General features: G+C 45.7%; 5 protein-coding genes across 5 annotated transcripts in view; 3 read left to right on the top strand and 2 right to left on the bottom strand.

Moving 5' to 3' along the window:
• SPEF2 (sperm flagellar 2) overlaps positions 1 to 16,983 on the top strand; it is a 78,075-nt gene extending 61,092 nt beyond the window's left edge. Inside the window, exons 27-38 of the mRNA XM_075266857.1 lie at positions 1,035 to 1,218; positions 3,042 to 3,192; positions 5,464 to 5,595; positions 9,219 to 9,357; positions 9,605 to 9,834; positions 10,030 to 10,136; positions 11,876 to 12,058; positions 12,160 to 12,252; positions 13,938 to 14,108; positions 14,273 to 14,470; positions 16,141 to 16,263; positions 16,900 to 16,983. Coding sequence (XP_075122958.1) covers positions 1,035 to 1,218; positions 3,042 to 3,192; positions 5,464 to 5,595; positions 9,219 to 9,357; positions 9,605 to 9,834; positions 10,030 to 10,136; positions 11,876 to 12,058; positions 12,160 to 12,252; positions 13,938 to 14,108; positions 14,273 to 14,470; positions 16,141 to 16,263; positions 16,900 to 16,983 — 1,795 coding nt within the window. The remainder of the gene's footprint in view (positions 1 to 1,034; positions 1,219 to 3,041; positions 3,193 to 5,463; positions 5,596 to 9,218; positions 9,358 to 9,604; positions 9,835 to 10,029; positions 10,137 to 11,875; positions 12,059 to 12,159; positions 12,253 to 13,937; positions 14,109 to 14,272; positions 14,471 to 16,140; positions 16,264 to 16,899) is intronic.
• Positions 16,984 to 38,081: 21,098 nt separating this feature from the next.
• On the top strand, positions 38,082 to 73,925 carry IL7R (interleukin 7 receptor). Its single transcript, XM_075266647.1, has 9 exons — positions 38,082 to 38,163; positions 45,097 to 45,226; positions 46,147 to 46,289; positions 46,736 to 46,890; positions 67,931 to 67,975; positions 68,406 to 68,568; positions 69,598 to 69,694; positions 70,129 to 70,204; positions 73,470 to 73,925. Exons 1-9 carry the CDS (start codon positions 38,082 to 38,084, stop codon positions 73,923 to 73,925), a joined length of 1,347 nt encoding a protein of 448 aa, XP_075122748.1.
• A 4,519-nt stretch (positions 73,926 to 78,444) lies between these two features.
• On the bottom strand, positions 78,445 to 86,831 carry CAPSL (calcyphosine like). Its single transcript, XM_075262358.1, is given in 6 exon segments — positions 78,445 to 78,538; positions 82,278 to 82,381; positions 84,146 to 84,238; positions 84,240 to 84,356; positions 85,426 to 85,603; positions 86,716 to 86,831. Coding segments are annotated over 5 exon segments (597 nt in total). The 5' UTR covers positions 86,823 to 86,831; the 3' UTR covers positions 78,445 to 78,538; positions 82,278 to 82,279.
• An 8,422-nt stretch (positions 86,832 to 95,253) lies between these two features.
• Positions 95,254 to 117,578, bottom strand: LOC142197432 (UDP-glucuronosyltransferase 3A1-like). Its single transcript, XM_075267712.1, has 7 exons — positions 117,485 to 117,578; positions 115,021 to 115,122; positions 113,296 to 113,410; positions 103,903 to 104,437; positions 97,447 to 97,678; positions 96,867 to 97,086; positions 95,254 to 95,530 (listed from the first exon to the last, which is right to left on the bottom strand). Exons 1-7 carry the CDS (start codon positions 117,576 to 117,578, stop codon positions 95,254 to 95,256), a joined length of 1,575 nt encoding a protein of 524 aa, XP_075123813.1.
• Positions 117,579 to 142,074: 24,496 nt separating this feature from the next.
• The window catches only part of LOC142197644 (UDP-glucuronosyltransferase 3A1-like), an 8,482-nt gene continuing 6,377 nt past the window's right edge, over positions 142,075 to 144,179 (top strand). Inside the window, exons 1-2 of the mRNA XM_075268116.1 lie at positions 142,075 to 142,171; positions 144,112 to 144,179. The exon at positions 144,112 to 144,179 is cut by the window's right edge and continues 34 nt beyond it. Of these exons, the coding sequence (XP_075124217.1) occupies positions 142,075 to 142,171; positions 144,112 to 144,179 (165 nt within the window). The remainder of the gene's footprint in view (positions 142,172 to 144,111) is intronic.

Genomic DNA, 144,179 nt, shown 5'->3' with positions numbered 1-144,179 from the left:
ATCTTTAAGTTCTTCATCTTTTGACAAGTCACTCAATTACTTCTAGTGAACAAAAACCTTTCACACATTGCACGAAACTAGCAGAGAGACTTGTGCGGCTGATGTGTCTGATCTAGACAATGCTCTGCGAGCTCAACAGCCTGGACTCTACACCAATACATTGTAACAAACTAGCAGAGAGATTTGTGCAGCTGCTGCTGATGTATCCAGTCTAGACAATGCTCTGTGAGCTCAACAGCCTGGACTCTACACCGATACATTGTAACAAACTAGCAGAGAAATTTGTGTAGCTGCTGCTGAAGTATCCAGTCTAGACAATGATCTGTGAGCAAAACAGCCTGAACTACACACTGATACATTGTATCCAGTCTAGACAATGCTCTGTGAGCTCAACAGCCTGAACTACACACTGATACATTGTATCCAGTCTAGACAATGCTCTGTGAGCTCAACAGCCTGAACTACACACTGATACATTGTATCCAGTCTAGACAATGCTCTGTGAGCTCAACAGCCTGAACTACACACTGATACATTGTATCCAGTCTAGACAATGCTCTGTGAGCTAAACAGCCTGGACTACACACTGATACATTGTAACAACCTAGCAGAGAGACTTGTGCAGCTCTGCTGATGTGTCCCATCCAGACAATGCTCTGTGAGCTCAACAGGCAGTGATGTTAGACCACCACTGATCTGCTATTGAAGACCTATACTAAGTATAACCCCCATGATGTAATAGCATGTCATTGAAATGTGTGCCTTACTGCTCTGTGATGTAATATTACACCATGACATCACATCCGTACCAAATTGTACTATACAATTTAATCCATTGGCTAACCTTCACGGTAAACGCCATTTTAAAAAAAAATTCCCAGAAGTAATGATTTTTTTGCCATCTCATACGAAATATGGGATAAAAACTGATCGTATATAACCCAAAATGCTACCAATAAAAAGCACAGCTTGTCCCGCAAAAAATAAGCCCTCAACCATAGAAAGTCACCTTGTCATTATTCTGTCTCCTGAAGGATCCCACTAGTCCCCAGAAGACCCCAGACCCCAGAGGGGAACTCTGCGAAACAGAAAACTAAACCCACCGCTGTGAAAGGAAAGGAGGACCACAATGTGGAGGCCACAGGACAGCTCTCCGAGGTCGATCAGAAGCTCATTCATGACACCTGGCAGACAGCGCTGTCAGCCATAGTTAATTTGGTAAGCGGGAAGGGTTAATCACATGGGATAATATTGTATCTTCCAATGCAAATTTTGGGCCAATCTCTGTTTCGTGGACCATATAATATTGGTATAGCATAAGTTCTGGAGCAGGGTTGAGATGGGACTCAGGATTATCGTCGATCCTGACCAGTTAACCCATTAGCAGCTACACTCAATGCTGTCCACGGCGCCTAAGGGAGAAAGTTCCTTCTGTAAGCCTACCAGTCCCATAGCAGCCGGGGGCCTAACCATGACCCCAGGTCTGTCCTCTACAAGAACCGATTGTTTTAGGTCTTGGTGAACAGAATTGCCATTGTATACTCCTACTATAGTTAGGGCTACGCGATATACTTACACAAGTTTAGTAAATTTTACTCAATACGTTTATAACGAAGGGGAGCTTGAAAAATGGAGAAAGAAGCATTTTTCTTATACAAAGTTTCTTATACTCACTAGTGCTATTCATTTGTAAAAGATTATATTATAATTGGAGGCATACTTTATGTTTGCACTGTCTATCATATAGGTTAGGTAAAAGAAATAAGAAAGCAGTCTGATAATTGGAGAAAGAAGCATTTTTCTTATACAAAGTTTCTTATACTCACTAGGGCTATCCCTTTATAAAAGATTATATTATAATTGGAGGCATACTTTGTTTGCACTGTCTATTATATAGGTTAGGTAAAAGAAAAGAAAGCAGTGTGATAAATAGAGAAAGAAGCATTTTTCTTATACAAAGTTTCTTATACTCACTAGTGCTATCCCTTTATAAAAGATTATATTATAATTGGAGGCAAACTTTATGTTTGCACTGTCTATCATATAGGTTAGGTAAAAGAAAGAAGAAAGCAGTCTAATAAATGGAGAAAGAAGCATTTTTCCTATACAAAGTTTCTTATACTCACTAGTGCTATTCATTTGTGAAAGATTATATTATAATTGGAGGCATGCTTTATGTTTATGCTGTCTATTAGATAAGTTAGGTAAAAGAAAGAAGAAGCAGTCTGATAAATGGAGAAAGAAGCATTTTCTTATAGGGTTTTTTTTTTTATAATAGCTTGTACTATTTATTTATAAAAAGTTGTATTACACTTAGATACACTTTGTTTACACTGTCTAACTATTGGACAAGTTTAGTAAATTTACCACAGTATGTTTATAGGAAAGAGGAAAGCAACCTGAAAAATGGAGAAAGAAGTATTTTTTTTCTTATACTGAACTTATACTATTCATCGACGAAAAGATATAACTGGAGGTACACTTTAGGCTTAGACTGTCTATTGGACAAGTTTAGCACATTTTCCCCAGCATGTTTATACGGAAGAAGCAGTCTGATAAATGGAGAAAGAAGCATTTTCTTTTAGGGATTTTTTTAATAGTAGCTTGCACTATTTATGAAAAGTTGTATCACAATTAGGTACAGGATATACTTTGTTTACACTGTCTAACTATTGGACATGTTTAGTAAAATAAGCACAGTATGTTTATAGGAAAGAGAAAGCAACCTGAAAAATGGAGAAAGAAGTATTTTTTTTCATATACTGAACCTATACTAACTGGAGGTACACTTTATGCTTAGACTGTCTATTGGATAAGTTTAGCACATTCTTCCAAGCATGTTTATATGGAAGCAGGAGTCTGATAAATGGAGAAAGGAGCATTTTTCTTTTACAAAGTTTTTTAAATTCTCTTGTACTATCCATTTATGAAAAATTATATTATAATTGGAGTTACACTATCTAAGTATTACACAAGATCAGTAAATCTGCCCCTTGTGTTGTGTCTCTGTTTTATTCCACCTCTGATATTCTGCCCCCCAGGTAACTATTGAAAAACAAGCACTGGAGGTGGAGGAAGAGAAGGATCGCCAAATGATAGAACTAAAGGAAAAGGAAAGAGTTAAAACCTCTCAGACTGCTTCTCGGGGCAGCCAAAAAGGGGCAAAAAAGAAATCTGCTATCAGGAAAAAGGGTAAGTGGAGCGTATTGCAGGATGAGGAGGATATGTCAGTACTAGGATTATGGGATGTATTGGGCTGGATGGAGACCATCACTACTGATGTATATTGTGGTGGACCTCATCCAGGTGACCCCCATACAGCTTCTTTTTTTTGAGTGTCCATAGCTCGGCTGATCACATGGGGGCGTTATTTCCTGCACGTCTGGCTCTGTTATGGGGCACTAGTACTGAACTATGGGAACACTACTGTCAGATATTGCTGGCAACATCTTGTCACATACTGCATTTAGTTTTAAGGATAACAATGTTTTTGTGATCATATATCTACAACCTTCACACTATGGAGAACTGCTGCACACAGCTTCAGCTCAAGTAATGGGACATGTCTAGCCCAGGAGATGAGAAGGCTAGCTGTGTATTCTTCTGCCTCTGTTATGAAGATATTGTTATGGGGGCACTGTGAACTTCATTGTGATGGGGACACTACAGCTGGTGTTATGGCCACACTATTGCTAACATTGTTATGGAGACACTATAGCTCAGATTCTTATGGAGGCACTATGACATTGTTATGGGGGCACTATAGCTTGTATTGTTATGGGGGAATTATGGCTTGTATTGTTATGGGTGCGCATCATAATACCATCCATAGTGCCCCCATCATAATAACAGTCATAGTGCCGCCATCATAATACCATCCATAGTGCCCCCATAACAATACCAGCCATAGTGACCCCATAACAACCAGCCATAGTGCCCCCATAATACTACCATCCATAGCGCCCCATCATAATACCATCCATAGTGCCCCCATAATAATACCATCCATAGCGCCCCCATCATAATACCATCCATTGTGCCCCCATAACAATACCCTCCATAGTGCCCCCATAATAATACCATCCATAGTGCCCCCATAACAATACCAACCATAGTGCCCCCATAACAATACCATCCATAGTGCCCCCATAACAATACCAACCATAGTGCCCCCATAATAATACCATCCATTGTGCCCCCATAACAATACCCTCCATAGTGCCCCCATAATAATACCATTGATAGTGCCCCCATAATAATACCATCCATAGTGCCCCCCATCATAATACCATCCATAGTGCCCCCATAATAATACCATCCATAGCACCCCCATCATAATACCATCCATAGTGCCCCCATAATAATACCATCCATTGTGCCCCCATAACAATACCAGCCATGACTGGTATTATGATGGGGGCACTATAACTGGTATTGTGATGGGGGCACTATGGCTGGTATTGTTATGCATTATGGCTGGCATTGTTATGGGGATCTTATGGCTTATGGGATACTCTTGTTATCGGTAGAGATGAGCGAGTACTGTTCGTAACAGCCGATCCGAACAGCACGCTCGCATATGAATGGACGTAGCCGGCACACGGGGGGTTAAGCGGCCGGCCGCCGTCAAAGCGGAAGTACCAGGTGCATCCATTCATTTCTATGGAGCGTGCTGTTCGGATTGGCTGATCCGAACAGTACTCGCTCATCTCTAGTTATCGGGGCACTATGACTGGTATTGTTATGCGACAGTATGGCTGATATTGTTATGGGGGCACAATGGATGGTATTGTTATGGGGGCACTATGGCTGGTATTGTTATGGGGGCACAATGGATGGTATTATTATGGGGGCACTATGGATGGTATTATGATGGGGGTGCTATGGATGGTATTATGGGGGCACTATGGATGGTATTATGATGGGGGCACTATGGATGGTATTATTATGGGGGCACTATCAATGGTATTATTATGGGGGCACTATGGAGGGTATTGTTATGGGGCACTATGGCTGGTATTGTTATGGGGGCACAATGGATGGTATTATTATGGGGCACTATGGAGGGTATTGTTATGGGGGCACAATGGATGGTATTATGATGGGGGCGCTATGGATGGTATTATTATGGGGGCACTATGGATGGTATTATGATGGGGGCGCTATGGATGGTAGTATTATGGGGGCACTATGGCTGGTTGTTATGGGGTCACTATGGCTGGTATTGTTATGGGGGCACTATGGATGGTATTATGATGGCGGCACTATGACTGTTATTATGATGGGGGCACTATGGATGGTATTGTTATGGGGGCACTATGGATGGTATTATGATGGCAGCACTATGACTGTTATTATGATGGGGGCACTATGGAGGGTATTGTTATGGGGGTTCTATGGCTTTACCTGGTTTGAACGGAATATAATCTCCAGTGCAGGTGTTACATGTGTTTTTTATTTCAGAGGGTAAGTCACCCGGCCCGGCCGCCTCGTCACCTCCACCCACGGCCCCCGAGGACAGCTCAGAGCTGCAGAAGAAACAGGAAAGTAAACTGAAGATGAAGCAGGAATATCTGAGCGCTCTGGAGTGTGAAGGTCGGTGCTGGGGACAAGTCATGACCGTGCTAATGTAGTGATGTAGCAGAGCTGTACGTGTCAGACCTGGCAGTGATATCACAGTGTGTTACCTGATAACCTCCATATCCTAATGTATCTCCCCTGCCCATTACTGGGGTCCTTCTGCGGGTGAGAGTATGAGGGCAGCCACCGAAATGCCTGGGGTGCCATGCTGACCATTTCCTTAGGCAGAGCACTGATGAAGTGAGAAACCGTTCACACCTGCACAGTCCTCTGTGTATATCAGTGCAGCACGTTACGGTCGGCCCGAGCAGAGCCCATATTATCATCACAGCAGCAGCAAATATACCTTTAATACCCCAGTAGTACCAACCAAATACCACTGTGTAGCCGATGTAATATGATGCCCCCCTCAGTCACCTCTACACAGTGTGATGCCTTCTTACTGCCCCCAAACAGTATGGTGCCCCCTTACTGCTAAGTGCTTCCAATTCAGTATAATGCCCTACACACAATATGACCCCCCCCTTCTGGTTCCCCATATAGTATGATGCTCCCTGAGATCCTCCCATAATGTATGATGCCCCTTAGTGCCTACCCACACAGTATAATCCCACCATAAAGCTCCCAATTCAGTATGATACCGTCAGTATGATGCTCAGTTAGTGCCACCAAACAGTATAATGCCCCCATAGTGCTTCCAGTTCAGTATAATGCCCAATTAGTCCCATACAATATGATACCATTTTAGTTCCCCCTATATAGTATTATACCACCCTTATGTCTACTATACATTATGATTCTCCCTTAGTGCCCCCCACACAGTATAATGGACCCATTAGTGGTCCCCATTCAGTATATTACTCATTAGTGTCCTCATACAATACGATGCCCTTCACTGCACCCTATATCGTATGATTCCTGTCATTTCTTCCCATACAATATGATGCCCCCTTAATGTCTACTATACAGTATGATTCTCCCTTAGTGCCGCTCAGACAGTATAATGACCCCATAGTGGTCCCCATTCAGTATATGGCTCACTTAGTGCCCCCACATAATATAATGCTCCCTGCACATTTTGACGCCCCCTTAGTGCCCACACAGTTCAGTGTAATACCCATTAGTTCCCTACACACAATATAATGCCCTCGTAGTGACTCCCGCATACAGTATAATGCCCCCATAGTGACTCCCACATACAGTATAATGCCCTCGTAGTGACTCCCATACACACAGTATATTACCCCCATAGTGACTCCTACACACAGTATATTACCCCCATAGTGACTCCCATACACACAGCGTATTACCCCCATAGTGACTCCCATACACACAGTATATTACCCCCATAGTGACTCCTAAACACACAGTATATTACCCCCATAGTGACTCCCATACACACAGTATATTACCCCCATAGTGACTCCTACACACAGTATATTACCCCCATAGTGACTCCCACATACAGTATATTACCCCCATAGTGACTCCCATACACACAGTATATTACCCCCATAGTGACTCCTACACACAGTATATTACCCCCATAGTGACTCCCATACACACAGCGTATTACCCCCATAGTGACTCCCATACACACAGTATATTACCCCCATAGTGACTCCTAAACACACAGTATATTACCCCCATAGTGACTCCTACACACAGTATATTACCCCCATAGTGACTCCCATACACACAGTATATTACCCCCATAGTGACTCCCATACACACAGCATATTACCCCCATAGTGACTCCTACACACAGTATATTACCCCCATAGTGACTCCTACATACAGTATATTACCCCATAGTGACTCCCATACACACAGTATATTACCCCCATAGTGACTCCCATACACAGTATATTACCCCCATAATGACTCCCACATACAGTATATTACCCCCATAGTGACTCCCACATACAGTATATTACCCCCATAGTGACTCCCATACACACAGTATATTACCCCCATAGTGACTCCTACACACAGTATATTACCCCCATAGTGACTCCCATACACACAGTATATTACCCCCATAGTGACTCCCATACACAGTATATTACCCCCATAGTGACTCCCACATACAGTATATTACCCCCATAGTGACTCCTACACACAGTATATTACCCCCATAGTGACTCCTACACACAGTATATTACCCCCATAGTGACTCCTACACACAGTATATTACCCCCATAGTGACTCCCATACACACAGTATATTACCCCCATAGTGACTCCCACATACAGTATATTACCCCCATAGTGACTCCCATACACACAGTATATTACCCCCATAGTGACTCCCACATACAGTATATTACCCCCATAGTGACTCCCATACACACAGTATATTACCCCCATAGTGACTCCCATACACAGTATATTACTCCCATAGTGACTCCTACACACAGTATATTACCCCCATAGTGACTCCCATACACACAGTATATTACCCCCATAGTGACTCCCACATACAGTATATTACCCCCATAGTGACTCCCATACACACAGTATATTACCCCCATAGTGACTCCCACATACAGTATATTACCCCCATAGTGACTCCCATACACACAGTATATTACCCCATAGTGACTCCTACACACAGTATATTACCCCCATAGTGACTCCTACACACAGTATATTACCCCCATAGTGACTCCCACATACAGTATATTACCCCCATAGTGACTCCCACATACAGTATATTACCCCCATAGTGACTCCTACACACAGTATATTACCTCCATAGTGACTCCCATACACACAGTATATTACCCCCATAGTGACTCCTACACACAGTATATTACCCCCATAGTGACTCCCACATACAGTATATTACCCCCATAGTGACTCCCACATACAGTATATTACCCCCATAGTGACTCCTACGAACAGTATATTACCCCCATAGTGACTCCTACACACAGTATATTACCCCCATAATGACTCCCACATACAGTATATTACCCCCATAGTGACTCCTACACACAGTATATTACCCCCATAGTGACTCCCATACACACAGTATATTACCCCCATAGTGACTCCCACATACAGTATATTACCCCCATAGTGACTCCTACGAACAGTATATTACCCCCATAGTGACTCCTACACACAGTATATTACCCCCATAGTGACTCCCGTACACACAGTATATTACCCCCATAGTGGCTCCCATACACACAGTATATTACCCCCATAGTGACTCCCATACACACAGCATATTACCCCCATAGTGACTCCCATACACACAGTATATTACCCCCATAGTGACTCCCATATACAGTATATTACCCCATAGTGACTCCCATACACACAGTATATTACCCCCATAGTGACTCCCATACACAGTATATTACCCCCATAGTGACTCCCACATACAGTATATTACCCCCATAGTGACTCCCATACACACAGTATATTACCCCCATAGTGACTCCTACACACAGTATATTACCCCCATAATGACTCCCATACACACCTGGCCCTATTCCTATACAGCCATTTTGCCCTAACCCCATCTGTTCTGTATAGCAGAAAGCATCTCAGCAGCGCCCCCTATGTCTTATATGGTATATACTATTAGTGCCTTTTACTGAGTATTTTTTAACCTTCTCTGTTCAGAGGCCTCGGTGACCTCCAGACTGGAACTGATAAAAGTGAAGGCCCTAGACATGTGCCAGGAGTTGGTGACAAGGTCGGAGCAGGCGTATAAAGACATGGACATGTGGCTGGGGGCGCGATTTCTAGCCGAGATGTCAAGGTACAGCAATCAGCGGGGCAGGTTTATGGTGTTATAGTGGTGGGTACTGGGGCGTAATGCTCGGGGTTGGGGATAGTCCAGCAGCTTTACTGGTGACGTGGACTACGGAGTAGTCACCTACTAAATGCACAGCTTGTTGCGAGGCGACAATTAAAGTATAGAGTATAACATAAAGGTGAATGCTATATATATATCCCCCTCCATACAGTCCTGTATACCACTCACCGCGATCCCTCTGTATCCACAGTATCGGCAAGCTGGTTCAGATTGCTCATCACTGCGTCGAAACCAACACCAAGATCCAGTATGAGCTGGTGCTGGAGCAGACCGATTTCTACATAAATTCAGATATAAAAGTGATCCCCGATCCCGCACCCCAGCCGAGACCCCCAGTGGTGGAGACCTCTGTCGGGCCGAGCCTCACCATATCGCAACTGCGCCGACTACACAAGCAATTTTTGCAGGTGGCTCCTAATGGTGAGTTATATATCCAGGTCAATGTGCAGCCATGTTACTAGATGTTATAGCCCTCTACAAAGAGGACTGAGCTCTGCTACCTCTCCTGTGTCGTCTATGGGGGGCGCTGTCTCCTATCACACACTTATCACAAGATGTGTGGTTTTCTATTTGTAGGGCACATTCTCTATATTACATTGTATTTACTTCCTCTAGGGCTGATGACCAGTAAGTTGTTCTCGGATATTTTGTTGGATCTGACATCGGTGACTCTCGGGGACGATGCGCTCCCAGACGTCTGGATGCATCTGTCATTATCTGAGGTGAGGAGACATTTCTGGACCATTTCCGCGTTCCTTGGAATAGCCGGGGACAAATGAACAGGGCCGGTGTTATGTAAGATGGTGCCCATGGATTGCCCAAATACCGCAAGAATCTAGCTAACACCGCCCAGTGTAGTTACATGTGTATCGCTGAACTCTATGCTGCGTCTAAAGGCTTGTGCAAATTATCCTTAAAGGGGATGTCCACCGTTATGTTTTTAGGTCCATTATTCTTGCATGGACATATAGTTAATGACAACATTCACCACTAGGGGGGAGCTAAGGAACTTGTGGTATACTGTATTATTATTGAACTCTACCTTGAGCTCCCTCTACTGGTGGCTCCTGATTCTCAGAATTGGATCATGCACTGTATCAGCCCAGAATATTAGACTGTGTTATAGGGTGGACAGTCACTTTAAAGAGGGTTTCCAAAACTTACACATTGATGACCGATGCTTAGGAGAGGTCATCAGTAGGGTTGAGCTGATCTTGACTTTTCAGGATCGATTTTAAAATCCGATTTCCGATCATTTTTCATTCGAACCCGATCTCGATCCCAATTCCGATCCCAATGCAAGTCAATGGGATTTTTTTTATTAATTGGAGATCGGATTTTAAAAGCAATCCTATTCACTATACAGCATGGAATCTAACAATTAAACGCTTTAATTGTTACAATCCACGCTTTGTAGTGAATCACTAAGTAGCCAGAGGATTTTTTTTTCATCCTCTGGCTACTTAGTCCCCCCTGGTGTCCACTTACCTGCAGAGATGGCTGCTACGGTGCCCAGTGTTCTTCTTCGCCTTGCTGCCGCTCCACGCTGCTCTTCTTTGCCTCGCTGCCCCCTGCCTCCCAGGTTAGGAGAGTGTGGGCGGGTACTGGGAGGGGAGAAGTCACATCTCCCCGCCCTGTACCCGCCCACACTCTCCTAAGCCAAAAGCCCCGCCTTCCTAGCTCTTTAAACACTAACCTGAGAGGCGGGGCAGTGAGGCAAAGAAGACTGCAGCGTGGAGTAGCAGCGAGAAGAACACCGGAACAGCCATCTTAAGCAGGTAAGTAGCTACGAGACATGTTAGTTTAGTCTCCCTTTAGAATGAATGGAGGCAGCCGGCGCGCAGGGGGTTAAGGCTGTGTGCCGGCTGCTTCCATTCATTCCTATGGAACTGCAGCGGAGCCTTCACACTGAGTATACACTATATACTCAGTGTGAAGGCTAAGGGGAAATAGTAGGGAAATAATCCTCGATCTTGATCCCACCTAAATAGATTGTGTTCAGAATTCCGATCGCGATCGTGAAATTTTCTCAATCACCGATCGGAATCCGATCTTTTCCGAACACGATCGCTCAACCCTAGGCATCAGTATGTGATTGGTGGAGATCTGACACCCGAGACACCTGCCGATCAGCTGTTTGAAGAGACTGCAGTGCCCGCAAGCACTGTGGACGCCTCCCGATGACATCACATTCATCAGTCACATGGTACAACAGCAGCTCAGTCCCATTCAAGACACTATACAGTACATCACTGTGCTTGGTAGAAACCACAGCATTCATTTAAATGCTGCAACCTCTTCAATCGTCTGATCTGTGGTGGTCCCATTAGTCGGACCCCCGCTGAACACATACCCTAAAGATAGCTCAGTCCCAAAAAAACCCTTAAAGCAATTTCCCAATGTAATTTGAAAGGTGCGCAATACACTCCACCATGTCGATGCTAATCCACTTGCGTTACAGATCCAGGCGATCACCTCCGCCCTATCAGACGGCTCGGATTCCGTAAACTGGCGAAAGTTCTTATTATCGGCTTCTTTTCCCTGGCCGTACCCGTCTCTGCTGCAGCTCCTGCAGACCCTACAAGGATTCAAGGCTGTAGACGACACGGGATGTGGCACTGTCTATGAAGAGCAATACCGTCAGGTGACTGATACAATATATAACAGCGTCCCTTTAATGTATAGGTGTAGCCGAGCTGAGTTTGTCATTAGACTCTGCGGTTTTCTTTGTCTTCTCTCCATTAGGTGGAGCTATGGTTTACAGGAAAAACTGAAGAAACTGAACCTGAAGACCCAACAGAATGTCTGCCTTTTAATAGACTGGAGCATCTTATAAGGGTATATACCGTATACACCAGTGACCGTATATTGTAAGGACCACTAGTTGTGAATTTCATGGGAATTATCTACTTAAAGGGCTAGTCCAAGACCCAAAAGTAATGGATACTGATGACCTATCCACAGCATAGTGATGGGGTCTGACACCAGGAACCTGCACTGATCAGCTGATATGGGCACCATAAGTTATATACAAAGTATATGGGTGGAAGTGAATGAGAGCAGAGCTGCAGTTTCGGGCATTACAACTACAGTGTACAGAGCAAGAAGCTGTATACAGTGTACGGAGATGTACACTGTAGTCGGGGCACTAGTTTGCTGCAACTCTACTCCCATTCACATCAATAGCATGAATGGGAGTAGACCTTATACCTTGTATATGGCTTTCAGCAGCCAAACCAGCTGATCAGTGTGGGGTACGGGTGTCAGGCCCCCATCGATCAGGTACTGGTGACCTATCCTGTGGTCTCAGAAAACATCTTTAAATAAGGGGAATAAAAAGACAGCCAGAAAATTAGTGGTAATAACCATGGCAGCCATTATTGTGGTGTTATCCTCCTAGGGAGACTGAGAAATAAAATCTCACGTGACTGTAAATTAGTGACCTGATATGTCGTATGTGATCTGCCGTCAGTGGAGGACAGTACAGGCCTAATACTTGTGACAGCTGAAGGTATGCTACATTTGTATCCACAATGCTCTGTGAGCTAAACTCCTCAGCAGCAGGTTCACTAGAAGTCTGGAATCCAGGCTGTTGAGCTCACAGAGCATTGTCTAGACTGGATCCATCAGCAGCAGCTGCTCAGATCTCTCTGCTAGTTTGTTACAATGTATCAGTGTGGAGTCCAGGCTGTTGAGCTCACAGAGCATTGTCTAGACGGGATACAATGTATCAGTGTGGAGTCCAGGCTGTTGAGCTCACAGAGCATTGTCTAGATGGGATACAGTGTATCAGTGTGGAGTCCAGGCTGTTGAGCTCACAGAGCATTGTCTAGACGGGATACAATGTATCAGTGTGGAGTCCAGACTGTTGAGCTCACAGAGCATTGTCTAGACTGGATCCATCAGCAGCAGCTGCTCAGATCTCTCTGCTAGTTGGTTACAATGTATCAGTGTGGAGTCCAGGCTGTTGAGCTCACAGAGCATTGTCTAGACGGGATACAATGTATCAGTGTGGAGTCCAGGCTGTTGAGCTCACAGAGCATTGTCTAGATGGGATACAGTGTATCAGTGTGGAGTCCAGGCTGTTGAGCTCACAGAGCATTGTCTAGACGGGATACAATGTATCAGTGTGGAGTCCAGGCTGTTGAGGTCACAGAGCATTATCTAGATGGGATACAGTGTATCAGTGTGGAGTCCAGGCTGTTGAGCTCACAGAGCATTGTCTAGACGGGATACAATGTATCAGTGTATAGTCCAGGCTTTTGAGCTCACAGAGCATTGTCTAGATTGGATACATCAGCAACTGCTGTGAAAACCTCTCTGCTAGTTTGTTACAATGTTGTTTAACTCGAAATGAATCCGAGCCAACCAAACTCTAAACAAATATTGGGAGGTTCACCCATCTCTAGTTTCAGGTCTCACATCATATAAGGCAAATGGTTACCCTAAAATAGAGAACTGAATTTCCAGAAGTGTCCGTAATGCGGTGATGAGACATTGTTCTTTCTTCTTGATTCTTTTAGTTCTTCTTTGAGCTGTTTGCAGACAGCGCGCAGGCTCCTTGTCTGGACTACACCGATATGTTGCTTTATTTTGCTTCTCACCTGGACCCCATGGAAGGATTCTACAGAGCATTAAGCGTCACCATCGGTAGACCGGTCCTGAGGCCTGCCAATGATAATCTGCTTGTAAAGGTACCAAATATGGCCGAGGATTGTCCCCCAAAATTCCCATATAAATCCCGGAATAGGCTACCACAGTTAAAGTTCCCATTCCTTTTGTAGCCATTCTTTTAGTATTCAAGGGACTATAGTATACAGTGTATGGAGCTCCCCCTTCTCATACAGATATTTCTCAGTCTCTTCCAGCCATGGACGCCATAGACGAGAATAAGGAGAGGATCATAAGGAATGAGGAGGAGGACATCGCCCCAAACACGGACCAGTCCACTATCTCACTGCAGGATGTTCTGCGAGTCTTCCAACATGGCGCAGGAGATGATGGAGACACTCATAGGTTTCACCAGCTGGGAAGGGAAGCAAATAATTATCACAAGGTGAGATTCTTCTAGAAAGTTCTGTTGCGGGGTACCCCAATATCCCCCCATGTCAGGGGAAGTGCCTGTCCCTGGTCTTAGGGTCATAATTTGTGTCCAGGGTCTGATGGATATCGATCCATTTATGGACACAGCTGTGGGTAAGTATAAGAAAGACACAGAGCAGTGATGGAGAACCTTTCAGAGACCGAGTGCCCAAACTGCATCCCAAAACACACTAATTTATCACAAAGTGGCAACATGGCAATTTAACCTTAATACTGTGCAGATCCACAATTATGGACCCGCAATATATGGTCGCTTAAATGGGGCGTTTCTGAGCTTTGAAGTATACAAACAACTTTGTACTGCATTTGGTATAATTTTGAACAATTAATGTTCTCTATTTACATCACACAGATCTGTTTTACAGGACTCTGCAATGTTATTGTGACCTGTAATAATATCACATGTCTGCTATAAAACAGATACTGTGTGATATAGATAGTAAAGGGTCCCCACACAGTACAATCTGCTTCATAGTAGCCCGCACACAGTCCTGTCTGCTCCACAGTGGCCTCCACACAGTACAATGTGCTCCACAGTGGCCTCCACACAGTACAATCTGCTCCACAGTGGCCTCCACACAGTACAATCTGCTCCACAGTGACCACCACACAGTATAATCTGCTGCACAGTGGTCCCCACACAGTATAATCTGCTCTTCAGTGGCACCCACACAGTATAATCTGCTCCATAGTGACCACCACACAGTATAATCTGCTGCACAGTGGTCCCCACACAGTATAATCTGCTCTTCAGTGGCACCCACACAGTATAATCTGCTCCATAGTGACCACCACACAGTATAATCTGCTGCACAGTGGTCCCCACACAGTATAATCTGCTCTTCAGTGGCACCCACACAGTATAATCTGCTCCACAGTGGCGCTCACACAGTATAATCTGCTCCACAGTGACCCCCACAAAGTATATTCTGCTCCACAGTGGTCCCCACACAGTATAATCTGCTCCTCAGTGGCGCCCACACAGTATAATCTGCTCCACAGTAGCCCGCACACAGTACAATTTGCTCCACAGTGGCACCCACACAGTATAATCTGCTCCACAGTGGTCCCCACACAGTATAATCTGCTCCACAGTGGCGCCCACACAGTATAATCTGCTCCACAGTAGCCCGCACACAGTACAATTTGCTCCACAATGGCCCCCACACATTATAATCTGCTTCACAATGGCCCCCACACAGTACAATTTGCTCCACAGTGGTCCCTCCGCATTATAATCTGTTCCACAGATGAGTTCCCGCAGACAGGGCTCAGAGTGCCACTCCGGCACCTGCGCCATAGGTTTGCCATCTCGGTCCTATACCCTGTTCAGACGAGGTGGATTTATGCAGTTTTTGGCATAGACCCTGCACTGAAAATAACCCAGTGGGGCCTTTACAAAGCTCCATTCACACATGGCATAAAAGTCAGTGCAGGTTTTAGCCCGTGCTGGAGATTTTTAGATTTGTTGCAACATTTCCACCTTTTGCAGTATTCAACATACATATTGAGAAACAGATTTGTAGATTTCCACCCAATTCTGCAGCAGAAATTTTGTGTAATATTTTGATATGTTTTTTTGGGGTTTTTTGCATAAATTTTAGCATTTCCTTTCTTTTTCAGATAATCAAGAACATTTTCAATGAGATGAGCCCAGATCCTTTGGGGTGCGTGCCCCTTTCTGCTCTCCTGAGACACCCCATTTTTCATGAGCTTGTTGGAGATTGTCAGCTTTATAAATTCTCGGTGAGTAATTTACTTCCTCTGCTTGTTCCCTAAAGGGGTCCTATAACCCTTACTTGTGAGAAGGGACCCTTGATGATAGGTAGATCATAACATTTCCCCCTGCTGGGACTTCCCAGTGATCAGCTCTAATGTGAAGAGAAGCCTATCAGCAAGTGATCAGTTGCCCTGCAGTGCCCCCACAGGGAAAATGAAGTATTACACAGTGTCCATTCACATCGCTTGACTGTCTATGTAATGCAGGATAGGTCGAATCCACCAGAGGGGAAGAAGCTCCTACTCGTTGTAGCGGGGGCAGGGCTAGAACCGGTGATGTGGACGTAGTAATAACATTCTTTTTTAAATTTTTATTTTATTGATTGTTTATTTACAGAACAGAGAAATACCTTGAAGGGTTCTACAGCATTAGAAAGACATGGATGTTCTCTCAGCCTGTCCATGGCTTCTGTCTGGTACTGCAACTTGATGCATAGCAATGAAATCGTCTGAGCTGCAATACCACGCACAACCTGTGGACAGATGTGGCGCTGTTTTTACAATAAAGCAGCCATGTTTTATAATCTGTGGCCACTCCTTTAACTAGCATGTGCAATTGGTTTTTAATGTAGTAATGCTAAGGAACATTTTGGATTATTGCAGGACATCCAGGACATACTGGAGAAGAACAAAGCCATACAGGCGAATGAAGCAGACAGCGTGACGACCGGCTCTACTGTCTCATAACTATATATATAATGTATATGTATATTCCTGTGGCCTCATCTCTACAGAAATGTCATCACCCTCAGTATTCTATACTTTTCTGCTTTTTGAATGCTTGGGGACATAGAAACTTCTTCCCTATATTAACGTAGAAACTGTAGAGATAATAAAGCGGCCTGTTATATATATCTCTAAGCCTAAGTACGATGGTTTTTCACCCACCTTTCCATACCTCTCCTCTTCTCCCTGCTCATTTGCTCCATTCTACATTAGTCTTCCATAGACTTCCATAGTCTCCCATAGACTTCAATCATCCCCCATAGACTTCCATGGTACCCCATAGACTTTCATAATACTCCTATAGACTTCCATAGTCCTCTCTATGGACTTCCATAGTCCCCCATAGACTTTAATAGTCTCCCATAGACTTCCGTAATCCCCCCATAGATGTCCATAGTTCCCTTATAGACTTTCATAGTCTCCCAGACTTCCATAGTCCCCCATAGACTTCTATCATTCCCCCATAGACTTCCATAGTTCTTCATAGACTTTCATAGTCCCCTCATAGATTTCCATAGTCCCACGTAGCCCCTATAGACTTCCATAGTCCTCTCGTAGACTTCCATAGTCACCCCATAGCCTTCAATAGTCCCCCATAAACTTCCATAGTAGCCCATAGACCTTCTTAGTCCCCTATAGACTTCCATAGGCCCCCCCCCATAGATTTCCTTAGTCCCCCTATAGACTTCCATAGTTCCCCCATAGACTTCAGTAGTCCCCCATAGACTTCTGTAGTCCCCCGTAGACCTCCATATTTCTCCATATAAATGCTTTGGTTCTTCACTGCAACAAATCAGTACCAATATAAGAAAGAATAATGCCCACCAAAGGTGTAAATCAATTCTCTAACAAAAAAACCTAAAGTAGTAATAAAATAAACCAGGTGAAACAGAGAGAAGGGAGTGGATATAAAAAGATCCAAGACAATGGAGCAGTCCCGGGAATACTACAGGAAACATATGGTGACATAGTATAATACAGTCCTATAGGAGCGAGATATTACCAGTTCTAACGTATCGTACACCCTATATATCACACATAATAAATTACTGTGACAAGCAGACAGACAGCAGACTATGTATAGTGTGAACCTGCACATATAGCAATAGGTTAACAAAGCTAAATGAGGAAATCTGTAAAAAAATGAAAAAGAAATCCCCAAACCACGTGCGTAAATGTGCAAAGGGAAATTCCAAGTAAGAAATAAATCGAAATCAGCTCCAAACCACAGATGTAATAACCTACATGTGCACAAAGTGTGTCTGCTCTTGTGAAATTCTGCATGATATTGTAGATCTGGGCTGGAGACAACAACCCTTCTTATTATTAGGCAGTGTTCACACAGCAGTGTTATACGGACTATATCACAGACCTCAGAGCTGACTTCATCTATAACAGTCGCCTTTTCCAGGTCCTGTTAAAACAATGTAGGTACCCGCGGACTTACAATGGGGCTGAATGGCGTAACGGATGGCCAGAAGCAATATATCCAGCACATATCAGCAATGCAGATTGGAACCCTGGTGCTCAGTGTTTGTCAGGGTACTACCGTTCCCAGCAGACCTAGACACCAGGTTACCTCTGTGAGTGCTCCTGTTTCCTGTTTAGTGTGCAACCTGCTAAGCTTCTCCCTGCCAATCCTTGTCTGTCTGTGTATATGTCAGATTCTCCAGCTACGCCTTGACTGAGCAGTGTTTCAGTTGTCTGTTTAATGATCTGTTTTCGGGGCACACACTATCCTGTCTGTATGTCTGTGGTATGTTTCTGTCTGATTTTGTCCCTTTGACACATATCCCTATCTGTGTGGATGTATTTGTTCCTGTGTGGGCACATTTTTCCTTCTGCCTGGTATGTTTGGACACTTGTCCTTCTGCCATATTTGTATCTCTGCTACCTGCAACTTACAAGCCTTCTGCTAGGAATGTTTGACCTACGAGCTTCTGCTACACCTCTGCTACTTGTGGCCTACAGGTTTTCTGTTAAGAATGTTTGTCCTACAGGCTTCTGCTATACCTGATCTACTTGTGGCCTACAGTCCTTCTGTTATAATGTTTATCCTACAGGCTTCTACTATACCTGGTCTACTTGTGGTCTACAGGCCTTCTGTTATGAATGTTTATCCTACAGGCTTCTACTATACCTGGTCTACTTGTGGCCTACTGTCCTTGTTATAATGTTTGGCCTACAAGTTTCTGCTATACCTGGTCTACTTGTGGCCTACAGGCCTTCTGTTCTGAATGTTTGTCCTACATGCTTCTGCCATACCTGGTCTACTTGTGGCCTACAGGCCTTCTGTTCTGAATGTGTGGCCTACATGTTTCTGCTATACCTGGTCTATTTGTGGCCTACAGGCCTTCTATTCTAATGTTTGGCCTACAGGCTTCTACTAGACCTGGTCTACTTGTGGCCTACAGTCCTTCTGTTCTGAAAATTTGTCCCACAGGCTTCTACTAGACCTGGTCTACTTGTGGCCTACAAGACTTCTGTTATAATGTTTGGCCTACAAGTTTCTGCTATACCTGGTCTACTTGTGGCCTACAGGCCTTCTGTTATAATGTTTGTCCTACAGGCTTCTACTATACGTGGTCTACTTGTGGCCTACAGTCCTTCTGTTAAGAATGTTTGTCCTATAGGCTTCTACTAGACCTGGTCTACTTGTGGGCTACAGGCCTTCTGCTATGAATGTTTAGCCTACAGGTTTCTGCTATACCCGGTCTACTTGTGGCTTTCAGGCATCTGTTATACATGTTTCCTCTGTCCTACAGGCCTTCTGTTCTGAATGTTTGGCCTACAGGTTACTGCTATACCTCTGCTACTTGTGGCCTACAGGCCTTCTGTTCTGAATGTTTGGCCTACAGGCTTCTGCTATACCTCTGCTACTTGTGGCCATCTGTTATATATGTACCTGTGCTACATACCTTGATGCCCTGTCTTGGATTCCTATGTTAATCCCGGCCTCTGTTATATGGAGTCTCTGTTACCAGTCCTGAACTCCTGTCTGTTTTAACTCTGATTTTAGTTTATATTCACACTATTTGCTTGTCTGATACTTTGGTGTATAGTTCCTGTCCTACTTGGTCAGCTGCCACCAACACTGGGACCACCTTAGGAGGTATCAACCTGGAATAGTCCCCGCAGCGAAGTCCTGAATGAGAGTCTGCTGGGACGACACCATTAGAGGTGACCAAAATCAAACCAGTTTGGTAGGAAAGCGGGTCTACCACTCGGTGCCCATAAAACAGGAAACAGGTTATACTAGAGGTCGAGATTTGGCAGGAAATCGCATTGAGATGATGTCGGATGATGGCTGAGATAGATGATGTTGGCAACAACAGGTCAATGATGATACCAAACAGAGAAGAACAAGTCATCCTAACTCTTACCCTAGCCTTGGACACCACTGACCCTCACTGTCCCCAGAGCTAAACCCCAATCTACAATACTGACCCTGAACCCAACTAGCGCTAGGATTTGGGAGTATTGAACAACCGAACTGGAGCTAGAAGAACGGCAGCCATTTCAATGGACATCCAAAACTGGAGAGCATCTACAAAGAGTATCTCTTCCTGTGGAGGACCTGTCCTGTCAACCAGATCTAGACAACCCATTGAATTTACTGGACACAGTGTAATATTTCATCCGCCCTGTGTTGGCACTGCAGGAGAATTGAACACTCGCGGCCAGGTTCTCCTCTAGATTACAGCCGTTCACTGGAGGTCTCACCAGCAGGACGTCATAGGATCAGGATATTTTCAGTATGGTCAGTTTTCACAGTAACGTACTAATTGGTCGTAAACCACAGAGACCAAGCTGACGTAGATTTCTATCACTACCAACATCTGATCGCGATCTTGTGAGGTCAGCCATATTATTTTCACAGGTTGGAGACCATTATGAGATGTTCTTGTTTATTCTCTTGTCACCATCGACTCTTCTATGGCTCCTCTATGACGGTGTTCTCCAGACTTCTTGTTCTAACTTCTAACCACACAGGGAATGTGAAGAACAAAAGCCTTGTATCAGGGGCAGATATCATACGACTATACCCCTCGGAGCCGCAGCGCGACCACAACATCCTTCTTTGTTGCTTGGTGCGCAGTTCTTTTTGATCAGATATCATAATCTTTTTTATTTCACATATTGCAGCAAGATCTGCTAACCACCATGTGCTTGGGTTTCTGCAGGTTCCTCTGCATCCTCCGCTCTGCCTGTAGACCAAATCGTGAGAGTCATATAGTCACTAGAAAAGTATACATAACCAAAATAGGCAAAAATAACAGTGCACAGCCAACATGTATGGTATATAGTTGTTACTGGTCAGACTATAGGAGATGAGGAAGAAGTAAGAAAGGGAAAAGCTTTGGGGAAGGCGCTGTCTAAAGAGTGAGAATCCTATCACAAGGGTGTTGGGCCTGGAAGTAGGATGGTCCAAAAAAAAAAAGAGTCGAAGGTTAGTCTTAGTCCAAGTGGGCTACTCATGTGGGAAACAGGTAAGTGATTGAAAGTACTTTACAGGAGGTATCGAGAATTATAGTACTGTGGGAACTCTTAGCAACATTAGTCCAAATGGACATCCATTGTGCAACATCCAACTGAGATCTCAGGTCAGCCTCCCACTCATGTTGGTACGTGAGCTGAAAATGATAGGAGGTCGGAATAACAGCCCCAGGATCATGCCAGACAGATATAGATAAGTACTGACCTGTACCGATGTGAATAAAGTACTTTGGTTGTGATATAAAGCTCCTGTTTAGCTTCAGAATCAGAAATAGTTTTCAGTTCTTGCAAAGCTGGTGGGTGCAGACAGGCTGATTTACACTGCACACAGTAAGTAGAGAAGAATCAGCTCATAACTGTCTATTACACACTAGTTTGTGTACATGAGGAATAGTTTGCAGTTCTTCCAGAGCTGGTGGGTGCAGATAAACTGCCATACACTGTGCACAGTAAGTAGAGAAGAATCAGCTCATAACTGTCTCAATCTCACTCAGGACAGATAGAGAAGTACTAACCTGTACTGATGTGAATAAAGTACTTTGGTTGTTATAGAAAGCTTCTGTTTATCTCCAGCATCAGAGTGTATACAGTACATGGGGAATAGTTTGCAGTTCTCTCTGACCTTTTTGGTGCAAACAAGCTACCATACACTGCACACAGTAAGTAGAGAAGAATCAGCTCATAACTGTCTCAATCTCACTCAGGACAGACACAGAGAAGTAATAACCTGTACCAATGTGAATAAAATACTGGTTTGGTTGTTATAGAAAGCTTCTGTTTATCTCCAGCATCAGAGTGTGTACATGGGGAATAGTTTGCAGTTTTCTCTGACCTTGTTGGTGCAAACAAGCTACCATACACTGCACACAGTAAGTAGAGAAGAATCAGCTCATAACTGTCTCAATCTCACTCAGGACAGACACAGAGAAGTAATAACCTGTACCAATGTGAATAAAGTACTGGTTTGGTTGTTATAGAAAGCTTCTGTTTATCTCCAGCATCAGAGTGTGTACATGGAGAATAGTTTGCAGTTCTTTCTGAGCTTGTTGGTGCAGACTGGCTGCCATACTTCACACAGTAAGTAGAGAAGAATCTGTTCCATAATCACGTAGAAACAGCCCAGGGTCATACAGGACATTATTTGGACAGTCCGATGGTTTTAATAAGGACTCTGCAATGCATTATGTCCCCTCTAGGGGCACTGCAGAAAACATCAGCACTTTACTGTGCACTCTAGTTGACTGCTATGGGTGGATTTAGTTTTTCAATACAGATTTAACTCACAACTGCACTGTGTGAATTGACCCTTACATTTTGAATGAAACTGGAATTTAGTACAATAGCAAAGGAGCCTTTGAAGATTTGTTGCCAAGGAGCGACTCGCAGCAGCCCGAGATGGAAAAAATGCCAAGTAGCTAGGAAACAAGAACCTTGTAAACATGCCCGGTAGATACAATGCTCCTTACTGGTGAACGCACTGCAAACACCTCTCGGGTAATTCCAAAAGACTGTCTCATGTGACTGCCGTGTTGAGAACATATCTTCTTATGAATGTGTTGTCCCCTGGAATGGAGAGACTTCCCAGGTTACGGGCTTTAGGATGCCGGGTATGTGGTGACCCCGTGTCTCCATGCCCATCTCCTGCATGTTCTCCTGAACTCTTCAGTGAGTTGGCCCCAGTGGTCTACAGGTCAGTCTTGCTGTCTTTTTCATATCCTCAACTCACCAGACAAGAACTTGAGTCTAAGCTGAGAACAGGAAAGATTGAAAGATTCCAAACCTATCCGCTGAAGAACCAGCCTAAATCTCAAGAGGACCAACTTGACTATGGAGACCACAAGCAGTTCTCGGCCCTGACTGTGGTACCACAACACCCTTCGCTTCAGAAAACCTCCCCTGGATACTTCTCCAATCTGAGACATTTGCAGAGGCAGCTTGTTTCTGGTAGGTGGAGTGTTATCTATTGTTCTCTTTTATCAACCACTTGAGACTGGGGGAGAGGTTACTGTAGAGTCTCCTATGGGTCAGTAAGCAGATGTCCAAAAAGTTGTCAAGGATCCTAAGATCTGGTAACAGCTGAATGGTTACTCCTTGCCGTTTCAATCACCGGTTGTAGTGCTGGAGCTTGGTTCTAATGGAAGGTTGGGTTCACATCTGCAATGGGTGCCCTTTGGGTCAGTGTAGTCTTCTATGGGATTAGAAAGCAGATGTCCAAAAAGTTGCCAAGGATCATGAGATCTGGTAACAGCTGAATGGTTACTCCTTGCCGTTTCGATCACTGGTTGTAGTGCTGGTGCTTGGTTCTGTGAAGGTAGACCATGTCCATTCTTATTTTTATACATTCTGTATACTGCTTGAGAAATTATATTTTTCTATGAAGTTGTTAATGCCTTATATAATCTAAGATGGCGCCTGTATTTGGGACTGTGAGAACAAAGGAAACATTATGGAGTTATCATGAGGGGGATGTATTATGACCACGAAGAGACTTCACGAGGTGAACATGAGCCCATCATGCACTCTAGGGACCAATCTGAGACTGACAACGCACCCGGATACAAGACACATATGCTTCTAGCCTGCCTACTATCTTATATTTTGCTTTCCTGTATAAGATTTGTGACTTTCTCAATAAACCTCAGTACTGTGTGAGCAGCCAGAGCGCCCAGTTGCATGGACTGAGATTGAAACTGCATCAACGTCAGTGTTTATCTTTGTCAGCGCGCACATGCATGATTGATTTGGAGCAGGTGACTGACCACTGGAAGTGACCCGTATTCTGGCGGAGGTCACTACCTCAACAGTTCTAATGTAGGGTTGGGTTCACATCTGCAATGGGTGCCCTTTGGGTCAGTGTAGTCTCCTATGGGATTAGAAAGCAGATGTCCAAAAAGTTGCCAAGGATCATAAGACCTGGTAACAGCTGAATGGTTACTCCTTGCCGTTTCGATCACTGGTTGTAGTGCTGGTGCTTGGTTCTAATGTAAGGTTGGGTTCACCTCTGCAACGGGTGCCCTTCTGGTCAGTGTAGTCTTCTATGGGATTAGAAAGCAGATATCCAAAAAGTTGCCAAGGATCATAAGACCTGGTAACAGATGAATGGTTTCTCCTTGCCCCACGGAAGGGAACCTTCGTCTCTCCTGCTGCAGTGAAACTACAACTCCCAGCATGCTCCATTCACTTCCATGGGAGTTCCAAGAACAGCAGAGCAAGTATGCATGCTGGGAGTTGTAGTTTTGCAACAGCTGGAGAGCCGTACATTCCCCACCCCTGTCCTAGCCATTTCCATCACTGATGGTAATGCTGGTGTTTCGTTCCAGTGTAAGGCTGGGTGTCCGTCCCCTGAAGATCTGTCTAAACTCCTACAAGCCCTACTTTTTGATCCACCAATTTCAATAGAAAAAAACATATCCAATGGATCTCATTATAGTAAATGGGGTCCCTTAGGCTCCATTGGTGTCCACCCCCATCACAGAAATACTGGTGCTAACTACGTAGGAAGCCGCTTACCTTATCATATTGTTTTTGGAGGGTGAGAGGAAACCAAAGAACCCAAAGAAAACCTACACAAGTACAGGATATAGAAGATACAGATGCCATGAAGATGTCACTGTGGTCAAATTCTAACCCTGAACTCCAATGCTACAAAATAACACAACAGAGCCTTGTGCTTTCCCTATAGTACACGGACATACTACTACATTATAGAATAGTACTAAGCACTATAGTGTAGCATTATACTAGTAACATGTAGTGTCCCTATTATATACAGTAGTACTATAGAAATCCCACACAGCACCGATAATGTAGGCAGTACCCAAAGAAGTAGCCCCAAAAATAGTGCAATATGGTGTCTATAGGAGTAATGCCATACAATGTCAATAAATAGTGCCATACAGTTCCTATAGTAATAATACCATACTATGCCAATGAGTAGTGCCATACAGTGTCTATAGGAATAATGCCATACAATGCTAATACAGTAAATAGCAAAATACACCACTTATAGAAATAGGGCCTATGAATAAAACCAAAAAACACCAATAAAAATCACCATACCGTGCACTTAGTGCCATATAGGAATGATGCCATACAATACTAATAATAGTGTCATACAGCCGTACAGAAATAATTCCAATAAATAGTGCCATACAGTGCCTACAGAAATAATGCCATATAGCATCAATAAATAATGCCATACGGTGCCTAAAGGAATAATGTCATACCATGTCAAAAAATAGTGCCATACAGTGCCTTTGGTAATAATGCCATACCAGGCCAATAAATAGTGCCATACAATGCCTACAGAAATAATGCCATATAGCATCAATAAATAATGCCATACAGTGCCTAAAGGTATAATGTCATACCATGTCAAAAAATAGTGCCATACAGTGCCTATACGAATAATAACATATCATGACAATAAAAAGTGCCATACAGTGTCAATAGGAATAATGCCATACTATGCCAATGAATAGTGCCATACAGTGCCTATAGGAATAATATCATACCATGCTAATAAATCGTGCCATACACTGCCTATAGGAATAATATCATACCATGCTAATAAATCGTGCCATACAGTGTCTATAGGAATAATTCCTTACCATATAAATAGTGACATACAGTACCTATACGAATAATGCCATACCATGCCAATAAATAGTGCCATACTATGCCAATAAATAGTGCCATACAGTGCCTACATGTTTAGTGCCACTCAATGCTAATAATAGTGTCATACAGTGTCTACAGGAATCATTTCATACAATCCTAATAAATAGTGGTACCCTAATAGCGTTTGGGTCCTTGCTTGTACTTTCTCTCGCCTATGTCTGGTAGGCATCATACCAAGAGGTAAACTGCAAATGGGGAGATGTGTAGACCTGGGGTCCAGAGCCCACAAGCTGAATGGTAAAGCAATAGAGTCTGAGCTTCCTGGAATATTCCAGGGGTACGTCCAACTCTGCCACCCAAAACCAGAGGTGTATAACAACCCCACCACCTGCTTCCTAATATAGAAGAGGTACACAGCCTGCACCGGCCTTTCATCTTAGACCTTCTGTATCTTTATATTATTTTCATTGAATTGAATGTAATGTTCTGTTCTTCACGCAGGACACTCAAGATGGAAACGACCTATTGGCCAACAAGGCAAAGAAAAATCGCCCAAGATGTTACCTGCTGCTAAATGTGAAATGGCTCGAAATACCAAAATATCCAATGCTGCTACATATGGCCTGTTCCCTCCAATCCTTGATGTATGGGCCCAGCGTGATGCAATGCACAGGTCTATTACACTGCGCATTTAGAAATTTGATGTCTTCACTTTAGACCCATGGTCTTCAACTTGTGGCTTCCAGCATGTTCTGACCACCCTGGATCCCAGGGGGAGGGGTAACATTTGAGTAAAATGAAGACACCATGTTGGGAGCCCTAGTGGGTAGAGTTGATGGTAGTCAACCTCTAAATTTATGACCCTTAACTTTCTGGATTCCTGAAAGAAGCACTGGGTGAACTGCCATGATGGATGTCATGATGTGTAGCTTTAGGTGCAAAGGTGTCACTTGTACTATAGAGCTGCCATTACCTTCCCACCCCATAGTAATAATGAGCTGACTCTGCTAATCTTGTCCCAGACTATACCCCATACTGAGCAGTGAGCTGTATACAGAGCCTTATCTGTGTGTATAGTGTTACTATCCTGCTTTATCTAGATCTCCTAAAGTACTATAGAGCTATCATCACCTTCCCACCCTGTAATGATAATGAGCGGACCCTGCAAAATTGTCCCAGTCCATACAGCAAAGCTGATGAGCTGCAAATATAACTTTTTTGTGTGTGCAAAGCGTTACTATCCTGCTTTATCTAGGCCACCAGCAGTACAATAGAGCTGACATTACTTCCATCTATAATGATGAAATGACTTTGCTCACATATTCCAGTCTATACAGCAAAGCTGACCAGTGAGCTGCATCCAGAGCCTTACCTGTGTGTATAGTGTTACTATCCTTGCCTTATTTGGGACCCCGACACAGTACAATACAGTTATCATTATCTCCACCTACGATGATAATGAGTTGACTCTGCTCAAACGTCCCAGTCCATACAGCAAAGCTGACAATTGACCTGCAAAAATTACTGTGACAGCTCTAGCAGGAGAACTGCAATTTACCAATATTGCGACACCACCTTTTGTATTTTCTATTCATTATTACTAATATTAGTTGGAGGATATCAAGTTCATCACATTCACCGTTTTCTGCTGATGGAAGTGAAATCATTTCAGAACAAAAAGTAAACAATACAAGGTGGAAAAAAACAAAAACTTTGCAAAATAAATCTGACTCCGTGAGCAAATGATGTGAAACGACTTCCTGCTTATAGATAAGGTGGAGAGGAAAGGAGATAAAACCCTATAGAAATACAAAGTGATAATGACAATGACAACACGTATGTGAGAAAGAGACGCCTGCGGCAAACCAGAGCCATGGTGCTGCACGTACGTGTCCTACATCGGGAACCCAGTTCTGCTTACAAAACAGATTTGTCAGTACTAGGGTCACATGTAGGTTAGATTGGGACATAACTACACATATAGGAACTTATGTAAGAGTGGGATGGCGGAAGGGTAGAACTGGAAAAGTCAGCCATCGACTTCCAGACATGTCCTATCACTGGTGGTGCCTCGGAATCTTCTCCACGGCCTACGTGTAGCTAGGGGTTCAATATGGCGGTGGGGGGTAAACACATCCAAGTGGGTGTCCAACCCAAGTACACCGATATTATCAGTATACAGTGACCATATAGTAGTATATACCAGCTCTACACAAGTGAACACAGTACAGGAGACATTTCACATTTCTTCTCCTCCATCTGGACCAGACCACCATGACTACTTCTTCCATCCATGAATTCTCTCTGTAAAGTTTGCACAACATTGTCCTCACCTGCACAATGGCCGCATCCTGCTGCTACCCACAAATCCAAGAGATATCATATAAATAAGTAACACCTCCTTGTGCCTCTTTAATTTAATAATACCCCCCTATAATTAATAAGGCCCCCCGGGGTTATCCTACTTAATAATGCCCTGTGTATACCCCCTTAAATCATCAATGCCCCTGAGTGACACCTAAAATGAATACAGTTTAAATGGGGCAACTAGAGAGGGGCATTAAACTGGGGCAGCTGAAGAAGGACATTAAACTGTGAGGTTAGCTGGTGGGTGATATTAAACTGGGGCAACTAGAGGGGGACATTAAACTGGGGCAGCTGAAGAAGGACATTAAACTGGCTTTAGCTGGTGGGGGACATTAAACTGGGTCAACTAGAGGGGGGCATTAAACTGGGGCAGCTGAAGAAGGACATTAAACTGTGGGGTTAGCTGGTGGGGGACATTAAACTGGGGCAACTGGAGGGGGACATTAAACTGGGGCAGCTTAAGAAGGACATTAAACTGGGGTTAGCTGGTGGGGGACATTAAATTGGGGCAGCTTAAGAAGGACATTAAACTGGGGTTAGCTGGTGGGGGACATTAAACTGGGGCAACTGGAGGGGGACATTAAACTGGGGCAGCTGAAGAAGGACATTAAATTGGGGAAACTGGAGGGGGACATTAGTCTCCGGACACAGATGAGCAGAATCCGGGACATACCTCCCGCCGACTGGGACTGTGGGACACAACCCTGAATCCGGGACTGTCCCGCAGAATCCGGGACAGTTGGGAAAGTATAATGACTGGTCTATCAAACAGTTTAAGACTGTCCAGTCTCACATTGCACATCCTGTATGTAAACAAATGCTGCTGCACACCGTAAATAGGTGAAAGGGTGAAACAAATTTTATTTGGAGTACATTAATTATTGGTACATTAGCGCCATGGATTGATTTGACAAGCATAAAGAGAGTACTAGATCAATAAATGGACATATAATGTTTCGGTCATTTTCGACCTTCATCAGATCAGATCTAGAAAAGAAATAACGACACTATAAATATAACTGGAATAAAATAACAATGTAGTCCACAGTATGGCACATAAATGGGCGTAATGACCAAGTGAATAGACAATAAGAGGGAAAAGAAGAGAATAAAAAGGGGAAAAATGAAACAAATGGGCCAAAAATAGATGAAGATGTAGGGAAAGGGGGGACAAAAGACAACTGAAACAACCAAATATAGATGGAGGATGAAACGAGAGTAAGTAAAGGACTAGAGCAGCTGTCCCAGAAAAACAAAGGAGTCAGAAGGAAGGAGGGGGGGGGGGGGGGTGTTGAAAAGAGGCAGTATAAGGCGGCAAATAGAGTGGTGTTACAAACCGGAAGTAGGGGTAAAAACAGCAGGTGCCTGGTAACAGGGGGGGGAAAGGAAGACCACCACCTACCTAGTATACGAAAAGCAGAGTACGCAGCAGGGTCATGGCGTGCTGGGGGGTAGAGCCAGAGGGGTTTAAATGTATCAGGATGGCGAGCGGAGCCAATGAGAGCAGCGCTCGGGAGCCGCGCCGCCCACCGGCCCGACGGCGCGGCTCCAGAGCGCTGCTCTCACTGGCTCCGCTCGCCATCCTGATACATTTAAACCCCTCTGGCTCTACCCCCCAGCACGCCATGACCCTGCTGCGTACTCTGCTTTTCGTATACTAGGTAGGTGGTGGTCTTCCTTTCCCCCCCCTGTTACCAGGCACCTGCTGTTTTTACCCCTACTTCCGGTTTGTAACACCACTCTATTTGCCGCCTTATACTGCCTCTTTTCAACACCCCCCCCCCCCCCCCTCCTTCCTTCTGACTCCTTTGTTTTTCTGGGACAGCTGCTCTAGTCCTTTACTTACTCTCGTTTCATCCTCCATCTATATTTGGTTGTTTCAGTTGTCTTTTGTCCCCCCTTTCCCTACATCTTCATCTATTTTTGGCCCATTTGTTTCATTTTTCCCCTTTTTATTCTCTTCTTTTCCCTCTTATTGTCTATTCACTTGGTCATTACGCCCATTTATGTGCCATACTGTGGACTACATTGTTATTTTATTCCAGTTATATTTATAGTGTCGTTATTTCTTTTCTAGATCTGATCTGATGAAGGTCGAAAATGACCGAAACGTTATATGTCCATTTATTGATCTAGTACTCTCTTTATGCTTGTCAAATCAATCCATGGCGCTAATGTACCAATAATTAATGTACTCCAAATAAAATTTGTTTCACCCTTTCACCTATTTACGGTGTGCAGCAGCATTTGTTTACATTGTGTACGAGTCGCAGGACTCTCTGACTGCTAGCACCCATATTCTCTATAGTTATCCAGTGTGCGGTTCCTCTGACATCTTTATATCACATTGCACATCCGGCTTAGAGACAGCGACCAATCACAGCACAGCTTTCATTTTGTATTATGCGCCTGAAATCACAAATCTGCCCCATAATTAGTAACTTTGTAGGCCTCATGTTACCTTGTAGGCCTCAGGCCTCATGTTACCTTGTAGGCCTCAGACCTGAAGTAGCTTGCATCCTATAACAGTTCCCAGCGGTGTATTTTGCTTTATTACGAAAACTTTGACCAGATCCGGCCTTCTGAGTAAAATACCGGCCAGGCCTCAGATTGCTCAACTTACAGTCATGTTGGCCTTGATTTTATCTCCATCAGCCAGCCCTATCTTTAAAAATAGATCCAGCTTGGGTTTAATGGCTTACGCGGCCCCTTGTCAGCGCATCAGCCCTCGCACCGACTTCCTTCACCTCCTCGTACATCAAAGCCAGCCATTAAATAGGCCACAGATCGCAGACATCGCCTGGTTTGGGTTGTCGCTTGTTGACCTCATTACAAGAAGATTTACCTCACCATGTCTTCTGGAGCCATCTACTGAGGAAGTGTAAAGAGGCCATATTGTTTCCTCTAATAAGCAAATGAGATATCTGAGAGGAGAATAGATCATGTGATATATAATAACTCCTATATCACACCTATATACAGGTTATATGGCCCACCTATCCCTAAGGGAACACCAGTATTATAAATGGCACATGGCAGGTGAATTTGCATTGGAGCCCAGGAAAGTATGAGCACCACATAACATAGATATCACATGTCTTCCCCTGGATTATGGGACGACATCCTACACCATAGGTACAAGGATTCACACCCTAAAGTGCATCCCCACGATATCTACTGCTGTGGAGAAGGATGTTCTTGTCAGACTGTCAGGAACGCCCTTCTGACTGTAAAGAGCTACGGCACCGGGACCAATAGCTCTTTACCCGGGGCACAGATCGGGAAAGCCGACAGTGCGCTGAATTCAGTATATAGAACTGCCTGTGCCCCGGACCATGAAAGGTCCTCTTTAAGCAGTTTTCCCTGTTCAGACTCTGTCTGCAGTCTGCAGATCTCCCTGAGCTGGTGGGCATACATCCCAACTTACGAAGAGTAGAAAGAGGGACAAAAATTTAGCTCCACCCACTGTTATGTTGACTCTGCCCATTCTCGTTCATTTTTCATGTGCCCCCACACAGTAAAATCCTCCTACAGCCACCCGTAAATTATATGTCCCCCCCTCCATCTCTGTCCCCAGTTTCATATAACCCCTTCATCTGCCTCCAGTTTCATGCCCCCCTGCCCTGTTTCATGTCCCCCCATCTCTGCCCCCAGTTTCATGTCCTCCTCCATCTCTGTCCCCAGTTTCATGTCCCCCCATCTCTGCCCCCAGTTTCATGTCCCCCCTCCATCTCTGCCCCCAGTTTCATGTTCCCCCTCCATCTGCCCCCAATTTCATGTCCCTCCCATCTCTGCCCACAGTTTCATTTCCCCCCATCTCTGCCCCCAGTTTCATGTCCCCCCATCTCTGCCCCCAGTTTCATGTCCCTCCCATCTCTGCCCACAGTTTCATTTCCCCCCATCTCTGCCCAGTTTCATTTCCCTCCATCTCTGTCCCCAGTATCATGTCCCCCCATCTCTGCCCCCAGTTTCATGTCCCCCCTCCATCTCTGCCCCCAGTTTCATGTTCCCCCTCCATCTGCCCCCAATTTCATGTCCCTCCCATCTCTGCCCACAGTTTCATTTCCCCCCATCTCTGCCCCCAGTTTCATGTCCCCTCATCTCTGTCCCCAGTTTCATGTCCCCCATCTCTTCCCCCAGATTCATGTCCCCCCTCCATTTCTGTCCCCAGTTTCATGTCCCTCCCATCTCTGCCCACAGTTTCATGTCCCCCCATCTCTGCCCTCACTTTCATGTCCCCCCAAATCTCTGCCCCCAGTTTCATGTCCCCCCATCTCTGCCCCCAGTTTCATGTCCCCCCATCTCTGCCCCCAGTTTCATGTCCCTCCCATCTCTGCCCACAGTTTCATTTCCCCCCATCTCTGCCCAGTTTCATTTCCCTCCATCTCAGTCCCCAGTATCATGTCCCCCCATCTCTGCCCCCAGTTTCATGTCCCCCCTCCATCTCTGCCCCCAGTTTCATGTTCCCCCTCCATCTGCCCCCAATTTCATGTCCCTCCCATCTCTGCCCACAGTTTCATTTCCCCCCATCTCTGCCCCCAGTTTCATGTCCCCTCATCTCTGTCCCCAGTTTCATGTCCCCCATCTCTTCCCCCAGATTCATGTCCCCCCTCCATTTCTGTCCCCAGTTTCATGTCCCTCCCATCTCTGCCCACAGTTTCATGTCCCCCCATCTCTGCCCTCACTTTCATGTCCCCCCAAATCTCTGCCCCCAGTTTCATGTCCCCCCCATCTCTGCCCCCAGTTTCATGTCCCCTCATCTCTGTCCCCAGTTTCATGTCCCCCATCTCTGCCCCCAGATTCATGTCCCACCTCCATTTCTGTCCCCAGTTTCATGTCCCTCCCATCTCTGCCCACAGTTTCATGTCCCCCCATCTCTGCCCTCACTTTCATGTCCCCCCATCTCTGCCCTCACTTTCATGTCCCCCCATCTCTGCCCTCACTTTCATGTCCCCCCATCTCTTCCCACAGTTTCATGTCCCCCCCATCTCTGCCCTCACTTTCATGTCCCCCTCTTTACAGTAGGTACGTTTTCTTCGGGTAGGTAGTCGCAGCACATTCCTGATCTCTTCTCTGTAAATAAGTTGTTTGCAGATTTCTTTGATGCGGTTCAATCTGAAGGAAAAAAAACTCAAAACTCTCAACAAACATTCAGGCCCCGTTTCCTGGGACGCGTCCTGTAGCAGATCACTTTGATGATGTCTGCGGTTTCCTTTAGTGTCAATTCTGCAAACTTTATTTTGTAGATGCAAGAAAATATTGTCTTGTGGTGGCAGAAACGTACAATAACAAATGTATCAGGTGATGAGGACAAAATCCCACAACTCAGCCGCACCGCCAAGCCTGTGGCATTGGCGTGACCTCACGACATGTCCAGACATGGCTTAGACCACTGTGATACTGCAGCTTGGTAAAGTACAACCATTTTATGATGGGCCTACCCAATACCATCACTCCACCACCACTAGAGATGGGTGAACCTACTCGTACCAAGCTGGGTTCAACCTGAATATTCCAAACTGTTCAGTGTTTTATCAAACTGAACAAATGGAGATTTCTCTCTGGTGAACTAACAAGGCTGCTGTAGTATAGTCTACAGACCCCAGAGTATAATAAGTGCCGGCCCAGGGGAGCAAAAAAAAAAAAAAAAAAAATTAAATCTTATCATCGGTTTCCTCTTTTGGGCCTCCTCCGTATCTGGTGCTCTCCTCTGATATCATGGGCCTGAAGTCACCACTGAGGCCACACCAAACAAAAAAAAGGGTGTGGACAAAAGTATTGGCACCGTTTGAAAATTCATGTGATGCTTCTCTAATTTGTGTAATTAACAGCACCTGTTACTTACCTGAGGCACCTAACAGGTGGTGGCAATAACTAAATCACACTTGCAGCCAGTTGAAATGGATTAAAGTTGACTCCACCTCTGTCCTGTGTCCTTGTGTGTACCACATTGAGCATGGAGAAAAGAAAGAAGACCAAAGAACTGTCTGAGGACTTGAGAAGCAAAATTGTGAGGAAGCATGAGCAATCTCAAGGCTACAAGTCCATCTCCAAAGACCTGAATGTTCCTGTGTCTAGCGTGCGCAGTGTCATCAAGAAGTGTAAAGCCCATGGCCCTGTGGCTAACCTCCCTAGATGTGGACGGAAAAGAAACATTGACGAGAGATTTCAACGCAAGATAGTGCGGATGGTGGATAAAGAACCTCGACTAACATCCAAACAAGTCCAAGCTGCCCTGCAGTCCGAGGGTACAACAGTGTCACCCCGTACTATCCAGCGTCACCCCGTACTATCCGTCGGCGTCTGAATGAGAAGGGACTGTATGGTAGGAGACCCAGGAAGACCCCACTTCTTACCCAGAGACAGAAAAAAGCCAGGCTGCAGTTTGTCAAAACTTACCTGAGAAAGCCAAAACCGTTCTGGAAGAATGTTCTCTGGTCAGAGGAGACAAAAGTAGGAAAAGGCCTCAACATAGAGTTTACAGGAAAAAAGAGAGGCCTTCAAAGAAAAGAAGACGCCCCCTACAGTCAGACATGGCGGAGGTCCCTGATGTTTTGGGGTTGCTTTGCTGCCTCTGGCACTGGACTGCTTGACCGTGTGCATGGCATTATGAAGTCTGAAGACGACCAACACATTGTGCAGCATAATGTAGGGCCCAGTGTGAGAAAGCCGGGTCTCCCTCAGAGGTCAGGGGTCTTCCAGCAGGACAAGGACCCAAAACACACTTCAGGTCAGCACTAGAAAATGGTGGTGAGAGAAAGCCCTGGAGACTTGTAAAGTGGCAGCAATGAGTCCAGCCCTGAATCCCATAGAACACCTGTGGGGGAGGGGGAGAGATCTCTTGGTGGCAGTTTGGAGAAGGCCCCCTTCACATCTCAGGGGGGACCGCGAGCAGTTTGCCAAAGAAGAATGGTCTAAGATTCCAGCAGAGCCTTGTAAGAAACTCATTGCTGGTTACCGGGAGCCTTTGTGGGCAGTTATTGTGTCTAAAGGTTGTGCTACCAAGTATTAGGCTGAGGGCGCCAATACTTCTGTCCGCACCAGTTTTGGAGTTTTGTGTAAAATGATCAATGATGTGACTTTTTTTTCATTCTCTTTTGTGTTTTTTCATTGCAAGCAAAATAAATGAAGATATTACCAAAGAGTTTGTGCTTGTAATCATTGTCTGGGGACACCGAGTATTATCTGATAGAATTGTAGGGGGGCCAATACTTTTGGCCAACACTGTAGATAGGTTCCCAGGAGCCCTGACAGTGTTATACACTATGTTTTATAGATAGGTTCCTAGGAGCCCTGACAGTGTTATACACTATGTATTATAGATAGGTTCCTAGGAGCCCTGACAGTGTCATACACTATGTATTATAGATAGGTTCCTAGGAGCCCTGACAGTGTTATACACTATGTTTTATAGATAGGTTCCTAGGAGCCCTGACAGTGTTATACACTATGTTTTATAGATAGGTTCCTAGGAGCCCTGACAGTGTTCTACACTATGTTATATAGATAGGTTCCTAGGACTCCTGACAGTGTCATACAATATGTTTTATAGATAGGTTCCTAGGAGCCCTGACAGTGTTATACACTATGTTTTATAGATAGGTTCCTAGGAGCCCTGACAGTGTTATACACTATGTATTATAGATAGGTTCCTAGGAGCTCTGACAGTGTTAAACACTATGTATTATAGATAGGCTCATAGAAGTCCTGACAGTGTTATACACTATGTATTATAGATAGGTTCCTAGGAGCCCTGACAGTGTTATACACTATGTTTTATAGATAGGTTCCTAGGAGTCCTGACAGTGTCATACACTATGTATTATAGATAGGTTCCTAGGAGCTCTGACAGTGTTATACACTATGTATTATAGATAGGTTCCTAGGAGCTCTGACAGTGTTATACACTATGTTTTATAGATAGGTTCCTAGGACTCCTGACAGTGTTATACACTATGTTATATAGATAGGTTCCTAGGACTCCTGACAGTGTTATACACTATGTTTTATAGATAGGTTCCTAGGACTCCTGACAGTGTCATACAATATGTTTTATAGATAGGTTCCTAGGACTCCTGACAGTGTTATACACTATGTTTTATAGATAGGTTCCTAGGACTCCTGACAGTGTTATACACTATGTTTTATAGATAGGTTCCTAGGACTCCTGACAGTGTCATACAATATGTTATATAGATAGGTTCCTAGGAGCTCTGACAGTGTTAAACACTATGTTTTATAGATAGGTTCCTAGGAGCCCTGACAGTGTTATACACTATGTTATATAGATAGGTTCCTAGGACTCCTGACAGAGTTATACACTATGTTTTATAGATAGGTTCCTAGGAGCCCTGACAGTGTTATACACTATGTATTATAGATAGGTTCCTAGGAGCCCTGACAGTGTTATACACTATGTATTATAGATAGGCTCATAGAAGTCCTGACAGTGTTATACACTATGTTTTATAGATAGGTTCCTAGGAGCCCTGACTGTGTTATACACTATGTTTTATAGATAGGTTCCTAGGAGCCCTGACAGTGTTATACACTATGTATTATAGATAGGCTCATAGAAGTCCTGACAGTGTTATACACTATGTTTTATAGATAGGTTCCTAGGAGCCCTGACAGTGTCATACACTATGTTTTATAGATAGGTTCCTAGGAGCCCTGACTGTGTTATACACTATGTTTTATAGATAGGTTCCTAGGAGCCCCAGTGTCTAGGCCTGTCTTTTGGGTTCATTCTGGAGTATTTTGAGGGATTGTATTTACTTTCAGATCTGTTTATTATGAGGTCAATTCGTCTTATCCTCCAAGGACAACCAAGTGCCTTATCTCAGTCTTGGGCAAGAGTTAGTGGGAACTATGAGGGGAAGTGCTTTAGATTCCAATATAGTGGAATCTGTATTTTTATGAGGTCTGTATTTACTCCACAGTCTTGTCTGATGTCTGCATTAATTTCAAGGTCTTGGATCTTTGTCTGTATTTTGGGGTGTATTCTGGGACTTGCTGAGTGCACTTATTTTTGGAACTTTTTATTATTGGGTTTGGTCTGGGATCAATTTCTCCTATATGGTAAGGGCACCAAAATATCTTGCCCCAACCCTGGAGGAATACTGTGGTCATCCACTAAGTGGGGGGCAATGCTGTAAGTATCCGGATAGTGGAGGGTTTAGCAGCGCCCAGGTCTTATGTGTCTCTGCAACATGGAAAATTCCAAAAATATATGCTATGAGTAAAGTGAAACAAAAAATTGCACCATGACTAGTGATGGCTTTGGATGGGCCATGACCGCTGGTCTCCGCCTCGCATAGACACCAAATTCGGAAAAGATGAAAAGGTGAAAGATGATTCTAATGGTAACTTATATTTATGAACAACGTCAATATTTCATCGAGATGATTAGATCAGAACACTTCATAAACTCCTGTGGTGATTTCCTCTTGAGCGCTCGGCCCTCATTGGTGCACCGGTGTTTCCTCCCAGCTGTGGTTACTTCAGACGCGCTCACTACATGTACAAGGCTGTGCAGCAGTCAGACATGGTAGGTTAGCAGCCGGCTCGCCATCATGCTCGCCTCGTCGCTTGCACTTCTCTTTCTCCTGTTCCATTCATCTCTGCAGCAAAGTGGAGATTCCTCCGGAGAATCAGGTAGATATTCCACAAGGTTATATTCTAGTTTAGTGGTTAGTAGAAATATCCACCATGTACCGCTTGTATCTGACAATGAATTTTTACTATGATGAATACAGTATTTTTTTGGGGAGGGGGGACATTTTTAATCTGAACGTTACATATCGCTGATTCATGTAGTTTTGTAAAATACAAAGTTGTATAAATTAAAAGTTCTAGAACTTTCTAATAGACTTTGTGTTTCTATTCCTCACCATGTACAAGATCTCTGCTTGCTGTCAGTGACTGAGAAGATTCTTGTGTCCATTCAGAGGCAGTAACCCTGTACATAGCTAGTCCTACTCTCCACTGATACATTGTATCCAGTCTAGACAATGCTCTGTGAGCTCAACAGCCTGGACTACACACTGGTATATTGTATCCAGTCTAGACAATGCTCTGTGAGCTCAACAGCCTGGACTACACACTGGTATATTGTATCCAGTCAAGACAATGCTCTGTGAGCTCAATAGCCTGGACTCCAAACTGATACATTGTCTCCAGTCTAGATAATGCTCTGTGAGCTCAATAGCCTGGACTCCAAACTGATACATTGTCTCCAGTCTAGATAATGCTCTGTGAGCTCAATAGCCTGGACTCCAAACTGATACATTGTATCCAGTCTAGACAATCCTCTGTGAGCTCAACAACCTGGACTACACACTGGTATATTGTATCCAGTCTAGACAATGCTCTGTGAGCGCAACAGCCTGGACTGCAGACTGATACATTGTAATAAACCACCAGGATAATTTGTGCAGCTGTTGCCTATGTGTTTAGCTCATCGCTCAGGGGCTAGGTCGGGCCAATCTCATCCATCATTCTCATAGTGTATAGGTGCGGGCCCCTCTTCTGCCTCCTATCCTGACACTCTGACTCCTGGTCATATGATTGTCTCTGCTGTGCAGCGGGCATAGAGCAGTGTTGCAGACTGCCAGCAGGGGTCGCTGAGGAATGACATTTCCACACCCATTGCTGAGCACTGCTGAGCTAATCATCAGGGCCCGGGGGCCACATCTATATAGTACACAAGATTATACAGTGCCCCGAAGGCCTGGAATTTATTAAACTTTACTCAATTTTTTTAAAAAATTTTCACCATTGAATTTCTAGAGCCAGAACATTTGTATTCTTCCACTGACCGAGCCATATGGGGGCTTGTTTTTTGTGAGATAAGTTATCGTTTTTACCATATTTGGGTACTCCGAATTTATTGCTAATTATATCATTGTCCTTTTGAGGAAGGGGTTAAAAAGTGTAAAGTGTAACTCTGCCTTAGTTTTACTTAAGATAATGCCCATAATTTTCCCACTGATTATAAAACAAAGCCCCCCTTTTACACCCCTCGAATAAACGTATGTTCCACATTGTGCCCCCTGATGGCAAAAACATTGCCCCATGGCGGTGCCTTATACTGTGTCTTCAATTTTTTTAAAAAACATCCCTCTACCACCTTAGTACACGATATTAACCACTTGGTGACCAACGCCAATCTCCGGTCCCTTGTAGCAGTCGAACTCCATGATATCATAGAAGGGGCCAAAGGTTGGTACAAGGAGCCTAGTCATGCTCCATTTAGTGATGGGTGAATCTCATAAGATTTTTGGAGAATTTATAATGAACCCGGCTTGATACGAACCATTGCACCCAACCCTAGTTCCATTGCACCTAGTTACACCGGTATTAGGATCATAATCCATTGATACAATAGAATTCAAGGAAGGGGGATATTTTTGGAGGTGCCCTGGCCGACCACATAGGTCACGCATAGCTGAAACCGGTTCAGTTTTGGGAAACCCTTCTGACAACAAAGGGATTTCCACCAAAAATGGTTAGACATTAATAGACGAAACATTAGAAGAACTTTGGTACTTACCAACAGGGATGTCATTTGGGCAAATGTTACAACAGAAAGTGTGACCGTACAACCCCCAACATGGCCAGACCCATGGACCTGACGATAAGCCAACTGGTTTAGAGTGAGCCGCCATCATTTTACTAAAAACCTTGGGTTTGGCTGAATTTTTGGGGTTTGTGACTCTAGAGTCTCTTTAGACCTCAAAGTATAAGTGAAGGCTCGGTGGAGGTGAGTGCGTACGGAACGTATTCAGACCCCTTTACATTTTTCACGCTTTGTTTCATTGCAGCCGTTTCCTAAAATTAAAAAATTTCATTTTATTCCTCATAAATGTGCACTCAGCCCCATCTTGATAGAAAAAACTGAAATGTAGATGTGTTTGCAAATTTATTAAAAGAGAAAAACTGAAGCATCACACGGCCGTAAGTATTCCGAGCCTTTGCTCACATGCTGTCCATTTCCTTCTGGTCCTCCTTGAGATGGTTCTACTCCTTCATTGGAGTCCAGCTGTGACTAATTAAACTGATTGGACTTAATTAGGAAAGGCGCAGACCTGTCTATATAAGACCTCACGGCTCACAGAGCATATCAGAGCAAATGAGAATCAGGAGGTCAAAGGAACTGCCCAAGGAGCTCAGAGACAGGATTGTGGCAAGGCACAGATCTGGCCAAGGTTACAGAAGAATTTCTGCAGCACTCAAGGTTCCTAAGAGCACAGCGGCCTCCATAATCCTTAAATGGAAGAAGTTTGGGACGACCAGAACTCTACCTAGACCTGGCCGTCCAGCCAAACCGAGTAATCCTGGGATATGAGCCTTGGTGAGAGAGGTAAAGAAGAACCCAAAGATGACTGTGGCCGAGCTCCAGAGATGGGAGAAAGTTCTACAAAGTCACCGATCACTGCAGTCTCCACCAGTCAGGGCTTTATGGCAGAGGGGCCTGAAGGAAGCCTCTCCTCAGTGCAAGACATAGGAAAGCCAAAAAACACATGAAGGACTCCCAGACTATGAGAAATAAGATTCTCTACTCTGATGAGACGAAGATTGAACTTTTTGGCGTTAATTCTAAGCTGTATGTGTGGAGAAAGCCGGGCCCTGCCCATCACCTGCCCAATACAATCCCAACAGTGACACATGGCGGTGGCAGCATCAAACTATGGGACAGGGACAGGACGACTGGTTGTAATGGAAGAAAAGATGAATGCGGCCAAGTACAGAGATATCCCGGAAGAAAACCTCTTCAGAGCGCTCTGGACCTCAGACTGGGCCGAAGCTTCACCTTCCAACAAGACAATGACCCTACAAACGCACAGCTAACATAACAAAGGAGTGGCTGAGGAACATCTCTGTGACCCTTCCTGACCGGCCCAGCCAGAGCCCCGACCTCAACCCAATGGAGCATCTCTGGAGAGACCTGAAAATGGCATCCACCAACGTTCCCCATCCAACCTGACCGAACTGGAGAACATCTGCAAGGAAGAATGGCAGAGGATCCCCAAATCCAGATGGGAAAAACTTATTGCATCATTCCCAAGAAGACTCCTCAAAAGGGCCAAATACTCAACACTGAGCAGAAGGCTCCGAATACTTACGGCCATGTGAGATTTCAATTTTTCTTTTTTTAAAAAATTTGCAAAAATTTCTCCATTTCTGGGAGTTTTTTTGTGAAGATGGGGCTGAGTGTCCATTACTGAGAAATAACATGAAATTTTTTGCTTTTAGCAAATGGCTGCAATGAAACAAAGGGTGAAAATTTAAAGGGGTCTGAAGACTTTCCGTACCCGCTGTATAACACTCATTGATACTTCCCCTCCCTTACCCCGGGCCTCAGTGGTCACATAGGACCTGCCAACATCACTATGCTTTGAGATAAGTGTTATTAAGTTGATGTGGCCGACTCAAAGGGCTCGAGAAGTCGCATGGGGCCGCTGATGTAAAGTAGTAGGATGGAAGATGCCCAAAGTGGCCACAGGAGAGTCCAGGAGAGGTGAGGGAATAATAATGATTGCTAGTTGTATGATGGACACACAGGTGCACGGCTTGTTACAGATACAGTGTGTGGGATGAGCTGTACACTTGTCATCTCATTATTGTCCACCGTTAGTCAATGACAGCAAGCAGAGATCCTGACAACCAGGAAGAATTGATACGGAAAATAATCTAACAATAAATTGAATACGTTTTCATTGCGCTATGAGAAATGTTTCTATCCTATCGTGTCATTGTAGCGTCGGTTCAGTGTCATCAGATTTACACATTTGTTATGTTATAGTACCGTGTGGTTAACATGATCAAACCACAGCGAGCGTGCGAGATCACAAACATGCGAGGGATAGCCTGTGATGGAAAATAACACTAAGCTCTGTGCTGCAGAGCTGACGCTCACGTATCCATTGTTTGCATATCCATTGGCGCTTTCGGGGGTGGACAGGGGTCAACTTGGGCACTCTGACCATTCTGTGGCCAATAGGCAGAAAGCTGTGGTGCGTTCCGTATACTGACACCTTTCTTTTTACTTAAATTTGGGCTACAGTAAGGGCCCGTGCACCCGATGTAACGTGGTGCTCATTCTGACACGTAAACTCGTGTCAGAGTCAGCGCTTCAAACAGAATCCCATTGACTTCAATGTGTGGCGCGCGAAAAATGGAACCCATTGAAGTCAATGGGATTCTGTTTTGAAGCGCTGACTCTGACATGAGTTTATGTGTCAGAATGAGCGCCGCGTTACATCTTGTGCACGGACCCTAACTCTTCTGTTCCAGACGGGACCAGATAGGATTGTAAGAGGGTTAGAGATAGGGTAGGTTGGTGTGCCCCTTTAAATAGAGAATCTTTAGGACTTGTAGTATTTGAGTGGTTTCCGGACTCTAGAGATTAAGGAGTGATATTGGCAGATTCAGACATAACTGGAGAACTAGAAAGCTTATCCAACATGCAAGCTACTATGTTCTTAAAGGGAGTGTCACTAGTTCAGACCCTATTGAACTATAAGCACAGTCAGATAGCTGGCGTTTACCTGAATAAAACGCTTTTTTCTGCTTCCCGATCGGGGCCTCCATTGCTGAGATATTAGTCTTTATACTGACATGCTAAAGAGCTATTTGACTTAATGAGAGCAATGGCGGCGTCCTTGTTGTACCAAACAGCTGAAGAATAAAGCGATTATCTCAGCAATGGAGGCACCGAACGGGAAGCAATAAAAAGTGTCGTATTCAGGTGAACCCCGAATGTCTGACTGACTGACATGATCTATAAGGTCTGACCTGGTGACATTTCCTTGAAATGAGGCAACTAGTGTTCAGGTCTCAGAGCGGTCGTACAAGAGGCAACAGGACCCGTGACATTTTACTCAAACTTGTAACACAGTTCTGGTATTTGGTCCTTATCACCACCTCAGTCTAGGACCTGCCGGGGCAATAAGGGATATACGGATGTGTGTACACAGTGACTGCACCAGCAGAATAGTGAGTACAGCTCTGGAGTATAATACAGGATAAGTAATGTAATGTATGTACACAGTGACTGTACCAGCAGAATAGTGAGTGCAGCTCTGGAGTATAATACAGGATAAGTAATGTAATGTACACAGTGACTGTACCAGCAGAATAGTGAGCGCAGCTCTGGAGTATAATACAGGATAAGTAATGTAATGTATGTACACAGTGACTGCACCAGCAGAATAGTGAGTGCAGCTCTGGAGTATAATACAGGATAAGTAATGTAATGTATGTACACAGTGACTGTACCAGCAGAATAGTGAGTGCAGCTCTGGAGTATAATACAGGATGTAACTCAGGATCAGTACAGGATAAGTAATGTAATGTATGTACACAGTGACTGTACCAGCAGAATAGTGAGTGCAGCTCTGGAGTATAATACAGGATAAGTAATGTAATGTATGTACACAGTGACTGCACCAGCAGAATAGTGAGCGCAGCTCTAGAGTATAATACAGGATAAGTAATGTAATGTATGTACACAGTGACTGCACCAGCAGAATAGTGAGCGCAGCTCTAGAGTATAATACAGGATAAGTAATGTAATGTATGTACACAGTGACTGTACCAGCAGAATAGTGAGTGCAGCTCTGGAGTATAATACAGGATAAGTAATGTAATGTATGTACACAGTGACTGCACCAGCAGAATAGTGAGTGCAGCTCTGGGGTATAATACAGGATGTAACTCAGGATCAGTACAGGATAAGTAATGTAATGTATGTACACAGTGACTGCACCAGCAGAATAGTGAGTGCAGCTCTGGAGTATAATACAGGATAAGTAATGTAATGTATGTACACAGTGACTGCACCAGCAGAATAGTGAGCGCAGCTCTGGAGTATAATACAGGATAAGTAATGTAATGTATGTACACAGTGACTGCACCGGCAGAATAGTGAGCGCAGCTCTGGAGAATATTACAGGATAAGTAATGTAATGTATGTACACAGTGACTGTACCAGCAGAATAGTGAGCGCAGCTCTGGAGTATAATACAGGATAAGTAATGTAATGGATGTACACAGTGACTGTACCAGCAGAATAGTGAGCGCAGCTCTGGAGTATAATACAGGATAAGTAATGTAATGTATGTACACAGTCACTGTACCAGCAGAATAGTGAGCGCAGCTCTGGAGTATAATACAGGATATAACTCAGGATCAGTACAGGATAAGTAATGTAATGTATGTACACAGTGACTGTACCAGCAGAATAGTGAGTGCAGCTCTGGAGTATAATACAGGATAAGTAATGTAATGTATGTACACAGTCACTGTACCAGCAGAATAGTGAGCGCAGCTCTGGAGTATAATACAGGATATAACTCAGGATCAGTACAGGATAAGTGATGTAATGTATGTACACAGTGACTGTACCAGCAGAATAGTGAGCGCAGCTCTGGAGTATAATACAGGATAAGTAATGTAATGTATGTACACAGTGACTGTACCAGCAGAATAGTGAGCGCAGCTCTGGAGTAATTTACCATCAATTACATAATGTATGTACACAGCAACTGATCATTTTATAACTTGTTTCCATTTCTCTTGCTGAAGATGATGAAGAACCTGAAAATAAAAGCTACTTTGAGTGTTTTTCCAAGATACCTATAAGTAATGTCACCTTGTTGTGCAGTGTTACGGAGAAACCTCCCAGAAAGGCCACAAATATTACTTTTAAGCTCCGGTAAGTTCCCCACTAATAACATGGATTGTTGTAATACAGAACAGAATATCGTACATGGATATGTGTGACCACAATATGTCTGCCGCTCATCCGCTAAATAACCGCCACCCATTGATGAAGACCTGTGGGCGCTGTAGTGGCGGACATACCAGTTCTTATCCAAGTTTACTAGATGGAATTTGGATCTTGGCACAAGGCTTTTCGGACTTGCTGTTCTTGGATCCAGGGCTCAAAGGGAACTGCTATCCAATACACAAGTTCTCCAGGACATACAGATTGATGGTCTAACCTTGAGATAGTCAACCAGTGTTTGATAGTCCGCCACAGACCCCTCACTGTACTTATGGGCAGTCATCCCAGATATCGATATCCATCAAACACTGATGTCCAGGGGTATCTGAAGATACCTTGGACACCATGGGAAAGTCATAGCACCATAGACCTCCTCATGGCTCAGGACAAGTCTCCCTAGAGCCCCACTGCTGTTACGTATTAGGCTGCCCACAGATCCACCAAAACCCTTTGGTCTTCTTGGCTTGACCCAATGTCTTCTTTCTTTCTTGGTATCTTTTTTCATCTCTGCATTCTTCTTCTCCACCATTGCATTTTCTTTTACCTTCTAGAGGTCTTCTCTCCACCAATGGATCACAAGGTTCTTCAGTTTGGACTGGTGGGGGGCTATGAGATGTGTCACCATCGTAATAGCCACAGTCAGTCATTAACTATTATTTCGTAACCTTGCTGTAACTTTGGTGATGTCTCAAGGGACTACAACAATGGAAGGAAGATGCTTTAGGTGGGCTTTGTTGACCCCATCACGCCCCATCTTCTGAGTAGACCACACGCAGGACATCTGATGTCTTATTTTTCCTACTTCTGCTTCTCCGTATGTTACATGTATTGTTTCTTATATTCTACAGATTAAAATCAAAATTTAAAGCCTCAAAAGTTTGGGTTGAAAACAGAACCATTGTCTTCCATTCCTTGTATCTAGAAGCCTATACAGTTTGCATGGTGTGGAGGAAACCGGAATATTGTAAGACTTTCGATTTGAAGAAGATAGGTAAGGAGACATTGCTGATGTCTGAACCTGAGGGACAAGATCTGGAAATCCCAGCGGTGGCCACTTCTGTGTCGGGGTTAGAGGCATTGTCCACTTTAGGCCAAACAACCTACTCTACCTCTCCAGTCTGTACATTCTCCATGTTGTCCAACTTTCTAGTATGGCTCCATAGCAGTCAATGAATCCTGGTGTTCCTCAAGAACCTTCTAGAATCCCCACCCATTGCTGCAGCTTTACCTGTGACTGACAATTGTAGTTTCACGTCCATTCAATGTCCGGCCCATATACGATACTGTCCATGATGCCGGCCATGGTGCTCTAGGTGACGTCTATGGAGTTTGTACGGTGATAGTTGGCCCCGTTGGTCATTTTTGGTTTGATGTTCAGTAGTTGAGGTCCATGTAAGGCTGACATAACATGAAGTTCACTTTTGTTCTTCTCCACAGCAATTCCGAACACTCCGACCAATATGACAATCAGTTACAATTCAGAGTCAGAGGAATACGTCTTTAAGATCTATCAGTTATACGAAAAGGACGACTATCTAAAGGACAATACAGACCAAGAACTTGTCCTGCGCAAAGAAGGATCATCATGGCCGGTAGGTGAAGCCTATGGAAGTATATGGTGTAAGGGGTTACTAAGGGTGTGATGTCACAGTACAGAGATAATACACACAGTGATGTCACAGTACAGAGATAATACACACAGTGATGTCACAGTACAGGATAATACACACAGTGATGTCACAGTACAGGGATAATACACACAGTGATGTCACAGTACAGAGATAATACACACAGTGATGTCACAGTACAGGATAATACACACAGTGATGTCACAGTAAAGGATAATACACACAGTGATGTCACAGTACAGAGATAATACACACAGTGATGTCACAGTACAGGATAATACACACAGTGATGTCACAGTACAGGATAATACACACAGTGATGTCACAGTACAGGAATAATACACACAGTGATGTCACAGTACAGGATAATACACACAGTGATGTCACAGTACAGAGATAATACACACAGTGATGTCACAGTACAGGATAATACACACAGTGATGTCACAGTACAGGATAATACACACAGTGATGTCACAGTACAGGATAATTCACACAGTGATGTCACAGTACAGGATAATACACACAGTGATGTCACAGTACAGAGATAATACACACAGTGATGTCACAGTACAGGATAATACACACAGTGATCTCACAGTACAGGGATAATACACACAGTGATGTCACAGTACAGGATAATACACACAGTGATGTCACAGTACAGGATAATACACACAGTGATGTCACAGTACAGGGATAATACACACAGTGATGTCACAGTACAGGGATAATACACACAGTGATGTCACAGTACAGGGATAATACACACAGTGATGTCACAGTACAGGGATAATACACACAGTGATGTCACAGTACAGAGATAATACAGTGATGTCACAGTACAGAGATAATACACACAGTGATGTCACAGTACAGAGATAATACACACAGTGATGTCACAGTACAGAGATAATACACACAGTAATGTCACAGTACAGGATAATACACACAGTGATGTCACAGTACAGGGATAATACACACAGTGATGTCACAGTACAGGATAATACACACAGTGATGTCACAGTACAGGGGTAATACACACAGTGATGTCACAGTATAGAGATAATACACACAGTGATGTCACAGTACAGAGATAATACACACAGTGATGTCACAGTACAGAGATAATACACACAGTGATGTCACAGTACAGGATAATACACACAGTGATGTCACAGTACAGAGATAATACACACAGTGATGTCACAGTACAGGGATAATACACACAGTGATGTCACAGTACAGGATAATACACACAGTGATGTCACAGTACAGGATAATACACACAGTGATGTCACAGTACAGGGATAATACACACAGTGATGTCACAGTACAGAGATAATACACACAGTGATGTCACAGTACAGGATAATACACACAGTGATGTCACAGTACAGAGATAATACACACAGTGATGTCACAGTACAGGGATAATACACACAGTGATGTCACAGTACAGGATAATACACACAGTGATGTCACAGTACAGGATAATACACACAGTGATGTCACAGTACAGAGATAATACACACAGTGATGTCACAGTACAGGGATAATACACACAGTGATGTCACAGTACAGGGATAATACACACAGTGATGTCACAGTACAGGGATAATACATACAGTGATGTCACAGTACAGGGATAATACACACAGTGATGTCACAGTACAGGATAATACACACAGTGATGTCACAGTACAGGGATAATACACACAGTGATGTCACAGTACAGGATAATACACACAGTGATGTCACAGTACAGGGATAATACACACAGTGATGTCACAGTACAGGGATAATTCACACAGTGATGTCACAGTACAGGATAATACACACAGTGATGTCACAGTACAGAGATAATACACACAGTGATGTCACAGTACAGGATAATACACACAGTGATCTCACAGTACAGGGATAATACACACAGTGATGTCACAGTACAGGATAATACACACAGTGATGTCACAGTACAGGATAATACACACAGTGATGTCACAGTACAGGGATAATACACACAGTGATGTCACAGTACAGAGATAATACAGTGATGTCACAGTACAGAGATAATACACACAGTGATGTCACAGTACAGAGATAATACACACAGTGATGTCACAGTACAGAGATAATACACACAGTAATGTCACAGTACAGGATAATACACACAGTGATGTCACAGTACAGGGATAATACACACAGTGATGTCACAGTACAGGATAATACACACAGTGATGTCACAGTACAGGGGTAATACACACAGTGATGTCACAGTATAGAGATAATACACACAGTGATGTCACAGTACAGAGATAATACACACAGTGATGTCACAGTACAGAGATAATACACACAGTGATGTCACAGTACAGGATAATACACACAGTGATGTCACAGTACAGAGATAATACACACAGTGATGTCACAGTACAGGGATAATACACACAGTGATGTCACAGTACAGGATAATACACACAGTGATGTCACAGTACAGGATAATACACACAGTGATGTCACAGTACAGAGATAATACACACAGTGATGTCACAGTACAGGGATAATACACACAGTGATGTCACAGTACAGGATAATACACACAGTGATGTCACAGTACAGAGATAATACACACAGTGATGTCACAGTACAGGATAATACACACAGTGATGTCACAGTACAGGGATAATACACACAGTGATGTCACAGTACAGGGATAATACACACAGTGATGTCACAGTACAGGATAATACACACAGTGATGTCACAGTACAGGATAATACACACAGTGATGTCACAGTACAGAGATAATACACACAGTGATGTCACAGTACAGAGATAATACACACAGTGATGTCACAGTACAGAGATAATACACACAGTGATGTCACAGTACAGGGATAATACACACAGTGATGTCACAGTACAGGATAATACACACAGTGATGTCACAGTACAGGGATAATACACACAGTGATGTCACAGTACAGGGATAATACACACAGTGATGTCACAGTACAGGATAATACACACAGTGATGTCACAGTACAGGATAATACACACAGTGATGTCACAGTACAGAGATAATACACACAGTGATGTCACAGTACAGGGATAATACACACAGTGATGTCACAGTACAGAGATAATACACACAGTGATGTCACAGTACAGGATAATACACACAGTGATGTCACAGTACAGGGATAATACACACAGTGATGTCACAGTACAGAGATAATACACACAGTGATGTCACAGTACAGGGATAATACACACAGTGATGTCACAGTACAGGATAATACACACAGTGATGTCACAGTACAGAGATAATACACACAGTGATGTCACAGTACAGGGATAATACACACAGTGATGTCACAGTACAGGATAATACACACAGTGATGTCACAGTACAGAGATAATACACACAGTGATGTCACAGTACAGGGATAATACACACAGTGATGTCACAGTACAGAGATAATACACACAGTGATGTCACAGTACAGGATAATACACACAGTGATGTCACAGTACAGGATAATACACACAGTGATGTCACAGTACAGGATAATACACACAGTGATGTCACAGTACAGAGATAATACACACAGTGATGTCACAGTACAGCGATAATACACACAGTGATGTCACAGTACAGGATAATACACACAGTGATGTCACAGTACAGGATAATACACACAGTGATGTCACAGTACAGGATAATACACACAGTGATGTCACAGTACAGAGATAATACACACAGTGATGTCACAGTACAGAGATAATACACACAGTGATGTCACAGTACAGGGATAATACACACAGTGATGTCACAGTACAGAGATAATACACACAGTGATGTCACAGTACAGGGATAATACACACACTGATGTCACAGTACAGGGAAAATACACACAGTGATGTCACAGTACAGAGATAATACACACAGTGATGTCACAGTACAGAGATAATACACACAGTGATGTCACAGTACAGGGATAATACACACAGTGATGTCACAGTACAGGGATAATACACACAGTGATGTCACAGTACAGGGATAATACACACAGTGATGTCACAGTACAGAGATAATACACACAGTGATGTCACAGTACAGAGATAATACACACAGTGATGTCATTGTATCATAATGATACCGACCAAAAAAATCCCCAAAAACCTACTCACCTGTCTCCGGTTCTCTGGTGTCTCCCACTATGGTTGGGTCCCGTTTCTTGCTTTGATGGAGGTTCCTAACAAATGTGACTACTGAGGCCATAAAAATAAAACTCAGCATGGTTGTAGCTCTCACTGATATACTGCAGGGCTGTCACTGATATACTGCAGGGCTGTCACTGATATACTGCAGAGCTGTCACTGATATACCGCAGGGCTGTCACTGATATACTGCAGGGCTGTCACTGATATACTGCAGAGCTGTCACTGATATACTGCAGAGCTGTCACTGATATATACTGCAGGGCTGTCACTGATATATACTGCAGGGCTGTCACTGATATATACTGCAGGGCTGTCACTGATATACTACAGGGCTGTCACTGATATACTGCAGAGCTGTCACTGATATACTACAGGGCTGTCACTGATATATACTGCAGGGCTGTCACTGATATATACTGCAGGGCTGTCACTGATATACTGCAGAGCTGTCACTGATATACCGCAGGGCTGTCACTGATATACTACAGGGCTGTCACTGATATACTGCAGGGCTGTCACTGATATACTGCAGAGCTGTCACTGATATACTGCAGAGCTGTCACTGATATATACTGCAGGGCTGTCACTGATATACTGCAGGGCTGTCACTGATATACTGCAGGGCTGTCACTGATATATACTGCAGGGCTGTCACTGATATACTGCAGGGCTGTCACTGATATACTGCAGGGCTGTCACTGATATATACTGCAGGGCTGTCACTGATATACTGCAGGGCTGTCACTGATATACTGCAGGGCTGTCACTGATATACTGCAGAGCTGTCACTGATATACTGCAGGGCTGTCACTGATATACTGCAGGGCTGTCACTGATATACTGCAGGGCTGTCACTGATATATACTGCAGGGCTGTCACTGATATACTGCAGGGCTGTCACTGATATACCGCAGGGCTGTCACTGATATACTACAGGGCTGTCACTGATATACTGCAGGGCTGTCACTGATATACTGCAGAGCTGTCACTGATATACCGCAGGGCTGTCACTGATATACTACAGGGCTGTCACTGATATACTGCAGGGCTGTCACTGATATACTGCAGAGCTGTCACTGATATACTGCAGAGCTGTCACTGATATACTGCAGGGCTGTCACTGATATACTACAGGGCTGTCACTGATATACTGCAGAGCTGTCACTGATATACTGCAGAGCTGTCACTGATATACTGCAGGGCTGTCACTGATATACTGCAGGGCTGTCACTGATATATACTGCAGGGCTGTCACTGATATACTGCAGGGCTGTCAATGATATACTGCAGGGCTGTCACTGATATATACTGCAGGGCTGTCACTGATATACTGCAGAGCTGTCACTGATATACTGCAGGGCTGTCACTGATATACTGCAGGGCTGTCACTGATATATACTGCAGGGCTGTCACTGATATACTGCAGAGCTGTCACTGATATATACTGCAGAGCTGTCACTGATATACTGCAGAGCTGTCACTGATATACTGCAGGGCTGTCACTGATATATACTGCAGGGCTGTCACTGATATATACTGCAGGGCTGTCACTGATATACTGCAGAGCTGTCACTAATATACTGCAGAGCTGTCACTGATATATACTGCAGGGCTGTCACTGATATACTGCAGAGCTGTCACTGATATACTACAGGGCTGTCACTGATATATACTACAGAGCTGTCACTGATATACTGCAGAGCTGTCACTGATATATACTGCAGAGCTGTCACTGATATATACTGCAGAGCTGTCACTGATATACTGCAGGGCTGTCACTGATATACTACAGGGCTGTCACTGATATATACTACAGAGCTGTCACTGATATACTGCAGGGCTGTCACTGATATATACTGCAGGGCTGTCACTGATATACTGCAGGGCTGTCACTGATATATACTGCAGGGCTGTCACTGATATATACTGCAGGGCTGTCACTGATATACTACAGGGCTGTCACTGATATATACTGCAGGGCTGTCACTGATATACTGCAGAGCTGTCACTGATATATACTGCAGGGCTGTCACTGATATATACTGCAGGGCTGTCACTGATATACTGCAGAGCTGTCACTGATATACTGCAGAGCTGTCACTGATATATACTGCAGGGCTGTCACTGATATATACTGCAGGGCTGTCACTGATATACTGCAGGGCTGTCACTGATATACTGCAGAGCTGTCACTGATATACTGCAGGGCTGTCACTGATATACTGCAGGGCTGTCACTGATATACTGCAGAGCTGTCACTGATATACCGCAGGGCTGTCACTGATATACTGCAGAGCTGTCACTGATATACTGCAGGGCTGTCACTGATATACTGCAGAGCTGTCACTGATATACTGCAGAGCTGTCACTGATATATACTGCAGGGCTGTCACTGATATATACTGCAGGGCTGTCACTGATATATACTGCAGGGCTGTCACTGATATACTACAGGGCTGTCACTGATATATACTGCAGGGCTGTCACTGATATATACTGCAGGGCTGTCACTGATATACTGCAGAGCTGTCACTGATATACCGCAGGGCTGTCACTGATATACTACAGGGCTGTCACTGATATACTGCAGGGCTGTCACTGATATACTGCAGAGCTGTCACTGATATACTGCAGAGCTGTCACTGATATATACTGCAGGGCTGTCACTGATATACTGCAGGGCTGTCACTGATATACTGCAGGGCTGTCACTGATATATACTGCAGGGCTGTCACTGATATACTGCAGGGCTGTCACTGATATACTGCAGGGCTGTCACTGATATATACTGCAGGGCTGTCACTGATATACTGCAGGGCTGTCACTGATATACTGCAGGGCTGTCACTGATATACTGCAGAGCTGTCACTGATATACTGCAGGGCTGTCACTGATATACTGCAGGGCTGTCACTGATATACTGCAGGGCTGTCACTGATATATACTGCAGGGCTGTCACTGATATACTGCAGGGCTGTCACTGATATACCGCAGGGCTGTCACTGATATACTACAGGGCTGTCACTGATATACTGCAGGGCTGTCACTGATATACTGCAGAGCTGTCACTGATATACCGCAGGGCTGTCACTGATATACTACAGGGCTGTCACTGATATACTGCAGGGCTGTCACTGATATACTGCAGAGCTGTCACTGATATACTGCAGAGCTGTCACTGATATACTGCAGGGCTGTCACTGATATACTACAGGGCTGTCACTGATATACTGCAGAGCTGTCACTGATATACTGCAGAGCTGTCACTGATATACTGCAGGGCTGTCACTGATATACTGCAGGGCTGTCACTGATATATACTGCAGGGCTGTCACTGATATACTGCAGGGCTGTCACTGATATACTGCAGGGCTGTCACTGATATATACTGCAGGGCTGTCACTGATATACTGCAGAGCTGTCACTGATATACTGCAGGGCTGTCACTGATATACTGCAGGGCTGTCACTGATATATACTGCAGGGCTGTCACTGATATACTGCAGAGCTGTCACTGATATATACTGCAGAGCTGTCACTGATATACTGCAGAGCTGTCACTGATATACTGCAGGGCTGTCACTGATATATACTGCAGGGCTGTCACTGATATATACTGCAGGGCTGTCACTGATATACTGCAGAGCTGTCACTAATATACTGCAGAGCTGTCACTGATATATACTGCAGGGCTGTCACTGATATACTGCAGAGCTGTCACTGATATACTGCAGAGCTGTCACTGATATACTACAGGGCTGTCACTGATATATACTACAGAGCTGTCACTGATATACTGCAGAGCTGTCACTGATATATACTGCAGAGCTGTCACTGATATATACTGCAGAGCTGTCACTGATATACTGCAGGGCTGTCACTGATATACTACAGGGCTGTCACTGATATATACTACAGAGCTGTCACTGATATACTGCAGGGCTGTCACTGATATATACTGCAGGGCTGTCACTGATATACTGCAGGGCTGTCACTGATATATACTGCAGGGCTGTCACTGATATATACTGCAGGGCTGTCACTGATATACTACAGGGCTGTCACTGATATATACTGCAGGGCTGTCACTGATATACTGCAGAGCTGTCACTGATATATACTGCAGGGCTGTCACTGATATATACTGCAGGGCTGTCACTGATATACTGCAGAGCTGTCACTGATATACTGCAGAGCTGTCACTGATATATACTGCAGGGCTGTCACTGATATATACTGCAGGGCTGTCACTGATATATACTGCAGGGCTGTCACTGATATACTGCAGAGCTGTCACTGATATATACTGCAGGGCTGTCACTGATATATACTGCAGGGCTGTCACTGATATACTGCAGAGCTGTCACTGATATATACTGCAGGGCTGTCACTGATATATACTGCAGGGCTGTCACTGATATACTGCAGGGCTGTCACTGATATATACTGCAGGGCTGTCACTGATATACTGCAGAGCTGTCACTGATATATACTGCAGGGCTGTCACTGATATACTACAGGGCTGTCACTGATATATACTACAGAGCTGTCACTGATATACTGCAGGGCTGTCACTGATATATACTGCAGAGCTGTCACTGATATACTGCAGAGCTGTCACTGATATATACTGCAGGGCTGTCACTGATATACTGCAGAGCTGTCACTGATATACTGCAGAGCTGTCACTGATATACTACAGGGCTGTCACTGATATATACTACAGAGCTGTCACTGATATACTGCAGAGCTGTCACTGATATATACTGCAGAGCTGTCACTGATATATACTGCAGAGCTGTCACTGATATACTGCAGGGCTGTCACTGATATACTACAGGGCTGTCACTGATATATACTACAGAGCTGTCACTGATATACTGCAGGGCTGTCACTGATATATACTGCAGGGCTGTCACTGATATACTGCAGGGCTGTCACTGATATATACTGCAGGGCTGTCACTGATATATACTGCAGGGCTGTCACTGATATACTACAGGGCTGTCACTGATATATACTGCAGGGCTGTCACTGATATACTGCAGAGCTGTCACTGATATATACTGCAGGGCTGTCACTGATATATACTGCAGGGCTGTCACTGATATACTGCAGAGCTGTCACTGATATACTGCAGAGCTGTCACTGATATATACTGCAGGGCTGTCACTGATATATACTGCAGGGCTGTCACTGATATATACTGCAGGGCTGTCACTGATATACTGCAGAGCTGTCACTGATATATACTGCAGGGCTGTCACTGATATATACTGCAGGGCTTTCACTGATATACTGCAGAGCTGTCACTGATATATACTGCAGGGCTGTCACTGATATATACTGCAGGGCTGTCACTGATATATACTGCAGGGCTGTCACTGATATACTGCAGGGCTGTCACTGATATATACTGCAGGGCTGTCACTGATATACTGCAGAGCTGTCACTGATATATACTGCAGGGCTGTCACTGATATACTGCAGGGCTGTCACTGATATACTGCAGGGCTGTCACTGATATACTGCAGGGCTGTCACTGATATACCGCAGGGCTGTCACTGATATACTGCAGGGCTGTCACTGATATACTGCAGGGCTGTCACTGATATACTGCAGGGCTGTCACTGATATACTACAGGGCTGTCACTGATATATACTGCAGGGCTGTCACTGATATACTGCAGGGCTGTCACTGATATACTGCAGAGCTGTCAGTGATATACTGCAGGGCTGTCACTGATATACTGCAGGGCTGTCACTGATATACTGCAGAGCTGTCACTGATATACTACAGGGCTGTCACTGATATACCGCAGGGCTGTCACTGATATACCGCAGGGCTGTCACTGATATACTGCAGAGCTGTCACTGATATATACTGCAGAGCTGTCACTGATATACCGCAGGGCTGTCACTGATATACTGCAGAGCTGTCACTGATATACTGCAGGGCTGTCACTGATATACTGCAGAGCTGTCACTGATATACCGCAGGGCTGTCACTGATATACTACAGGGCTGTCACTGATATATACTGCAGGGCTGTCACTGATATACTGCAGAGCTGTCACTGATATATACTGCAGAGCTGTCACTGATATACTGCAGGGCTGTCACTGATATATACTGCAGGGCTGTCACTGATATACTGCAGAGCTGTCACTGATATACTGCAGGGCTGTCACTGATATACTGCAGGGCTGTCACTGATATACTGCAGAGCTGTCACTGATATACTGCAGAGCTGTCACTGATATACTGCAGGGCTGTCACTGATATATACTGCAGGGCTGTCACTGATATATACTGCAGAGCCTTCACTGATATACTGCAGAGCTGTCACTGATATATACTGCAGGGCTGTCACTGATATATACTGCAGGGCTGTCACTGATATACTGCAGAGCTGTCACTGATATATACTGCAGGGCTGTCACTGATATACTACAGGGCTGTCACTGATATACTGCAGAGCTGTCACTGATATACTGCAGGGCTGTCACTGATATACTGCAGAGCTGTCACTGATATACTGCAGGGCTGTCACTGATATATACTGCAGGGCTGTCACTGATATATACTGCAGGGCTGTCACTGATATACTACAGGGCTGTCACTGATATACTGCAGAGCTGTCACTGATATACTGCAGAGCTGTCACTGATATACTGCAGGGCTGTCACTGATATACTGCAGAGCTGTCACTGATATACTGCAGAGCTGTCACTGATATACTGCAGGGCTGTCACTGATATACTGCAGAGCTGTCACTGATATACTGCAGGGCTGTCACTGATATACTGCAGGGCTGTCACTGATATACTGCAGGGCTGTCACTGATATATACTGCAGGGCTGTCACTGATATATACTGCAGGGCTGTCACTGATATATACTGCAGGGCTGTCACTGATATACTGCAGAGCTGTCACTGATATATACTGCAGGGTTGTCACTGATATACTGCAGAGCTGTCACTGATATATACTGCAGGGCTGTCACTGATATATACTGCAGGGCTGTCACTGATATATACTGCAGGGCTGTCACTGATATATACTGCAGGGCTGTCACTGATATACTGCAGAGCTGTCACTGATATACTGCAGGGCTGTCACTGATATACTGCAGGGCTGTCACTGATATACTGCAGAGCTGTCACTGATATATACTGCAGGGCTGTCACTGATATACTGCAGGGCTGTCACTGATATACTGCAGAGCTGTCACTGATATACTGCAGGGCTGTCACTGATATACCGCAGGGCTGTCACTGATATACTGCAGAGCTGTCACTGATATACTACAGGGCTGTCACTGATATACTGCAGGGCTGTCACTGATATATACTGCAGGGCTGTCACTGATATACTACAGGGCTGTCACTGATATACTGCAGGGCTGTCACTGATATATACTGCAGAGCTGTCACTGATATACTGCAGAGCTGTCACTGATATACTGCAGGGCTGTCACTGATATATACTGCAGGGCTGTCACTGATATATACTGCAGGGCTGTCACTGATATACTACAGGGCTGTCACTGATATACTGCAGAGCTGTCACTGATATACTGCAGAGCTGTCACTGATATACTGCAGGGCTGTCACTGATATACTGCAGAGCTGTCACTGATATACTGCAGAGCTGTCACTGATATACTGCAGAGCTGTCACTGATATACTGCAGGGCTGTCACTGATATACTGCAGAGCTGTCACTGATATATACTGCAGGGCTGTCACTGATATACTACAGGGCTGTCACTGATATACTGCAGAGCTGTCACTGATATACTGCAGGGCTGTCACTGATATATACTGCAGGGCTGTCACTGATATATACTGCAGGGCTGTCACTGATATACTGCAGAGCTGTCACTGATATATACTGCAGGGTTGTCACTGATATACTGCAGGGCTGTCACTGATATATACTGCAGGGCTGTCACTGATATACTACAGGGCTGTCACTGATATACTGCAGGGCTGTCACTGATATATACTGCAGGGCTGTCACTGATATACTGCAGAGCTGTCACTGATATACTGCAGGGCTGTCACTGATATACTGCAGAGCTGTCACTGATATACTGCAGAGCTGTCACTGATATACTGCAGGGCTGTCACTGATATACTGCAGGGCTGTCACTGATATACTGCAGGGCTGTCACTGATATACTGCAGGGCTGTCACTGATATATACTGCAGGGCTGTCACTGATATATACTGCAGAGCTGTCACTGATATATACTGCAGGGCTGTCACTGATATACTGCAGAGCTGTCACTGATATATACTGCAGGGTTGTCACTGATATACTGCAGAGCTGTCACTGATATATACTGCAGGGCTGTCACTGATATATACTGCAGGGCTGTCACTGATATATACTGCAGGGCTGTCACTGATATATACTGCAGGGCTGTCACTGATATACTGCAGAGCTGTCACTGATATACTGCAGGGCTGTCACTGATATACTACAGGGCTGTCACTGATATACTGCAGAGCTGTCACTGATATATACTGCAGGGCTGTCACTGATATACTGCAGGGCTGTCACTGATATATACTGCAGGGCTGTCACTGATATACTGCAGAGCTGTCACTGATATACTGCAGGGCTGTCACTGATATACTGCAGGGCTGTCACTGATATATACTGCAGGGCTGTCACTGATATACTGCAGGGCTGTCACTGATATATACTGCAGGGCTGTCACTGATATACTGCAGAGCTGTCACTGATATACTGCAGGGCTGTCACTGATATATACTGCAGGGCTGTCACTGATATATACTGCAGGGCTGTCACTGATATATACTGCAGGGCTGTCACTGATATACTGCAGGGCTGTCACTGATATACTGCAGAGCTGTCACTGATATACTGCAGGGCTGTCACTGATATACTGCAGAGCTGTCACTGATATACTGCAGAGCTGTCACTGATATACTGCAGGGCTGTCACTGATATACTGCAGGGCTGTCACTGATATACTGCAGGGCTGTCACTGATATACTACAGGGCTGTCACTGATATATACTGCAGGGCTGTCACTGATATACTGCAGAGCTGTCACTGATATACCGCAGGGCTGTCACTGATATACTGCAGAGCTGTCACTGATATACTGCAGGGCTGTCACTGATATACTGCAGAGCTGTCACTGATATACTGCAGGGCTGTCACTGATATACTGCAGAGCTGTCACTGATATACTGCAGGGCTGTCACTGATATACTGCAGAGCTGTCACTGATATACTGCAGAGCTGTCACTGATATACTGCAGGGCTGTCACTGATATACTGCAGGGCTGTCACTGATATACTGCAGGGCTGTCACTGATATATACTGCAGGGCTGTCACTGATATATACTGCAGGGCTGTCACTGATATACTGCAGAGCTGTCACTTATATATACTGCAGGGCTGTCACTGATATACTACAGGGCTGTCACTGATATACTACAGGGCTGTCACTGATATACTGCAGAGCTGTCACTGATATACTGCAGAGCTGTCACTGATATACTGCAGGGCTGTCACTGATATACTGCAGAGCTGTCACTGATATACTGCAGAGCTGTCACTGATATACTGCAGGGCTGTCACTGATATATACTGCAGGGCTGTCACTGATATACTGCAGGGCTGTCACTGATATACTGCAGGGCTGTCACTGATATACTGCAGGGCTGTCACTGATATACTGCAGAGCTGTCACTGATATACTGCAGAGCTGTCACTGATATACTGCAGGGCTGTCACTGATATACTGCAGAGCTGTCACTGATATACTGCAGGGCTGTCACTGATATACTGCAGAGCTGTCACTGATATACTGCAGGGCTGTCACTGATATACTGCAGAGCTGTCACTGATATATACTGCAGGGCTGTCACTGATATACTGCAGGGCTGTCACTGATATACTGCAGGGCTGTCACTGGATATACTACAGGGCTGTCACTGATATATACTGCAGGGCTGTCACTGATATACTGCAGGGCTGTCACTGATATACTGCAGAGCTGTCACTGATATACCACAGGGCTGTCACTGATATACCGCAGGGCTGTCACTGATATACTGCAGAGCTGTCACTGATATATACTGCAGGGCTGTCACTGATATACTGCAGAGCTGTCACTGATATATACTGCAGGGCTGTCACTGATATACTGCAGAGCTGTCACTGATATACTACAGGCTGTCACTGATATACCGCAGGGCTGTCACTGATATACTGCAGAGCTGTCACTGATATATACTGCAGCGCTGTCACTGATATACTGCAGAGCTGTCACTGATATACTGCAGGGCTGTCACTGATATACTGCAGGGATGTCACTGATATATACTGCAGGCTGTCACTGATATACTGCAGAGCTTCACTGATATACTGCAGAGCTGTCACTGATATATACTGCAGGGCTGTCACTGATATATACTGCAGGGCGTCACTGATATACTGCAGAGCTGTCACTGATATATACTGCAGGCTGTCACTGATATACTACAGGGCTGTCACTGATATACTGCAGAGCTGTCACTGATATACTGCAGAGCTGTCACTGATATACTGCAGGGCTGTCACTGATATACTGCAGAGCTGTCACTGATATACTGCAGAGCTGTCACTGATATACTGCAGGGCTGTCATGATATATACTGCAGGGCTGTCACTGATATACTGCAGGGCTGTCACTGATATACTGCAGGGCTGTCACTGATACTGCAGGCTGTCACTGATAATACTGCAGGGCTGTCACTGATATACTGCAGAGCTGTCACTGATATACTGCAGAGCTGTCACAGATATACTGCAGGGCTGTCACTGATATACTGCAGAGCTGTCACTGATATACTGCAGAGTGTCAACTGATATACTGCAGAGCTGTCACTGATATACTGCTAGGGCTGTCACTGATATACTGCAGAGCTGTCACTGATATACTGCAGGGCTGTCACTGATATATACTGCAGGGCTGTCACTGATATATACTGCAGGGCTGTCACTGATATACTGCAGAGCCTTCACTGATATACTGCAGAGCTGTCACTGAATATACTGCAGGGCTGTCACTGATATATACTGCAGGGCTGTCACTGATATACTGCAGAGCTGTCCACTGATATATACTGCAGGGCTGTCACTGATATACTACAGGGCTGTCACTGATATACTGCAGAGCTGTCACTGATATACTGCAGGGCTGTCACTGATTACTGCAGAGCTGTCACTGATATACTGCAGGGCTGTCACTGATATACTGCAGAGCTGTCACTGATATACTGCAGAGCTGTCACTGATATACTGCAGGGCTGTCACTGATATATACTGCAGGGCTGTCACTGATATACTACAGGGCTGTCACTGATATACTGCAGGGCTGCTCACTGATATACTGCAGAGCTGTCACTGATATACTGCAGAGCTGTCACTGATATCTGCAGGGCTGTCACTGATATACTGCAGAGCTGTCACTGATATACTGCAGGAGCTGTCACTGATATACTGCAGAGCTGTCACTGATATACTGCAGAGCTGTCACTGATATTCTGCAGGGCTGTCACTGATATACTGCAGAGCTGTCACTGATTATACTGCAGGGCTGTCACTGATATACTGCAGAGCTTCACTGATATACTGCAGAGCTGTCACTGATATATACTGCAGGGCTGTCACTGATATATACTGCAGGGCTGTCACTGATATACTGCAGAGCTGTCACTGATATATACTGCAGGGCTGTCACTGATATACTACAGGGCTGTCACTGATATACTGCAGGGCTGTCACTGATATACTGCAGAGCTGTCACTGATATACTGCAGAGCTGTCACTGATATACTGCAGGGCTGTCACTGATATATACTGCAGGGCTGTCACTGATATACTACAGGGCTGTCACTGATATACTGCAGGGGCTGTCACTGATATACTGCAGAGCTGTCACTGATATACTGCAGAGCTGTCACTGATATACTGCAGGGCTGTCACTGATATACTGCATGAGCTGTCACTGATATACTGCAGAGCTGTCACTGATATACTGCAGAGCTGTCACTGATATACTGCAGAGCTGTCACTGATATACTGCAGGGCTGTCACTGATATACTGCAGGGCTGTCACTGATATATACTGCAGGGCTGTCACTGATATATACTGCAGGGCTGTCACTGATATATACTGCAGGGCTGTCACTGATATACTGCAGAGCTGTCACTGATATATACTGCAGGGTGTCACTGATATACTGCAGAGCTGTCACTGATATACTGCAGGGCTGTCACTGATAACTGCAGAGCTGTCACTGATATATACTGCAGGGCTGTCACTGATATACTGCAGGGCTTGTCACTGATATATACTGCAGGGCTGTCACTGATATACTGCAGAGCTGTCACTGATATACTGCAGGGCTGTCACTGATATACTGCAGGGCTGTCACTGATATACTGCAGGGCTGTCACTGATATACTGCAGGGCTGTCACTGATATACTGCAGGGCTGTCACTGATATATACTGCAGGGCTGTCACTGATATACTGCAGGGCTGTCACTGAATATACTAGCAGGGCTGTCACTGATATATACTGCAGGGCTGTCACTGATATACTGCAGAGCTGTCACTGATATACTGCAGGGCTGTCACTGATATACTGCAGGGCTGTCACTGATATATACTGCAGGGCTGTCACTGATATATACTGCAGGGCTGTCACTGATATACTGCAGGGCTGTCACTGATATACTGCAGGGCTGTCACTGATATACTGCAGAGCTGTCACTGATATACTGCAGGGCTGTCACTGATATACTGCAGGGCTGTCACTGATATACTGCAGGGCTGTCACTGATATACTGCAGAGCTGTCACTGATATACTGCAGAGCTGTCACTGATATACTGCAGGGCTGTCACTGATATACTGCAGAGCTGTCACTGATATACTGCAGAGCTGTCACTGATATACTGCAGGGCTGTCACTGATATACTGCAGGGCTGTCACTGATATACTACAGGGCTGTCACTGATATATACTGCAGGGCTGTCACTGATATACTGCAGAGCTGTCAGTGATATACTGCAGGGCTGTCACTGATATACTGCAGGGCTGTCACTGATATACTGCAGAGCTGTCACTGATATACTACAGGGCTGTCACTGATATACCGCAGGGCTGTCACTGATATACTGCAGAGCTGTCACTGATATATACTGCAGGGCTGTCACTGATATACTGTAGAGCTGTCACTGATATACCGCAGGGCTGTCACTGATATACTGCAGAGCTGTCACTGATATACTGCAGAGCTGTCACTGATATACTGCAGGGCTGTCACTGATATACTGCAGAGCTGTCACTGATATACTGCAGAGCTGTCACTGATATACTGCAGGGCTGTCACTGATATACTGCAGAGCTGTCACTGATATATACCGCAGGGCTGTCACTGATATACTACAGGGCTGTCACTGATATATACTGCAGGGCTGTCACTGATATACTGCAGAGCTGTCACTGATATATACTGCAGAGCTGTCACTGATATATACTGCAGAGCTGTCACTGATATATACTGCAGAGCTGTCACTGATATACTGCAGAGCTGTCACTGATATATACTGCAGGGCTGTCACTGATATACTGCAGAGCCTTCACTGATATACTGCAGAGCTGTCACTGATATATACTGCAGGGCTGTCACTGATATACTGCAGGGCTGTCACTGATATACTGCAGGGCTGTCACTGATATATACTGCAGGGCTGTCACTGATATATACTGCAGGGCTGTCACTGATATACTGCAGAGCTGTCACTGATATATACTGCAGGGCTGTCACTGATATACTACAGGGCTGTCACTGATATACTACAGGGCTGTCACTGATATACTGCAGAGCTGTCACTGATATACTGCAGGGCTGTCACTGATATACTGCAGGGCTGTCACTGATATACTACAGGGCTGTCACTGATATACTGCAGGGCTGTCACTGATATACTGCAGAGCTGTCACTGATATACTGCAGAGCTGTCACTGATATACTGCAGGGCTGTCACTGATATACTGCAGAGCTGTCACTGATATACTGCAGGGCTGTCACTGATATACTGCAGAGCTGTCACTGATATACTGCAGGGCTGTCACTGATATACTGCAGAGCTGTCACTGATATATACTGCAGGGCTGTCACTGATATACTGCAGAGCTGTCACTGATATACTGCAGAGCTGTCACTGATATACTGCAGGGCTGTCACTGATATATACTGCAGAGCTGTCACTGATATACTGCAGAGCTGTCACTGATATATACTGCAGAGCTGTCACTGATATACTGCAGAGCTGTCACTGATATATACTGCAGGGCTGTCACTGATATACTACAGAGCTGTCACTGATATACTGCAGGGCTGTCACTGATATACTGCAGAGCTGTCACTGATATACTGCAGGGCTGTCACTGATATACTGCAGAGCTGTCACTGATATACTGCAGGGCTGTCACTGATATACTGCAGAGCTGTCACTGATATATACTGCAGGGCTGTCACTGATATACTGCAGAGCTGTCACTGATATATACTGCAGGGCTGTCACTGATATATACTGCAGGGCTGTCACTGATATACTGCAGGGCTGTCACTGATATATACTGCAGGGCTGTCACTGATATACTGCAGGGCTGTCACTGATATACTGCAGAGCTGTCACTGATATATACTGCAGGGCTGTCACTGATATATACTGCAGGGCTGTCACTGATATATACTGCAGGGCTGTCACTGATATACTGCAGGGCTGTCACTGATATATACTGCAGGGCTGTCACTGATATATACTGCAGGGCTGTCACTGATATACTGCAGGGCTGTCACTGATATACTGCAGAGCTGTCACTGATATACTGCAGGGCTGTCACTGATATACTACAGGGCTGTCACTGATATATACTGCAGAGCTGTCACTGATATACTGCAGGGCTGTCACTGATATACTGCAGAGCTGTCACTGATATACTGCAGGGCTGTCACTGATATACTGCAGAGCTGTCACTGATATACTGCAGGGCTGTCACTGATATATACTGCAGGGCTGTCACTGATATATACTGCAGGGCTGTCACTGATATATACTGCAGGGCTGTCACTGATATACTGCAGGGCTGTCACTGATATACTGCAGAGCTGTCACTGATATATACTGCAGGGCTGTCACTGATATACTGCAGGGCTGTCACTGATATACTGCAGAGCTGTCACTGATATACTGCAGGGCTGTCACTGATATACTGCAGGGCTGTCACTGATATATTGCAGGGCTGTCACTGATATACTGCAGGGCTGTCACTGATATACTGCAGGGCTGTCACTGATATACTGCAGAGCTGTCACTGATATACTGCAGGGCTGTCACTGATATACTGCAGGGCTGTCACTGATATATACTGCAGAGCTGTCACTGATATACTGCAGGGCTGTCACTGATATACTGCAGAGCTGTCACTGATATATTGCAGGGCTGTCACTGATATACTGCAGGGCTGTCACTGATATACTGCAGGGCTGTCACTGATATACTGCAGAGCTGTCACTGATATACTGCAGGGCTGTCACTGATATACTGCAGGGCTGTCACTGATATATACTGCAGGGCTGTCACTGATATACTGCAGGGCTGTCACTGATATATACTGCAGGGCTGTCACTGATATACTGCAGGGCTGTCACTGATATACTGCAGAGCTGTCACTGATATACTGCAGAGCTGTCACTGATATACTGCAGAGCTGTCACTGATATATACTGCAGGGCTGTCACTGATATACTGCAGGGCTGTCACTGATATATACTGCAGAGCTGTCACTGATATATACTGCAGGGCTGTCACTGATATATACTGCAGAGCTGTCACTGATATACTGCAGAGCTGTCACTGATATACTGCAGAGCTGTCACTGATATACTGCAGGGCTGTCACTGATATATACTGCAGAGCTGTCACTGATATATACTGCAGGGCTGTGACTGATATATACTGCAGAGCTGTCACTGATATACTGCAGAGCTGTCACTGATATACCGCAGGGCTGTCACTGATATACTGCAGAGCTGTCACTGATATACTGCAGGGCTGTCACTGATATACTGCAGAGCTGTCACTGATATACTGCAGAGCTGTCACTGATATACTGCAGAGCTGTCACTGATATACTGCAGGGCTGTCACTGATATACTGCAGAGCTGTCACTGATATACTGCAGAGCTGTCACTGATATACTGCAGAGCTGTCACTGATATACTGCAGGGCTGTCACTGATATACTGCAGAGCTGTCACTGATATACTGCAGGGCTGTCACTGATATACTGCAGAGCTGTCACTGATATACTGAGGGCAGTCCCTGCATATACTGCAGGGCTGTCACTGATATACTGCAGGGCTGTCACTGATATACTGCAGGGCTGTCACTGATATACTGCAGAGCTGTCACTGATATACTGCAGAGCTGTCACTGATATACTGCAGAGCTGTCACTGATATATACTGCAGGGCTGTCACTGATATACTGCAGGGCTGTCACTGATATATACTGCAGGGCTGTCACTGATATACTACAGGGCTGTCACTGATATATACTGCAGGGCTGTCACTGATATATACTGCAGGGCTGTCACTGATATACTACAGGGCTGTCACTGATATACTACAGGGCTGTCACCCTCATATTTATATTTTGTATGTTGCAGGACTGTAGACATGAGACATATAATAAGAGCCGACAACACAAGATGGTGAGTACATAACTCCTGCTGCGCCCCCTGGGGGAAAGAAAAATATCATGGACTTTACAACCATAAGGTCGGATTCACACATGCAGTTTATGAGGCAGTTGCAGTGTGTTACATCAAATTCAGTCCTGCACAGTTGGGAGGTGTCCGGGGTATCCGGGGGTCCCAGAGTATAATCATTATTAGCGGGTGCTGAACCCCATAAATTTCATACTGAACCCCAAATTTTTGTAAGATTCATAATGAGCCCGACTTGCAGCCAAGACCCTCGCTCATCTCTCCTCAGCATTTCTTTCACTTTGGCGGGTGAGTGACTGCAGGACCCCGGCACGGCCCCTACACAGTGTACAGAGCCAGCGCATGCTTAGAGGGGAGCATTACATTACAGAGAGGTTATGTCTCCACAAATCTCCTTCTATTTCTGATCTCTTAGTGCTTTACACATGTAAAAGACGACCTGCACATCTCCAAGAGAAATCTAGAATATGCTACAAAGTATGAGGCGAGAGTCCGATCAATACCTAAAACCGGATACTTTGACGGTTTCTGGAGTCCCTGGAGCGCAATATCCAAATTCCAAACAGAAAAGGATGATGGTAAGAGAACAAGTAATGTAATGTATGTACACAGTGACTGTACCAGCAGAATAGTGAGCGCAGCTCTGGAGTATAATACAGGATAAGTAATGTAATGTATGTACACAGTGACTGCACCAGCAGAATAGTGAGTGCAGCTCTGGAGTATAATACAGGATAAGTAATGTAATGTATGTACACAGTGACTGTACCAGCAGAATAGTGAGCGCAGCTCTGGAGTATAATACAGGATAAGGTATGTAATGTATGTACACAGTGACTGTACCAGCAGAATAGTGAGCGCAGCTCTGGAGTATAATACAGGATAAGGTATGTAATGTATGTACACAGTGACTGTACCAGCAGAATAGTGAGCGCAGCTCTGGAGTATAATACAGGATAAGTAATGTAATGTATGTACACAGTGACTGTACCAGCAGAATAGTGAGCGCAGCTCTGGGGTATAATACAGGATAAGGTATGTAATGTATGTACACAGTGACTGTACCAGCAGAATAGTGAGCGCAGCTCTGCAGTATAATACAGGATAAGTAATGTAATGTATGTACACAGTGACTGCACCAGCAGAATAGTGAGCGCAGCTCTGGGGTATAATACAGGATAAGTAATGTAATGTATGTACACAGTGACTGCACCAGCAGAATAGTGAGCGCAGCTCTGGAGTATAATACAGGATAAGTAATGTAATGTATGTACACAGTGACTGTACCAGCAGAATAGTGAGCGCAGCTCTGGAGTATAATACAGGATAAGTAATGTAATGTATGTACACAGTGACTGCACCAGCAGAATAGTGAGCGCAGCTCTGGAGTATAATACAGGATAAGTAATGTAATGTATGTACACAGTGACTGTACCAGCAGAATAGTGAGTGCAGCTCTGGAGTATAATACAGGATAAGTAATGTAATGGATGTACACAGTGATAATGTAAGTTGAGTATATAATAATACACAGTGTATAGCAGTACACTATTATATACTATTAGATACCATATTACTTATTTGCCTTCTTTCTGTTTCTTCCCTAGTTTATGACACTTCTATTTTGCCAGTGGCTTTAAGTATATCCATCCCGTTTTTCTTCCTTATATTAGTCATATTAGTTGCTGTATTTTGGAGTAGCAGGTGAGTCATCTATAAGTAATCTGTAGCTCCTATAGGATATAATATTCCGTATAATGTCCTACCAATTACATTAATAGAGATTGTGCTAGTTAACACAAATAGGTCCAGAATCGGGGTCGGGGTTTCGGATATCGATTTCCAAATTTCCTTTCCATCACAAAATCAGTGTCAGGATATAACACTACCTGCAGTCACCACTAGGGGCTCTTATAGAACACAATAATACATCCATTTACAGTGAGCGCCCCCTGGTGGTAGCAGAGTTTGTGTCTCACAGATGAACATTTCTTGCACACATTTTCAATATTCTTCCATTAATGTAATATATTATGTCTCACCTTCTCATGGTTTTCCATGTCTCTGCTGAATGAGCGATTATTATTTTCTGTGGGGTTTTTCTTTCACTCACCGCCATTTTTCTTTTCCTTTTACAGAATTAAGCCTTTTGTGTGGCCGGAAATCCCAGATCATAAAAAGACACTGGAGAAATTTCGTCACAAGCCAAAACAGGCGAGTATCCCACAGATCCGACATCTTCCCCTCGCCAAATGGTTCAAACCGCAGGCAGAGAAGTGAAATGAGCCACAACCTCTTCTCTATGTCTGGGCAGCCAGGAAATAGTTAAAGGGGTTTTATGGGCAAAAAAAAATCTTTTTAAAAAAAGGTATGATAGTGCTATTAATGGGTTAATGTATGCACCCAAATACCTTCACCAGTGTATGGAGTGATTTCTGGCTTTCTCTGGGAGCTCCTGGTATCTTCTGCATTTGTTCACCTGCAACTCCCATGATCCCTCTCACTCCCTCTCTTACTCCCCCTCCCTGTTTCCCTAGCTAGCCCATGGACTACTAGCCCTATCTACCAACGTATCTACCTAACTCAACCCCCCCATCATACTTACCTGTCCTCCGTGTCCAGCATATCAGCGTCTTCGGTCCTTTCAGCATCTTCTGTGCACTCCTTGCACATGCACCGATAGAGAAAGCCTGTGAGTCCTGCTCCCCCCACTCATAGAGAAAGCCTGTGAGTCCTGCTCCCCCCATAGAGAAAGCCTGTGAGTCCTGCCCCCCCACTCATAGAGAAAGCCTGTGAGTCCTGCTCCCCCCATAGAGAAAGCCTGTGAGTCCTGCCCCCCCACTCATAGAGAAAGCCCTGTGAGTCCTGCTCCCCCCACTCATAGAGAAAGCCTGTGAGCCCTGCCCCCCCCCACACTCATAGAGAAAGCCTGTGAGTCCTGCTCCCCCCCCACTCATAGAGAAAGCCTGTGAGTCCTGCTCCCCCCCTACTCATAGAGAAAGCCTGTGAGTCCTGCTCCCCCCCCCTACTCATAGAGAAAGCCTGTGAGTCCTGCCCCCCCCCACTCATAGAGAAAGCCTGTGAGCCCTGCCCCCCCCCACACTCATATATAAAGCCTGTGAGTCCTGCCCCCCCACTCATAGAGAAAGCCTGTGAGTCCTGCTCCCCCCCACTCATAGAGAAAGCCTGTGAGTCCTGATCCCCTCCACTCATAGAGAAAGCCTGTGAGTCCTGCCCCACCCCCCACTCATAGAGAAAGCCTGTGAGTCCTGCTCCCCCCCCCCCCACACTCATAGAGAAAGCCTGTGAGTCCTGCTCCCCCCACTCATAGAGAAAGCCTGTGAGCCCTGCCCCCCCCCCCACACTCATATATAAAGCCTGTGAGTCCTGCCCCCCCCACTCATAGAGAAAGCCTGTGAGTCCTGATCCCCTTCACTCATAGAGAAAGCCTGTGAGTCCTGCTCCCCCCCCCCCACTCATAGAGAAAGCCTGTGAGTCCTGCTCCCCCCCCCCACTCATAGAGAAAGCCTGTGAGTCCTGCTCCCCCCCCCACTCATAGAGAAAGCCTGTGAGTCCTGCTCCCCCCCCCCACTCATAGAGAAAGCCTGTGAGTCCTGCTCCCCCCCCCCACTCATAGAGAAAGCCTGTGAGTCCTGCCCCCCCCACTCATAGAGAAAGCCTGTGAGTCCTGTCCTGCCCTCCCCCCCCCACTCATAGAGAAAGCCTGTGAGTCCCTGCCTCCCCCACCCATAGAGAAAGCCTGTGAGTCCTGCTCCCCCCACTCATAGAGAAAGCCTGTGAGTCCTGCCCTCCCCCCCCACTCATAGAGAAAGCCTGTGAGTCCTGCCCCCCCCCCCACTCATAGAGAAAGCCTCTGAGTCCTGCTCCCCCCACCCATAGAGAAAGCCTGTGAGTCCTGCTCCCCCCCACTCATAGAGAAAGCCTGTGAGTCCTGCTCCCCCCACTCATAGAGAAAGCCTGTGAGTCCTGCCCCCCCCACTCATAGAGAAAGCCTGTGAGTCCTGCTCCCCCCACTCATAGAGAAAGCCTGTGAGTCCTGCTCCCCCCACCCATAGAGAAAGCCTGTGAGTCCTGCTCCCCCCACTCATAGAGAAAGCCTGTGAGTCCTGCTCCCCCCCCCTACTCATAGAGAAAGCCTGTGAGTCCTGCCCCCCCCCCACTCATAGAGAAAGCCTGTGAGCCCTGCCCCCCCCCCACACTCATATATAAAGCCTGTGAGTCCTGCCCCCCCCCACTCATAGAGAAAGCCTGTGAGTCCTGCTCCCCCCCACTCATAGAGAAAGCCTGTGAGTCCTGCTCCCCCCACTCATAGAGAAAGCCTGTGAGTCCTGATCCCCTCCACTCATAGAGAAAGCCTGTGAGTCCTGCCCCACCCCCCCACTCATAGAGAAAGCCTGTGAGTCCTGCCCCCCCCCCCACTCATAGAGAAAGCCTGTGAGTCCTGCTCCCCCCCACTCATAGAGAAAGCCTGTGAGCCCTGCCCCCCCCCACACTCATATATAAAGCCTGTGAGTCCTGCCCCCCCCACTCATAGAGAAAGCCTGTGAGTCCTGATCCCCTTCACTCATAGAGAAAGCCTGTGAGTCCTGCTCCCCCCCCACTCATAGAGAAAGCCTGTGAGTCCTGCTCCCCCCCCCACTCATAGAGAAAGCCTGTGAGTCCTGCTCCCCCCCCCCACTCATAGAGAAAGCCTGTGAGTCCTGCTCCCCCCCCCACTCATAGAGAAAGCCTGTGAGTCCTGCCCCCCCCACTCATAGAGAAAGCCTGTGAGTCCTGTCCTGCCCTCCCCCCCCCCCACTCATAGAGAAAGCCTGTGAGTCCTGCTCCCCCCCACTCATAGAGAAAGCCTGTGAGTCCTGCTCCCCCCACTCATAGAGAAAGCCTGTGAGTCCTGCTCCCCCCCACTCATAGAGAAAGCCTGTGAGTCCTGCCCCCCCACTCATAGAGAAAGCCTGTGAGTCCTGCTCCCCCCACCCATAGAGAAAGCCTGTGAGTCCTGCTCCCCCCCACTCATAGAGAAAGCCTGTGAGTCCTGCCCCCCCACTCATAGAGAAAGCCTGTGAGTCCTGCTCCCCCCACTCATAGAGAAAGCCTGTGAGTCCTGCTCCCCCCACTCATAGAGAAAGCCTGTGAGTCCTGCTCCCCCCCACTCATAGAGAATTCTTGTTGTACCCCAGTGGGGAGCAGGTTTGGGGTTGTACAGCATTAGAAAAACATGGCTGCTTACTTCCAGGCCGGCACCACTCCTGTCCATGGGTAATGTTTGGTATTACAAGTCAGCTCCATAGACTTGAGGGGGAGTCATCTGCAATACCACACACAACCTAAGCACAGGAGTGGCGCTGTTTCTGAAGAGTTTAGTCTAAACCTGTTTAACTTTTTAATTTGACGTCTCTATACCGCGCCGCAGAAGATGTTGGTGCTATATAAATGTTATTCTTTATGATTTGTCCTACAGAACCACCATATCAGCTTCAATCCCAATTACTACGAGATCATCCCCATAAATAAAATAGATTACATGAAAGCGCAAGAGATCCCAGAGGACAACCATGAGATCAGCATCGCGGACATCAGCGCCGAGAAAAGATCCGCCAACGGCTGCAATACCAGTCAGTGTCCTGTAGAGGGCAGCACAGAATCTGGCACCGATGCTAATAATACTGGACCATGTAAGAATCCTGCGGATAATGAAGAGAACACATCAGATCTAATACCTGGTACTACAGCGCCTGGTGATGGCGACTCTGAGAAAAGCAACGCATCAGACAACAGCAGCGGGATCATGTCAGTGGCCGTAAAACACCCGGGGAACGGAATAAAGGGGCTGTGCTGGGAGGATATTTATATCGCTATGTCCGCCTTCAAGACGCCCAGCAGTGCCGCAAAGCAAGTCCCCAAAAATACTCTCTAATGTTTGCCCATATTAGTCTATGACTATACTAGGTGGGGTAATACCCTATGGTGTCACAAGGGGGCGCCCTTAAGGTGGTAGAATGTTGAGAACCTCCTGTATTATATATGGGCTATGGACCAACTCTGCATCCAGGCCCTATGCATGGTGTCTTGTGTTACACAAAAATTAGAAGTGCCAACGCTGGATAATACCCCAACCCAAAGATTTTGTGCTCTACTTGTACCCATTGATCGTCCGACCACCACTCCACTACCGTCTGCTCACTGAATGTTTTACATCAGCTGCTACGTAAAGTATATACATTATAATACATTTTTATCATTGAGCATCTGCACTTGCAGTACCCCACCAGACCTCTGGGAGTGCTGTTTAGGGAGCTGTAGCTTGGCAATCACTGATCTATATCAAGCAATGTTACAGATCTTGGTAATCCAGTATGGGATGAGAATAGGATTACCAGATAACCCGTCAGATATGTCAAATATAAACATTACATGGCCAAAAGTAAGTGCACCCTCTTAACTAGTGGGATCTGCCATTTTGTTATCCATTATTGCTAACAGGTCCATAAATTAAGTATACAGTTCAATAAGCATATATATAGATGTGATGTCCAGGAGGCTACATATACTTTTGGCCATTTAGTATAGATACCTCCCCCAGTATGAACTCGGTTTGGGATAGAAATCTTGTTGAATACAGAACTAAAATCCTATATCGGAAGTTCACTGTAAATACATCAATAGGATTCTACTAAGTTTAGTTGCCAATTTATCTTTTATACCGTACCATATTTTTTTTTTTACAATACTTGCAATACCACTCCTGACCACTGGGAATGCTGTTTTGGGAGCTGTAGTTTTGCTGGAGAGCCATCACTGATCTAGACCGGTATTGTAGGTGAACCTTGATGGGGATCCTTGTTTTTCCTTGGTGCACTAGAGGTAGCTACGCCTGTAGTTTGCCCCATCCTGCCGCATGCCCATGTGGGTATCTCCAAAAAGTCAATGATTCCCTAATTTAGGGACCTGAACAGGCTGCTGTGCACACACGTTTCTTCCATAACTAAAGCTGCTAAAAACAGAAAATTGTATATTATTGTTTCAAATGGTTTTCTGCTTCCAACTCCTTCTACCAATGACGTGACCAGCTAAACAGCGCCACCCTTCCTCCATGGCTCTGTGCACTAGAGATCCATGACCAATGCCCTTATGCATTGCTGCTCCCCCCGATCATGGTGACTCCAGGCAGCTAAAGTACCCCAAACTTCCCATGAGTAAGAAGGTGTTAGCCAAAATAGATCAACCCCTTAAAGGGAATGTCCACCTTTTGTCACAAGGTGATTGATAAGACCAATTTTTATTTCTTATTAATTTCTTAATATATCTTTGCAGCAGTTGGGGCTCCGTTTTTCAGAGACAGTGCTTCACACCCCTTGCAATGATAGAATTACTATATAAATAAAATGTATTATTATTATAAGATTCTGTATACCTACAGTCACCACTAGGGGGAGCTCAGTGTAGCAGTGTATTCAGTAAGCTCCTGAGCTCCCCCTAGTGGTGGCTGCCGACAGATATTATCATTAGTCATGTCTATGGAGTGATTTTGCCTCTTTATATCATAAAAGCTCATGTGGGGTTTAAATGTGGACTGTCACTTTAAGGCACTGGTGCAAAACTACAACTCCCAGCAAACCCTGACAGCCTGTAGCCGAGATTGGTATTTGGGAGCCATCAGTTGCGGACCACTGCTCTACGGAGGATGCTGCTCTGGGGACACGGAATCCTCTTATATATTACACTTGCTGCGCTCACTATGATGTAACAGTACGGTATACCTCTGCTGAATGTATTTCTGCTGTGCTGGACGCCATTATATTGATCTGGCGGTATTTTATGAATGTATCAGAGCTTCATGTATCTGTGCACACGTGCAGTATTACAGTAAATATACTGATGATGATGATGGTGTTTTGTATCATTTACTGCAGAACATGGACGGATCGGCCGGCGCAGTTTTGGAAATCGCAGCATGTCGATTATATCTGCGGAAACACTGGTGGCTTCCCCGTAGATATAATTGTGATAGAAAGTTTGTGGAGGAAAACTCTAAGAAACCTCTGTTTAATGTGCTGCGGGAAGAATACGATGCATTCCTGCCGTGGCACTTTAGCGCTGCGTATCATCTCGTGGGGTCTTAGTCTTAAAGGAGTTTTCCGCCTCAAATTGAATTTGCATACTGATGACCTGTCCTTAGGATCGATCAGCAGTATGTGGTCTGTGGGGTCTGACATCTGGACCCCGCACAGATCAGCTGTTCTAGCAGTCTCTAAGTAATGCATGCAGCATTGCTACTATTCAAGTAATAAGGGCAGCGCTGGAGTTCACCAGAACCACCACTATGCAGTGACCAAGGCTGCTGAGCCAATCCTAGGAGCCCTGACAGTGTTATACACTATGTTTTATAGATAGGTTCCTAGGAGCCCTGACAGTGTCATACACAATGTATTATAGATAGGTTCCTAAGAGCCCTGACAGTGTTATACACTATGTTTTATAGATAGGTTCCTAGGAGTCCTGACAGTGTTATACACTATGTTTTATAGATAGGTTCCTAGGAGCCCTGACAGTGTTATACACTATGTTTTATAGATAGGTTCCTAGGAGCCCTGACAGTGTCATACACAATGTATTATAGATAGGTTCCTAGGAGCCCTGACAGTGTTATACACAATGTATTATAGATAGGTTCCTAAGAGCCCTGACAGTGTTATACACTATGTATTATAGATAGGTTCCTAGGAGCCCTGACAGTGTCATACACTATGTATTATAGATTGCTTCCTAGGAGCCCTGACAGTGTTATACACCATGTATTATAGATAGGTTCCTAGGAGCCCTGACAGTGTTATACACAATGTATTATAGATAGGTTCCTAGGAGCCCTGACAGTGTTATACACTATGTTTTATAGATAGGTTCCTAGGAGCCCTGACAGTGTTATACACTATGTTTTATAGATAGGTTCCTAGGAGCCCTGACAGTGTTATACACTATGTATTATAGATAGGTTCCTAGGAGCCCTGACAGTGTTATTCACTATGTTTTATAGATAGGTTCCTAGGAGCCCTGACAGTGTTATACACTATGTATTATAGATAGGTTCCTAGGAGCCCTGACAGTGTTATACACTATGTTTTATAGATAGGTTCCTAGGAGCCCTGACAGTGTTATACACTATGTATTATAGATAGGTTCCTAGGAGCCCTGACAGTGTTATACACTATGTTTTATAGATAGGTTCCTAGGAGCCCTGACAGTGTTCTACACTATGTTTTATAGATAGGCTCCTAGGAGCCCTGACAGTGTTATACACTATGTTTTATAGATAGGTTCCTAGGAGCCCTGACAGTGTTATACACTATGTTTTAAGCCAATTGTAGGTATGGTTTATGCCAAACTTGTTCAACCCGAAACAAATCTTGTACCTAATCTATCCAAACCAGAAACAAAGCATATTCTGAGAGGTTCTCCCATCTCTAATTGCGAGTTTGTGTCTAGCATCTGAACAGTGTGTCTGGTGTGTGTCCAGTGGGAATGTCATATGTCCATCATTGACTGGTCTAGCGACCAAGACTTAAACTTTGTGTACTTTGTTTATGGGGTGTCCTAAGCGTGTCAGTAGAATGCGTATCCTGCATCTGCAGCATGTGTCCAGTGTCTGAATGGCACATGTACAGTGGGTGTCCAATATATACATGTGAACTCAGGGTAATGAGGGCACACCCACTGCCTCCTCCCCTTCCCCTCTCCATAGACTTCTATATAAAAAGTAACTCAGACTGATAAATGGAGAAGGAAACAGATTTCTTTAATAAGATATATTACAAAGTTTCTTATATTCACCTTCATGATATACTTATGGAAAGTTGTTTCATAATTGGAGGTCATTTTACACTACATTTCCTGGAAATTCTGGCGCTATGCGCTAAACCCCAGCAGCATACTGACCGATAAGTGGCCCCAAACCAGATGAAAGGTTTCCTTTAAGGACAGTTTCAGCATACTGGTTGTTTCAGATTATATTTACCTACTTGGGCTATAGAAACCACCACAGGTCTGGTGGTGACATGACTGATCACATGATTGCTGGACCCGGTACATCATGGTCTAACTAGCCATTCAACTAGCATACACTAAAACCCACCAAACTCCGCCTGGTCCTAAAGGCCCAAAGTGCCCCAAACCAGGACCATGTACGAGAGCTTTGAGGACTGAGGCCCAGTATGTGCGGCCTACAAAATTTCACGTGTACAACCACTTGGAGCCCGTGTCCTCTTCTCTCGCTGATGTGACGTGTAAAAAGTCATTGAGGTGTCTACCCCCAAATCCTGCAGGACGGGTGGAAGGGGCTAATATTTTTCTTCAAAAATAATGTCTCTGACAACAAGACAAAACTGAAAAAACACAACAATTAAAAAAAATATATCTATCTATTTCTGCATATCACAACTTCCAGGCGTTCTTCATCATCAGTACGAAGTAAACATCGCTGTCAATGGAGGCGCTCACTCCCGAATAATAGTTTAAGAATTCCTCTTTTGTCACCTGGAATGAAACATGAAAAAAAAAAAAAAAAATTAGTACAAAAATTTCCAAGATCGCTTCACCAGGGTGCCAGGGATGGGCCCCAATGTGAAACCTTGGTCAGGGCCCGCACCTACCATGGTGTTTCGTTATGTTGCAGAGGCTTTGGGGCTGCCTCAGTACCAAGGCCTGGGCGTGCCTGCCTCCTCTGCATCCCTTATAGCTATGCCTATGGGTGGGGTGCATGTCCCAGTGTAGTATATATGTAATCACGCGGCCCGTTACTCCGTGTGAACTTACCCTTAGAAGGCAGGACCTGCAGCACTTGCTTGGCCCCTGTGATCCTTAGGGCCACACAATGCAAACAAGCTGCAGCATTTCCCATAGGTCAGCCAAAACAACTGAAATTGGGTGGTTTTGTGCAGGTTTCTGTCTTTGCTCCCTTCCCCCGTAATAATTGGCATGCTATGGGTTTACAACTCACAGTCTGCTGCCATATTTACTTCTATAGATCGCAGGGGGTTGGACATTGGCGATTTTCTATCCGTTAACCCCGTTACTAGCTGTCCTTACCATGATGACTACCCCACTCCTTGTATTACTTGTCATTCTCTTATCCCATTTATATCCCATGTGATTTGTCAGTGTGCCAGCCCCGTTTTGGCACACAATTTTATGGGTTAGGAGGGGTGATGCCTCCTTGCTATGAAAGCCCGCCCCCTTTTAGAGCTCCACCCCCACAGTGCTTCCAAACTATTCCTTGCCCCTCTGATATAAATTATGCCCCTGTATAGTATACGGATGTATCCACCTCAATATTATATCTGAGGGGGTCCGACAGCCAAGATCCCTGCAGATCAGCTGTACTGAGACAGCATGTTTACCGGTAATAACACATTGGACAGGACAGATCGAGGTGCACCTGAGTGTCCATCACATGACCAGGACAGATCGAGGTGCACCTGTGAGTCCATCACATGACCAGGACAGATCGAGGTGCACCTGTGAGTCCATCACATGACCAGGACAGATCAGGGTGCACCTGTGTGTCCATCACATGACCAGGACAGATCGAGGTGCACCTGTGAGTCCATCACATGACCAGGACAGATCAGGGTGCACCTGTGTGTCCATCACATGACCAGGACAGATCGAGGTGCACCTGTGAGTCCATCACATGACCAGGACAGATCAGAGTACACCTGTGAGTCCATCACATGACCAGGACAGATCAGGGTGCACCTGTGAGTCCATCACATGACCAGGACAGATCAGGGTGCACCTGTGTGTCCATCACATGACCAGGACAGATCGAGGTGCACCTGTGAGTCCATCACATGACCAGGACAGATCAGGGTGCACCTGTGTGTCCATCACATGACCAGGACAGATCGAGGTGCACCTGTGTGTCCATCACATGACCAGGACAGATCAGGGTGCACCTGTGTGTCCATCACATGACCAGGACAGATCGAGGTGCACCTGTGTGTCCATCACATGACCAGGACAGATCAGGGTGCACCTGTGTGTCCATCACATGACCAGGACAGATCGAGGTGCACCTGTGAGTCCATCACATGACCAGGACAGATCAGGGTGCACCTGTGAGTCCATCACATGACCAGGACAGATCAGGGTGCACCTGTGTGTCCATCACATGACCAGGACAGATCAGAGTACACCTGTGTGTCCATCACATGACCAGGACAGATCAGAGTACACCTGTGTGTCCATCACATGACCAGGACAGATCGAAGTGCACCTGTGTGTCCATCACATGACCAGGACAGATCGAGGTGCACCTGTGTGTCCATCACATGACCAGGACAGATCGAGGTGCACCTGTGAGTCCATCACATGACCAGGACAGATCAGGGTGCACCTGTGAGTCCATCACATGACCAGGACAGATCAGAGTACACCTGTGTGTCCATCACATGACCAGGACAGATCAGAGTACACCTGTGTGTCCATCACATGACCAGGACAGATCGAAGTGCACCTGTGAGTCCATCACATGACCAGGACAGATCGAGGTGCACCTGTGTGTCCATCACATGACCAGGACAGATCAGAGTACACCTGTGAGTCCATCACATGACCAGGACAGATCGAGGTGCACCTGTGTGTCCATCACATGACCAGGACAGATCAGGGTGCACCTGTGAGTCCATCACATGACCAGGACAGATCAGAGTACACCTGTGTGTCCATCACTTGACCAGGACAGATCGAAGTGCACCTGTGAGTCCATCACATGACCAGGACAGATCGAGGTGCACCTGTGAGTCCATCACATGACCAGGACAGATCAGGGTGCACCTGTGTGTCCATCACATGACCAGGACAGATCAGGGTGCACCTGTGAGTCCATCACATGACCAGGACAGATCAGGGTGCACCTGTGTGTCCATCACATGACCAGGACAGATGGCTGCATACCTGTCCGGTGGAGAACATGCACCTTTGATACGATCCGACTAAATGTGTCGAGCTTCACCATGAGACAAATACTTGGTGCAAAATCTGTAGATATAAACTTACCTCGCAGGCTGTAAGGGACAAATATTTGGCGCACCAAATCCCTGCATGCCGTTCACCACAAATTCCGGTGCATATGAAGACAGAAAAGTCTCGGACTACGGATAAATCTGCCCCATTACCTCTTTTTTCTACCGTACTATGTGAATAAGTCCACAATTCTGTGTCTATAAGTTTCTTAATATATCTTTATACAGTTGCTTTCCTGACACAGAGATCCAAATCCCCTGCATAGAGTTACATGATAAGATTCTATCTACTTGCACTCACCACTAGGGGGAGCTCAGGAGCCCAGAGTACAATGTATCAATGAAGGCACAAGAACTTGATGATAAATGTGGAGGGGGCCTAATTCCCCGCCCCTCTATGGGGTTTATCGCCCCGCCCCCAATAACAGTGCCACGTAACCAGCTCTTACGTGGCAGTATAACCGAGTACTGCATTAATAGAGGGGGCTTCGCTGTTCAGGGCCTTCATCTCTTGGTTACAAAGAGTGTCTCTCTGTCTGGAGGACCCGACCCATTGATGTGAAAGGACACTGTGTAATACTTCATTATCCCTGCGGAGGCGCTGCAGAGAAACTGCCAAGTGTCTCCACAGATTATTGCTGATCACTACAGACATTTTGTGATCATATTTTCGTCACAGGGGCAAGTCTCTCATCGGAAAATGCCCGGACCTGTGACGGGGCCTGAAATTCAGTTTTTCTGAGATCTAAACCCTCTACATTTACATTGCGGGCTCAAGGACCCCCCTCATAATCACTGGGGGTCTCAGCAGTTGTCCCTACCACAGCGATTTGTGGATAGGGGATAAATGTCATTAGTGGGAAAACACCCTTTCAATCTGCCTCCACCACTAGGGGGAGCTCCCAGCATAAGTTCCTTGGGAACGCAATACTAAAAATCAAAAAATAATAAATATAAAAAAAATTTGTAAATACATATAAAAATTTTTTTATATTTTTATAGCGCCAACATACTCCGCAGCGCTTTACAGGTCACTCTGCCATGAGCTCCCCCTTCTGGTTAGATTTTTCCATGCACCCTCGCCAGAATTCATTATAAAATAAGGAAATAAATCGTTAAAAGTGAGTGAATTTCCAAAATTACAGATCAGTGAGTGTTAGTGAGGTTATACATTGCTTCTTCCACCCACGGCCATTGTGACCCCCGCAGCGGTGTGATAGGTTAGTGGTTAGCGCACACGTCATAATTACACTTAGAGTTTCCAGGCGTTTTTCATCATGGTGATGAAGTAAACGTCCGTATCGATCGAGGCGCTGACGCCGGCGTAGTAGTTTGTGAATTCCTCCGGCGTGACCTGTCAGAAGATAAGAAGGACACAACTTTTTTTTTCCTCTGCAGACTTTTCTTCTTGCAGAGGACGAAATTCTCAGGAGAAGGAGGAGAAGGATCGGTCATGTTATGACACTGAAGATGATCTACAGGGAAAAATGTCTGATCCTTGGGAGTCCGATTGCTGGGTCCACCAGTGATCAGGAGGACGGGGCCAACCAACAGTCCCCGTAGGGCCTACTTGTGAATGGAGTCCCAGTGCGGTTGTGTGACTGACACTCCATTTACTTTGGGACCATAATCTCCAGGAACCCCATAGAAGTGAATGGCGCACCAGTCACACGAGTCATTTCAAGTAGGCCTTAGGGGGACTTTCGTTCTCTTATCCTCATGCTCACCGAGCTACCTAGCGCTCAGGCCCTCAGTGATCGGACAATCATCCTCTGTTCTGTGTATAGGGGAACAAGTGTCCATAATTGTGTAGACTAGAGAATGCCCGCATTCTCCACCAACTGCAATGGATGTTATCAGAAAAAAAAACCTCTCTCACAGTTGACTAAAAGTAGAAGTGAGGACACAGCAAAAAGAGATTTTGAGATAGATGGAATTTAACCATTTCAGGACCGGGCCATTTTGCCTGGTTCAGTTTTAGTGTGGTTTGTACATATGGTTTTAAAGAGACCCTTTCACATCCTCTTGCACCTGGGCACATACCGTCAAAGCTAGCTAGAGGTATAGAATACTGCCGATGCCAGAGGACGTGAAAGGTCTCCTTTAAAGGCTATAACTTTTTTTTTTTTTTTTGCCTCGGAGTCTTCAAATAATTTTTGAATCATTTTTTGTTTTATTTTTGTGTGTTTTTTTTTCTGTATATATATTTTCGGTTTTTTTTTTTTGGTTTTTTTTTAATAGCTACAATTTTTTAAGGAAGCCTGGATCATGTCCCAAAAAATGGGAGTCTGTCACCAGCACCAAATATATCAGCCCACCTAGGATCACCTGAATCATACAAGGCTTCCCCTTATCAAACGCTGCCTCTGTCGCTGGCCATTTAACTCCTTAGAGTCTGTGGGCTGTAGGGACCATGTCATGGAGGCAGTTAGAAAGAGGGAGGAGGCTCCTTTGGTCACCCCATGGCCACCCTTGAAAAGCCATCTTAAGGCACCAATGGTTTGTCGTGGCACCCTTGTCAATGACTTATGTGTAGTCCAAAACGGTGCCATTGAAAAATATAACTCATCCTGTACAAAATAAGCCCTTATATGACTATACAGAGGAAAAACTAAAAAAAAAACTTAGCTCTCAGAAGGCAGCAATGTCCTTGGGGGTTAACTATACCTTATTACACTAGTAATCAGATTTTTGTCAAAATAATTTGGGGGCGGAAATAGGGAAACTTGCCAAACATACACAAGCTTGGACTCTTAGCATTTAGGTCTACGGGTTGGGGAAGTTTATGGCAGTTCCATTAGAGGTGTTTGAGGGGATCCACATATTGGAGTGCTCCCTATGACATGGAATGGTTGAGGATCTTCTCCTTGTGAATGTGGCTCAAAGGGAGCCATGCCATGTACATACCAGACTGTGCAAGGGCCATGGGGGCCCTTGATGAGAAGGGGCCCAGCACTGGTTGGTCACAGCCACTGTAGGACCTCTCCCTTCAGAGGAGTAGCATTGTGGTTGAAGAACGGAAAGGGGAAACTGGGTGGCAAAATGACAAACACATTTATATCCCAATTTTTGACTACTTTTATGCAATTTATACAAATCTGATGGCGCCCTCACTTACCTGACCGTCTTTGTCATACGGAGAGTCAAAATTGTCTAGAAAACTCCTAAAAACTTGATCTTCCGTCCACTCTCCGTTCTGATATTTCGGATGGTATTTTTGCATTATAGACGCCTCGTAAATCCTCAATGGTGACGATGCCGTCCCCGGATTTATCTAGCTTCCGAAACGCTTGTAAGATTATCTCCTTCCTTGCGTTCGACATAGGCGGCTGGAAGAAGAAGGACTACAATCAAGACACACTAAATAAGGAGCTCTGCAGTCCCAGGAGTGGACAGTCCTTCTGAACCCCCACAGAGTATATTATAGGGGTCTCTTTAGGTAAGCAAATTTTAATCTCTGTATAACGTTCAAGAACTTTGTGCTAGCTGTCACTGACTGAGGACACTCTTGTGTCCATTCAGCTGATACATTGTATCCAGTCTAGACAGTGCTCCACCAACTCCAACTCTTTCCTTCAGTAGGTCCCGCTGCACTGATTCCAGAATATTTTCTCTAGCCCACACCATTCCTGAGCAATCCTTGCTGTCAGTAACAGCCCTGGTTACTCAGTAATGGTGGGGGCTAGAGAGGAAATTCCAACTGTGCTAGAATCAGTAGAGTGAGTTCTATTCAAGGATGCAAAGAGGTAGAGTTGTTGAAAGGTCCATCTTAAATGGATGGCTGATCGTCGAAAAGTGGACATGCACTGGAGCCTGCCCCTTTGTCAAATTATCCCCTTCTCCGCCCAGAGATGGTTTCACCTTGTGAGAACTTGTTCAATCAGCTAATCTATTGGGGACGTGGGTGTTGGACCCTCAACGATCCCATATCAATAACCTATCCTAAGGAAAAAATTCCTTAAAGGGGCCATCCATTTTTGGAATATTAATGGCTTATCCTTAGGATACCAGAAATATTAGATTTGTGGGGACTTGACAATTGGGCCCAGCAGATCAGCTGTCCCCGGACAGTAATGTTTACATGCCAGGGACCACACTGCTCACTTGCTGTAGAGGTGGGTGTAGGTACTGCAACTGTGTCTCACTGAAGTCTATAGGACAGCACTGCAATATCTAACCTTGCCGATATACATCATGGCTCCTGGCATGTTAACATTACCAAGAGATGTGCTGTCCCGAAACAGCTGATCTGCAGGGGAGCCAGCTGTCAGACCCTGCAGATATAATATTGATCGCCATTTCTAAGGGTAAGCTATTAATATTCCACAGGTGGATAACCCCTTTAAATGTATTGGGACACACATACGTTGAATGATATTTTTCATCGCAGTCACTCACCCGCAACGTGACCAAGAATTCATCAAAATCTATTGTTCCGCTGCCATCTTTGTCAAATACAGAGAAAAGCTGCTGAGCTTCATTTTTATCTATCATCACGCCGTAGTCATTCAGTCCTTTCACAAATTCCTTAAAGTCTAGCGACCTGCTGTTATCGTCGTCCATGATCTTAAATACTCTGCAGAAAGACACAAACAATCATCACTATTGCTTTGTAGACTGGGACAGGATGAGCAGAGTCATCTCATTATCAGTATAGGGTGGTGGAGGTAATGACAGACTATATTGTACAGCTGGAGGCCTAGATAATACAGGACAATAGTGTAATACATATAGATAAGAAACTGGATTCAGCTCACTTGTCAGCTTTGCTGTACAGACTGGGAAAGAAAGAGCAGAGTCATCTCAGTATCATTATAGGTGGAGTTACTGATAGCTCTATTGCATTGCTGGAGGCCTAGACAAGGCACAACAGTAGCACTATACACATAGAAATGACTCTGGATTCAGCTCACTTGTCAGCTTTGCTGTGCAGACTGGGAAAGAAAAAGCAGAGTCATCTCATTATCATTATAGTTGGAGTTACTGATAGCTCTATTGTATTGCTGGAGGCCTAGACAAGGCAGGACAGTAGCACTATACACATAGATATGACTCTGGATTCAGTTCACTTGTCAGCTTTGCTGAACAGAATGTACAACATGAGCAGAGTCATCTCATTATAGGTGTAGTTACTGACAGCTCTATGGCACTGCTGGAGGCCTAGACAAGGCAGGACAGTAGCGCTATACACATAGGAGCTGACATAGAGTTGAGCTACAATTTACCAGTTTCTGGCTTAATTGTAAATAAATAGTACCAGGGAATGGCACAATCTCTCCGGCTAAGCCCTGCCCCCCAAAACAACCACTTATCGGAAAAGTGATGTGTAGACTGTTTTTTTTTACGTAAAACTGGCTGTGCACCAAAAATTTCGAGGGGGGGGGGGCAATCTACAATTAGACATTACTAGCAAAAAACAATGGGGCTCTTTTATCAACACTGGTGTTTTCCATGCCGGCCTGTGCTCCGCTGGAGTTTGCACCCCATTTTTGCAAGCCTTATTATAAAATAGGCGAATCCTCCGATGTCTGTCTGACTATGCAAATTTTCAAAGCAAACGATGATAAATCTGACAGGGCCATTGGCCACTCTATGTACCGTTTGAGGGAAGTGACACTTAGGGTACAATTTTTGTGCAAAAATTCTGAGTTGTGCATAAGCCATGATCAGTGTAGGGGTGCGGCTCACCGTCCCAGGCCTTTGATCCCTGCCGAGCCCCGGGAGAGACACTGCAGACGAAGCTTCTCTAATGGATCTGTGCATGTGGACAAGTTTTTCTTTGCTTGCATCGCCATCTCGCGGTCATGTCTCGCTGTGCCGGCCATCTAAAATGCAGAAGAGAAATCATGGAAGATGTTTACAATATAATGCAACACAAATGATTTATTCCTTAAAGGGGTTATCCAGGGTATGTCGTTTTCTGCAAGGAGGCTGGGGAAGGTAAAAAAAACCAAAAAAACGGTTGCTGCCCTCTGATGGTGTTGTCGTTCGAATAACTCGGCGCCCATGATGTCTGCACTGTTTAGATGCCGCAGTTGCATTTAACTGCGGCATCTAAAAGGTTAACAGCCGCGATCAGCTCTGCCGGCACCCGCCTTGTATGGAGAAGACTCATCTCCTAAGCCCTCTCTATATAACCCATCACGACTAATGATGTTCAGGTCATTGGTCATTAAAGGGGTATCCCCATCTTAAGACGTTATGTTATCACTTAGTGAGGGGTTCGACTTCTGGGATCCTCATCGACCCTGACAATAAAGGGGACAAGTCGCCGATTCAGGGCTACCGCACCTTCACTGTCTTCTGCACATTGGTGCCTCTGACCATCCAACATAGAAGCAACCCCAGTACACCTCCCTCCAATATAATGGGGCTGACTGCAGTATCCGTCCCATCCCGGTGGCCTGAGAGTGCTGCTATCATCCTCAGGATAGATGGGACCTACAGATCAGACAGTCAATGGTCATAATGTGATGGACTATTCTACAAATATGTAATACAGATATGAGGAGCTCATCTCGAAACCTCAAATAGGGTCAAAACGCTTCACTTATTGGTTCTCACACAACATTGACCAAGATGGATTCAGAGACTCCAGAAGAGGGTGGAGATGGCGTAAAAATGAGACATATTTGGTGCCACCATAACCGTTATGAAGTACACAAGAAAATTATCACGATCATGAAATGGGGTCAATAAAAATGACGCAATTGGTTATTTCACTTAACCAGTTACAACCTGGGGTCCAATATTGTTATAAAGGCCTCACTCCTTGAAAAGACCACTCTTACTTTTTCGTGAAATGCCATTCTCCAATCACCTTGTGAAGCGCTCCCCCAGGTTGACGTCTAGATAGTGAAGGGGTTTGGATGTGTTATTTTTCCCGCTATGGCGTTTACCGTATAGGAAAAATATTGCAGGCTGCATAGACCAGCCAGAAAGTGAATGCAGACCATGGAGTCGTGATGTCGGACCTGGAGCTTGCTTCAGGTGCCGGCGATCACTGGCAAAATGGCGGCACCCATGCGCTGCCGGGAAAATGGCGCCTCCGGCCTAAGGGCTAGTTCACACGGGGGCAATGAGGCCAATTTTGACAGCAGATTTCGCCTCAAAATCTCCTTCCATACAATGGTGGTCTATGGAGACTGCTAGCAGAAAAAAGAAGCGACATGACCTTTCTTCAGGCGGATTCCGCCTGAGGAGAGCAATAGAAGTGAATGGAGGCAAAAAACACCTAGTGGTTTTTTTGCACAAAAATGCGACCGAAAACGCCTAGCATTTTTTTTTACGGTCCATTCACTTTAGGGGAGGGGAAAACGCCTGGCGTTTCTGAAGCAGTTTTTACCAGAAACTGCTCCAGAAAATGCTCCAAAAAACGCCTCAAGGTCAAAAAACCAAAATAAGCCAGGAGGTTTTTACGTGTGAACTAGCCCTAAGGCCGTTACATTGTATCAGCCCCAGGTACAAGGAAAATCAGTAACACACAAAAAAAAAAGATATGTGAAATAATAAAGTAAAAAAATAAATAAAGTGTAATTAAAAAAAACCTTGTATTTTGTGTCACCTTCATAAAAACTGTAACAGAGAGGGAAAGCCATTTTAAAAAAAAAATAAAAAAAATTTAACAGCAAAAATTATGAAAAACAGACACATTTTCCTCTTTCTTTTTCAGTTACATTTCCGAGGATATACCGTATATACTCGAGTATAAGCCGACCCGAATATAAGCTGAGGCCCCTAATTTTACCACTAAAAACTGGGAAAACTTATTGACTCGAGTATAAGCCGAGGGGGGGGGGGGGAATGCAGAAGCTACTGGAAAATTTCAAAAATTAAAAATAGAAAAAAAAATGTGATAAAAAAATAACATAAAAATAAAGCCCCACGTATCACCCAAAAAAAAAAAAAAAAATAAAAATATTTGAATACTCTGAACAAAAAAATGTCACCTCCTCAAAAGTGCATGTATCAAGCCCAAAATGTGTCCAGTTCTGAACCAGGGGAAATGGCCTAATCATTGGCGGTAACTGAGGACGGTGGGTAATGATGTAGGGGCAGGGGCGCACATTCTGAATTCCCTGCCCTGTCGAGAGCTTGTCAGAGGTCTTGCGCCCATTTGGCGTCCTACGGTTCCAGGCTGACTCCACAGAAGAGTCTTTGTTCTGAATATTTGGAGATAATCTCACCTGAGATCCGACTCCGTCTGTTATTAATCGACAGTCCTGGTTAAATATAAACCAGAATTTACCAAAGGTCAGACACCGTCTTCTCCAATATAACAGGAAGGGGGATATAATCCAACTTTAACCCTTTTCCTGCCACGGCCATTTTTTTGTTTTTTACTAACCGTCCTCCAAAATCCATAACTTTATAAATTTTCCATTCATAGAGATATATGAGGGCTTATTTTTTGTGGGACTGATTGTACTTCGTAATGGTACCATTTAATATTCCGTACAATGTACTGGGAAAATGCAGAAGATTCAGAATAGTGGGATGTAGACAAAAAAATGCATTTGCGCCATTTTCTTATGGCTTTTTTTTTTTTTTTTTGCTTGACTCGAGTATAAGCCGAGGCGGGGGCTTTTTCAGCACAAAAACTGTGCTTAAAAATTCGGCTTATACTCGAGTATATATATATATATATATTTGAACTTTTGTAATTTTTTTTTTGTATTTTTGAAAACTTTTTTTTAAGCCTCCCACTAAGTTCCGATCATTGGAGCCACACAATACAATACCATTGTATTACAGTCTATGGAAAAATATCCTATTAACTATTGAGGTCTGACATAGGCAAGCCTCAATAAATACAATATTTGGATAAGTCAGGGGTCCTTCAGAAGGCTCCCTCCTGTCTCAGAGGTAACCTGAGACAGGAGGGTCTCTGCTGTACAAAACAGCGGAGACCTGGTGGTTCGGGCACCTACCCTGGTTCTGAGAAGACGCCATATTAAAAGAGGACAAATGGTGCCAGAAGGAGATGTTGGGAAGGGGTTAAAAGCGCTGCATGGGATTTGTCAATATAAGATAACATCGCCACTTTCCCCCAAACAGCGCCACACCTGCCCACAGGTTGTACATGGCATTGAAGCACCTTCCCCGCTATCTTCATTCAACTAGACAGCAATAGCAGACACAACCCATGGGCAAATGTTTTTGGAAAAAGGCAGAGAAGTCTTTTCAATAGACGCTTTTTGGGTAGGGGGACAGCTCTATGGATGGACCTGGGTCAGATGGGTGGAACCAAGTTCTGTGGCCTTTTAGTTGAACAATTGACTATTGAGGGCCATGCTGTGTAGTACATACCTTGTAAACCTAAAAATCTACAGTCTGTTTTCTATAGTACAGATAGACACTTTTGGGGTCCACTTTTGGGGTCCCGTTTTTTCAATGAATGAGCTTTAAGGACACTTATTCCCCATCCACATTGTCCAATCACTGGGTGTCCAACCGAGTCCCCCAGCGATGAGGAAAATGGGGGACCTTAAGACCCCTATTGCCACCACCTTGTAAATGGAGCACCAGTGCACTTGTGCGGCCAAAGCCACACTACCTAATAACTGTCTTAGTAAGACGGTCCCTTACACATGGACGTCATAGACGGGGTCCTCAGCATAAGACCCTCAGAGCGGAGAGAAGCTAAGGGCCCTCTTGTTTGTTGGCTCTTATGTGTAACATAAAAGACGCCGGTTACGGGAGTCGCATCGCCAATAAGTAAACTGATAATACAAGTGAATGGCCTGATTCCTCCCCCGTGTACACTACATTGGCCCGTGGAATGGTGGGGGCTGCATTATATTGTTTGTGAGGGAACTGTGGTGTAGTATACCTCGGAACGGGGCAATAGGGAGAGAATTATACTGTGGGGGAGGCACTGGGGCGAGCATTATAAAGGAGGGGCCACAAGGAATAGCATTATAAAGGGCGGGGCAGTGAGAAGAGCATTATGAAGAGTGGGGGCTCCTGGGGAATGCATTATTATGTAAGGAGCGTGGTACTGTGGGGGGCTCCAAGGAGTGAAGTACTGTGGGGGGCACTGGGGAGCATGGTACTGTGGGGGGCTCTAAGTTGTGGAGTACTGTGGTGGGCACTGGAGAGAGTGTGGTACTGTGTGGGAACACTATTGGGAAGCATTATACTGTGAGAGGTACTGGAGAGCATGGTAGTGTGGGGGGCACTAGAGGGCATAGTACTGGGGGGAGTACTGGAGAGCATGATACTGTGGGGGGCACAGAAGAGCATGGCACTGTGGGCGGCACTAGAGGGCATGGTACTGTGGGGGGTAATGGAGAGCATGGTACTGTGGGGGGCACTAGAGGGCATGGTACTGTGGGGGGTAATGGAGAGCATGGTACTGTGGAGGGCTCTAAGGAGTGGGGTACTCTGGGAGCACTAGAGAGCATGGTACTGTGGGGGGCGCTGGAGAGAGTGCTAATGGGGGCAATGGAAAGAGTGTGGTACTGTGGGGGAACACTATTGGGAAGCATAATACTGTGGGAGCACTGAGGAGATGGGTACTTTGGGGGGCACTAAAGAGCATGGTACTGTAGGGGGCACTAGAGAGCGTGGTATTGGGGGAATAGTGGAGAGCATGGTACTGTGGGAGGCACTGGAGACAGTGGTAATGGGGGGCACTGGAGGGCATGGTAATGGGGGGCACTGGAGAGAGTGTGGTACTGTGGGGGAACACTATTGGGAAACATTATGCTATAGGGGACACTAGGGAGAATATTCTAAAAGGGGTCACTGGGGAAAGTATTATAACTGGTGGGGGCACTGGGAAGAGCATTATAAAGCGTGGGGTCTGCTGGGAAAAGCAATATAGTGTGTAGGGGTCCACTGGGGAGCATTACGCTGTGTGGGGGGCCACTGGAGAGCGCATTATACTGTGGGGGGGCCACAGGGGAGCGCATTATACTGTGGGGGGCCACTGGGGAGCGCATTATACTGTGGGGGGCCACTGGGGAGCGCATTATACTGTGGGGGGCCACTGGGGAGCGCATTATACTGTGGGGGGCCACAGGGGAGCGCATTATACTGTGGAGACCCACTGGGGAGCATTATACTGTGGGCGGCCACAGGGGAGCATTATACTGTGGGCGGCCACAGGGGAGCATTATACTGTGGGGGGCCACAGGGGAGCGCATTATACTGTGGGGGGCCACTCGGGAGCGCATTATACTGTGGGGGGCCACTGGGGAGCATTATACTGTGGGGGGCCACAGGGGAGCGCATTATACTGTGGGGGGCCACTGGGGAGCGCATTATACTGTGGGGGGCCACTGGGGAGCGCATTATACTGTGGGCGGCCACAGGGGAGCATTATACTGTGGGCGGCCACAGGGGAGCATTATACTGTGGGCGGCCACAGGGGAGCATTATACTGTGGGGGGCCACAGGGGAGCACATTATACTGTGGGGGCCACAGGGGAGCGCATTATACTGTGGGGGGCCACAGGGGAGCACATTATACTGTGGGGGCCACAGGGGAGCGCATTATACTGTGGGGGGCCACTGGGGAGCGCATTATACTGTGGGGGGCCACAGGGGAGCACATTATACTGTGGGGGCCACAGGGGAGTGCATTATACTGTGGGGGGCCACAGGGGAGCACATTATACTGTGGGGGGCCACAGGGAGCGCATTATACTGTGGGGGGGGCCACAGGGGAGCGCATTATACTGTGGGGGGGCCACTGGGGAGCGCATTATACTGTGGGAACCCACTGGGGAGCGCATTATACTGTGGGGGGCCACAGGGGAGCGCATTATACTGTGGGGGGGCCACTGGGGAGCGCATTATACTGTGGGAACCCACTGGGGAGCGCATTATACTGTGGGGGGCCACAGGGGAGCATTATACAGTGTGGCCCCTAGGTATATATATTGGGGCGCACCATCAGATATCTACCCTGTACCCCATATTATCCGATAACCAATGACTGTCCCCGCCATCCTACCATTCCCGCCTCGCTGCATCTACTTGTCACATTGGGTCGCTTCCTTTGGTGACGCCGATCAATAACCAATGGCCATTGCTCCTGCAGCGCCCCCATCTGTACACGGAGGGCACCAATGACATATCTCTGACTCCATGTTACCCCAGTACTGGCCATTGATAACTTCTAGCACATATGGCCACAGTTACAGAAGTCCTTAAAGTGACCTATAGAAGTGATCCAGTACAGACAGAAGCAATCAATGCCCGATGCCCCCCTATGTCTAGTGTCACCTCAGTCTCAGGATGCGGATCCTCCCTGCAGCGCCCGGAGCCTTCACCTGCTACTATGGACGCAGCTCTCATTCAGCAGGTAGAGCGGGACGGCCCCTGACTCCAGGCTCAGCCTTCTGATTGGCTCAGCGGACACAATCCTAATCAGTGATTGGTGAAAGCCGCTGCCTGTCACGCTGTCCCCGCCCTGCCCGTGCTTGTTGCTCTAGGTTAGTTACACATAGTAGGGTTGCTGTAGAGACGGCTTCGGAGGTTTGGCTACGAGAGTGAGCCCCGCCCCCTGGAGCTGTCACCGCAGCATTAACCCTTACTGTACCGCAATCCCCCGAAGTGACTCCTCTTCCTATCCAGGCAGCAGTATGGCGGCGGGCTGCAGGATGTATGGGGTGCAAAGTATTATCAGAGGCTTCCCTGGAAAGTGTGGCCCCCACAGTATAATGTCCTCCTCATTGTGGCCCCCACAGTATAATGTCCTCCTCATTGTGGCCCCACAGTATAATGTCCTCCTCATTGTGGCCCCACAGTATAATGTCCTCCTCATTGTGGCCCCCACAGTATAATGTCCTCCTCATTGTGGCCCCACAGTATAATGTCCTCCTCATTGTGGCCCCACAGTATAATGTCCCCGTATTGTGGCCCCCACAGTATAATGTCCTCCTCACTGTGGCCCCCACAGTATAATGTCCCCCGTATTGTGGCCCCCACAGTATAATGTCCCCCGTATTGTCGCCCCCACAGTATAATGTCCCCGTATTGTGGCCCCCACAGTATAATGTCCTCCTCACTGTGGCCCCCACAGTATAATGTCCCCCGTATTGTGGCCCCCACAGTATAATGTCCTCCTCACTGTGGCCCCCACAGTATAATGTCCTCCTCATTGTGGCCCCCACAGTATAATGTCCACGTATTGTGGCCCCCACAGTATAATGTCCACGTATTGTGGCCCCCACAGTATAATGTCCTCCTCACTGTGGCCCCCACAGTATAATGTCCTCCTCATTGTGGCCCCACAGTATAATGTCCTCCTCACTGTGGCCCCCACAGTATAATGTCCTCCTCACTGTGGCCCCCACAGTATAATGTCCCCTCATTGTGGCCCCCACAGTATAATGTCCTCCTCATTGTGGCCCCACAGTATAATGTCCTCCTCATTGTGGCCCCACAGTATAATGTCCTCCTCACTGTGGCCCCCACAGTATAATGTCCCCCGTATTGTGGCCCCACAGTATAATGTCCCCGTATTGTCGCCCCACGGTATAATGTCCTCCTCATTTCAGCTCCATTACAGTGAATGGGAACTGAGCTGCAGTAACTCAGCACAGCCACTAGACGGTTTATGGAGCTGTTCTACTGACAACAGCTAATCGGTGGAGGGTGTCAGGTGCAGAACCCTATGAGGATACCAAATGTTCTTCTTACATAGCAAAATCAGTCCACTTTTAACAATCAACGCGTCGGCAGCTTCCGTCGATCACATTTGTATAAGAAATTTTTATTAAAAAAACTTAAAAAATCTAAATTAGAACAAAAATAATGTAATTCGTAGTCCATATGCAAAGAAGAAAGCTAGATCTGCATAGTTCTCTATATGTTTCGGTCACTTGGATTTTATCCTAATATTTGTATTGTGAATTTTTGGAATTTTCCCAGCTTCCCATTATGAACCCTCACGCCATAGAACGCCATTGATCGTGACCGGGGCCCTCATTCGCTCTAATTAGAGTCTTTTAATTAGTGACGGGCCGCAAATCAGTGGGGGACTGAAGAAATCCCCAGTGACATCATCTGCTGACTGTTATTGTGTAGGGTCATCACTCTGTGACGGGGGGCGCTGGATACTAGAATAGTTTAGTCAGATGTGACCGATGGTGGCAGGAGATGGCATGGATTCTGTAGAATGTTGACCCAAATATTCGAAACAATCATTTTTTATGTAGTTTTTATCTTTACAAATTACAAAAATTTGCAAAAAATTTTTTGAAAATCTAAATATTAGTTCTGTTTCTGTTTCCTGTTGGAGGACATGAGGTAGATAAGAAGTCTGATAACTTTCACGATGAGGTAGATGGTCACACCGACACAGGCCGAGATGAATAAAATGACATCCAGTAGATACTGCTGATACCAGGGCTGTTGGTAAGAATAGGGCCTAAGATGGCCGCCTCCACCGGACTGGATGATGTGCTCCACCCATCCTACTAACTGCTTGTCGGGAGGAAATGGACGAGAGCGCAGGACGACCCTCTGCTTCATTGCGGACGTCTTGTAGCTGTGGGAAGAATGAAGGTCACTATGGTTGTCCACAAAAATTTTTCTCAACATTTTACAAAAAAGTTAGTTCCTTCGATGGCGGCTCTCTTGTACCTTCCAAGTTAGAGAGAAGAGGAAAGTCGAGAGTGGCAGACCACAAGGGAGAGCAATGTCCAGACCTGTGGCGCCACCAGTGGCGTAACTACCACCATAGCAGCGGAGGCAGCTGCCACAGGGCCCGGGACATTAGGGGGCCCGGTGATAGCCACTACCGCTGCGTTTTTTTTTTTTAATAGGCCGTTACCAGCTGGAGTTACTCCAGCCGGTAACAGGCCCTATTTACTTACCGATCCTGACAGGGCCAGAATCGGTAAGTGACGCTGCGGGCCCCACAAACACTATCATTATACTCGGGGGGGGGGGTCTTTTCAGACCCCCAAGTATAATGATCAGAGGCCCGGGATAGGTAAGAAACATAAAAAACACTGTTACTTACCTCTCCACGATCCGGGCAGGCTTCAGGCCTAGTTGTCTGACATCACATGAACCCGGCCTGCGTCCCGGGTCATGTGAAGTCTGACGTCATAGAAGATGGACTACAGCGGAGGACTGCAGCGGAGCCGGGAGATAGGTGAGTAACAGCATAAAAGTGTTTTTTTATTTTTTATCCCCCCCCCCCGCCCTGGGTCTCCGATTATTATACTCTGGGGTCTGAAAAGACCCCAGAGTATAATAATTGTTTATGGGTGTCCACAGTGGGGCATAATACTGTGTGTAGGGGCCACTGAGGGACATAATACTGTATGTAGGGGCCACTATGGGACATAATACTGTGTGCAGGGGCCACTATGGGGCATAATACTGTGTGCAGGGGCCACTATGGGGCATAATACTGTGTGCAGGGGCCACTATGGGGGATAATACTGTGTGCAGGGGCCACTATGGGATATAATACTGTGTGCAGGGGCCACTATAGGGCATAATACTGTGTGCAGGAGCCACTATGGGGCATAATACTGTGTGCAGGAGCCACTATGGGGCATAATACTGTGTGCAGGGGCCACTATGGGGGATAATACTGTGTGCAGGGGCCACTATGGAGCATAATACTGTGTGCAGGGGCCACTATGGGGCATAATACTGTGTGCAGGGGCCACTATGGGGCATAATAGAGCGCGCAGGAATGCGAAGGAGGACGAGGCCTTCAGTCAGTCAGGGGGGAGGGCCATGTCAAAAGTTTGCCACGGGGCCCCGCCATTCCCAGTTACGCCACTGCCCACCACTTGCATGGTACAGTCCACTCAATATTCTACGACCCTTGGCTCTCGAGGTGTTCAGTCCATCATGAAACCTACCTGCTATTTTCCATAATTTCTTGCAAGGCGTTTGCCAAATTTTCGGCCTTCATTTGATCAGGTGGAATGAACGTTCCCATGTTCTTTGCTTTAATGCGGACCACATTTTCATACTGATCGCCAAAAAGTGGGATCCCCACCACGGGGACTCCATGGTACACGGCCTCCATCAGACTGTTCATTCCTCCGTGTGTCACCAGAAGACGCACTTTGGGATGTCCTTTAGTAAAGAAGGAGAATCATGTAACAAGGACAGACGCCATAAAATGATCAATTATCTTTATTTTTCTTTAAAAAAAATTAAAATGAAAATTTAAATTAAAAATTAAAGTGAAAATTAAATAATTCTAATAAATAATAATAACCAATTAAATTAAAATTAAAATGTAGTAATTCACAGTCCAAATTAATATAAAAAAATTACAAACATTACTATTCGGGCCCGTTCTCACGATGTAACGCGCCGCTCATTCTGACACGTAAACACGTGTCAGAGTGAGCGCTTTGAAACAGATCCCATTGATTTCAATGGGTGCCAGCTTTACGGTTCAGTTCTTGAGTCAATCTGAGCTGTCCTTACCCAACAAATCATTTTGGGACACCCAGTCCATGAGCCGGACATTCTGGGCAATGCTCAGTTCCTTCGGCCAGCTGGTCTTGTTATATCTCCAGATGACCCTCTGTGGTATTTTAGCAAATCCATCATTCATCTCCTTGAGAAATTCCACTAGTGGAAGAGAAGAGATCATGGACCCCAATGTCACCACGATAAAGCCGGACTCCCCCGATTCTGCGATAAGGTCTTCCAGATCCTGCAGAATACACAATAGTAATAATAGTGTTTAGAATAGTACAATGTGCCCCCTAATGGGGAATACGAGAAGTGACCTTGTAGATCCATGACTATAGAATGGTACCAGGCCACAGAGCCGCAGGGTAGTCATTGAAAAACTCACATTGCCCTTTTTATACAGTCTCAGACACAATATCCTTTATACAGTGTCAGACACATTACCCCTTATACAGTGTCAGATACAACTTCTTCACAGTATACAGTAAGCTCCCTCTAGTGGTGGCTGGAGATAGTCCTTAAAGGGATTCTACCATTAAAAAACAATTTTTTCTCGTTAAGACGTAGGAATAGCCTTAAGAAAGGCTACCTTTAGAAGTCGTCTCCTGCCCGCCGTTCGGTAGAAATACCAATTTTGCAAATGAGTTCTCTGGCAGCGTCCCCAATGCTGCCAGAGAACTCTCTCCAGGGACGCCTCCATCTTTAACAACAACCGCCTCTTCTGTCATCTTCTTCCAGATGGGGTCACTCCACTCTTGCATGCATGCACAGTACGCTCCTGTAGTTCTACGGAGAACTATAGGAGCATACTGCGCATGCGCACAAGAGCGGTCTCCAAAAAATGACCGAATCAGCACTTAGTCACTTACTGATCTCTGCCCTTGGCCACGGCTGCCTCCACTTCCACTTCAGCCCTCCAGGGGTTCCCGTGCGTTCCATATCACTTTGCTGATGCTGTACAGAGTCAGGACATCACTGAGAGTGATGTGATATGGGGCGCACAGGGCCCCCTGGAGGGCTGAAGAGGAAGCAACGGCTGCCATGGATGGGAGTAGGGATCAGTAAATAGGGCCATGGGCAAGAGTATTTGTTGGACGAGCCTAGGGAGAGTCGTCTCATAAGGATCGCTTGGACAGACTACGTCGGAACCAAACTATTATCATTATACAGACCCCCAAGTATAATGATCAGAGACCCCCGGGGGGTGAGGCATGCGCATGCGCACTCAGCTCTTCTAGCATCTCGATGGCAGTGCCGACTGCGCAGGCGTCGGAGTGTGACCCCAACTGGAAGAAGACGACAGAAGAAGCGGTTGCTGTTGAAGATGAAGGCGTCACTGGAGAGAGTTCTCTGGGACGCCCCCAGTGCTGCGACAGAACTCATTTGCATAGGTAAAACCCGGTATTTCTACTGAAAGGCAGGCCGGAGACGACTTCTAAAGGTAGGAGATGAATAGCCTTTCTTAAGGCTATTCCGACATCTTAACGAGAAAAAAATTGATTTTTAACCACATGAGGACCGCCGTACGTAAATTTACGGCCTCATGTGCTGGTACCTAAAGACCGGACTATTGCCGAAATACGTCCGGCCTTTAGGTACCTTTCTGACGGGGGGAGGGGTGCGGGGGGGACAGGGGTTAGGTGTTACTAACACCTAACCCCTTCCTCCATAACGTCCAGTCGGAACTGAGTCCGACTGGACGTGTTAACCCTTTCGATCGCGCCGTCAAACATCACGGCGCGATCGAAAGGGATCCGCCGACAAGTTAACCCGATCGGCACCCCCCGCGGCGAGATCGGGGGGTGCCGATGTCAGTAGAAGGTAGTCTGGGGTCTGGCCAGTGACCCCAGACTACCGGAGCCCCCACATACCTGGTGATCCTGCCAGGCGGTGGAGGAAGTGAGCGATGTGTCTCACTTCCTCTGCAGCTTACAGGACACGAGCAGGCTCATGTCCTGCTCGTGTCCTGTCTGCTACTGTGTAGAATCAGCTGATGCTTTCATCAAAGCATCAACTGATTCAAGTGTCCTAAAGGGACACATGAAAAAGTAAAAAAAAAGTTAAAAAAAAAAAAAATAAAGTGTATGAAAAAAGTAATAAAGTTCTAAAGTCCAAAAATCCCTTTTTTCTATACAAAATGAATTATATAAAAAAAAAGCACTAAAAATTAAAAAAAGCAATGCATATTTGGTATCGCCGCGTCCGTAACAACCTGTACAATAAAACTGAAATAATATTTAATGTACACGGTGAACGTCGGAAAAAAAAAACGGAAAAAACTCGCCGGAAATAATGATTTTTTGCCATCTCATCCTACAAAATATGCTATAAAAAGTGATCAAAAAGTCATAGGCACCCCACAACAGTACCAATAAAAAGCGCACATTTTCCCGCAAAAAATAAGCCCTCAACCAACACTGTCAACCGAAAAATAAAAATGTTACGCCTCTCAGAAGATGGCGATGCAAAAAACATTGATTTATGTCCCCAAATGTGTTTTTGTTCTGCAGACTTAGTATCGCATAAAAAAATAGCATAAATGAGGTATCGCCGTAACCGTACCGACCCGCAGAATAAAGGACACATGTCACTTATACTGTACGCTGCATGGCGAAAAATTTAAAATGTAAAACTCAATGCAGGATTGATTTTTTTTTTTTTTTTAATCCAGCAAGAAAGAGTTAATAAAATGTAATCAGTAAGTTGTAGGCACCCAAAGATGGTGTCATTACAAAATGCATCTCATCCTGCAAACAACAAGCCCTTATATGGCCACGTCACCAGAAAAATAAAGAAAATATAGCATCTAGCAATGTCAAGGCAAAACCCCCAAAAAATCGCCAAATTATTAGAACACAACTGGCTGCGGCAGATAGGGAATATATAAGCTGTGCAAGCGAATATCAGGGGACACCCCAGATTTACAGCTTATGAGCGAAAAAACACCAGAAGTGACCCCCAAAGTGACTCCCAGAGTGACTCCCCCAACCATAGGAGCTACTGGGACATAGTAGGGAATTTGGTGTCTGCAATGTTCTCCGCACAGCTTATATATTCCCTCTTCGCCATCCGCTGTGCAGTCACGTCCGGGATACTAATACTCACTACACCCCCTGATAAATTCTTTGAGGGGTGCAGTTTTCAAAATGGGGTCACTCCTTTGGGGAATCCACTTTTCTGGTACCTTACAGGCTCTACAAACATGACATGGCGTCCAGATACCAAACATCAAAATCTGTACTCCAAAAGCCGCATCGCGCTCCTTCGCTTCTGCGCCCTGCTGTGCGCCCAAACTGCAGTTTATGACACATGTATGCCACATGTATGACACTGGTGTACCCCGGATAATGCACGTAATGTCATATGTGGGTATAAACTGATATTAGGGCACAGCTGGACGCAAAAGGGAAGAAGGATTATTGGGTTTTTGGAGCACAGACGGTTTGGTTTTTGGATGCCATGACACTTTTGTAGATCTGAAATGCCAGTAAAGTGGAATCCCCTGATATGTGACCTTATTTTGGAAACTACACCCCTGAAGGATTTCTCCAGGGGTACAGAGAGCATTTTTAACCCCCAAGTGTTGCTATAACTTATTATCCATAAATGAATACGAAGCTGATTGTGAGAGGTGAAAATGACAATTTTTCCAGGAATCCGTCATTTCAGTGCGTAATATGTTGTGCCCATCTTGTATCAGAGATGAACGCTCTGAAAGCTGTTGTGCCCAGGATACCCGCTTAACAGTTTTTGGAGTGTCTCTGCTGACATAAGTTGGGCACAACATATCGGGCACTAAAATGGCGAATCTCTGGAAATTTTTCATTTTTAACTTCTCATTATCAGCTGTGATTTCATTTCTGGAAACTAAATAAATGCAACACTCAAGGGTGAAAAATGCTTGCCACTTGATAAATCCCATGAGTGGGCTACTGTCCAAAATGGGGTGACATGTCTGCGGATTCCACTTTATTGGCAATTCAGGGGCTTTGCAAAAGTGGCATGGTGTCCTAAAACCAAACTGTGCTCCAAAAACCAAAATAGCGCTCCTTCCCTTCTGTGCCCGGCTGTGCCCAAACAGCCATTTATACCCACATATGGCATTAAGTCCGTTATCCGGGGTACACCAGTGTCATACATGTGGGCATATACTGCTATTTGGGTACCCAGCAGGGCGCAGATGTGAAGGAGCGATATGTGCTTTTGGAGTGCAGATTTATATTCTTTGTTTTTGGACACCACGTCACATTTGCAGAGGCCCTAAAATTGTCCCTACAAAATGGGGTCACTTCTTGGTGAATTCCAGTTTACTGTCACCTGTGTAGTTTCTAAAATGGGGTCACAATGGGGGGTTTCCATTGTATTGATACTTTAGGGGCTCAGCTAATGCGACATGACACCTGAGAACTATTCCAGCCACATCTGCTTTCTAAAAGCCAAATAGCGCTCTTTCCATTCTGAGCCCCACCGTATACCCATACAGCAGATTATGGCCACATATGGGGTATTGCCGTGTTAAGAAGAAATTGTGTAACAAACTCTGGGGGGCTTTTAATTCTTCAGTTACTTGCAAAATTAAAAATATGGAGCTAAATGGACGATTAATTGGAAAAAAAAGTAATTTTTCATTTTTACGTCCCATTGTTAATAAAATCTGTGAATCAGCTGTGAGGCCAAAATGCTCACCAAACCCCTAGATAAATTCTATGAGGGGTGTAGTTTCCAAAATGGGGTCACTTTTAGGGGGTTTCCACTTTATTGGTACACTAGGGGCTCTGCAAATGCGACATGGCACCTGAAAAATATTCCAGCAAAATCTGCCCTTCAAAAGCCAAATAGCCCTCTTTCCATTCTGAGCCCCGCCATGTTCCCATACAGTAGATTATGGCCACATATGGGGCATTTCCGTGTTCAGGAGAAATTGTGTAACGAACTTTAGGGAGCTTTTTCTCCTTTATCCTCTTGTGAAAATGAAAAATTTGGGGCTAAATTGACAGTTTGTTGGAAAAAAAGTAAATTTTCATTTTCATGTCCCAATGTTAATAAAATCTGTGAAACAGCTGTAGGGTCAAAATGCTCACTCTACCCTTTGATATGTTTTGTGGGGGGTGTAGTTTCCAAAATGGGGTCACTTTTAGGGGGTTTCCACTGTATTGGTTCTCTAGGGGCTCTGCAAATGCGACATGGCACCTAAAATTATTCCAGCAAAATCTGCCATCCAAAAGCCAAATAGCGCTCCTTCCATTCTGAGCCCCGCCATGTTCCCATACAGCAGAATATGGCCACATATGGGGTATTGCCGTGTTCAGGAGAAATTGTTTAACAAACTGTGGGGGGCTTTTAACTTTGGGGATAAAGTGACATTTTAGTAATTTTTCTTTTACACATTCCAATGTTAGTAAAATCTGTGGAACAACTGTAGGGTCAAAATGCTGACTATACCCCTTGATGAATTCTGTGAGGGGTGTAGATTCTAAAATGGGGTCACTTTTGGGGGGTTTCCATTGTTTTGGTACGCTAAGGGCTCTGCAAATGTGACATGGTGCCTGAAAATTATTCCAGCAAAATATGCTGTTCAAACACCCAGTGTCACTCCTTCCCTTTCGTGCACTGCCGTGTGCCCAAAAATCAGTTTACACCCACATGTGGGGTATTTCTGTGCACGGGAGAAATTGCATAACAAAATGTGAGATGCATTTTCTCCTTTAACCCTTTGTGAATGTGTTAATTTTAGGTCTAAATGAATGTATTAGTGAAAAAAAATGAAATGTCTAAATTTGACCTCCATATTATTTTTATTCTTATGAAATGCTTAAAGGGTTAACAAACATCCCAAATGCTGTTTTGAATAATTTGAGGGGTGTAGTTTTGAAAATGGGGTGATTTATGGGGGTTTCTATTATATAGGCCTTTATAATTCCTTTCAGAACTGAAGTGGTCCCTAAAAAATTAGTTTGAGGAATTTTCTTGTAAATCTGGAAAATCGCTGTTACACTTGTAAGCCTTGTAACGTCCAAAATGAATTAAAAGACGATCAAAAGATGATGCCAATATAAAGCAGAGATATGGGAGATAATATTTATTCATGTATTTGGATGGTATGACTATCTGCCTGAAAAGCAGAGAATTTCACATTTTGAAAATTGCAATTTTTTCCAAATTTCCATCAAATTTGCTAGTTTTTTTATAAATAAATACAAAAATATTGATTAGTGTTTACCACTAACATGAAGTATAATGTGTTACGAAAAAACAATTTCAAAATCACTTGTGTAAGTTAAAGCGTCTCAAAGTTATTGCCATTTAAAGTGACACATGTCAGTTTTGAAAAAAGAGGCCCGGTCCTTAATGTACTTCTGGGCCTGGTCCTTAACCGGTTAATGGTAGAATCCCTTTAACATTATATTTATGGAGGGAATTTTAGCCCTGCAGCATACAAACTGAAAATATAGACTTTCTACTCACTTGAGTCACTGGCTTTGCGGGCTTGGCCAATAATCCACCAATGAACTGAACATTTGGTAGGAGTGGTCGAGGAAACTCAGTGGAGAAGTCTATGTTGTATATCCAGAGCTCAGCCCTTCGCTGCAGGTCAGTAATGGTTGGTCTGGAGCCGGCAGGAAAGTGCTGGTCAATGACCTCCTGAAATGGGGCGTCCATTATTCTATCTATCATATAGGATCCCAGGTACATCATGGTGTTCTTCAAGCGTCCAAAGAAATCCATGCGGTCAGTGAGCTCGGAGCCGAATAACGGTACGTAGGACAGAGGGCCTGGAATCCCAATCCTGCCACCATTCATCATCATCCCAGGGAAGAAAGCAATGAAGGGCAAGCCCAGCTTCTCCATGACCAGGAAAGAACATGGGTTGAAGCCTTCGATGACCGCCAAGTCGTACTTCTCCTCCTTTAAGAAGTTTAATATATCAGATTGCTGTAGCGTGATATTACACTGATAGGAGAGCTCACGTAAAAATATCACAAAGTTCTGGAGAGTGTTTCTGCAGAGAGAAAGAAGCAAAAAAGGCTGACATGTAGCATTCGGCCTATGAAAGAGAACCTTCCACCACTTCCACCTTTGCCTTTGTCAATAGCCACCTCTCCACTGATTCCAGGACAGTTGGAATTTTTTGTCTGGCCCCCACCGTTCCTGAGCAATTTGTCTGGTTCATTTCAGCCCCCGATATGCTAATTAAGCTCCCTACTATCAGGTGGGCGGTTCTGAGACAGAGTAGAAATACAGGGACCGCCTACTTGACAGTAGAGCGTCTATATTGCGCAATGATCAGCACCAATTGCTCAGGAATGGTGGGGACTAGAGAATAAATTCCAACTGCACCGGAATCAGAGGGGTGGGGTCTATTGAAACAGGTGGTGCAAGCGGTCTTAAAGGGGCATTCCAATGGCAGCAAATACATGTGCAGTGACCCAGAGCGGCCACTGATAGTGAGTTAGGGCCCTTGTGCGCCTGTGGCCAGTAGCTTACTCCTGGGCACTGCTCCCCAGCACCTCTGTGGCACCCCTGTCAGTATTTAGGCAGATGTATCTCTCTTTTATATAGGTTCTGATGTACTTTGCATTATAAATGTATTGTTATGTACTGTCACTTTAAGTTTCCTGTGTCTGCTAAACATGTGAGTTGTGAGCACCAATCCCTATCCAGTCCTCTCCCTGGGAGGAGCTTCCTTCCTCTCAGGCCTGCAGTCTAGACCTAGAGTCTAGGTGAGGCAGACACACCTGCCACCAGCTCTTAGCTCCTGTGTAGGCCTCAAGCCTGAGGTCTATACACACTTGTTTTCTCTGAAGTTGCAGTGAGACTGCAGGTCTCAGCCGAGACCCCTGACAAGCTGAAATCCGGGTCTGGAAGATATAGCCCGCCGGTACAGCTGGGCTGAAGTGCCTGCACCCCTGAAATCAACTCCTGCACCTTCTACCTCTCCGGACAGAGCCCCGCGAGCTGCGGAAACTCTCCAAGGTCTCCTACCTCCCTAAAGTATTGTGCATACTGTTTGCCAGGAGGGGCAACTACTTCAAGGACCCTCCTGCCTTGCTAGTGGCCTTTCATCGGTCCCCGAGCCAATGCACTCCGACATCACCAAACGTGAGTCTTTATCCGTAACGAGCCAAGTTACGAAGCCGCAGTTATCGTTGTCTCCCACAAGGGCCGGCCTGTCCTATCATCTACCTTCCTACTGTATTTGTACACCTTCACATTGCTAATAGCAACCGTCCTCCCAACTACTGCTAAGGGACATAAGGATTGGTGATTGGTGCCTCACTTAACTCTTCAGTGCCTGTACTGGACTTTGTCACATTGCACTGTGAACCTGCTGCTGCAAAGCACTGTAAGACTGTCGGTTTCTTCAGTAAATTTAACCTGTTCACCCTAACCCTGTGTGGTCGACTGTTATCCTGCACATCGCACCTGGGTGAATGGAAGAGTAGAAAGGGTTGTGGATAATCAGGGATACACCGGGACCCCACTCTGCCCAGACGTGACAACACTACATTGCCCGTTGCCCCTGGTTACCACAAGACCCCTTTTTCTGGCGTCACGAACAGGATTTGAACTTTGTGAAAATTGGGCCCCAATTTATTGCTGGACATTATACTCCATCATCGCTACCCCTCCTGTGGACTACCAGCCATCTCAGAGTGAGTAACGAACTGTTGTGTATAAAGGGGTACTGTGCTTTTAAAACCGCCGCCATTGCTGTGTGGCCGGCGTGTCTGTGGACTGTATTGCCGCGGGCGCCAAAATCCTCAGGCTGCGCCAGAACCGCCCCCTGGATTGGCGCCAAAAGCCCCAGAGTGTCGCCGCCCCCTCCACAGACTGTGTACTTGCTTTCTGCCAACTCCTCCTCTTGTGGCCTCCGCTCCGGCCGCCATCTTGCTGAAGCCCTGGGCTTCCCCTCTAGTGTTGGGAGGCGTGCCTTCATCTCAGCCGGCCGCAGTGCACTCCTGGGAAAGGAGTAACGTCACGCCCAGCCACGCAGTGAGTAAGCCAGCAGCGCTGGTGAGAGGATGAAAGAGTGAATTGATTGACCACCCGGTGCAGTGCCACACTATCCTACTATAATGTCTGACGCGGACAATGCTCAATTAAATGTTATTCCTGATGATGGATCAGCTGCTGCAGCTACCGGAGTGAACTTTCTTCTGGGGGCTCCGCACCTACCCAGTTATCGGGGGGACCCCCACACTTTAACAGACTTTAAGGAACAAATACTCCGGGCTTTTCACTTGTTACCTTTATCCCCAGTGCAGCAGGTGAATGTGCTTCTGGGCCAGCTGGAAGGAGTCGCCTTCCAAGAAGCTCGCTCCTGGCCCACAGGTGATAAAGACTCTGTTGAAAAGATCTTCACCCGGCTCAAGCGGGAATTTGAACCAAGATCTTCTACAGAGGTGAGACTGGGATTCTTCAATAGAAGACAACAACCATGTGAGACATTGAGAGACTATGCCTTAGCCCTACAAACTGCTTTCCGGGCTGTACAGCAAATTGATTCCATTATTGCGGTTGAAGCTGATAAGATGCTCAAGGACAGATTTATTGAAGGCGTAGACTCCCGGCTAGTACAAACTCAACTCCGCATGCTAGCGGTGCAGAATCAGGACGTTTCATTTGCAGATTTCAAGTCGCTAGCCATCCAAGTCTTAGGGACCGAGTCACCTTACAGCCCCTTCCTGTACTCTCACCCTTCCAACTTAGAAAGTGGACCGGTTGTCGCACCTACACCTCTGTTACCTGCCGCTCCAGCTGTTCCTGCTGTTACTCAGGCTGCCCAAGCTTCTACACCTGATCTGGTGGCCTGTCTGAAAGATTGCATGGACAGAATAGTTGAAAGTGCTGTTAAAAAATTAGAGGGACTGACAGTGCCAGCCGCGCCTCCCTCCAGGGAGCCTTCCCTGTCCCGCTCTTCCTCACCTGAGCCACGACAGTACTATCCACGTCCCAGGCGTCCTCCGCCTGACAGGCCACCACCTACTAATAGAACTGTTTGCTCTTATTGTAAGAAATTTGGCCACCATCGCAACCAATGCTTTCAGTTAAACGGGATGCCCCCGAGGCAGAGGACCAACCCTCGGGAGGAATATACAGAGGTCCCTCCAAGGCGCCCAAATTCATTGCGCCCTGTCCGTACATCACTGTCCGAATCAATGGAGTCCCATTCGAGGCCCTTATAGACACTGGCTCTCAAGTCACTACCCTAAAGAAGTTTGCTTATGTTCAACACTGGGACCTCAGAGACCTATCCAAAGACATTGGCAGCCAAGGATTTGATCTCTTAGCAAGTAACGGTCAGCCTATTCCTCAAGTGGGTTATTGGGAACCCACCATCCAGATTGGCGACTGCCGTCTCCCTCAACAAGGTGTCATTGTCACAGGGGTAGAAGAAGAGGGCTCCGCTGCTTTAGTGCTAGGCATGAATGTCCTTAAGAACTGTTTTGATGAAATAATCAGTGCCTTGCACGTGTCTCTCTCCACTGCTTCTTCTTCCCACAGGAAAGCCATACAACACCATGTCAAGGTGCTGGTGGCACATCAACGGTTCGCTAACCGCAACGGAGAGATCTGCCGTGTCCGGATCCGGGACACTCACCCTGTGACTCTGTCTGCCAACTCTGAGACGATCGTCTGGTGCCACGCACGCCCTGGTGTAAAGAACGAAGATTATCAGGCTCTTCTGGAACCCATCCAGCTGGAGACTCAACCTCTGGTTAAAGCTGCACGCAGTCTTGTGACTGTCACCAACGGTAAGATACCAGTACGCCTCATCAACATGAGTGACACACCTGTGAGCCTTTACAAATTCACACCGGTCGGCCAATTGCACCAGCTGTGCCCTGCAGATATCCTTGCTGACACAGCTACGGCAAAACAACGGGCTGCTACCACCACACCTTACACAGATAGGACCAGCCCTTCACCCTGGTGGATGGAGCTTAACGTGGGAGACGCTAACACACCTCCAGAATACATCAACGGTGTCATCAACCTGGCCAAACGTCATCACCACGCTTTCAGCAAACACCCCTCTGATTATGGAAAGACCTCCTTAATTCAGCATCGCATCATCACTGGCGATCATCCTCCCATCAAAGAGAGGCACCGGCCTGTTCCTCCTGCAATGTACCAACCTGTCAAGCAGCTGTTGCGGGAAATGAAAGAGGCCAATGTCATCCGAGAAAGTCAGAGCCCCTGGGCCGCTCCTCTTGTGCTAGTCAAAAAGAAGGATGGGACTATCCGATTTTGTGTGGACTATAGAAAATTGAATGCTGTGACCCATAAAGATGCGTACCCTCTGCCACGTATAGAGGAATCCTTGACTGCACTGGGCTCTGCTGCTTACTTTTCCACTCTGGACTTGACAAGTGGCTACTGGCAGGTCCCCATGGCTCCGGAGGACCGCGAAAAGACTGCCTTTACTACTCCCATGGGCCTGTATGAGTTCAATAGCATGCCATTCGGGTTTTGCAACGCACCAGCCACCTTCCAGAGACTGATGGAGAGATGCTTAGGGCATGTGAACTTCCAACATGTGTTGCTCTACTTGGATGACGTCATCATCTATTCCAAGTCTTACAAAGACCATCTACATCACCTTGCTGAAGTGTTCCAGGTGCTCACAGAGCACGGTCTCAAGATCAAACCCTCCAAGTGTCACCTTCTGAAACCTCGTGTCAATTACCTAGGCCATATCGTCAGCGCAGAAGGCGTATCACCTGACCCGGACAAGGTCTCCGCTGTCACAGATTGGAAGACACCCTCTACTGTCAAAGAAGTCAGAAGTTTTCTGGGTTTCGCTGGCTATTATCGCCGCTTCATCCCCCACTTCGCACAGATTGCTGAGCCTCTGACAGAACTGCTTCGGGGGTGCCCAAAAGAAAGTTACAACAGAAAGCTGCCAGTAGAGTGGTCCCAGAGACAAGAAACCGCCTTCCAGGCGCTGAAGGCCTTGCTCACCCAGCCTCCTATCCTAGCTTACCCGGACTACAGTCAACCCTTCCGGCTGTATACTGATGCTAGTTTCCAAGGACTTGGTGCTGTGCTGTCTCAGGTGCAAGACAACCGTGAAAGGGTGATCGGCTATGCCAGTCGAAGTCTCCGAGGAGCTGAGAAAAACGATAACAATTATAGCTCCTTCAAGCTCGAACTCCTGGCTCTTGTGTGGGCTATCACTGAAAAATTCAAGGACTATCTTGCTGCATCGTCCTTCGTAGTCTACACTGACAACAATCCCCTGGCGCACCTGAACACCGCACGGCTGGGTGCACTTGAACAAAGATGGGCCTCTAGGCTGGCGAACTACTCCTTCACTATAAAATATAGAAGCGGAAAGACGAACACAAACGCAGATGCCCTGTCACAACTCCAAAATGGAGAAGAGTCTGCTGTCCCAGATGAATGGGAAGAAGTCGAGATGCCGCCTTTCTATAACAGATTTGCCCAGCAAAACGTCATTACCGCTGCTGTAGAAGCAGAAACGTCACCATCTAACTCAATTGATCCTCTACAGGAACCTTCCAAGTGGCTGCTGTTGCAGCAAGAGAGCCGCAGCCTAGGTGAGATACACGACTACCTGCTCACCGGAAGAACTCCTGTCCGCCTACGTCAATCTTGTCCAGACCTCGAACTCCTTCGTTTGTGGCGGCAAAGAACGCATCTCTTCCTCCAAAAGGGGCTGATCCTCCGAAACACCCTAGATCCAGTGTCCAACCAACGACTTCATCAAATTATTGTCCCCAGGAGAGACGCCAACATGGTGCTGGATGCCTACCATGACCAGTCTGGTCACTTCGGGGTCTATAAGACCGAAGCTACAATCCGCCGCCGATTCTATTGGATTGGGATGAGATTCGACATCGAGAAGTGGTGCCAGGAGTGCACCGCCTGCAACTTGACCAAGGCAGGAAGAAGAGACCAGCGTGCACCACTTCACCCCATCCAGACTCAAAGGCCTAACGAACTCGTTGCCCTGGACCATGTAAAATTGGCCCCTACTAGGTCTGGCTACTCCCACGCTCTTACAATGGTAGACCACTTCTCCAAATGGACCGCAGTTGTCCCTGTCAAGGACCTTACCGCCCGCACAACAGCTGCTGTCTTCTACCATGAGTACGTGAAGCACTATGGCTGCCCGGAGAAAGTCCTGACAGATCGTGGTTCTGCCTTTGAATCCCAGCTGTTCCAGGAGTTATGCCAGTACCATGAGTGCAAGAAGTTACGGACAACTGCCTACCATCCCCAAGGCAATGGGCTGTGCGAAAAGGTTAACCAGGTGTTCATCAACATGCTGCGCACAGCCTCAGTGGCAAAACAACAAGAGTGGCCTAATCTCCTTGCTGAGCTGGTGGAAATCTATAACAACACCGTCCACTGTTCCACTGGCTTCACGCCCTTCTACCTGATGTTCGGGCGACAAGGACAACTCCCAAAAGACCGAGCTCTTGGGATACAGATACCCGACTCTACAAATCCCCTGCCAAGGGATGACTGGGTTACGGAACATCAGAGGAGAATAACAGAGGCACAAGAAATTGTTAATCTCCGAATGGAAGAAGCTCGCCGACGTCAGGAGGAAGATTTCAACCAGCGAGCGCATGCTGTTCCCCTCCAGATTGGAGACAAGGTCTGGCTGAAGAAGGAGCACCGTAGCCACAAGCTAGAACCTCTGTGGGAACCAGAACCATATATCCTCACAGCTGTGCCTTACCCTGATGTATGTGAGATCTTTAAAGAAGGAAGAGCTCCCCAAGTTGTTCACCGAAACCGGCTAAAGCCCTGTCACAGGGAAGAACTTTACATTGCACCGGTGCTGCCACCGAGTGAAGCTCCTATCAGGTACCCTCTTCCTACTCCAGAGGTACCTCCTCCTCATCCTCCTTCTACCGCCTTCAGAACTATCATTCCCATCAGTGAACTGTGTCAGGAAACCCCTTTTCTCCTGACAGGGTACTACCCATCTGCTCTACAGCCTGCAGCCATGCCTCCGGCTGCACCAACCTTGCCGGCTACACAGCCACTTCTGCCTGCTGCAGAACCTCACGGACTTCCCCCTGCTGCGGAGATTGCTCTCAGGAGGTCTGAGAGAAGCACAAGAGGTGTGCCTCCTGCCCGCTACAAGGATTAAATTCTTTATCTCCTGCATGGACTCTAATGCATCTGAGCCTGCAAAGACTTGCACTTGTTATGGACTGTTTCTTTGTTATGCAACGTTTAAGCTGTGTGCCTGGCTCTGCCATGAACGTTATACATCTACTTACCTTGCCCCCTTTTACACGGACTCTAAAGACTATGAGCCCCCTTGGATTAGCACTTTGATTTTTATGCTTTTATGTATTTTTCTACTGTTTACACATCTATGCCAATAGGTATATTTTTGATATTTAAAGATGTATACCTTGTTTGCACTACACCTGTTTGCATATATTTGAGTGCCTAACTTCTTCCCTCCTCAGGTTCTCTTAGGCCTAGCCTGCAGGACCCCTAGGGGCCTGATGGTTGCAGTAAATCCTGAGTCGAGGTGACCCAGAACCCCTGTCTTCTAGTTTGGGGACTAGACTGTCCACCAGTCGCCCTCGAGCCCTGCGCCGAGGCCGGCTTTTGTCAAAGCCCGGGGGTGTGCAGTGACCCAGAGCGGCCACTGATAGTGAGTTAGGGCCCTTGTGCGCCTGTGGCCAGTAGCTTACTCCTGGGCACTGCTCCCCAGCACCTCTGTGGCACCCCTGTCAGTATTTAGGCAGATGTATCTCTCTTTTATATAGGTTCTGATGTACTTTGCATTATAAATGTATTGTTATGTACTGTCACTTTAAGTTTCCTGTGTCTGCTAAACATGTGAGTTGTGAGCACCAATCCCTATCCAGTCCTCTCCCTGGGAGGAGCTTCCTTCCTCTCAGGCCTGCAGTCTAGACCTAGAGTCTAGGTGAGGCAGACACACCTGCCACCAGCTCTTAGCTCCTGTGTAGGCCTCAAGCCTGAGGTCTATACACACTTGTTTTCTCTGAAGTTGCAGTGAGACTGCAGGTCTCAGCCGAGACCCCTGACAAGCTGAAATCCGGGTCTGGAAGATATAGCCCGCCGGTACAGCTGGGCTGAAGTGCCTGCACCCCTGAAATCAACTCCTGCACCTTCTACCTCTCCGGACAGAGCCCCGCGAGCTGCGGAAACTCTCCAAGGTCTCCTACCTCCCTAAAGTATTGTGCATACTGTTTGCCAGGAGGGGCAACTACTTCAAGGACCCTCCTGCCTTGCTAGTGGCCTTTCATCGGTCCCCGAGCCAATGCACTCCGACATCACCAAACGTGAGTCTTTATCCGTAACGAGCCAAGTTACGAAGCCGCAGTTATCGTTGTCTCCCACAAGGGCTGGCCTGTCCTATCATCTACCTTCCTACTGTATTTGTACACCTTCACATTGCTAATAGCAACCGTCCTCCCAACTACTGCTAAGGGACATAAGGATTGGTGATTGGTGCCTCACTTAACTCTTCAGTGCCTGTACTGGACTTTGTCACATTGCACTGTGAACCTGCTGCTGCAAAGCACTGTAAGACTGTCGGTTTCTTCAGTAAATTTAACCTGTTCACCCTAACCCTGTGTGGTCGACTGTTATCCTGCACATCGCACCTGGGTGAATGGAAGAGTAGAAAGGGTTGTGGATAATCAGGGATACACCGGGACACCACTCTGCCCAGACGTGACAACACTACATTGCCCGTTGCCCCTGGTTACCACACATGCTAGTCGTACAGTCTCTAAACCGGACAACACGGTCCCTCAAAATGAACTGGATCGTCCTCTTCCCACTTCCAAAAATAATGTTCTAATAGACAGACCCTTACTACAGACATACCGGCCCACGAGGTAGTCCTTCTGAGACTCAACAAAAAGCTCTTCATTTTCCTGTAAGTATTTCTTATCCAGGGAGTATGTGGAGACGGAGTAAGGTCTCTGCTGGAGCGGGCGGCCTAAAAGGTGAAGGTGATGTCATCAAGAGTCAAACGTCAAAGGTCCCAATATTACAGAGGAGCCCAGAAACGAGAACGCAACGTGGATAATAGTAGCAGTGCAATATATGGTGTAGGAGGCAATTACTGTATCTGACAAATGTGGCGGCCTAGTCCTAATGTATCAAAATGGAAAATGGGCCATGGAAAAATGTCACAGGTCCCCTCTCCATGTGAGATCATAGAACAAAGAAGAAGCGGTCTATGGCGACAAGTTGTGTATAGGAATGGTATAGTATACTGGATAAACACAATGTCATGACCTGGATTAGGGAATTCTGCGCTAATAAATCTATTGCACTTGTTTTTGTGTGTTGTGTTTTGATTGTGAAGCAACAAAGAATTACCAGTACAATGGATGATGGTTGTACTGTGACATCACTGTGTGTATTATCCTGTACTGTGACATCACTGTGTGTATTATCCTGTACTGTGACATCACTGTGTGTATTATCCTGTACTGTGACATCACTGTGTGTATTATCCTGTACTGTGACATCACTGTGTGTATTATCCTGTACTGTGACATCACTGTGTGTATTATCCTGTACTGTGACATCACTGTGTGTATTATCCTGTACTGTGACATCACTGTGTGTATTATCCCTGTACTGTGACATCACTGTGTGTATTATCTCTGTACTGTGACATCACTGTGTGTATTATCCTGTACTGTGACATCACTGTGTGTATTATCTCTGTACTGTGACATCACTGTGTGTATTATCCCTGTACTGTGACATCACTGTGTGTATTATCTCTGTACTGTGACATCACTGTGTGTATTATCTCTGTACTGTGACATCACTGTGTGTATTATCTCTGTACTGTGACATCACTGTGTGTATTATCCTGTACTGTGACATCACTGTGTGTATTATCCTGTACTGTGACATCACTGTGTGTATTATCTCTGTACTGTGACATCACTGTGTGTATTATCCCTGTACTGTGACATCACTGTGTGTATTATCCCTGTACTGTGACATCACTGTGTGTATTATCTCTGTACTGTGACATCACTGTGTGTATTATCCCTGTACTGTGACATCACTGTGTGTATTATCTCTGTACTGTGACATCACTGTGTGTATTATCTCTGTACTGTGACATCACTGTGTGTATTATCCTGTACTGTGACATCACTGTGTGTATTATCTCTGTACTGTGACATCACTGTGTGTATTATCCTGTACTGTGACATCACTGTGTGTATTATCCTGTACTGTGACATCACTGTGTGTATTATCCTGTACTGTGACATTACTGTGTGTATTATCTCTGTACTGTGACATCACTGTGTGTATTATCTCTGTACTGTGACATCACTGTGTGTATTATCTCTGTACTGTGACATCACTGTGTGTATTATCTCTGTACTGTGACATCACTGTGTGTATTATCTCTGTACTGTGACATCACTGTGTGTATTATCCTGTACTGTGACATCACTGTGTGTATTATCCCTGTACTGTGACATCACTGTGTGTATTATCCCTGTACTGTGACAGCACTGTGTGTATTATCCCTGTACTGTGACATCACTGTGTGTATTATCTCTGTACTGTGACCTGGTAGCATGCTATTCCCATATTGGAGAAACATTCGGACTTGGTGGCCATTGTTATGGAGTATTTGGGAGATCTCATCCATCAGCAGGTAGTGGCTTCCACCTAAAATAAAATCAGACATATGTAGTTATGATATGTAATGGAGGTGACCACCTTGTCACGTATGTTAGGCTCACACTAGTGTTTGGGTGTCCATCCTTTGGTTTTGCATGGGGACCTGAAAGACGGAGACCCTGTCTGCTTACAAAGCGGTTATACACGGAATCCCTCGGAATCTATAAACTATAATGAGCTCTGCCAGATGAACCAAAAAGTAAAACATTAGTAATAAGCAGCGGTATCTGTATACTGTATACTGTAGAAGCTTTCCCAGGTTACTCCTATAAATCAGGACAATGCTACTAGACTTGTCGGACTGTATTCAGACCTACTGTACTTCAGGTGACATCCTCCATGTGCGTGACTCGGGGATGTTTCCTATGCACTGTACATAGTGGCGTGTGCCCTGTAATCTGAGGCGGTGGGTGTGCCTGAGCTGTCACGCACTGTCCCAGAGCGGCCTGTCTGAGCCTCACACACCCTGCACAAAGAGGATGAGGTCTGCACTGAGATGTGGAGGATGCTGACAACCCTGACAACTGCAAATCTCATAGGAAATGTGTGGTTTTATGGAAACAAAACTCTGTATAAATGTAAAGTTCTGGAACATTCTAATAGACTTTGTGTTTCTATTCTTCCCCATGTACAAGATCTCTGCTTGCTGTCAGTGACTGAGAAGACTCTTGTGTGGATTCAGAGGCAGTGACCCTGTATATAGCTAGTCCTGCTCTCAGCTGATACATTGTATCCAGTCTAGACTATGATCTGTGAGCTCAACAACCTGGACTCCACACTGATACATTGTATCCAGTCTAGACAATGCTCTGTGAGCTCAACAGCCTGGACTCCACACTGATACATTGTATCCAGTCTAGATAATGCTCTGAGAGCTCAACAGCCTGGACTCCACACTGATACATTGTATCCAGTCTAGGCAATGCTCTGTGAGCTCAACAGCCTGAACTCCACTGATACATTGTATCCAGGCTAGACAATGCTCTGTGAGCTCAACAGCCTGGACTCCACACTGATACATTGTATTCCAGTCTAGACAATGCTCTGAGAGCTCAACAGCCTGGACTCCACACTGATACATTGTATCCAGGCTAGACAATGCTCTGTGAGCTCAACAGCCTGGACTCCACACTGATACATTGTATTCCAGTCTAGACAATGCTCTGAGAGCTCAACAGCCTGGACTCCACACTGATACATTGTATCCAGTCTAGACAATGCTCTGTGAGCTCAACAGCCTGGACTCCACACTGATACATTGTATTCCAGTCTAGACAATGCTCTGTGAGCTCAACAGCCTGAACTCCACTGATACATTGTATCCAGGCTAGACAATGCTCTGTGAGCTCAACAGCCTGGACTCCACACTGATACATTGTATTCCAGTCTAGACAATGCTCTGAGAGCTCAACAGCCTGGACTCCACACTGGTACATTGTATCTGGTCTAGATAATGCTCTGAGAGCTCAACAGCCTGGACTCCACACTGATACATTGTATCCAGTCTAGACAATGCTCTGTGAGCTCAACAGCCTGAACTCCACTGATACATTGTATCCAGGCTAGACAATGCTCTGTGAGCTCAACAGCCTGAACTCCACTGATACATTGTATCCAGTCTACACAATGCTTTATGAGCTCAACAGCCTGGACTCCACACTGATACATTGTATCCAGTCTAGACAATGCTCTGAGAGCTCAACAGCCTGAACTCCACTGATACATTGTATCCAGTCTACACAATGCTTTATGAGCTCAACAGCCTGGACTCCACACTGATACATTGTATCCAGTCTAGACAATGCTCTGTGAGCACAACACCTCCTCCAGTGATGACATTTTGACATGGTCATGTGGTGACTGCAGTCGACACCAGTGTGGTCACCACTGCAACCAGGTCACCAAGCCATGATACAGAACAGGGAACATAGGTAGGATCACTGGGGGCTCCATCATAGGGATCTCAGTGATCACTAGAATGGGGGTCCCATGTCCCCCCACCCTCCTCTGCACCACACAACCGCCATGGAGTAATGGTAAAGGCTGTAGCTTCATTGAAAATCTATAGGACCGGAGGTAACGTATAATGACTGGGTCTATATAACCCCTGTTCTGGTGATTATGGGGGCCCCAGCGGTATTTGGGGTAAACCCTTGAAGCTATCATGACACATAAGCAATGTAGCTGCAGAGAGGTAAATGACACAGTCAGCTCTGCTACATCTGTCCACACTCTCACTCTGCTAGTCATGTGCAGATTTGGGGTATAGAGGAATATAAAGTCACTATAAGAATTAATGGGACCTCTTCCTAGACATGGGACAGATCTTTAAGGTGGAGTCACCACTTACCTATAAAGCATACTGTCAAGATCTTGGCCGCCTGCAGAAGAGGAAACTGTAAGAAAAACAAAAGGAGAATAGTCTGCGCCTTGTCCCCGGCCATTCCTGAACTTATGTGTAGTCTGCACAGTCAGGGAGGGAGAGCAGAGGCGGGCTGGGTGTGGGAGTGGTCACTGCTTAGCCACGCCCCTTCTGGCAGCATGGCAGACAGTACTTTGGTCCCATCACCCAGTTTATCTGAGGCCAAGGCAGCGAAACTGGAGAATTATGGGAATAGGGAAATTTTCTGCCCTGCACGCTATATGGATTATAGAACGGGGGTCTCAGCTAGGGTTGAGCCGATCTTGAGATTTCAGGATCGATTTTAAAATCCGATTTCTGATCATTTTCCAGCCGATCCCGATCATGAAATTTGCTCGATCGTCGATCAGAATCCGATCTTCGGGCACAGAGCCATCTTCTTCCTGCTCTATGCACTGTATAGTATGTGTGTCGGAAGCAACCCCTGCTGGACCCTACTGGAGCCGTTGTTAACCCTGTTGTTATCCCCCCACAATCAATCAATTAAAAAATATTGGACAACCCCTTTAAGTGCCATCCTCGGTGGTCAGTGTGAAAACTGATTTCAGGTTACATGAAAAATTAGAAACAATACCACAAAATTTAAAAAAAAAAAAATTAAACAAGAAAATTTGATTGACACAATAGGTCAATACAAAAAGTTGCTGTACCATATACGAGATCACCACTAGAGGGCAGCCTATCTACTAACAATGTCACACCTAAAATTTGGGCTACGTGCTGACTTTTTGTAGTGTATCGGATGCCGGCCATAGGATTATATGGTGTCCTGTAAGAAATACAAGTTTCGTGAGATTTTTATTAGAACTATCACACAACAAAAATATCTACAAGAAAAACTTGGGGGTAAAAAGTTACAATGTGAACTGGGGATGGGACGTTCTATGCTTAGCTTAGCTTGTTCCTGAGACCCCCAGTGTTTAGCTGTATGATTTGGGTGCCATTAACAATGATCAGATTCTCTGCAGTGCCTCCGCAGGGGATAAGTTGAATTACATGTTGTCCATTGAAGTTCATGTTCTCTACACATGGCCATCTCCTCAATATGACAGGTGTCTCTACACAATAAGCTGAAAAAAAACACACCAACACTCCTGGGTTACGGTTTTACATATTCTCCAACTTTCTGAGTCGTCCAGGAGGCTCCCGCAAAAAGGTGTCCCAGAAGAGTGGGCAAATCTCCCGCTCTCAGGACCTCCCTCTGTCTCCCGTTGTCCAGATTTCTGCAGTCAAAATGGCGATACTATCTAACTCTATTTGTTTAAGACGCTTCCGATCCCAAATCCATTGAAGGACCTTCGATCTCTCCATTTTGTCATTTCTCTGGGCTAAAGGGAGACAAGGCTCTCTAGATTGGTCATGATGACCCCCAAGGTTAAGGTTTTTTTCTTCCCAAATTGGTTTTCTATCACTGGGCCCCCCAACTTTGGCGGGTGCTCCAAGTGGATGGAGATTGGAAAATGATGGTCTCCTTCCACCCTAATTCCCACCTCTGGGCGAACCCTCATATTCTCCCAACCACTGCTGTATTACCCTCCATGACTCTCAGGAGGGATGTCTGGCCCTCTTGTGCAGCCCGCTTTCCTCTATCCATCACAACTTTCTCGATGACAGCTAGGAGGCTGTTGATAGAAAATCATGGATTTCTTCCAAAATATCCTTTCTCTACAATACATATAAAAGTAGAAAATGACTGTGAGACACATTATACACATTAGGTATGTGCCCAGTCTACTGAATATAGGGGATCTGCAGTGCTCCTGTTCCGTCGGGAAGGGGTTAATAGGAGCACTACAGATCCCCTATATACAGCCAGGCTGAATTTCAAGTGGGGGAAAAAAACCAGTCCTCAAGCTCAGGGAAGGGGCAGATAGACAACCAAAACACCCCCTCCCTTTCCCCAGCAACTACTGCACCCAAAAACTCCGACCATTTTAATTTTTGAAATTTTCCAGTAGCTGCTGCATTTCCCCCCCTCGGCTTATACTCGAGTCAATAAGTTTTCCCAGTTTTTTGTGGCAAAATTTGGGGCCTCGACTTATATTTGGGTCGGCTTATACTCGAGTATATACGGTAATTCCCTGGACGTACAACCGACATAGTCAAGTTGGCAGTCTACACATTTCATGCAATACACCACATTCATGCTATTACAGGTTATATGATGTTCCAGCTGTTCTTTAAAATTAGAAGCCTAGCTCAGTACCTATTGTATCATTGGTGTATTTGCACACCCGACATTTGACGTTACTACATTTGTAAAAACCTTTTGGTGCTGACTGTGTCCACTCCTCCTGACATACGGGTTGCTATAGGCTTGGTGACAATTCATTGCCTAATGTGATACCTCGTCTGGGTACAGTGCTGGCCAAAAGTATTGGCACCCCTGCAATTCTGACAGATAATACTCAGTTTCTTCCAGAAAATGATTGCAAGCACAAATTCTTTGGTATTATCTTCATTTAATTTGTCTTCAATAGAAAACCACAAAAGGAATTGTCAAAAAGCCAAATTGGATATAATTCCACACCAAAAATAAAAAAGGGGGTGGACAAAAGTATTGGCACTGTTTGAAAAATCATGTGATGCTTCTCTAATTTGTGTAATTAACAGCACCTGTTACTTACCTGAGGCACCTAACAGGTGGTGGCAATAACTAAATCACACTTGAAGCCAGTTGAAATGGATTGAAGTTGACTCCACCTCTGTCCTGTGTCCTTGTGTGACCAAATTGAGCATGGAGAAAAGAAAGAAGACCAAAGAACTGTCTGAGGACTTGAGAAGCAAAATTGTGAGGAAGCATGAGCAATCTCAAGGCTACAAGTCCATCTCCAAAGACCTGAATGTTCCTGTGTCTACTGTGCGCAGTGTCATTAAGAAGTGTAAAGCCCATGGCCCTGTGGCTAATCTCCCTAGATGTGGACGGAAAAGAAAAATGGACGAGAGATTTCAACGCAAGATTGTGCGGATGGTGGATAAAGAACCTCGACTAACATCCAAACAAGTCCAAGCTGCCCTGCAGTCCGAGGATACAACAGTGTCACCCCGTACTATCCAGTGTCAGCGTCTGAATGAGAAGGGACTGTATGGTAGGAGACCCAGGAAGACCCCACTTCTTACCCAGAGACATAAGCCAGGCTGGAGTTTGCCAAAACTTACCGGAGAAAGCCAAAACCGTTCTGGAAGAATGTTCTCTGGTCAGAGGAGACAAAAGTAGGAAAAGGCCTCAACATAGAGTTTACAGGAAAAAGAGGCCTTCAAAGAGAAGAAGACGCCCCCTACAGTCAGACATGGCGGAGGTCCCTGATGTTTTGGGGTTGCTTTGCTGCCTCTGGCACTGGACTGCTTGGCCGTGTGCATGGCATTATGAAGTCTGAAGACGACCAACACATTGTGCAGCATCATGTAGGGCCCAGTGTGAGAAAGCCGGGTCTCCCTCAGAGGTCAGGGGTCTTCCAGCAGGACAAGGACCCAAAACACACTTCAGGTCAGCACTAGAAAATGGTGGTGAGAGAAAGCCCTGGAGACTTGTAAAGTGGCAGCAATGAGTCCAGCCCTGAATCCCATAGAACACCTGTGGGGGAGGGGGAGAGATCTCTTGATGGCAGTTTGGAGAAGGCCCCCTTCACATCTCAGGGGGGACCGCGAGCAGTTTGCCAAAGAAGAAGGGTCTAAGATTCCAGCAGAGCCTTGTAAGAAACTCATTGCTGGTTAGCGGAAGCGGTTGTGCCCAGTTATTGTGTCTAAAGGTTGTGCTACCAAGTATTAGGCTGAGGGCGCCAATACTTCTGTCCGCACCAGTTTTGGAGTTTTGTGTAAAATGATCAATGATTTGACTTTTTTTTCATTCTCTTTTGTGTTTTTTCATTGCAAGCAAAATAAATGAAGATATTACCAAAGAGTTTGTGCTTGTAATCATTATCTGGGGACACCGAGTATTATCTGACAGAATTGCAGGGGGGCCAATACTTTTGGCCAACACTGTATATATCGTATATCTTTCTCTAAAATGTTGTTAGCCACTGGGTCAACTTCCAACAGGGGCAAATTTCTTTTTATAATTTGTTTTATTGTGTTAAATTCTAAGCTATAGGGAGTAGAAAAGATCAGTTGTCTCTCATCTCCATTTTTCCCACTAGATTCATTCAATAATTTTACTCGATCTTTTGATTCCACTTTTTTTAATAGTCCTTTTCAACATCCAATTAAGATACTTTCTTTTTTTTAAGTCTATTTACCACTTCTATAATCCTCCTTCTGGCTACAAGCCCTCTTGGTGCGGGTTCGTTCCCTCACAGGGATACCCTTGATCGTTGACTCCGGGTGACAGCTGCTGGCCTTCAGGATGGTATTACCGGAGGTGGGCGTCCTATACAGAGAAGTCACAACCCAATCACTTTCTGAACAAGACGATGTGAGGTTCAAAAAATAAATTTTATGTTCATACTCTGAAAGGTGAAACTTAACCCAAATTCATTATTATTCAAATATAAATATAATAATTGTTCATGACTGTTCACAATGGGGCAAAATACTGTGTATAATAGCGTGTGCAGGGGCCACTATAGGGGATAATACTGTGTGCAGGGGCCACTATAGGGGATAATACTGTGTGGAGGGGCCACTATGGGGGATAATACTGTGTGCAGGGGCCAGTATGGGGAATAATACTGTGTGCAGGGGCCACTATGGGGGATAATACTGTGTGCAGGAGCCACTATTTGACATAATACTGTGTGCAGGGGCCACTATGGGGGATAATACTGTGCGCAGGGGCCACTATGGGACATAATACTGTGTGCAGGGGCCACTATGGGGCATAATACTGTGCGCAGGGGCCACTATGGGACATAATACTGTGTGCAGGGGCCACTATGGGACATAATACTGTGTGCAGGGGCCAGTATGCGGAATAATACTGTGTGCAGGGGCCACTATGGGGGATAACACTGTGTGCAGGAGCCACTATGGGACATAATACTGTGTGCAGGGGCCACTATGGGGGATAATACTGTGTGCAGGGGCCACTATGGGGCATAATACTGTGCGCAGGGGCCACTATGGGACATAATACTGTGTGCAGGGGCCACTATGGGACATAATACTGTGTGCAGAGGCCACTATGGGGTATAATACTGTGTACAGGGGCCACTATGGGGCATAATACTGTGTGCAGGGGCCACTACGGGGGATAATACTGTGTGCAGGGGACACTATGGGGAATAATACTGTGTGCAGGGACCACTATGGGGGATAATACTGTGTGCAGGGGCCACTATGGGGCATAATACTGTGTGCAGGGGCCACTATGGGGCATAATACTGTGTGCAGGGGCCACTATGGGGCATAATACTGTGTGCAGGGGCCACTATGGGGCATAATACTGTGTGCAGGGGCCACTACGGGGGATAATACTGTGTGCAGGGGACACTATGGGGGATAATACTGTGTGCAGGGACCACTATGGGGGATAATACTGTGTGCAGGGGCCACTATGGGGGATAATACTGTGTGCAGGGACCTCTATGGGGCATAATACTGTGTGCAGGGGCCACTATGGGGCATAATACTGTGTGCAGGGGGCCACTATGGGGCATAATATTGTAAGCAGAGGCCACTATGGGGTATAATACTGTGTACAGGGGCCACTATGGGGTATAATACTGTGTGCAGGGGCCACTATGGGGCATAATACTGTGTGCAGGGGCCACTACGGGGGATAATACTGTGTGCAGGGGACACTATGGGGTATAATACTGTGTGCAGGGGACACTATGGGGTATAATACTGTGTGCAGGGACCACTATGGGACATAATACTGTGTGCAGGGGCCACTATGGGACATAATACTGTGTGCAGGGGCCACTATGGGGCATAATACTGTGTGCAGGGGCCACTATGGGGCATAATACTGTGTGCAGGGGCCACTATGGGACATAATACTGTGTGCAAGGGCCACTATTGGGGATAATACTGTGTGCAGGGGCCAGTATGGGGTATAATACTGTGTGCAGGGGCCACTATGGGGGATAATACTGTGTGCAGGGGCCACTATGGGGTATAATACTGTGTGCAGGGGGCACTATGGGGGATAATACTGTGTGCAGGGGCCACTATGGGGCATTATAGTGTGTGCAGGGGCGGAAGGGGTGAGAGTGCCCCCTAAGCACCTAAATTCTATGATCACTATTGATCATGACATCTAGAGTTAAGCTGAAGGATTCTGAGCATTGTCTGACACGGAGCCACAACTTTGACCTCAGAATTGTATTACACCCCTTTACTAGACTCATACCATATAATGTCCCCTTCACTGGCTCCCACATGGTATAATGCCCTCTTTACCAGCCACACATGGCATATTGCCTCCTTATTGGACACCATACAGTTTGCTGCCTCCCGTACACTGGCCCCCACACATCATATGCCCAATTTACTGGCCCCCTACACAGTTCATTTTGCCCCAGTGAATACCCCTCATGTTAAATCCTTTAACCCTTTAAACCGATAGACATTTTCTGCCAACACAAAAAAATTTGCAGTACTATACAAGATCAACCCTAGATGGCTCCCAATCTGTTACCGCTATCATACTGGCATTTTGCAATATGACAGATGCCGACTATAGGACTTTATCATGTCTCACAAGAGTTCTCATAAAGCGAAGACGGGTTCGAGTCAGAATAACACCTAAAGAATGGCCGGCGGCAGGAAGACTCTACTTGTCACCCTTCTCCTTGTGTTACGTGCTCACAGTCTACGAGGAGCCAAGATCCTGACCATATGTTTTGTCGGTGAGTTCTCAGACTTTACTTTTTTCTTGAATTCTAGGTATATTTTCACACTTATGTTCTCACCTTGCAGTTTTGCAGGGTATTGTAGTTGTCTGCAATGGTACCCATTGTCATAGTTGCATAGTAGATGAGGTTGAATGAAGACTCCAGTCCATCATGACTAGCCTACAACCCTGCTGTGTTGATCCAGCGGAAGGTAAAAAACCCCATGAAGCTTATGCCAATTGCCCCATGTCAGGGGAAACAATTACTTCCCTACTCAAATCCAGCAATCGGTATAAAACCCTGGATCAACGTGTTCTTACCAAAGTCTAGAAAGACATCCAGGCCCTCCTTGACCTTGCACAATGAATCCACCATCTCCACTTCCTGGGGCAGTGACATCCATAGCCTCGCTGGTCTTACAGTACAGAGTCCCTGTTAGGTGGAACTGCTGGTGAAACGTTATCTCCTCCAGACGTACAAGATGTTCTCTTGTCACTGGCCTAGGTGTAGAGGATGTCCTCTTGTCACTGTCACTGGTCTAGGAGTTGAGGATGTCACCTTGTCACTGTCACTGGCCTAGGTGTAGAGGATGTCCCCTTGTCACTGTCACCGGTCTAGGTGTAGAGGACGTCCCCTTGTCACTGTCACTGGCCTAGGTGTAGAGGACGTTCCCTTGTCACTGTCACTGGCCTAGGTATAGAGGACGTCCCCTTGTCACTGTCACTGGTCTAGGTGTAGAGGACGTCCCCTTGTCACTGTCACTGGTCTAGGTGTAGAGGATGTCCCTTTGTCACTGTCACTGGTCTAGGTGTAGAGGACGTTCCCTTGTCACTGTCACTGGCCTAGGTGTAGAGGATGTCCCTTTGTCACTGTCACTGGTCTAGGTGTAGAGGACGTTCCCTTGTCACTGTCACTGGCCTAGGTGTAGAGGATGTCCCTTTGTCACTGTCACTGGTCTAGTTGTAGAGGACGTTCCCTTGTCACTGTCACTGGCCTAGGTGTAGAGGATGTCCCTTTGTCACTGTCACTGGTCTAGGTGTAGAGGACGTTCCCTTGTCACTATCACTGGTCTAGGTGTAGAGGATGTCCCCTTGTCACTGTCACCGATCTAGGTGTAGAGGACGTTCCCTTGTCACTGTCACTGGTCTAGGTGTAGAGGACGTTCCCTTGTCACTGTCACTGGTCTAGGTGTAGAGGACGTTCCCTTGTCACTATCACTGGTCTAGGTGTAGAGGATGTCCCCTTGTCACTGTCACCGATCTAGGTGTAGAGGACGTTCCCTTGTCACTGTCACTGGTCTAGGTGTAAAGGATGTCCCCTTGTCACTGTCACTGGTCTAGGTGTAGAGGATGTCCCCTTGTCACTGTCACTGGTCTAGGTGTAGAGGACGTCCCCTTGTCACTGTCACTGGTCTAGGTGTAGAGGACATCCTTTTGTCACTGTCACTGGTCTAGGTGTAAAGGATGTCCCCTTGTCACTGTCACTGGTCTAGGTGTAAAGGATGTCCCCTTGTCACTGTCACTGGTCTAGGTGTAGAGGACATCCTTTTGTCACTGTCACTGGTCTAGATGTAAAGGATGTCCCCTTGTCACTGTCACTGGTCTAGGTGTAGAGGACATCCTTTTGTCACTGTCACTGGCCTAGGTGTAGAGGACGTTCCCTTGTCACTGTCACTGGTCTAGGTGTAGAGGACGTTCCCTTGTCACTATCACTGGTCTAGGTGTAGAGGACGTCCCCTTGTCACTGTCACCGATCTAGGTGTAGAGGACGTTCCCTTGTCACTATCACTGGTCTAGGTGTAGAGGACGTTCCCTTGTCACTGTCACTGGTCTAGGTGTAGAGGACGTTCCCTTGTCACTATCACTGTCCTAGGTGTAGAGGATGTCCCCTTGTCACTGTCACTGGTCTAGGTGTAAAGGATGTCCCCTTGTCACTGTCACTGGTCTAGGTGTAGAGGATGTCCCCTTGTCACTGTCACTGGTCTAGGTGTAGAGGATGTCCCCTTGTCACTGTCACTGGTCTAGGTGTAGAGGACATCCTTTTGTCACTGTCACTGGTCTAGGTGTAAAGGATGTCCCCTTGTCACTGTCACTGGTCTAGGTGTAAAGGATGTCCCCTTGTCACTGTCACTGGTCTAGGTGTAGAGGACATCCTTTTGTCACTGTCACTGGTCTAGATGTAGAGGATGTCCCCTTGTCACTGTCACTGGTCTAGGTGTAGAGGATGTCCCCTTGTCACTGTCACTGGTCTAGGTGTAGAGGATGTCCCCTTGTCACTGTCCCTGGTCTAGGTGTAGAGGACATCCTTTTGTCACTGTCACTGGTCTAGATGTAGAGGATGTCCCCTTGTCACTGTCACTGGTCTAGGTGTAGAGGATGTCCCCTTGTCACTGTCACTGGTCTAGGTGTAGAGGACATCCTTTTGTCACTGTCACTGGCCTAGGTGTAAAGGATGTCCCCTTGTCACTGTCACTGGTCTAGGTGTAGATCATTCGAAGATCATTCGAAAGTTTTTATTGCATTTGTATATTGTTGTTAGATCTCCCCAAAACTGAATAACCCCCAGTCTGTTAACCTGTCTTTGTCCTCCACCCATTCCTCTAATACCCTTGGTTGCCTTCTCTGCACTCTCTCTGGTCATTAATAAACATGTTTATAAATAGGATTTTGGATCTTTTCCCCTATACCCCTGATAGGTTGCTGCTCACACTGTACTCTATTTAGATGATACACTGCAATTTGTGCAGGTATTGGGGTGACAGTGCTTGCTCTGACCACACAGGTACCCCCTCAATACACACTGTCCGCTAAAGGAGTTCTAGTAGTATCCCATAGCTGCATCGACATTGACCCTCACAGAGACCCTGACACTCATTCATGTGATACGTCAATGGCTATATGGAATACTATATACGGCTGTGTAGTTGTAAGTTACCACTGCAGTATATAGTCGGTGTCCCTCAGTTTCTATATGGTATAATACATGCTCCAGATGCCACATGCTGCCCTCCTCCAGGGATAGCTCCCATGGTCCAGGGGTGTATATACTGTATATCATGTATATACTGCAGCGACATATGAGGCAGAATATATAGGACAGTTTTTAGCTGGTACAAACCGGAGCCCTCATCATGGGAAAGATCACATTGTCTAAGGGTAAACAAGTTGCGGCAGCCGAAAGGCACAACCCTGTGGCCATCAACAGCGAGCAATCATTAACCCTTTCCTGCTCCGCACGATTATGTCCCTCTGAGTGTATACTTAGCGTACAGTTAATGTTCTGTACTATAATAATATGACGCTCTCATGCCGCAGGCACAAGCCATGCTATCCAAAAATATCCAAAAATGTACAAACCATCCTAGAGTGTGACATGGGTGCGGCTGTCAGGGGTCAATTCACTCCTCTCTCTCAATCGTGCACTCACCCTTCACTCAAGGGAACGTACATTGTACCCCGACACAGTCCACACACCCCGCCGAAATACACTTTGCCACCATCTACTGATTTTGAGGGGTAATAGGGATCCCCACTCACATATGCACATGTCTAACAGTCAGACAGCATGCACACTTCAAAGGAAAAGGTTTAGGAACTCCGCTAAACTGAATGCTTCCATACCCCAAAGAGTATTTCCATGCACTATTTCCTTCTCTTTCAGATGGAAGTCATTTTCTCTTAATGGATGAAATTTCTCGTATTCTTCAAGACAACGGACACGACGTCAGGATGTTTCGTCAGATCGCGCATTTGAATCTACCAGGTCTGAACAGCTAGTTGTATGTATGTGTATACATACAACTAGCTATATATGTATATATGTATTAGAGGTCTCTTCACCAAACATCTAAGGAATAAGATAAAAATGTGTATTTATTTTAGGCAGCGAGCTGTCGTCCGCCCCATACGCAGTGACCTCATATACTATGGAGGAGAAATACCTGAGAGAATATGAGGAGTTTTTCAAAGACTATCAGAACCAATTTTTCAATGGAAGGTATGTGATTGGACTGTACAGAAAATTCACTTGTTATTTTCTATGTTATAACGGCTTCTTTTATGTGCTATGGTGCACACGTTTGCCATGCTGACATGTGAAGCTTCCACTAACTCTACAGCTAATCAGAGCTCTGAGGCGCTGGACCAATCAGCAGCTGAGGAGGGATATTTAATGTCTGTTCTGCCCTCCCCATGTGCCTGCTACTAGTTATTGGTGACTAGTTAGGTTCCTATGTGCTGAACATATCTGTTGGTTTCTTGTACTCCTGACCTTGACTGGTTTACTGGATATTCTCTTGCTTACTGCTCTTAGCTTTGAGCTTTAAGATGTTTGGACAATTTTAGACTTGGTAGCTTGCTTTACTACTCTCTGTTATCTGCCAGTTTCTTTTTTGGTAATTGCTTTTGAGGCCAGTTCGTAACAGCAACCGGCTGGTACACAGGTAGAGAGAAACCTGCCCAACTTACAATATACATTGCTAATAGAAGCTCCAGGACTCTGGATAGCACAAGGGTAACAGCTGGGCCACAGTGGTAACTTGAGATGTCCCAGGCCAAAGGTAAAGGGACCTGGGAAAGAGCCTTGTAGGGCATCTACAGAGAGAGAGGTGCTAAATGTATGAGGTATGAAGATGTACAGAAAATAAGATAATTCTACTATGTCAAGGGTTAGCAGAGATTGTGACAGGAGGGAATGGTCAACAGTATCAAAGATAGAGAAAAAGTTGAGAAGGAGGAGCACAGAGTAATGTAGAAGGCAGAGGACAGGTGTAGGAGGAGGAGCACAGAGTAATGTAGAAGGCAGAGGACAGGTGTAAGAGGAAGAGCACAGAGTAATGTAGAAGGCAGAGGACAGGTGTAGGAGGAGGAGCACAGAGTAATGTAGAAGGCAGAGGACAGGTGTAAGAGGAGCACAGAGTAATGTGGAAGGCAGAGGACAGGTCTAGGAGGAAGACCACAGAGTAATGTAGAAGGCAGAGGACAGGTGTAGGAGGAGTACAGAGTAATGTAGAAGGCAGAGGACAGGTGTAGCAGAAGGAGCACAGGGTAATGTATAAGGCAGAGGACAGGTATAGGAGGAGGAGCACTGAATAATGTAGAAGGCAGAGGACAGGTGTAAGAGGAGGAGCACAGAGTAATGTAGAAGGCAGAGGACAGGTCTAAGAGGAGAAGCACAGAGTAATGTAGAAGGCAGAGGACAGGTCTAGGAGGAGCACAGAGTAATGTGGAAGGCAGAGGACAGGTCTAGGAGGAAGAGCACAGAGTAATGTGGAAGGCAGAGGACAGGTGTAGGAGGAAGACCACAGAGTAATGTAGAAGGCAGAGGACAGGTGTAGGAGGAGTACAGAGTAATGTAGAAGGCAGAGGACAGGTGTAAGAGGAAGAGCACAGAGTAATGTAGAAGGCAGAGGACAGGTGTAAGAGGAGCACAGAGTAATGTGGAAGGCAGAGGACAGGTCTAGGAGGAAGACCACAGAGTAATGTAGAAGGCAGAGGACAGGTGTAGGAGGAGTACAGAGTAATGTAGAAGGCAGAGGACAGGTGTAGCAGAAGGAGCACAGGGTAATGTATAAGGCAGAGGACAGGTATAGGAGGAGGAGCACTGAATAATGTAGAAGGCAGAGGACAGGTGTAAGAGGAGGAGCACAGAGTAATGTAGAAGGCAGAGGACAGGTCTACGAGGAGCACAGAGTAATGTGGAAGGCAGAGGACAGGTCTAAGAGGAGAAGCACAGAGTAATGTAGAAGGCAGAGGACAGGTCTAGGAGGAGCACAGAGTAATGTGGAAGGCAGAGGACAGGTCTAGGAGGAGCACAGAGTAATGTAGAAGGCAGAGGAAAGGTTTAAAAGGAAGAGCACAGAGTAATGTATAAGGCAGAGGACAGGTCTAAGAGGAGAAGCACAGAGTAATGTGGAAGGCAGAGGACAGGTCTAGGAGGAGCACAGAGTAATGTAGAAGGCAGAGGACAGTTCTAGGAGGAGCACAGAGTAATGTAGAAGGCAGAGGACAGGTCTAAGAGGAGAAGCACAGAGTAATGTGGAAGGCAGAGGACAGGTCTAGGAGGAGCACAGAGTAATGTAGAAGGCAGAGGACAGTTCTAGGAGGAGCACAGAGTAATGTAGAAGGCAGAGGACAGGTCTAGGAGGAGCACAGAGTAATGTAGAAGGCAGTGGACAGGTCTAGGAGGAGCACAGAGTAATGTAGAAGGCAGAGGACAGGTGTAGGAGGAGGAGCACAGAGTAATGTAGAAGGCAGAGGACAGGTGTAGGAGGAGAAGCACAGAGTAATGTAGAAGGCAGAGGACAGGTATAGGAGGAGTAGCACTAGTAATGTATAAGGCAGAGGACAGGAGAAGCACAGAGTAATGTAGAAGGCAGAGGACAGTTCTAGGAGGAGGAGCACAGAGTAATGTAGAAGGCAGAGGACAGGTGTAGGAGGAGAAGCACAGAGTAATGTAGAAGGCAGAGGACAGTTCTAGGAGGAGGAGCACAGAGTAATGTAGAAGGAAGAGGACAGGTCTAGGAGGAGGAGCACAGAGTAATGTAGAAGGTGGAGGACAGGTGTAAGAGGAGGAGCACAGAGTACTGTAGAAGGCAGAGGACAGGTGTAGGAGGAGGAGCACAGAGTAATGTGGAAGGCAGAGGACAGGTCTAGGAGGAGAAGCACAGAGTAATGTGGAAGGAAGAGGACAGGTATAGGAGGAGGAGCACAGAGTAATGTATAAGGCAGAGGACAGGTCTAAGAGGAGAAACACAGAGTAATGAAGAAGGCAGAGGACAGGTCTAGGAGGAGCACAGAGTAATGTAGAAGGCAGAGGAAAGGTCTAAAAGGAAGAGCACAGAGTAATGTATAAGGCAGAGGACAGGTCTAAGAGGAGAAGCACAGAGTAATGTAGAAGGAAGAGGACAGGTGTAAGAGGAGGAGCACAGAGTAATGTAGAAGGCAGAGGACAGGGGTAAGAGGAGGAGGAGCACTGAATAATTTGGAAGTCAGAGGACAGGAGTAAGAGGAGTAGCACTAGTAATGTATAAGGCAGAGGACAGGAGAAGCACAGAGTAATGTAGAAGGCAGAGGACAGGTGTAAGAGGAGTAGCACTAGTAATGTATAAGGCAGAGGACAGGAGGAGCACTAGTAATGTAGAAGGCAGAGGACAGGTGTAGGAGGAGGAGCACAGAGTAATGTAGAAGGCAGAGGACAGGTGTAAGAGGAGGAGCACAGAGTAATGTAGAAGGCAGAGGACAGGTGTAAGAGGAGGAGCCCTAGTAATGTAGAAGGCAGAGGACAGGTGTAAGAGGAGGAGCCCTAGTAATGTAGAAGGCAGAGGACAGGTCTAGGAGGAGGAGCACAGAGTAATGTAGAAGGCAGAGGACAGGAGGAGCACAGAGTAATGTAGAAGGCAGAGGACAGGTGTAGGAGGAGGAGCACAGACTAATGTAGAAGGCAGAAGAAAGGTCTAGGAGGAAGAGCACAGAGTAATGTGGAAGGCAGAGGACAGGTCTAGGAGGAGAAGCACAGAGTAATGTAGAAGGAAGAGGAAAGGTATAGGAGGAGGAGCACAGAGTAATGTATAAGGCAGAGGACAGGTCTAAGAGGAGAAGCACAGAGTAATGTAGAAGGCAGAGGACAGGTCTAGGAGGAGCACAGAGTAATGTAGAAGGCAGAGGAAAGGTCTAAAAGGAAGAGCACAGAGTAATGTATAAGGCAGAGGACAGGTCTAAGAGGAGAAGCACAGAGTAATGTAGAAGGAAGAGGACAGGTGTAAGAGGAGGAGCACAGAGTAATGTAGAAGGCAGAGGACAGGGGTAAGAGGAGGAGGAGCACTGAATAATTTGGAAGTCAGAGGACAGGAGTAAGAGGAGTAGCACTAGTAAAGTATAAGGCAGAGGACAGGAGAAGCACAGAGTAATGTAGAAGGAAGAGGACAGGTGTAAGAGGAGGAGCACAGAGTAATGTAGAAGGCAGAGGACAGGGGTAAGAGGAGGAGGAGCACTGAATAATTTGGAAGTCAGAGGACAGGAGTAAGAGGAGTAGCACTAGTAAAGTATAAGGCAGAGGACAGGAGAAGCACAGAGTAATGTAGAAGGCAGAGGACAGGTGTAAGAGGAGGAGCACTAGTAATGTAGAAGGCAGAGGAAAGGTGTAGGAGGAGGAGCACAGAGTAATGTGGAAGGCAGAGGACAGGTGTAGGAGGAAGAGCACAGACTAATGTAGAAGGCAGAGGACAGGTGTAGGAGGAGGAGCACAGAGTAATGTAGAAGGCAGAGGACAGGTGTAAGAGGAGGAGCACTAGTAATGTAGAAGGCAGAGGACAGGTGTAAGAGGAGGAGCCCTAGTAATGTAGAAGGCAGAGGACAGGTGTAGGAGGAGGAGCACAGAGTAATGTAGAAGGCAGAGGACAGGTGTAAGAGGAGGAGCACTAGTAATGTAGAAGGCAGAGGACAGGTGTAAGAGGAGGAGCCCTAGTAATGTAGAAGGCAGAGGACAGGTGTAAGAGGAGGAGCCCTAGTAATGTAGAAGGCAGAGGACAGGTCTAGGAGGAGGAGCACAGAGTAATGTAGAAGGCAGAGGACAGGAGGAGCACAGAGTAATGTTAGAAGAGTTATGGCTGGTTTTACACTATGGGACATAATACATATGGGGGAATATATTCCACCGAATGAGATCAAGTCGGAGAACTTGGCAGATGCGATTTTTAACATTGTAGAAAACAAAAGGTAAGAGGAAGTTGGTCGGAGATGATGGTGATGGGTTTAGAATACACTAAAACACCCGCTACCTCATGTATTGTTCATTGCCACGTTCGCTCACAACTGGAAATATTATAATGGCAGGTATCCAAGGGTTGGATGTATTTAGGGGGTAAATCTATCATGGGTACTAGAGGATTTATAATAGATGCCAGGGTATGTTTTCTTTTATGGGACCCAATTCCCCCCCAAAACACTGGGGTGTAACATACCAGATACAACTAAAGACTTTTTTTCTTCCCACAGCTACAAGACGTCAGCAATGAAGCAGAGGCTCATCTTTCGCTCTCGTCCATTCCCTCCCGACAAGCAGTTAGTGGGATGGGTGGAGCACATCATCCAGTCCGGTGGAGGCGGCCATCTTAGGCCCTATTCTTACCAACAGCCCTGGTATCAGCAGTATCTACTGGATGTCATTTTATTCATCTCGGCCTTTGTGGCTGTGATCATCTACCTCATCGTGAAAGTTATCAGACTTCTTATCTACCTCATGTCCTCCAACAGGAAACAGAAACAGAACTAAAATTTTTGTAATCCGTGTCTCCATTGTATGTAAACTTTTGGTAACAATTTTTTTTAACTGCAAATGGATGGGATTCATTCCCAACGGAATACTAAACGCAGATGAGAACCGGGCCTCAGATCTTATCATGTCCAGTAACCGGTGAAGATTTGTTTTGGGAAATATTAGTCACAATAAGTAGATAGGCGCTGCATGGGACCCTGGTGTTTAAGATCCCCTGTTTTTGGGACAAGAGCTGGGTTTTTCTACCTCATCAGGGAGTCTCTATATACACATTTTCTCTAGATATCTCTTCTTTATGTATTCTCGATGTAACCTCTGTTCTAAAATAAACTTTCATCTGCTTTAATGTATTCACCCGAGAGCCAATTTTGGACAAAAGTTTCCATAACAAGGTGGATGGGTTTTTTTTTTGTTTTGTTTTTTAACCACTTCAGTACCGGGCCAATTTGTGGTCCAGGACGAGACACATTTTAGTTTTATTTTGTATGTGCAGTTTTGAGAGCTGTAACATTTTTCTCGTATGTCTCAGTCAACTAATTTTTGCGTCTTTTTTCGGGGACACAGAGGGCTTTATTTTTATATTGTTTTTATTTTCGAAAGAGTTTTAATTTTTTTTTTATATCCGGGAAAATATAAACATAATAGGAAGGAAATTGTGTCTGGTTTAAACTTTTATTTATTTTTTTATTTTTTTATTTATTTAATAACACAAAGTGCTACTAAAATCTTTATTAAATAGTTTTTCCTCTCCATTACAGTAATTTTTATTTGGTATTTTGTCATCGGGGGTGAGGCTATAACCTTTAATAACGTCATTTTATTGGCGTATTATTTTACTTATTATTTTACTTATTTTTTTAATTATTTTATTTCATTTTTTTAAAACTTTTTCATTAATTTTTTAATATTTGTTTTCAGATGGTGTCCCCATAAGGTCATAAGAAACCTTTGGGGACATCTGATCACTTTTTTTTTTTGGACTGGAGGCTGATTTCTCCTATAACTGGGGCTGCTACATTTAGCCGCAGTTGCAGGAGGAATACAGCCTCCTGCACACTGCTATACACAGTATACAGAGATGATCTGGATCCTGTAGGACCCAGCAGCTCTTGCAAGACGCTGCTTCCGGTGGATCACGTGACCGCCGGGTAAGAGGGCGGCCGCATCATGGCGGCGCGCATAGCCGTGTATACAGCGCTCATTGAGCTATTGACTATTCTTTTGGTACTGCATTGCTCGACTGTTACTGAACCCTGGCTAGCTGACCTCCCTTTGTTGTTGTTTGCCTTGTCTGCGTTTTGTGTGTTACAGCATAAGCAAGTCCTATAAGTATAACCTCCTATAATAAGTAGTAATTAGAGATGAGCGAACAGTGTTCTATCGAACACATGTTCGATCGGATATCAGGGTGTTCGATGTGTTCGATTCGAATCGAACATCACGTGGCAAACTCCCAAAAAATTCGATTCCCCTCCCACCTTCCCTGGCGCTTTTTTTGCTCCAATAACAGCGCAGGGGAGGTGGGACAGGAACTACGACACTGGAGGCATCGAAAAAAATCGGAAAAAGTCATTGGCTGCCGAAATCAGGTGACCTCCATTTTAGACGAATAGTGGATTTCAAATCCGGGTCATATGAGAATGTGAACTTTGTGACTAAGAGACAGGGATAGCTGTACAGGCAGGGATAGCTAGGGATAACCTTTATTTAGATAGGATTGTTATTAAAAATAACTTTTTGGGGCTCTATCGGGTGTGTAATTGTGATTTTTGTGGCATAAACTTTTTCCAATAGGAATGCATTGGACAGCGCTGATTGGCCAGAGTACGGAACTCGACCAATCAGCGCTGGTTCTGCTGGAGGAGGCGGAGTCTAAGATCGCTCCACACCAGTCTCCATTCAGGTCCGACCTTAGACTCCGCCTCCTCCAGCAGAGCCAGCGCTGATTGGCCGAAGACTGGCCAATGCATTCCTATGCGAATGCAGAGACTTAGCAGTGCTGAGCCAGTTCTGCTCAACTACACATCTGATGTAGCAGAGCCGAGTGTGCATCAGATGTGTAGTTGAGCAGAACTGGCTCAGCACTGCTAAGTCTCTGCATTCGCATAGGAATGCATTGGCCAGCCTTCGGCCAATCAGCGCTGGCTCTGCCGGAGGAGGCGGAGTCTAAGGTAGGACCTGAATGGAGACTGGTGTGGAGCGATCTTAGACTCCGCCTCCTCCAGCAGAGCCAGCGCTGATTGGTCGAATTCCGTACTCTGTCCAATCAGCACTGGCCAATGCATTTCTATGGGGAAAAGTTAGCTTGCGAAAATCGCAAACTGACAGGGATTTCCATGAAATAAAGTGACTTTTATGCCCCCAGGCATGCTTCCCCTGCTGTCCCAGTGTCATTCCAGGGTGTTGGTATCATTTCCTGGGGTGTCATAGTGGACTTGGTGACCCTCCAGACACGGATTTGGGTTTCCCCCTTAACGAGTTTATGTTCCCCATAGACTATAATGGGGTTCGAAACCCATTCGAACACTCGAACAGTGAGCGGCTGTTCGAATCGAATTTCGAACCTCGAACATTTTAGTGTTCGCTCATCTCTAGTAGTAATTAAATATAATGATAATATAGAATACATATACAGTGATACAGTGACAAGTACAGATGAAGTATTGGGAACAATAAAAAGCCAAGTGAAAAGTGTATATTAATTATAATGTAAGAACTCACCCAATACTGGAGACGGGCTTAATACAAGACGACTCCCTCGTCATCCTCGGCGTCCTGATATGACCTGTATTTATAATTACTATTTATTATGTGTAAACTGTATTTTATTGAAAATTTTACAACAAAATAAAAGGAACAAACATGTAAAACCACAATGTATAGCAATAACGCAAAATGAGGACCAACCATGGGCAGGTCTAATAGCGCAAAAACAACCACACAACGCCCAAAATGGGCCAAAAAAAGACAAACATGCACCATGAGCATACAACACCAAACCACACAGAAGGCGCTACCACAGGCACAACATAATTACTATTTATTATGTCTAATTAAAACTACTTTAATGAATTGCTTCTACTTCCCTGTAAATGAAACTTACTCGAAAACAGCTTTATGGAAGAGCCGAAACATCGCACAGATGGGGGGATGAAGCCATTCTACTGCTGACTCCAAGGAGTAGCTGAACCGGTATTGAGTCGTTCTTTGCATCTATGACGTTGCTGTATTCTGGGGCGGCCTCCCGTGTCACAGCTTACAATTGCACCAAAACCCATAGACTATAGCTAATATGTCATTTTGAGCGCACAGTAAATTAAGCCCATAAGAAAGTCGCCCAAATGCAGTTTTTCTCCATTTCCACTTAATTCTGAATATTTTTCCAGCTTCCCAGTACATCGTAGGGAGTAATAAATGGTAGCATTACAAAGTACAATTCATCCCGCAAACATTAAGCCCTCGTATGGCTCTGTGAATGGAAGAATAAAAAAGTTATGGGGTCTGGAAATCACATGTCAGCGCCATTCGTCAAATATGGGAAATTTCGGAGAACCCTGGGGGAATCGTGAATAAGTTGTATAAAATGGTGTTGACAGAAGAGAAATTCAGAGATGGGAAAGAATTATTGGATTTAGGGATGAAAGTGCAGGTGTGGACTGGGTAGGGCGGTTTTACAACATGAATGTTGTGTTTTTGGGATGGAGTGTTTAGTATGGAAGTGATAACCAGTTCACTTGTGGCACATTAGAAAAGGTTATGGGCTTGGGAATAGGGTGGAGCGATTGGGATCAGAAAAGATTGGATCCCGATCGGTGATCAAGGAAATTTCACGGATCGGCTGGAAAATGATTGGAAATCGGATTTTGAAATCTCAAGAGCTGGGGTCGCGGCTGGGGGGGGGAGGTCAGGGTCGCGGGGGAAGGGAAGCGGGGGTCACAGGTGGGGGGAAAGAGGAGGCTGGGGTCGCAGCGGACGCAGGGCAATGGGGGGGCCGGGGCTGCACTGTAGGGCAGGGGGGAAGGGGACCGCGGACGAAGTCACGGGTAATGCTAATATATATATATATATATATATATATATATGTATAATTATTGTATAATTCTATGTGGTTGAGGTTGACACAAGCAATTCCAACTATTACACAATGGAAAAGTTTAGTTAATTATATTACGAGGATTGAAAGATGTAAAATGGAAAAGAAAAGAGATAAAATACTATGGTTGGTATAAAGGGCGGCCATATTGGACCCGAGGAAAAGATGTCTTATCTTCACTAAATGAGGATAGTGTTATTGCTCCAGCTGCATCAATAGTAACATGAAGAACATGAAACATCCCAGAAATAAGCTCGGTCACCAGCAGGGGCGAACCTGCCCCTTTCGCCGCCCGAGGCGAACTACAGAAAGCCGCTCCTCCCCCCAACGCCGGGAGGAGGGGGCGGAGTGGAGGGGCGTGGCGGAGCAGGCGTGGCGAAGTGCAGGGGACGGGGCTTAGCGCCGTTCGCCGGCACGGAGACGACCTGCTCATGAGGGGAGGCTGCTGGAGCAGCACTGCGTCCACAGGGCCTCCCCAATCCACCGGTCGGTGCTAAGCCAGTCCAGGACAGCTTGTCCTGGACTGGCTTAGGTAACCAAAAATGCCGCCCTCCCTGAGGCCCTGGCATAGCGCCGCCTGAAGCGCTCGCTTCAGGTCGCCAAATGGGAGGTGCGGCGCTGGTCACTGGATATTACTCACATGATCGAATCAAAACCTGAAAGTTCAGAGTCGGTTGTTCACATATCTGTTTGCATGAATCTCCTTTGCACCCCATAATCTCGGGCATCCATTTCCTTAATGAGAAGTTGTGCGAGTGGCTGCATTTATTATCACACCCACTTGTCACTCGCACACCCTGTTACGAATCTCTGACTCTTTCCAATGGAACTCTATGTTTGGGTAACCCGTGCCGTCTGTGCTTTATACCCCAGCATACCCCATCAGGTAGCTATAACAACCCTCTCCTATCATCTATATTAATATATTCTCTGTGAGTACATCATAGACGTCGAGGGTTATTTTCACTACCACAAATGTTTTATGTTTAATGGCATGTTTTATCCTCCAACTTGTGGACAACCTATGGATTCTGGCTCCTGCTAACGGCCGCCGGCACTTCCCCTTCTGTGGATGGAGCTGTGAGCAGGAACCGAGATCGGTAAATAAGGTGACGGGCCCGTGAACCCCACAAACACTATCATTATTCTAAGGGGGTCTTTTCAGACCCCTGAGTATAATGATTGCAGGGCTAGGAGAGGTAAGGGAACATAAAAACCACTGTTACTTACCTCTCCTGGCTCTGGAAGGCTTCGGGCCTATTTCATGACGTCACGTGGGCTGGGCTTGCGTCCATATATGTTGTGAAGCAAGCCTGGCTCAATTGAAGTCTTTTCCATCATTGAAGATGGCCAACATCAGCGGGGAGTGCGCCACAACCCAGGAGAGGTAAGTAACAGTGTTTTTTATGTTTGTATCCTCCCCTGGGTCTCTGATCACTATACTCTGAGGTCTGATATGATTGTTCATGAGTGGTCCACAATGGGGCATAATACTGTGTGCAGGGGCCACTATGGGGCATAATACTGTGTGCAGGGGCCACTATGGGGCATAACAGTGTGTGCAGGGGCCACTATGGGGCATAATACTGTGTGGAGGGGCCACTATGAGGTATAATACTGTGTGCAGGGGCCACTATGGGGCATAATACTGTGTGCAGGGGCCACTATGGGGCATAATACTGTGTGCAGGGACCACTATGGGGCATAATACTGTGTACAGGGACCACTATGGGACATAATACTATGTGCAGGGGCCACTATGGGGACATAATACTGTGTGCAGGGGCCACTATGGGGGATAATACTGTGTGCAGGAGCCACTATGGGGGATAATACTGTGTGCAGGGGCCACTATGGGGCATAACAGTGTGTGCAGGGGCCACTATGGGGACATAATACTGTGTGCAGGGGCCACTATGGGGATAATACTGTGTGCAGGGGACACTAAGGGACATAATACTGTGTGCAGGGGCCACTATGGGGATAATACTGTGTGCAGGGGCCACTATGGGGCATAATACTGTGTGCAGGGACCACTATGGGGCATAATACTGTGTACAGGGGCCACTATGGGGCATAATAGTGTGTGCAGGGACCACTATGGGGTATAATACTGTGTGCAGGGGTCACTATGGGGCATAATACTGTGTGCAGGGGCCACTATGGGGCATAATACTGTGTGCAGGGGTCACTATGGGGCATAATACTGTGTGCAGGAGCCACTATGGGGGATAATACTGTGTGCAGGGGCCACTATGGGGCATAACAGTGTGTGCAGGGGCCACTATGGGGACATAATACTGTGTGCAGGGGCCACTATGGGGATAATACTGTGTGCAGGGGACACTAAGGGACATAATACTGTGTGCAGGGGCCACTATGGGGATAATACTGTGTGCAGGGGCCACTATGGGGCATAATACTGTGTGCAGGGACCACTATGGGGCATAATACTGTGTACAGGGGCCACTATGGGGCATAATACTGTGTGCAGGGGCCACTATGGGGCATAATACTGTGTGCAGGGGTCACTATGGGGCATAATACTGTGTGCAGGGGCCACTATGGGGGATAATACTGTGTGCAGGGGCCACTATGGGACATAAGAGTGTGTGCAGGGGCCACTATGGGGCATAGTACTGTGTGGAGGGGCCACTATGGGACATAATGGAGCGCGCAGGAATGCGGAGGAGGGGGTCGGTCGAGGTCTTCAGCGCTGGTGTCGGTTAGGGGGGGGGGCCGCCATTCCTAGTTACGCCACTGATGCCACCCACGCATGTTCTTCAGCAGCACTTAGAATGTCTTGAAAGTCTTCATCAGCCATGATTTTTTTATTTGTGGACCTATGAATGCACCTTCTTTTAGGGCTAGTTCACACGGGCTTTGCATGAACACATCCCGCCGTGGCTTTCCGCTCTGGATTAGGCCCAAATGAATGGGCCTAGTCCGGAGGGTGGTGTTGCGAATCCGCCTGAAGAAAGGGCAGCTCACTTCTTTTTTTCCATGAGTGGGAATAAACCGCTAGCAGAAAAAAGAACGCTAGTGGTCTACATAGACCTCTATTGTGAGAGGGAGGATTTTGAGGTGGATTTGGCGTCAAAATCCGCCCCTTCTTGCCCCGTGTGAACTAGCCCTAACCTTTGCATAACTCAACTTTGGGAACTTGTTGCGCAGGTACTGAAATGCATCAGTGTCGTGGTCTAATTTCTTGACAAAATTTTTCATAAGTTCCACCTTTATATGAGGCACGATCAACCAACAGTGGAGGAAGAACGTTTTTATTTCCTGGCTGCATTCTGTCTCTGATTGGCCAGTTCTTCTTGATGTAGCGTTGCTTCCTATCTCTGCTGTCCCATTCACTATGCAAGGATGTGATTAGTTAAAAATGACTTTTGCCAATGATACAGCCCCTCTGATAAATGATTATAATGCAATATTCTTATATATATACTTCATTTTCTGTAAAAAAAAAATAAATAAAAAAATTTCAGGGGTTCCAACACCTCCGTCCATGACTGTACGTATATTTTGGAGAAAAATGTTTTTATTGTACAAAAGTAGTAAAATCTAAAAAGCATATAAATCTGGAATTGGTGTGATGGAATGAGATGTAGAATAAAAATGTTATTTATGTGCTTTTATGCAAATTGGATGAAAAAATTTAACAAAAAAAAACCCAATAATGGAATGACATATTTCTTATTACCCCCTCTGCAAAAATGATGAGAAAATTAGAAAACTATAACTCATCCCACAAAAAAATCACTCCATAATAGGGCTACATTGTTGGGGGGGATTGTCATTTTCTAATGCTACATCCCCTTTAAAAAAAATGGCTATATACCAGATCTCCACTAGATGGCAGCACATCTACTCATGAAGAGACAGGCTTGAGAAATGCACAAACCTTTGGTCACAAATACTAGGATTACATTGGGGGAAGCAAATAGTACCAGAATTCTGGTTTAATTTGTGCCAGAAAAATTGCAATTCTGGCACAATTTGTGCCAAAAATAACAATTATTAGACACTTGCATCAATGGGCTCCACAATTTGTTGCAATGTCACTCCATGACCCAAAGAGGGGCGCTCTTTGTACCCACTGACAGCTCTACAAATAGATGATTTACTATAGTTAAAAATTTCCCATGTACATTTTTTAGCAATACCTGGGACCTACAGTATAGCGACCTCTCGTACTTACAATGCAACAAGTTACACTGAATAGACAGAACAGGTCAGCACAACCTCTGACCTCATGCTGTACTCCATGTATGCCAAGGGTGAGGCCAAGCGGCAGACACTCCTACAGAGCAAGCGGAGACCCCGCACTGCTAATACAGCACACAGCAAAGCCTGGAAGCACCTGAAGAATGGCAGGAGGCCGGGACCCTCTTATACTTGTCCTTCTCCTTATGTCACATGTCCCCTCTCTACAAGGCGCTAAGATCCTCACAATATGTTTGCTTGGTGAGTTCACAGACTTTGCTTTGGTTTCTTTGTACACGGTGCAGCGTTTGTATTTCTTTGCAATGGTCTCTTTTCACTATGCGGTTCAGACTGTTATGTTTTGAAGGTATTTTGTCCTTTTTTGCTTATTTTACTCAACCTTTGGCTTCTTTCTTTGTCAATATGTTTATTTAATAGAGAAAATTGACTCCTTTTCATTTGCAACGCCAAGTCATATCTCACATGTTTGTCCATCATACTATGCAATGTAGTTCAAGAGGTTACTGATCATCTACGCGATGTAGTCCGAGAGGTTACTGATCATATACGCCATGTAGTCCGAGAGGGCACTGATCATCTACGTAATGTAGTCCTCGAGGTTACTTTACTGATCATCTAAGCGATGTAGTCCGAGAGGCTACTGATCATCTACATGTTGTAGTCCGAGAGGTTACTGATCATCTACGTGATGTAGTCCGAGAGGTTACTGATCATCTAAATGATGTAGTCCAAGAGGTTACTGATCATCTACGCGATGTAGTCCGAGAGGTTACTGATCATCTACGCGATGTAGTCCGCGAGGTTACGGATCATCTACGCGATGTAGTCCGAGAGGTTACTGATCATCTATGTGATGTAGTCCGAGAGGTTACTGATCATCTAAGCGATGTAGTCCGAGAGGCTACTGATCATCTACATGTTGTAGTCCGAGAGGTTACTGATCATCTACGTGATGTAGTCCGAGAGGTTACTGATCATCTAAATGATGTAGTCCGAGAGGTTACTGATCATCTAAGCGATGTAGTCCGAGAGGCTACTGATCATCTACATGTTGTAGTCCGAGAGGTTACTGATCATCTACGTGATGTAGTCCGAGAGGTTACTGATCATCTAAATGATGTAGTCCAAGAGGTTACTGATCATCTACGCGATGTAGTCCGAGAGGTTACTGATCATCTATGTGATGTAGTCCGAGAGGTTACTGATCATCTACGCGATGTAGTCCGAGAGGTTACTGATCATCTACGCGATGTAGTCCGCGAGGTTACGGATCATCTACGAGATGTAGTCCGAGAGGTTACTGATCATCTAAGTGATGTAGTCCGAGAGGTTACTGATCATCAAAAAATGGATTGTATTGATTATTTTATAACCTATTATTCACAGACACTCACCAGTCTATATGTATCTTGTGACAATCTTTGCATATACAAACTCAAAAGGGAATAACCCAAACTGGCCCAAACAAGTGTAAGAATGTGGTGGACATCCTAATAGTTGTGTATTTACATATGTCTTATGTGTACTATAGGTGAACTATTCATGTTTTGTGCCTTTCACTGTGTTTGTGGCCCCATGGTCTATTTTTTAGAATATTTTTCTGATGGGACCCCCACTGGTAACAAGAACTGGAGTGTTTTGGTTGAATGGCCTTGCTGCTCCACTCATTTCAGTGGGACTTATCGGAGATAGCTGGGTAGTCCTCATTGAAATAACTGAAGTAGCACATGCCGTCTGTACAGACACTCCATTCAAAAATGGGACACCACACACACCACTGGGACACCCCAGTTCTCTTGATCAGTGGGCGTCCCAGTGGTGGGTATGTTCTGGATAGGGAGTAATTTGCTGAGTCTGGACAAGTCCTTTGACTGCTTCTGGACCACCCATTGACTTTATATGTCTAGGCGTGGCCGTGGCTGTTTCTACAGCTGGACCTCCTACAGAGAAGGCAGGGACGGTTTATTACCATCCCTGCCTTCCTGATGGTTGTGTACACCACTGCCACTGCCAGCTCCATGGTCTACATAGGTGCTGTGTATACACCGGATAGATTGTATTTCAAGATGATTTGATTTGTTATTTATATTCACTGGGACGGAACGAGATAAATCGGTTTTGAAGGTGGACACAGGCCAGAACCTTACTAAATTCTCCCAAACTATCTGTGTCTCTATTAGGCGGAAGTCATTACCTCTTAATGGATGAAGTTTCACGTGTTCTTCAAGACCATGGGCACGACGTCAGG

This window comes from Leptodactylus fuscus, chromosome 1 (assembly GCF_031893055.1).
Source record: "Leptodactylus fuscus isolate aLepFus1 chromosome 1, aLepFus1.hap2, whole genome shotgun sequence".
Lineage (NCBI taxonomy): Eukaryota > Metazoa > Chordata > Amphibia > Anura > Leptodactylidae > Leptodactylus > Leptodactylus fuscus.
Note: the sequence above shows the minus strand (reverse complement) of the source record. Positions and strands in the feature narration are given on the sequence as shown.

Coding starts and splice junctions, on each gene's coding strand:
- LOC142197432 (XM_075267712.1), bottom strand. CDS start 117,578: ATGGCCGGGGACAAGGCGCAGACTATTCTCCTTTTGTTTTTCTTACAG. Junction 115,123..117,484: donor CTTGACAGTATGCTTTATAG/GTAAGTGGTGAC, acceptor ATTTTATTTTAG/GTGGAAGCCACTACCTGCTG. Junction 113,411..115,020: donor TGGGAATAGCATGCTACCAG/GTCACAGTACAG, acceptor TTCACCTTTTAG/GCCGCCCGCTCCAGCAGAGA.
- IL7R (XM_075266647.1), top strand. CDS start 38,082: ATGCTCGCCTCGTCGCTTGCACTTCTCTTTCTCCTGTTCCATTCATCT. Junction 38,164..45,096: donor AGATTCCTCCGGAGAATCAG/GTAGATATTCCA, acceptor CTCTTGCTGAAG/ATGATGAAGAACCTGAAAAT. Junction 46,891..67,930: donor AAGAAGGATCATCATGGCCG/GTAGGTGAAGCC, acceptor TGTATGTTGCAG/GACTGTAGACATGAGACATA.